This window comes from Micromys minutus, assembly GCF_963924665.1.
Source record: "Micromys minutus genome assembly, chromosome: 11".
NCBI classification, from domain to species: domain Eukaryota; kingdom Metazoa; phylum Chordata; class Mammalia; order Rodentia; family Muridae; genus Micromys; species Micromys minutus.
Genome location: NC_137980.1, coordinates 8,689,941 through 8,834,119, shown reverse-complemented (window position 1 = coordinate 8,834,119; position 144,179 = coordinate 8,689,941). Strand labels below are relative to the sequence as shown.

General features: G+C 37.5%; 2 protein-coding genes across 5 annotated transcripts; one reads left to right on the top strand and one right to left on the bottom strand.

Moving 5' to 3' along the window:
- The first annotated feature begins 49,378 nt into the window (after positions 1 to 49,378).
- RASA1 (RAS p21 protein activator 1) lies at positions 49,379 to 115,888 on the top strand. The gene is made up of 25 exons (XM_080925285.1): positions 49,379 to 49,999; positions 72,706 to 72,858; positions 73,911 to 74,046; positions 74,877 to 74,947; positions 78,515 to 78,632; positions 80,775 to 80,806; positions 84,486 to 84,538; positions 86,883 to 87,033; positions 91,381 to 91,459; positions 94,724 to 94,844; positions 95,438 to 95,594; positions 98,343 to 98,430; positions 99,129 to 99,206; positions 101,662 to 101,819; positions 102,134 to 102,210; positions 103,310 to 103,482; positions 103,718 to 103,877; positions 104,913 to 105,055; positions 106,174 to 106,289; positions 107,036 to 107,122; positions 108,816 to 108,883; positions 110,860 to 110,948; positions 111,983 to 112,060; positions 113,506 to 113,640; positions 114,527 to 115,888. Exons 1-25 carry the CDS (start codon positions 49,503 to 49,505, stop codon positions 114,608 to 114,610), a joined length of 3,102 nt encoding a protein of 1,033 aa, XP_080781411.1. The 5' UTR covers positions 49,379 to 49,502; the 3' UTR covers positions 114,611 to 115,888.
- CCNH (cyclin H) lies at positions 75,835 to 136,453 on the bottom strand. Of its 4 annotated transcripts, none has more exons than XM_080925288.1 (10): positions 136,250 to 136,453; positions 135,031 to 135,153; positions 131,493 to 131,566; positions 130,256 to 130,466; positions 125,840 to 126,003; positions 121,489 to 121,559; positions 119,097 to 119,208; positions 118,659 to 118,719; positions 117,789 to 117,864; positions 75,835 to 75,942 (listed from the first exon to the last, which is right to left on the bottom strand). In XM_080925288.1, exons 1-9 carry the CDS (start codon positions 136,364 to 136,366, stop codon positions 117,826 to 117,828), a joined length of 972 nt encoding a protein of 323 aa, XP_080781414.1. In that variant the 5' UTR covers positions 136,367 to 136,453; the 3' UTR covers positions 75,835 to 75,942; positions 117,789 to 117,825. The 4 variants fall into 4 exon arrangements, with proteins under 4 accessions (XP_080781414.1, XP_080781413.1, XP_080781412.1 ...); XM_080925287.1 differs by lacking the exon at positions 75,835 to 75,942 and adding an exon at positions 97,057 to 97,416; XM_080925286.1 differs by lacking the exon at positions 75,835 to 75,942 and adding an exon at positions 103,303 to 103,435.
- Between the last annotated feature and the right edge of the window lie 7,726 nt (positions 136,454 to 144,179).

Genomic DNA, 144,179 nt, shown 5'->3' with positions numbered 1-144,179 from the left:
CTTAATAAAAAGTAACAAATCTAAGACATTTTGTCATAGCATTTCAGATGCACACACAACCAAAGTTCCTGCTCAGCTCCAGGACCCTATATTCAAACAGCACACTCTACATCACAACTAAAATGCACTCACTCACCTTTTTTTTAATGTATTGTGCTTTATGTATCTATTTTATTTGAAATTTACCTTAATATTCCTCACATGTAATAAACCTAATATATACATATAATTCTAAAGACGAAAACTCACACATTTAGATTTGTGCCTTTTTTATTAACCCTGTTACTCCATTTGAACTCAGTTACCGAGAGGGTCCACTTACAGGCATCTCCTAAGACCTTCCCATCCACTTCCCTTAGTCTTCTTCAGGTTAGAGATTTATATAATATCATAGCCACATGAATGCAGTAGCTTTCTGACAGGTTGTTATGACTCCAAATATTGTCACTTGCCAGTACGTTCTCCATGCTACTGCCATTTATCTCAGATGACATTTATGCCAGATGACAGTGTTATTCACAAGGAGACATTCTCAATTCAGGGTTCATAAAAGCCTAACCCCACTTCATTCCCTTCATGGGAAGTTCTTCCACTGTGATTTGAGCCTGTGCTTCCAAGATTCTCTTGTTACTTCCTTGCTCATACTATCCTGAAACAATGACCCACCATCCACAGCCTCCAAAATGATCTACATTCTTCTATCTTTGATTGTGTAATAGTTTTATACATACTGATGATAACATAGAAAATACTGAATTCTCTAAGTATCTTAATGCATAAGTGTATTGGACTGAGTCACATTATACTCCTGGTTAACTGTTTAAAGCAGAGCAACTTTATTTAAATTCATTAACCATATAATTAAAAATAATTACCAATATCAGTAATTTTTCTCCACATTCCACACCCTACAATTAAAATAATAATAATTTTTAAAATAAACAGCATTTCACTATTTCTGTATACATTATAGATGAATCTATTGCCAGTGTCAAAATTAAATGAATAATGTCAGGACACCATCAGGATCTGTAGTAACGTAGAGAAATAATCAGTAAAACAAGTGAAGGAGTTTAGGTCAGATATAGGATTTCCAATGCAAAATCTTAGCAGAAGTTCAAAATCTCCGTGTGAGATGTGCTCCAGAGGACATGTGGGCGGGTACAGTGAGGGTTAAAGTCAGAATTCATCAGAGTTAATGCATCAGAGAGATGGCTTAACTAGTTAAGGCTTGCCTTCCAAGCATTCGAACCTGAAGACAGATCCCCAACACCCTTGGAATAGCTGGGGAAGGTGGTGGGAACAGAAACCGGTAGTTCTCTTATCTACTATAGCTAGTCAGACAGCCAAAGCAGTCAGTTCTGGGTTTGGTGAGAAACTCCAAAAACAAGGAAGACACCTATTGTTACCCTCCTAACCCACTCTCTCTCTCTCTCTCTCTCTCTCTCTCTCTCTCTCTCTCTCTCTCTCTCTCTCTCTCTCACCCACACACCCACACACACACACACACTGCAGCTGCTTGTATTCTAATGCTAATATGTGTCCCCCAAATTAGCTTGTGGGGATACATATTAAGAGTCTACACATAGCTTCTAGGAACCTGCCTCCAGTTAATTCTGATTGGTAAATAAAGATGCCAGCAGCCAATAGCTGGGGAGGAGAGAGAGTGGTGGTGTGGGCAGTGGACATAGCAGGAAACTTGGTAAGACTGAATGGGTTCAGAAACTCAGGCATCTCATACCAGAGGACAGTAGGCACTTCACCTACTCTCAAGTAGGCCTCTATCATGTGACCACAGCACCCTAGGGAGAGGATCATGGCAATTGGTCACATAGAGGCTGTGCCCCAAAGTACCTCCACATGCATGAGGCATTCCTAAACATCTCAGACAAAGCCAATAGAAAGCATCTGCTGTCACAAAATGTATATAAGACTCTGCAGAAGGAATAAAAGTGTGTGAGAATTACTTAATCAAGCATCATCTGAGAGTTCTCTCCCAAAGCTTATGCCCTAGCCAACTACAGTTACTTCCTGCCCAGTGGTCCCAACCTTGGTTCCTAGCCTCCATACCTCACTGCCTAGCCAAGCTCCCCCCGCCCCTGCACCCCTTACTGGGGCAATTGCCCTTCCCTTCCCTGCTCATGCCAGCCCACCAGCCACACAGCAGCATCTCACTGCTCTAGAGTAGCAGCAGTCATGAATTTCCCTCTCCCGTTCAGAGAGGGCAACCCTTTAGCTGCTCCAGCCTGGCCAGAACCCTCACAGATCTCCATAGACAGCATCCATCTGTAAGGCAGAATTTAGGGTCCCCAAGCTTGAGACTCAAGGCAGCAGGAGGAGGGAGATCTGCCATGTCTTAGGAGAGGAGAGGGGAGGGGAGGGGAGGGGAGGAGAGGGGAGGGGAGGGGAGGGGAGGGGAGGGGAGGGGAGGGGAGAGGAGAGGAGAGGAGAGGAGAGAAACCACGTCTGGGTTGTAGGCAGGAGAGAAAAGTAGAACCACCATGTAAGGGGGCCCGAGAGGACTCAGCCCGAAGGACTGTTAAACTGGGTCTGAAGCAGCCAAGATGGAACATAGAAATTAGTAAGTAGTAACTCAAAATTATCAGCAGGAGGTCAATTCTAGCAGCATGGAGGCTGGGCAGTGCCCAGCTATTGTGCTGCTTGAGGTATGTAAAATATAAATGCTGTATGTCTTTCATTCAGGGGACATAAGCCATTTCAGTGGAAAGCAACCCCACACCAGGATTTATTAATTACAAATATGAATACAACAGCATGTACATGTAAGAAGACTAACATTTTAGAATAGTAATGTAATTTAGATATCACATAATATATGCATACATATATTGAAATGTCTCATTATACCCCACTAGTATACACAATTCTGTATTTGTATATATCAGCTCAAAATAAATTTATGTTAAGACATACATGCACACATAGCTTCAGGCCAACTTTATTTTGTATTTAAAGATAATTTTAACTAAACGTTTTCAAAAAAGATCCTATTAAATTGAAGCACCTCAGCTCGGTAGAATTACCTTGCAGAGAAGGGGGGAAAGTTGTTGGTACTCCCACTGAACACTGTTGGGAGATGGTCTCAGACTGTTCTATGGACGTGTTTGTACACGGGAACACAACAGCCGGACTTCTTCAGTGCAATTTACTTGAAGATTTGCCGGTCCTCAGTGAATTATACGAGGGGAATAACGTAATCCTCATTTACCCAGACCTTAATGTATTCCTACCTTACTGCAAAAGTGGCGTTAAAGCAATGGGTAGATGGAAGGGTTCATTTGTGGCAGATTGAAATGCCTGCACGTGCGACTTTTTAAAGTCTGGAATGGGGTCATGTGGAAAGCAAATTCATTCTAAGAGAATGTAAACACTATCTGGGCTTTTAAAAGTGTAAAGAATTAAACCCAGTTGATTCTTGGGGATCTCTTAAATGTCATGCAGCTCTGGGCTGCCTATTTACAAATTGTACATTTAAGTATCAACAACGCAGAGGTAAGTAACAGAGAGACTCTTCTTAGGTGACTCGAGCCACTTCTCTGGGAGGCAATGACCGTGCAAAGAGGGAAAACGAGGAAGGGGTACAGCGTGTGTGAATTGATGCAGCCTTCTTGCAGGGTCCTGAGGACTCCCCAGCCTGGTGGGCAACAGACGCATCTGTTTGAACATGCATGTATTATTAGCAGATATCTAACAACACAAATCTGTGTACAATACGATGCTTCAGTATATGTGTTGGAGGCACAGGAACAAACCTAAGGAAATGGAATCATGCCATGTGAGATGTATGAGCATTAAAGCCAAGAATTCAAAACTTTTGAATGGGAGAGAGAGGGAGAAAAATAATACTGAATATCCCTTTTGAAAAGCCTGCTGACTTTTATATATAGAGAGAAGTGGAGACAGAAAGCAAAGCTAAGTGAGAAGGCTATCGGAGTAAATATAGAAATGTAAGTCCATGGGAATGTTTTGCCGTTCTTGTCCCGGCAAGAGGCTAGAAATAAATTCTTTACTCTAAGTATTAAGAAAGCTTGCCCTCTGTTTTGGAGGTGGGAGGACATGGATTTCTTGAATATTTTGTGGCCAAAATAACTCACACATAGGAATGTACTGAGTATAGATATAATACACAGAATATAGTCAGGGATTATACAGTTTTACAAATAAGAATTCCATTTGTTTTGGGTCCGATGGTAATATCTTATTATAAATTAAGTAGGTAACGTTCGTTGTACATGTACCATGTCCCCATAAATTGTTGTAAAAGCTTTATAAAGTGTGTAAAATTTGCTCTACACAGAAATTGGTGATAAAGAAAAAGAGTTCTTTCTGTTTTATCAGTGAGGAACTGGATTGAGCCACAGGTCACTTTCATGGCTCAACCCCTCCGTCCAGGTTTTAAAATTGCAGCTCTCCAGTTTACCTGCTGGCCTACTGTGCTCTCCTGGCCTGTCCATCCGGATCACTTTACTCTTCACATACCCCCTCGCCCTCACCCGAGCTCTCACCACCTGCCCACTGTGCTCCTCCCCCCCACACACCCCCTCTCACCCACATTCAGAAACTGTTCCCACTGTCATGCCAATTTGATGATTGCCAACTTGATTTGCTCCAAAAGGAACTTTACTCTTCTAGAGTGCATTCGGTTCTCTTATCACTCCTGAAGTTTGCAGTTATCTTTCTAGAAGTCAAAGGCTCTATCTCCAACCCAAAATGTATTTTAGTCTTTGAGCTGGCGTTGCTTTACCGCTGTTATAAGGGAAGCTGGGGCGGGGGAAATCGGGGGAGACAGGGATGTTGATTCCAATCTGTGTACCTAGTATTCATGTAGAAGTTTGTGGCCAACCTGCTTTGATGCTTTGACCACTTCAATTAATAATGTAGGCTAAGGGACTTCAACAACAGAAAACACTTTTCTCATAGTTGGAGTCTGGATGCTCCCCCCCCCCCCCTGTCTCAAGGACAGTCTGGAATTTCACGAAGTCCTTGAAAGAGAGAGGAGAGAAGTAAGAACAGAAGAGGGAAGAATCCGAGTCCCTAACTGCAAATACAGTTGATGCTAGAGTTTTGTTATTTGAATGATTGACACACAGGTCAGCCTACAGCATTTTAGCCATTAAGAAAAATATATATATTGAAATTTAATACAAATCTATTCAAGAAGCTTGAACTTCAATTTCTCTAACTTAACAGGGATTCTGCCTTAGTTTGGCAGTGGGGGTTCATTAGATTTCATCTATGTCTAAAGAAAGAAAACAATGGCTATCAGGAATTTATTAAAAAAAAAAAAAAAAAAAGGACTAGGAAAGCAATTCTTTGTTCAACCGAATAAACCCACCCCTGCAGGAAGCGTTGACAACAACGGGTCTGTCTGCTTTGAAAATTCCAAACCCTCAGCCACACCGACAGTCACTACTGTCCACGTGCAACAGTCGAGGCATCAGTGCTTCCTCAGTACTGCAGATGCCTTGCCTTGGACTTCAGTGATGGGGAAACAGGTTTGGAAGTGACTTAAGGGCCCAAGGCAGCTGGTGTGACCAAACTCACTGAGATGCGGGATGTCAGAGTACTTATGTAGCAAATATCAGGCCCTAGCTGAGATGCCTCAGCACCAATCAATGAGACTGATTTGCCCCATAACACATTCCCAGGCTGGTGTGACCTAGAGTCAAAATTACATGACCAGTGAGTGACCTCATACCATTTAGCATGACTCTTAACTGTGATATTCAAATTTAGTATAAAATCGTCTACACCTGCGTCAGCTCCTCTCCTCCATTTCTTTTACAATGATTGGCAGCTTTCTTTCTTCAAGGATGCAATTCTTTCAGCACTAACACCGGAGAGTGGGATGAAAACAGGACACTTGGCCACACCCAGTCACGTTTCTACATTCAAATCGGAGATTCCTGCCAGAGTGAAACTACAATGTTGTCCCTAGTCTTCCTAAGCATGGCACCTGGACCTAGTAAGGGTAACCTTTCGTTTTACTCAGGGGATCCCTTTTCCTTAGGTCACTGAGAGCCAGAGATATCTCATAGGATGAAGACGTTTAGCCTGTAATTTGTTAAGTTTTTAAGTGACAGTAAAATATTATTTTACCACTGAGTTAGGCACACCCCTAAATTGTCCACCTGTGACAGAGGGTTCATTTGCCTTGCTGACTCTAGCTTTCATAAAACAGTAAGTTCCTGGAATTCCTGGTGGCCAACTAGCAACCTGTAACAGCTCATTCTTCATCTTCCCCTAGCACACCAAACCCCCAATCAAACTTAACTGCCAGGTGTCCCCGGTGAGTCTCAAATCCAAGTTAGTTTAACTAGGGTGGGTTTGTGTTGTCGGACCTTTGCTGTACTTATTGTAAAATCAAATGATGTCGGTTTGATTCTTGGAAAATAAATGTGTAGCACACGTGTTAGATTTCGGCCGACATATGTAATCTGATGAAGAAAACAGCATCATTTTGGAAAGTACAGCCTTTGAAATGGGTTGAGTTCATTGATATTAGCAATTATTGATGTCTGGCTCTGTTAACTTTAATGAACTTGGCTTTTATTCACTGTAAGATAAGTATACTACTTATATTCGTGAAGATTATATAAATTACCTAAACAAAGTCTATATTGTCTTGCAGCAGGGTCCCATGGATACCTGTCCTCTCTGTGGTTCTTGTTTGAATTATCCTTACCACGTCATATCAAAACCAATTCTCAGACCATTTTACATTGGCAAATCCAGTATGACGTATTTACGGGTACCTTGGACACATTTATAAATGTTTTAGAAAAGAAAGTAATGGCAGTTACTGTGTCGTTGTAATAATATGTTCAAAGTGTAGTTTATATTGTTACTTCCCAGAACCATTGGCTGTCAAGAAAGTAAACAAGAAGGCTGAAGATTTCTAAAGTCTAATAGGATTTTTTTCAAAAATAGTTACCCTTTTCTCTCAGCTCCCTAGATGATACTCCACTCCAGATTTCTAAAAAATGAGAGAGTTGTGAGGAGGGCACTGCACTCTGTGTTCTCAGTCAGGAGCCACCCCTGGACACACTTCCTCAGCTCCACTAGGTCTCAAGTAACCGCATCCACATGTACTTCCCGGTCAGGTAATACCCTTCCCTGGTATACTCCTTCCTTCTCAGAGCAGCTGTGTCCAGCTGCTTCTAGAAACCTGTCATGATTACATGGGGGAGGATAAATCACTCATTGAACAATCCAACCTATTTTCCAGCATAAAATAGAAGCAGCAGCATTGATTTATAACACAGGAGAGTTAGTAATGGAGACATGAAGCCATGCTGGGGGCTTTTTCCGCTGTTTATTCAGAGTGTATGGTGTAGGGCTGAAGGAACAGGCGATTCTTTGGTCCTCTCATTTTATGTTAGAACAATGCCTTAAGGAATGCTCCCTGGAAAGGGGGCTGCTATCTGTCACCTCTACTGTCTGTGCTTCAGTGGAGGCTATATCCAGAATATCTAGTCCTGTGGTTATGAGTCATATCATAATGAAGTGTTATCATCTTTCCAGCAGCCAGTGAAACATACACCAAGTTCTGGCGACAGCGAATATATATTTAAAAAATTATTTTATATGATTATGATTGTGTATTAATTGATGGGACTTGCATGAAATCAAAAAACAGATGCTTTACAGGAACTAGTGGTAATGGTATTTGCATTATATACTTTTCAGAAAGGAATATACATCTTCAAATCATCTTTTTGTTAAATTTTAGTATTAGGCACAAGAAATACTCAGTTTCATCCTCTGATCCTGACTTCACCACAAGTAGCTGTGACTAGTACCAGTCTGGGAGATGGTCCAACTCAGATCCTCACTGAAGAACAGATGGTGAAAACTTTAGCCACTCATCAAGGATCATGAAACCAGGCGAGGGAGATGCAGTGTTAAGAGTCCTAAAGTCCCGGTTTCCAGAGGAGCCTGGAGTAGCCTGGTCCCAAACCTACAGGAGCATTGTTTTGAGCTCCGTGCTTTCCCCCCCTCATTCCTAAATTTCTTTATGTAGGACAGGAGCAGTCACAGTTCCCTCCAGAACACAATGAACATACACCATACCTTAAAAATGAAAGTCTCAAAGAAATGAATTATAACTCAACATCCATCATAAAATCAAACTCGGTCCCAGGCAATCTTGTCCTATCCAGTGAACGTAAGAAAATTACACACAAATTCTAAAATGTCTCGAGTTTCAGAGAATGCTCGATCAGTGAGTCATACTTTCAAAATAATGATGGCTAAGGAAGTGACGGGTGGTGCGTGGGTGAGAAGCTTTTTTTTAGAAGTCACATGAGAAAAAAATAGTTTAGCTCGTCCACTTCTGAAGCATTCTTTCCCCACTCTGACCAGGCCTTCCGCAAATGCTCAGACTACCACTGCCTACCTCGGATCCACTTTGCCTTCTGCTTCCTCGATTCAGACATCCCGTGTTCTTCTCTCTGAATAACCCACATTCCTTCACACCTCCGTTACCTTGTCCTTGGTTTATCGTTGACTGGAAACAACAGTTCATTCTATTACTTCCACTTGCAATAACCCTTGTTGTCTTTCAAAGAACGGAACTAATACCACCTCTTCCTTGAAGGCCTCACAGATCTCCAGATTTATAGCAGTACCTATATGTCGGAGCATTTTATCTGTAGCTCAAAGAATCGACTCCAGTACAATTACTCTGCAATATACTACAAGGGCAGGCTGCCTGGCGTTAGTATTTTGAAACATGTGTAAACTTCATCTTGGGCACAACTAATAATAATATTGTAAGTTATCTGTAATTATATATTGTCTAGCATTGATTTAGTATTTCAAGGTCAATATCTGCGTACTTTCACATGCAACTCAAAGTTTATAGATGCTAGATTGACTACAGCATCACATATCAGCTCACCGAGCGTTTCGGGGATGTCCTGTTACTGTAATCAATTTGGTCAGGTTCAATGCTCTGAGTAAATTATAGTTGGAATCTGTTCTCTATGCATTAGAAAATTGAAAACCATAAACTTTATTAAGGCTGTGCAAAGCACATTTCGACTGAGAATTTGTTAGAGATGTGAGAAAGGAGACCATATGTGTCCAGACTATAAACACATCCCCGAAAATCTGTACCAATGCACACAGTCTATCCCAATCTATTAGAAGGCTACATCCTTGGTACTTACTGGTCTCTGAATAAGCTGAGTCCTTCCAAAATCCAGAAATAGCCCAGTGACTAAAAGAAACAAATAAAGAAAGAATGTTAAAGGAAGTGAGTTTGAGTTCTCTGTGACTGTCAGGAGGAAATGTTAAGACAAAAGCAGATTGTGAGGACCGTTCAAGCCATGGGGAATTCTGTCTTCCAGGCTCAGTCCTGCTGAGTCAGGGAAACTTTCAGGGGCTCCACCATGAGGCCAGTGCTGCAGCCTGTGCTGAAGGCTGCCAGCTGACCAACTCTCCTAGAAACTGTGATCTCAGGAACTTTGGCTCTCACTGAAGACTTCTCTCTTTTAAATGCACCCTTTCCTGACCTTCACAGCTAAAACTTTGCTTCTCTGATAAAATTAAAAAAAAAAAAAAACAAAAAAAAAAAAACATAGTGACATCTTCAGATATCAACTTTGTTAATAACTGTTTATATTCAAATATGTGGTTAAATTGGAACCTGATACATTATTTTTTGCCAAATCAAGGTGTTTTTTTTCACTCTCAATAGTGATGAGTCATCAGATGACACCATTTTAAAGTTTCAGAAGTCACTTCCTTCCTGAAGTAGTTAATTACTATAAAGTATCAAAATCTATGTTCTGAGAGACTTTTACATATTAAAGCCACCCTACTGTGTTAAATGTAAATTTAGATCTTGTCTTAGTCAGGGTTTCTATTTCTGCACAAACATCATGAGCAAGAAACAAGAAGCAAGGGAAAAAAGGGTTTATTCTGTTTACACTTCCACATTGATGTTCATCACCAAAGGAAGTCGGGACTGGAACTCACACAGCGCAGGAACTTGGAGGTAGCAGCTGATGCAGAGGCCATGGAGGGGTGCTGCTTACTGGCTTGCTTCCCATGGCTTGCTCAGCCTGCTTTCTTATAGAACCCGGGTCTACAAGCCCAGGGATGGCTCCACCCACAATGGGCTGGGCCAGGGATGGCTCCACCCACAATGGGCTGAGCCCTCCCCCCTTGATCACTAGTTGAGAAAATGCCTTACAGCTGGATCTCATGGAGGCATTTCCTCAACTGAGGCTCCTTTCTCTGTGATGACTGCAGCTTGTGTCAGGTTAACACAGAACCACACAGTCAAGTCCTCCATAAAATTTTTCCTCAAAAGTATCAGCTATTTTTAACATGAAAAGAAGAAAATAAATAGGTGAAGAGAAACTACTTATTTTATCATTATACTTTTCTCCATAACATTTTATTATTATTAGGTGCTTCGGAAACGATGCCTCTGTCTTGCCTCAACACTTGCTACTCTGTTCTATGCCGCAACTAGGGAATAATTTCCTCAGCCTGAAATTACCACGCTTTTCATAATTATAATTTGACCTGCATCTAAACTGCATATGGCTTAGAGTATCAGAAGCACAATAATAATTATGCCAACTTACTGATGAATGCTGCCAGTTGCTTCCGTTCAAACTGGCATATTACAACAGGTTCACTGCCTTGACTTGTACCAAAGACTCCAGGAGTTCTAAACTCTTGTTGCCATTACAGCAGCAAAGCTTGTCAGATAAAAGGATGATGAAACAATGGGCAGGATGCTTTCAAATATGAGGGGGAAAATGCTTAAATAAGATGGGTTCTGGGCAATTAAAAAAAAATCCTGTACTTGAGTAGTAGATTGGAATGAACAGATTACTAATGTTTCTGAGATGTGAAAGTAATACTTTAGTCTCAGAAGGAAACCTATAAACCTGTATTTTAGACCCTAGTGTCTAAAAATCTCGTGATTTAAGTAGTTTTGAGGAATATAATATGTCTAGTGGGTTAAAATAGTATTCTTCAGTTATATACGTAATTATTTTCTTTGGGACTTCCAGCATACACTTAAATTTCAGTGTATTTTACAAATAGGAGTGACAGAAGGTGATATACATAGAAACATATTTGTGCATATATGGAGGAGGAAATTTGATTAAATTGGATGCAGTTAATAAACAATCACCGAGCATCTACCACATGCTAAGCATAATGATGGAGCTTCGCAACAGATACTTATTTGGGGAGTTTGCTGGTTAGTGTTTTACCACCTTGACACAAACTAGTCCCCTAAGAAAAGGGAATCTCAGATGAGGGACTGGGCTGATAATATTGGTGTGTGGAGCATTTTCTTAATTAGTGGTTGATATAGGAAGAGCCCACCCCACTGTGGACACTGTCTCTCTTAAGCAGTTGGTCTTGGGCTGTATAAGAACTCAAGCTGAGCAAGTCAATGAGCAACATTTCTTCATGAGTTTCCTCCTGCAACTCTTGCCTCTAGGTTTCTGCTTTGAGTTCCTGCCCTGACTTCCCTCAATGATGGCCATAGAGAAACTGCAAGCATAATTAACCCTTTCCTCCACAAAGTGGCTTCTCCTTACAGAGTTTTATTACAGTAATGCATAAAAGTAACTTCAGCAGAGACTATCTTTACATTATCAATGGATTGAGTATTACATATAAGATCTCTACATACATAAATACATGCATGTATTTTTACACATAATATATAAGAGATATATCTTTTATTATAGTAGAAATGAATAAGAAATATATCAGATTTAAATACTCTAAAATTACTTCTATCTCATCTTAATGTTGAAGAAAATTATGCTATGATTTTTTTTCTGGTGACAAAAGAATATCTTAAGAGTATTCTTTTTTTTTTTTATTAGATACCCTGAATTTACACTTGAGATCTTATCCCTTTTCTCCACCCCACTCCCATGCCCCTCCCCCTCCACTTACTTCACAAAGGTGTGTTCTCTCCTAATCACCCTCTCCACCTCAGTGTCTTGGCATTCCCCTACATTGGGAAAACGTGCCCTCCCTGGACCAAAAGCCTCTTCTCCCATTGATGCCAGACACTGCTACTTAAGAATGTTCTTATGTTTCCATCACAATGTTTGATTAATGTTTCTCTGAGTGATGATTTTAAATTTACATCATGTTGGTTGTAAGAACAAAGAACACAGAAACGGAAGTGCTTTGAATAGCATAACTGTAGGCCTACTTGACTATCTTGTACTCGTTTGCTGTTATAAGCTCTGGGAGATAATGCAACAGAGCTTCTGACTTCCATGATTTTCCCAACACTATAGCACAATGCAGAGGCCTTGCAGTTTTCTTTATTTGCATCAGATCTTAGGACTGTGAGCACCACATCTTGCTATGAGCCTTTATCAAATACTCCACGTGCTGTTAGAAACTATCAAAGAATTCTAAGTCATAAAAAGAAAGCCTTCTATTTTACAAACCATGCACAGTACTGGAGTTCAACAAGTATAAATCTGAAACATCTTGGAAGTCATCTGTTTGGTTGCACGGAAATGAAATGACATTTGAACCTTAGGATGAATCATGTACAAGCAAAAGTGAGCACAAAGGTTTGTCTGTGCAAATGGTTCATTTTACAAATATTTAAAAAATATTCTCTTTATTAACCCATCAAGGCTGTGGGCTCTGACACACCAATTACAGAGAAGGAAGAAACCGGCTTTGATATCAACAAAAATAATCATGCTAGCATCAGCATTTGATAACATATCTAGAAACGGCACTGGTCTATAGATGATTTTTACTTTAAAATTTTTTGCTGAACCTTTTCAAAACCCCAGACATTACCAGGTATGTAAAGTGACTGTCTGTCTTCACAGAATGCCTCTACAAGAGGACATTTTCACATTCTTCTGGTATGGGAACTGAGCCTACAGGGTGGGAAGTAACCCCCATTTCCTGATACACATGAGCGGTGTCCAAGAAGCGCAGGTTTGAGTTCTGCATCGTTCGTCTCTGAAGACACTGCTCCGCATTCAGATCACCTGTCCCACTCCATCAAGCCTGGAACTCAGAGAGTAAGAGGCACAGTCCACAATTACCACTCCATTACTACAGCAAAGACAATAACTTCACCTTTCCAATAGATCAGCATGAGACAGATGCGCTACAGACATTCCCTTGCCTTTGTATTATAACTTTCCTCCCAGATTTAGGTAATGACATAGTGGGGGGAGAGGGAACCTGTAAACTGTGCTTGCAAAGCGGTGCTTAAAGGGAGATCTGAAAATCGGCCATAGATTTTGTTATAGTAGGCACTAAAGTCTGAGCTTTCATAATCCACATGCCTTATTTTGTAAGCAGTGCTTAATGGAAGTGCTTGAAAGTGAGTGAGATTGATTGAAATCATTTCCTCCTCCCAAAGAAGCTGAACTTGGCAAACTTGGACCATACTAACCCAACCTGATTTTTCAGTATCAGTATCTACTGGGACTCCGGCCAACAAGAAAAAAGAAGAAGAAAAAAAAAAAACTAACAATTTCCTAATATAGTAGAAATAACATCACATACACATAGTCTGTTGAGCCGAAATGTGCTTTAAGAGAGCGATATTGATCTTGGGCCAAGACAGGCAGAATGTGTGCAACCACTCAGCACAAAATGAACCTTTGGTGAAGAGCAGGGGAGAAGCAAGAGCAAGAATTTGCTTTTACTGTTGATTGACTAGTGATGCCTACAGCATAGATTTCTGTGCCATGTCTGAACGCTGGTGGACCTCTGTGATGGAGCTCTGCTGGGATCAGCCCTGAACAGAGGCATTTTTCTTATTTAAAAATGTGTTAGTGTGGAGTAAAGGTAACACCAGCACCGGCAAGTCCAGACCACAATGTAGGCAAGAAGCAAACAAATAGCCTCATATTCACATTCTAAAAGCTGGCAGCACATGGAAGCTTTGCAATACGTCTAAACAGAACCTCCGGTGAGATTGAGCCATCAAGAAACCTCAAAGACATATTTCATATAACTATAAAGTTTAAAATCATGAGAACACAGCAATTAACAAAATATACTCCCTGCGTTCGTTTTAAAAAACCACACTGTTGAAACAAGCCTGGGTATGTGATCTATGATCTTTCTGATGCTTAGAAGACAAGATTCTTTTAATTTTATTAGTTTTCTCCTTGACTCGCAAGGAGCCCCTTGAGTTTCTCAGACAATCCTAATATTCTGCTATGGTAGAGCCTTTCCTGGTCCGCACAAATAAAAGGCATTGATAGGCCAGTGGGGGAACGTTTCCTAGGGCTTTTATGTGGCCGAACCTTTCATTGATGACATGTGTACCAGATAGCATTCCAGAGTAGCTGCTGTCAAGGAGAAATACGGGTGGCATTAACACACAGGCAAATTATGATTCGAAACAAGAATGAGAAGGACAGGCGTCGAACCCACTATAGGAAGATCGGCTTGGCCTCACTGTTGGGTCCATGGTCTCCTTTTGTAGTATTGAGAATCAAGTAAGAATTAATCACTTGTAAGAGTGGAGAAAGAAATGGAGACCATTTAATGGAAGCACCGTTAAAAAGCTTGACCTCGGGCCTTTGTCTTTCCTCTGCCGTAGTGCGCACTACGCCTGACTCGACCTCTCCCCAGGCCATCTCACAAAGCCTTTCAGGATCAAGTGATTCCTGGCCAAGAAACAGAAGCAAAATTGTCCTATTTCTCAGTTGATTCGGACGGAAACTGGTAACAAGGTCAGATACAACTCTAAGAGAAGACACTGGAGGAGAATGAATCTGGGCCTGTAAGGATTCACACAACGGCAGGACTGAGGGCTTATACTGAATTGTGGCCATTACTCAATCCTTTCAGATGGATTTCAACAATTTTAACCTGGAGACTTGCTCATGTCTAAATTAGTGTTTTGTCCAGTAAAAAAAAAAATTATGAGTCTTTCAAACTGAAAATAAAGAAAAAACAAACAAAAACAAAAAACAAACAAACAGAAAAAACAACAACAAAACTTGACCTCCCCTCTCTGCTCATGGAGAGACTCCAGAAAAGACTTCCTGGTTGTGCTGAAAATCCATTTCTAGCCAGCAAAGTTATCTTAACCTCACCCTCAGCATTACCTATAATTACATTACATATTTCATTGCTAAAAGTAGAGTTAGAAAGTATCCGCCTGAAAGCGTTCAGCCGGATAACGAAGATGAGAGCTGGAAATATTAATTAGTGTGGAAATTCACAACCACGGGGGAGTTGCGGAATCTCCTTAGAACACCTGTGTCATCTTCCTCCTTGTTCTTGGCAGTGTAAGGCACTGATGGTTTCTGAATGTCTTCACTTTGGGACTCAACCCTAGCAGTATAATTTTTCCTCTCTAAATTGATTTGATTTGTAAGAAAAATCTGTAACTCCTATTATTCCTCTGAAACCAGGGCGTGTATAATATACTACAATGTTTCTATTATGTACAAACGTAGTTAAAAATAATAAAATGATATAGTTTGAACATCCTTATCCAAAGGTTTGAGATCTAAAATGCTGTGAGATTTGTAATCTTTTTCTAGTACTGGAATGATGCTCAAAGTGGAAAATCCTACGCCTGACCTCACAGGATGGCTCCCAGTCAAAAATCTAACACCACACCTTTTGTTTAATACCCTCAGGGTAGAAAAGACCACAGCCTGTTCAACTGTGACAGGTCTGTTCCAGATATGTCCAGTTATCGGTGTAAGCAAAAGAAAAAATTCAAATCTATGTGTCCATATGCATTTTATAAAATAAGTATTCACTCCATTATAGCCAGTCTTTACCCAATGAAAGTTTATGTCTAATCTGCTTTCTTAAAATTGATGAGAAAATGTAGAGACTCCCCTCCCCTTTCCGCAACCCGCGACCATCCTTTTAATATAACTTCGGGGATTGAAAAATTTCAAAAGTAACTTTGCCTTTAAGTGGTTCGCTGACTGACGCCATATCCACAGACCTGACGAAATCCCAATAATATCGGCGTGATATGACCAGTGCTGCCTACCACGGATTTCTAGAAAATACTGGTCAGTGGTTCCACCTAAGAATGACAACTGAGTCGCTTGATTCTTCATCCCTGATGATATTTCAATTTTTAATTTTTTGTTTTTGTTTTAAACACTGGTGGTTTGAATGAGGTGCCCCCCCACACACACACAGAGTGTAAGGCATTTGAGTACTTGGTGCCCAGTTTGTGGGACTGCTTGGGTTGGACTAGGAGGTGTGGCCTTGCTGAAGAAGGCACATCACTGGGAGAGGGCTTTGAGGTGAGCCCTCCGCTCTCAGTTTCCAGCTTTGGGCTTCGGCAGCCAAGTCTGCTGCCCACTCCCATGTTGTCCTTGAACTTTAAGCTGCAAATAAACACGTTTGTCCTAGTTAGAGTTTCTGTTGCTGTGAAAAAAAAAAAAAAAGAAAGAAAGAAAGAAAAGAAAACATGGCCAGAAGCAATTTGGGAAGACGAAGTTTATTCTATCTTCGAACTCTCAGGCCGCATCAGTGACGAGAGTCAGGGCAGGAACTACAGCCAGACTACGAGCTTGCTCCTAATATCTTATTAGCACGGCCTGACCATCCTCTGTTCTTATCTAACGTGGGACCAACTATCCAGCGGCAGTACTGTCCAGGGTGTGCCGGACATCCCCACACCAATCATGAATTAAGAAAATGCCCTACAGACTTAGGCATAGTCACACAGAGAATTGAGTCTCTCAGTTTAGATGCCTCTTCCTGGCTAACCAGGAAATAACCTAGAAAACAGTTCCTTCTGATATTACAGGTACAAAAGAATATTTCAAGTACAAAATAGGATAATTTGATTTGGATCATTTAGTGCCACTTTAAAACTCCCGTAATTATACCCTTATCAAGATGTGGTGATGGTAGCTGTCTGTTTCCCTTGTGTTTAGAAACAGAATCGTATCTTAATTGATTGGTGTCTCTTCCAGCAGTACACGGAAGATCACTCATATTGGTGACACATTCACTGGATGCCCTGAAAGATACTAACTATGGGAAGCTCTAGAATGCTGTGGTTGGAATACCTTCTCTAGATCCATGTCTGGGGACCTAATTTCCAGCCGAGCTGTTTCAGAAGTAATGCCTTTGGAGTGGCGTTTTAGTCATGAGAACTGAGTTTCAGTGAGAAGATTGGACACAGTGGCCGAGGGTTTGTTGGAGAGAGTTCGACTCTTTCTAACCATCTTTCTTCTCCCATTCTGGGGCACAGTCCTCACCAGAGAACTGCCCCCTCAATTTCTGACATCATAACTTCCAATCTGTGAAAATTACACTTTTATACTTTGTAAATGGTCCGAACATTCTCAGACACACTCTAGTAAGAACTCTCTACGAGTCACAAGCTCCACAGAATGGCTCTTTGGTTGGGCACATACAGAGTCAGCCATAAAATGTATAACCTAACTCCAGGGCAAATCCTAACAAGCCTGGCCTGCCTGTGCCTGCCTTCTACTCCTGTGGATTAGTGAGTTATAAATAAAGTAAAACTTTGTCTCCTCACCCCACCTCCACTAAAAGCAAGTACCATACTGAATAAAACATACTGTAGCCTGCTTATGCAATGAAGAACACTTACCTTGGAGTCAGAGACTCAAGTTTGAATAGCTAATTATCTTTAAACTCAAACATAATAGCTAGAAGACGACTCACAAACATAGTGTGTTTCCTGTCTCAGAAATGAAGGATAATTACTCGTTCCTTCGGGACTGTAATGAGAATTAAGTCGAATTAATATTTTAAGTTAGTTGAGACAGACAAAAATACTGTCTTAATTATTTTGTTCATTAAAATTTCATGATTGCCTAACTTTTTTCTTCTCTAATCTTCTAAAATAATGCTGTGAGTGGATTTTCCAGGCTTCGGCTCTAAAAAGTACTTTAGAAATGTAATAATAAAAATATTATTAACTGTCTTCTTTTTTAAAAGAGCTGGAACTAAACTGACTGATGGAACTGGTATTTTCAGCGATCGTCTGCTAAGTGTTAACATCTGTGGCTGTAGTTATTGTCAACTCGAACGGATCTGGGATTAACTGGGACAGGAATCTGGAAAGGTTAAGTGAGGGAGGAGGGGTTCCCTCAGAGAGTGGGGCCCCCGGGATAAAGAAGTCTGAGGAAATGAGTCCTGACTTCCCCTATTGGCCTTCACTCCTTCCCCATCTACCCGAAATACCAAGGCTGCAGCTGCCCTCTCCTGACGTCAGAACCAGCTCTTTAGCCTTCCCAGAATCCCTTAGGCCTTTATGGCCAGTTGAGACCCCTGAGGAATCTGGCATCTGCTTCTGAACAGCTCCCAAGTTAGAACCTTTCTAGTGTGCCGACAGCCATTTTGGAGAGCCAAAGCCGAATCCCGTAAGCCAGTCTAATAAACCCTCCTGGTAATATGTATCCCCTGATTAGTACAATATCCATCTGAACCTAAAACGTATGATTTATTTTTTCAAAGAAAAATCGTAATGAATATTCATTGAGCTTTCATGTAATATAAATTGTGAATGATAAGTCAATATCGAAGCTTTGAACAGGAAAATGATGTCTGGAGGCTGGCTGGTGAGATGGCTCTGTCAGTGAAGACTCCACACAAGCCTGACAACTTGAGTTTGAGCCCCAGGATACACACAGTTGAGAGAACCAACTCCCCCAGTATTATCTTCTGACTTTCACACATATACCATAGTGTACACATACACACACACAGTTGGCAAATACACATTTCGAGAAAGTACATAATGTCTTAAAACACATCAGGAGAGAATAAATTATACAATTAAATAATTGAATTTGTCTTCATAAAATAAAATAAATCTCAGCTATATTTTTAGTGATGTATGATAGGAGATTCAAAATGACTCCTAACATAATTACAGCCTCACTGCTGGTTTGGGTAGATATAAGGCATATTCCCATATAAAAAATGAATGTTCTATGAATAAATATAAACAGCACAAATACAAATGTTAATATATCCAACAAATAACAAGGTACACTTTGCCAAATATCATATTAAAACCAAGTGAAGATTTAACTTCATAAGTTATGACCAAGTTAAAAAATAATTTATTATTGTAGTGTACATGCATGTGTATGAAGGTTGTGTATGTGTGGGCAGTCTCAGAAGTCCATTCTCTTCATCCACGCTGGGTTCTGAGGATTGAACTCAAGTCCCCCGGCTTTTATCAGCTTGTATAACAAATGGTTTTACAAGCTGTCTCTCCAGCCCTGATTTCATACGTTTTATCCTGGACTTCTTTCTTGCTATTCCTCATTCAGGTTTTCAGATGCTTCTTAAGTTTGGTTTTGAAGCTATCATGTGAGACAAACTCAGATGAAGCTACCGACATGTCAAATGCTCCAGGGCCAACACATGTGTGTAAGCAGCTCTGTCTGTCCTCTTACCGGAGTCTGATTTCTAATTGTCTCCTTGCATCAAATGTGGTACTTAAACCAAATCTTCTGTGCTTGTATTCGAAAGTGAATAATTGAAGCTGCTGTGCGTGAATAGAAGAGGAGGCTTCCTCGCTGTCCTGCCTTAGCTATTTTCGTTAGAATCAACTAGAATGACTGCTAAGTAATTTTCTGTGCTCCAGTATCCCAAGATTAATTGTCACCAGCAAAGTTTTCACCAAATTGTGCTATACTTAAATATGCCTAAAATAAATTTCTCACAGCCAAATGCCTGAAGTTTGAACCAACAGCAGATACTGAGTCATGCTGAACCTAGCTACCTTCTTAACTCTCACAGATCTATACTCAGAGACGGTCAAAACTGGTGGGCAATGTATGGGGTACCAACCTCAAAGAAGGTAAGAAAAATGCCTCTAAATAGAAGCAGAGGGTAGAAATTTGGCCCTTTCACCAAAGGGGTTTTAACCATGAGTGCAATAACATGAGTTCCTCTCAGTTCTCTGAGGCAAAAGCATTTTGCACAATTATTGAACTGTTTGTTAAGATCTGGAGCAGCGAAATACTCAGAGCAACGGCTCTGCAACTTCGTACAAGTGACTGTAAAATCCCATCCTAAAGGGGTTGAGTCTTAGCCAAGGAACTATTGATGTTGAAAATTGAAAACACACTAGTATAAAAGGAGCCCGTAGTAAAGCCCCCCTCAAGTATCTTGCATTCTGGACTACAGTGATGTATTGCTGGGACCATCCCAGGAGAATCATTAAAATAAAAAATTCTTAAAAACTGTCTACCAGACACATTTTGGCAGGTCTTGGCAAAGCAGGCCACGTGGATACTGCAGCTACCCTGGGTCCCTGGTGGTCACTAAGCCGGCTGTGTTCAAGGTTTGCCCATCTGACTGCAACTCCAAGTTCTCTGGCCCTATGTCCCTTTCTGACACCGGGGTTCACCCAACACTGATGCCCTTTGCCTGAGTTAGGAGGAGCAGGCAGGGCTCCTCAGCTGCCTGAGCAAGAGGGCGTTCCACTGCTTAGCTTTTTGCTTCACCTTGCAGCAGGAGTGGGACAGGATAGCTTGATCAATGCCCCCTTCTTCAAGAAAAAGTAAAACAGACCCAACTTCCAGTATAGGAGCAATTGCAACTAGGATATATGGTGCTTTGATTAGTCCTTAGAACTCCTATGTTTGTACTCAGTGGAGAGAATAATTAATTTTGACTGTTACATGATCTTAGGGACATAAATGTTATTATAAAAACAAGGGGACCCTTGATCGAGATTTCCCAGCTCTAACATGATTCCTCAAGGAAATTGATTATTATACTTGACTTTAAGGAGTGCTTTTTCCATTTATTTATTTCCTGCTGTTGGCCAGCTGAAGGGGGAACTCGGCAGACAGGCTGAAGGCAGTGGGAATAGCCAGAGTGGTCAAGAACCCTTATCCTAGGAGAAAGGAAAAAGCCAAGAGACAGAAATGGGTTCTCAAAAATCAGACTCTGCTATTTATTTAAATTTGGGGGGAGTTTATTGGGAGGACTGGGGAATGAATCGGAATCTTCTAGTCCCAATGGGCAGCTCAAGAGCTCCTGAGTGAGCATCTTCCAGAGAAATACCATTATTCCATATCTGGAACTTGTCTTTGTCAAATATCTCTCCATGCATTTCCTTTCTAGAACTCCCATTACAACTACAATGGTCCTGCTCATCGTAGCAAATTGTGTGAGGAATTTTGCAATTTATAGAATATTAATCATGTTCTGGAAATCCTTTACAATCCTTGGAGTCCAGCTCTTGTGAAACAACACCATAAACGACTTCAACAGTAAAACTTTAATGTAAAAAGAAGGTACGTACACCCACCCAAGTCCTCGTTGTGGTTACAGACTCCCTGCCCCAGTTTTGAGTGGAGACTTTAAACTGTTGGGATTAAAGCAGACAGACAAGAGGTCCATTGGGTCCCACGTGACTGAGAAGTGCCTAGTTTGTACATCTATAGCGACCAGCCGGGGGCTGAGGGGCAGCAGAAGATATAGAAAGCTGATGTCTGTGTGGACCACTCAGAGCAACTGAGAAAAGGTGTCAAACTAGACACCGTGTCAGGGTGATGGAGCGTGCCTCTGATATGAGAAAGGCCAACTTATTCTCAAAATGAAGCTAAGGCAACATAGAAATATGATATGTCACTAGAACACGATAATTATAATAATAGGATTCTGGACAAAATTTGAAACATTTAAAACTAAGGAAGTCTGAAGTTCACCTGATAATGGCACGTTGGTAGTGTTTCATTAGTCATGCATGGTCAATGAACCGTGATGACGTTCAACATGCTGATGGCCGGGGGTGGGTGTAGGAAATAAGGAAATCTTTGAACTATCTTTGCAATATTATATAGATTTAAAGTCCTTATGAAAAAAGTTAATTTATTATTATTATTATTAATTTTTATTTAATATTCTCTGTATTTTCATTTCAGATGTTATCTTCTTCCCCAATCCCATCTAATTCCCCCCCCCCTTGCCTCAATGAAGGTACTCCCTCTCCCAACCACCCTTTCCCACCTCAGCACCTTGGAATTTCCCTACACTAGGAAAATAAGCCTTCACTAAACCAAAGGCCTCTCCTCCCACTGATGCCAGGGAATGCCATCATCTGCTGCATATTAAGAAAGTTAAATTTTAAAACATCACATTCAGGAACTACCATGTAAGATCAAAGTAAGAAGCAACTTGTTTAGTGACTGGTTAGACCGGGAAGGTGAAAATGTAGAGAACGACTCACAGATCACAGCCAAGTGTTAGGCCTGAATGATCAGAAGACGGCACTGAGCAGAAAGAAAAGGGAGTGGGAGCTCACTGGCAAGTCAGCAAACGACGGGGTTTGGTACACTGAATTTGGGACTGAAATAGAGGAGTCATGTGTAAATATAATTAGCAGCTGGAGATAAAGAATGTGATATTGGTTGAAAGTTTTATTGGAAATATGGAAGAGAATTTAGTTAGCCAATAAATATACATGAAATTACTACTTATAAGGTTGTATATGGAGAAAGACAAGGTGACTTCTGCTAAAATGTGAATGAAGGCATTGCTTTCTATAAAGACAACATAAAACACAGAATAAATGTAAATAAGACATAGAGAGGAGTTCACTACAGAAAATCAGCAATCAGGATGCTTACAAGTATGAATAAAACCCCTGACAAGTAGGTGGTGTGCTCTTCAAATTTTCATGATATGGATTCATTATCAATATTGCTGTATCAGGAGATGGAGCTTCTGAGGAAGCAATTAGGGTCAAATGAGGTCCCACGTGTAGAGTGGCCATCCAATAGTATTCCTGCCCTCATTAAAATCAAATAAATGAAGAATGGATGCTGGCGAGTTTGTTCTCTTCCTCTAGCTCCAATCTCCATGCTATATTTGGGAATTTGTAGTTTGCAAGCCAGAAAGTGAAACGGAAGCCTTTCCACGTATAGAATCTGTTAATACCTTAAGATTTAAACTTCTAGACTGAAAAAATACTTTGTCTGTGGCTCGGGTCACCCAGCCTATGCTATTTCATTATGGCAGCTTTAGTTGAATATGATAGTTGGTACATGAAAAATGTGACGTCTGAATGACTATAGCCAGGAAATAAAAATGAATAGATGAATAATATCACAAAGTATGTTGAAAGAGATTTTTGTTTTTAAATATTCATTAAGACAGTATACAAGATGCATTAAGCCCCAAGAGTGGGATAATAAACAGGAAACGACTTCTCCATACACAGAACTTACATTCTATAATATGTAATAAAAAGGAATAGATGAATGGGCCAGATAGAAATCATCTAGAGCAGTCAAAGAACTCTAGAGACAGGATTCGAACTGAGAGCTGGGTGATGAAAACAAGGCAGGTAAGCAAAATGCTGAGCAAAGAGGCTTCTGCATGAAAGAAAAGAAAACCCAAAGTCTACAGCATCAGAAAACAGTTGAGGACACTTGAGCAACAGAGGAGACAGAGATGCACTGTGACAAAGTAAACAGAGGACACAATGGCTGAGAGGACACTGTAAAAGAATTGGAAGCCACATCATAGTCTTGTATATCCACATGGGCAGTACACACACACACACACACACAGAGAGAGAGAGAGAGAGAGAGAGAGAGAGAGAGAGAGAGAGAGAGAGAGAAAACAAGTTATATTGGGAGTTGGTCTTGTGCACTGTATATTCAGATGCTGATTTCTGTGCCCAGAAATCTGGCTATAGTATGGGTGCTATCAATATCATGATTATCGAAGCATCTCCTGTATCAATGTTGTATAAAGATTTTTCCCTACTTATCTCTGACTGTTTAATAGAGAGCTGATCAACCTATGGCTGGACAAAGGAAATAGAAAGTCTGGACTTCTAATCCCACCCTGGGGTCTTGGAGATAATGAAGTAAAAGAAGAATCAGACAGAAAGAACTTACAGAGACCACATAGAGTATCAGGAAGATTCACCGTGAGGTTGTGATGGGAGAGTGGACATGAGGGTACCTGTGGACCAGAGCAAGCCAGTGAAAGGATCTATGGCTGGGAATTAGAGAGTTCGACTAGTTCAGAACCTGCCCAACCTATCTTACAGATCGCTAATACACTTAATAGACCTTTGTGTCAATTATTTGGGAACCAGTAAGGCTTCACCCTTAGATCCTGGACTGCGAAGTCATTCATCTTTGGAAAAGCTGTTGCCAAATTTGTGTTTCCAACTGGTGAGTACGAGTTTGTTTGAAAAAATAGTATTTCTGGAAGAGCATATGAGAATAAGGAAACAAGCTGTTTTCTACTTCCAGATAAATTAAATACTCTGTGACATGGCAAAAGGCAAGAGTCAGGATAAAGGTAACATACCTGATTCCTGTAAGAGGGAAAAAAAAAATAACCCTCCATGAGCCCCATGTCCAGCGAGCTCCGTGTCCAGCCAGCCGGTGCCCAGCCATGTTGCTGTGGCCAATGGTTACACTAGTAGTAATAGTAGCTTCCATAAACATGTTTCTCCTCCTACATGTGGACAACGTGAGAACACTGAACTGCAGAAACTGAGCTGTAGAGAAAACACGTGGAGTAAGATAGACCATGTGTAGAGAAACGACCAGAGTAGAACGAGCTGTGGAGTCAGGTGCCTGAAGCTGAGATTGTCCATGAACCTCACGGAGGTCACTGCTGGAGTTGGCCTTGGTGAGGAACATACTGGGTAAGTCAGATCTGTCTCCTGACTTGGGCATACCAAAGAGACCTCTCAAGAGGCAAAGGCAATGACCCTTCTACACTCCCCAAAAGCTTAGCCACAGAAAACCCCTCAAGTTTAAAAATGAAAAGAATAGAAAGATCCCTTAAACAATGTAAGCAGCATTCTAATTCACATATAGAGTCTTAGACCAAGAAATTCCAGCAAAAAGGAAAGTCTGGCAAAGGAATCCCTCTGAGCTAGAGGGGCACATTGACATAAACGATTTGGATTACTGAGATTATCAATTTTCCTACCACCTACAGAGGCTTCTACAAAAGACCGTCAGGTAAGGGGAGTACCATATCATCTTGTAAGTTTGTAACACATATTTCTGTTTGTATGTATTTTACATTTTTCTTTAGCTTTTGCTTGATTTAAGCATGTACTTTATTTATTGTTTGGTTATCATGTGTCTCATGTGAGAAAACTTTCACGACAACTATAGTACCATGGAACGATTGTTGGATGTACAGCAGTACAATTGGCTTCACCACTGAGTACACCTAAGGAAAGTAAACCCAAGTGAGAAGCTCATAAAATAAACAGAACAGGGAGAACAAAAGGAAAAATCAAAACTGAAGAAGCCCTTTATCACCACAGATGCACAAAACACAAGAGGCACACACAAAAACAAGTATATCATGTGATGTTTCTCTGGTTAACATAGTTTCAGGGAAACGATTTGATTTTCTTTTGATGATATATAAGCAACCATGATACTCCCATAAACTGACAAATTCCTTAATGCTACAAAGTCAAGATGATGATACAACAATAATGTAAACAAATACTTTAGAAAATGATTTTAATAGGCTCAATGATGCCAAAGATTACTTATATCAATGAATGAAGCAAAGGGACTCAATTTAAGTAAAAATTAATGAAATATGTGAAGTGATCAGATACTTAAAGAGAAATTTTAAAACATGGACAAAAGTTCAGCAAGGACTACAAACTGATGAGAGAAACTATAAATGAGCTGGTATAGCTATTATCACATGTGATGAAACAGACTCAAAAATACTAATAGATACTAATAAAACACATAAAACGTGACAAAACCATATCAATCAATCAATCAATCAATCAATCAAGAATACAGTAGAAAGCATCATTACCAGATTAGACCAAATAGAAAACAAACTTTAAGGATAGGACATATTCAAGAAACCAAACCTCAGAATTCACAGGACAGAAGAGGCTAAAATAAACGTGCACATCACTTACTCTATGAAATTGTATGGGAATCCTTTCCTACACATAATGAAGGGAAATGGACATCCAATGTTCCCTAGCACCCCAAATATTCATTAGAATGATAAAGTTCTCCTAATATGTCAAAATAGCAAAAATACAAATCACAGAAACAATACTCTGATTTATAAAGAAAATAGGGTAGCTCATGTTCAAGATGAGAAACATCAGAACAAAGTCAGATCCTTTCCCCCAAACTGTATAAACCAGGGGGGAAATGCCATGATATTACTTAAGGCCCCAAAAGAAAGAAAAAAAAACAGATAACAGAAAATAATTTTTCTATACCCATAAAAGCTGACTCCTAAAAACTGATGGAGAAATCACAGCAAGCAAAAATGAAGGTAATTCATGACACCCATGCCAATGATTCACAAACCAAATAAAGAATTATTATGCACAAAGGAAGTGAAATGAAAGTCTCATTCACAAGAGCCCAGTGAAGGACGTATTTTATGAGCAGAATAAATGAACAAAGAACACATTGGAAGGAATCTACTGTACAAAACACAATAGACCTAGTAGAAAAGCTCTACTAGGAACTGGGGGAAAGACAAAGAATTAGCAATAATTCAAACAACCAGAACAAGTGCCCTCAAAGCCTAGAAAACAGTAAACCCTTCTCAGTAGTAACCTTCAAGGCTGAAAAACAAGATCTGTGGTCTCCAAGAAATGGTACTCAAAGGACAGAAACCTACAAGCTGATGAGAGAAGCTATAAATGAGCTGGTATAGCTATTATCACATGCGATGAAACAGACTCAAAACCACAGCTACACAGAAGAGCTAAGGAAGGCACTTACATGTTAACACAGAAAATAACTTTTCAAAGAGACATAACAATTGCAAACATCGATACATCAAATCTCATGGCTACCAGTTCATAATGAATTCATTAAAAGACATCAACGTTTAGATAAGACCCATAGAAAAGTGATGAATCATCACACTATCCAATTCATACTGTTAGATTTTCCAGACTAAAAGTGAACAAATGATCAATATCTACAGAATAGTCCTAATGGATCCAGAATACACATTCCTCTCAGCATCCCACAGAACCAACTCTACCCACAGAACCATCTCTAAAACTGAACATGTTGAAAGAATTCTTTGCATCTTATCAGATCACAGTGCTGGAAAACAGAATTTCAGCAGTAAGAGAAACTATGCAAAACACATAGATTCTTTAGGAGTATACAATATATTATGAAGATTAAATATTTTTATTTTATGTCTATAAGCATTTTGCCTACATATGTCTGTATACTTTGTGCATGCCTAGTACCTATAAATGCCAAAAAGAGGGTGTCAATTCCCCTGCAACTGGAGTTACAGTTGATTGTCAGCCAACATGTGTGTGCTGAGGATTGAACCTGAGTCCTGTGAAAGAAGAGTCAATGCTTTTAACTGCTGAGCCATCTTCCCGGTCTCATTACATATGTGGGTAAACAGAGTCGCTGAAGTCATTCAGAAAGACAATTTTAATCCCTTAGAAGTAAAAGTAATGCAGCAATACAATGACTTACCCAAACTTCTGGGGAATTGCTAAAGGCAGTTTTAAGAGGAAATTCCATGGTATGAATGATTACATTTTAAAAATCAGAAATCTCTGGACTGTTGGGATTGATCAGTGAGTAAAGCAATTGCTTCACAAGCATCGTCATCTGGGTTGGGATCCTCATAAGTCATGTAAAATTAGACCTGGTAGCATAGGCCTGTAATTCCCGTGCTCACTCCAGAAGCAAAATCGGAGGCCAAAATAGGAGAATGTCAGCATGGATCATCCATAGCCTGAGTACACTGTGACAAAACAACCAGCCAACCAAAAGCGGCCTCACCTCAGACCAAGTGGAAGGCAAAACTGACAGCCAAGGTTGTCGTCTGACTTCCACATGCATGTTGAATCACACACATGATCACACAAATAAATACACATACACCCACAGAAACACACCACCTCAAATGTATCAGATGTCAGGAGATAATAAAAATCAAGCCAAAATTAATGAAACGGAAGCTAAAGGAACAATATATAGACAATCAGATATTTGTCTCTTCGAAAAGGTAAGCAAATGATAAAACTGAACCAAACTAAACAAAAGACGCGACCCAAATTAATAAAATTAATAATGATAAAGCAAAGTCTTAATACCTGTGAGAATTTTGGTTTCTTTAAAAACACAGAAATATTATGTGAATACGTTTTTGTTATAATCCTACATGTGGAATATGGAGCTGCTCAGATTACCCACAGCACCTGGGATTTGCCTCATGCTCTGGTGGGGGCTTGATTTTGCCACCTAACGATAGCTTATGTTCAGAATTCTGGGGACTCTTGAGAAGGTATAAAAATGCCAGAGCCCTGAATGGCTGGACAGCTGCTGCTAACTCTGATGGTGTTGCTGGTTGATGTTTTCTGTTTGGTATACTCTGATCACATTCACAAGATTATAAGAAATACTTAGAAAGACATTCCAAAATCTGGAGACTTGAGAAGAAACGGGTGTCTAAGAACACACATGCTTTACCAAATACACAAAAGAAGTAATCAACAGCAGACACTTAACGAGCAATGGGATTGAAGCAGTACTTTTATTTTTCTACATTCTGGTTGCCAGTTAGACAAAACTGAAGATGCTTTCTTTTTTTCCATTACAAAAATTTGTCAAAGATCAAGCATATGTAAGTTTGGGGTCTTATTTCTGGGTCTTCAGTTCTATCCCATTGACCAACCTGTCTGTTTTATGCCAACACCATGCAGTTTGTATCCCTACTGCCTGTCGAACAGCTTGAGGTCAGAGATGGTGATTCCCCCAGAAATTCTTTCATTGTTAAGAGTTGCTTTCACAGACTGGAGAGATGGCTCAGTGGGTCAAGAGCACTGGCAACTCTTCCAGAGGTTCTGAGTTCAATTCCCAGCAGTCGCATGGCGGCTTATAACCTGTAATGAGATCTGATGCCCTCTTTTAGTATGTCTGAAGACAGTGACAGTGTACTCATATACATAAAATATGTAAGTAAATCTTTTTTAAAAAGAATTGTCTTCACTATCCTGACTTTCTCTGTTTTCCCATATAAAATTGAGAATTGCTCTTTCCATGTCTTCAAATAATTGTGTTGGAATTTTGATGGGAATTGCAGTGAATCTGTAGATTGTTTTTTGGTAGGATATTCATTTTTACTGTGTTAATCATACCAATCCCTGAGCATGGGTGATTTCACCATTTTCCTTTTTTTAAATTGGATATTTCATTTATTTACATTTTAAATGTTATGCCCTTTCCCAGTTTACTCTCTGCAAACCTCTTATCACATCCCCCCTTGCCCTGCTTCTATGAGGATGCTCCCCCACCCCTCGACCCCCACCTACCCACTCCTGACTCACTATCCTAGCATTCCTCTACACTGGGGAATCAAGCTTTCAAAGGACTAAGGGCCTCCTGTTCCATTGATGCCAGATAAGGTCTCTTCAGCTCCCTCAGTCCCGTCCCCTAACTCCTCCATTGGGGTCCCTGTGATCAGTCCGACGGTTGGTTTCAAGCATCCATATCTGTATTGATTAGAATCTGGCAGAGCCTCACAGTAGACAGCTGTAACAAGCTCCTATGAACAAGTACTTCTTTCTTTCTTTCTTTCTTTCTTTCTTTCTTTCTTTCTTTCCTCCTTTCTTTCTTTCTTTTTTAGATGTTTTCTTTACTTACATTTCAAATGTTATCCACTTTCTTGGTTTCCCCTCTGGAATCCCCTTATTGCCCCTGTCCCCCTGCCTCTATAAGAGTGTACCCCCACCCACCCACTCCCTTCCACCTCCCCGGGCTGGCATTCACCTATACTAGGGTACTAAGCCTTCACAAGACCAAAAGCCTCTCCTCTCCTTGATGCCTGGTAAGGCCATCCTCTGCTACATATGCGGCTAGAGCCATGGGTCCCTCCATGTGTGCTCTTTAGTTGGTGGTTTAGTCTCTGGGAGCTCTTAGGGATCTGGTTGGTTGATGTTATTCTTCTTTCTATGGGGTTGCAACCCCCTTCAGCTCCTTCAGTACTTTCTCTAACTCTTCCATTGGGGTCCTGGTGCTCAGGCCGATGGTTGGTTGAGAGCATCTGACTGTATTTCTCAGGTTCTGGCAGAGCCTCTCAGGAGACAGCTATATCAGGCCCCTGTCAGCGTGCACTTCTTGGCATCAGCAATATTGTCTGGGTTTGGTGACTGTATATGGGATGGATCCCCAGGTGGTGCAGACTCTGGATGGCCTTTCCGTCAGACTCTGCTCCACTTTTTGTCCCTGTATTTCCTTTAGACAGGAGAAATCCTGAGTTAAAATTTTGGAGATGGGTGGGTGGCCCCATCCCTCAACCAGGGAGCCATGCCTAACCTCTGCATATGGTCTTGACAGGTTCTCCCTTCCCTTTGTGGAGTATTTCAGCTAATGTCATCCCTGTGGAGTCTCGGGAGGCTCTTGCTTTCCTGGCTTCTGTGACTTTCCAGTTGCTACTTCCAGTTGCCCATACCACCATTGCTATGCACCTCTGTTTAATTTCCTGGCCCTCTGTCAGGAAATTTCCTCCATCTCCTCCCATACCTAATTCTTCCCCTCTTACCCCCTCCTTTCTTCCTCCCAAACCCCTTCCACCCTCAACTTCCCTTGATTATTTTGTTCCCCCTTCTAAGTAGGACTGAAGCATCCACTCTTTGGTCTCAGATGACAGGTATTAGCAAGGACGTGGAGATAGAGGAACATTTCTCATTTCTGGTGGAATTGCAAAGTGGTACAACCACTCTGGAAATTAATCTTGAGGTTCCTCAGAACATTGGAAATGGATCTACCTGAAGATCCAGCTATACCACCCTTGGGCATATACATAAAAGATGCCTAACAGTACCATAGGAGCACTTGTTCCACCATGTTCATAGTGGCATTATCTGTGATAAGCAGAAACTAGAAACACCACAGATATCCCACAATGGAATAATAAATACAGAAATTGTGGTTCACTTACACAATGGAATACTAGTCAGCTATCAAGAACGAGGGCATCATGAGTTTTGCAGGCAAATGGATACCACTAAAAAATATCATCCTGGGTTCGGTAACTCAGACCCAAAAGAATGGTGTATACTCACTAATTGCCTTAAAAAGTATAGAATACCTAGGATACAGTCCACAGAACTCAGGAAGATTAACAAGCTCAAGAGCCCAAGTGAGGATGCTTCAGTCCCATTTGGGAGGAAGAAGAAAGAAATCACAATCATGAAAGGCAGACGAAGGGAGGGACATGGGGGGGAGAGGGGAGATGGTGGAGAAAATGAGAAGATAATCAGATATTGTGTGGCGGGGGAGATAGAATAGAAACTCTGAGAACCAGAAGAAGAATGGAAATGGGCAACCTAGGGGTTCGGAGGTGGGGGAATCCCCCTAGAATGTACCATAGACATTTGAGTTCTCTCAGAACTCAACGGGAGAGACCTTTGATGAAATTCTCAACAGTGGGGAGAGGGGACTTGTAGAGTTCACCTGTAGTAGACAGGGCATCAGGTGGAGGGGTGGGGGTTGCCATCGCACAGTCAAAAACACTGACCCAGAATTGTCCCTGTCTAAATAAACTACAGTGACAAAAACGGAGAAGAGACTATAGAAATGAGGTTCAGTGTCAGGCCCAACTTGGGATCTATCTCAAGGGGAGGCTCTAAGGCCTGACACTACTGCTGATGCTATAGTGTGCTTACAGACAGGTACCTAACATGGTTGTACTCTGAGAAGCACCTCAAAACAGCTGACTGATACAGGTATAGATACTTATAACCAACCTTTGGACAAAAGTTGGGGACCACTGTAGTTGAATTAGGAGAAGGCTGGAAGAAGCTGAGAAAGAGGGCAACCCCATAGGAAGAGCAGTAGTCTCAATTAATCCATACCCCTCTGATCTCTTATACACTGAGCCACCAACCAGGCAGCATACACTAGCTTGTCCAAGGCCCCTGAAACATCTACTGCCTGATCTGGCCTCAGTGGTACTAACTCTAGAGAGACTTGAGGCCATAGGACATTGGGATGCCTGGAGGAGGGCGGTTTCGTTTGAATGGGGGCATCCTCCTAGAGACAGGGTGGGAGGAATGGGATGTGGAATGTGGGAGGGTGAAATTAGAGGGGAATAACGACTGGACTATAAAAAATAAAAGTAAAAAAAAAAAAAAAAAAAAAAAAAAAGGGTCTCCCCACAAAAGAAATCTGAAGAGTGGATTCACTAATAGATGTTACCAAATGTTTAAGGAACAGTAACATCTTACTTCTCACAGTGTTCTACAAAAGCATTGGAATTAACAGTATCAGAGTCATTATTTTAAAAAGTAGGAAATTATATCTTATCCTCCCTCAATGATTTTCAACAAATTATTTCGAAACCACACTCCAAAACATAGCAAGAATATCACAAAGATCTCTGCTCCTTTCAGTTCCAAAGACAGATGAATTTGCTCAGCAGTACCAGGCTCATCTCTAAGGCATGACAGTTAGGGTTAGAGTGAATAGACTTGGCCATATTGGGTAGCTGGTTATCAGGGCTTTTTCAACTCTGTCAAAATGGGTGTTGTTGCCATCAGTGACCCCTTCCTTGATTTCACCTACATGGTCTACATGCTTTGGAATGACTCTTCCCATGGTAAGTTTCATCACACAGTCAAGGCTGAGAATGGTGTCTTAGTTAGGGTTTTACTGCTGTGAACAGACACCATGACCAAGGCAACGCTTTTAAAAACAACATTTCATTGGAGCTGGCTTACAGTTTCAAAGATTCCAACCATTATCATCAAGGTAAGAGCATGACAGCAACCAGGCAGGCACGGTACAGGCTGAGCTGAGAGTTCTACATCTTCATTTGAAGGCTGCTAGCAGAATACTGACTTCCAGGCAGCTAGGATGAGGGTCTTATAGCCCATGCCCACAGTCACACACCTACTGCAACAGGGCCTCACCTTCTAATAAATTACTAGTATGAAGTCTTTAAATTTTTTATGTAGGCACTTAATGTTATTAATTTTCCTTTTAGCCTCTCATACATTGTGTCCCCTAAGTTTGTGTACACCATGTATTTGTTTTCATTGAATTCTATAAAGTCTTTAAGTTCTTTCTTATTTCTGTTTTGATAAATTCAGCAGAGTATTTTTCAGTTTTTATGAGTTCATAAGTTTTTTTTGTTTATGTTGCTGTTACTATATCTAGCTTTAATACTAGATATTATTAAATGATACATAAATTATGATGGTCTGGTAGGATGGATGGAGTTATTTCAATTTTCTTGTATGTATCGAAACTTGCTTTTTGTTCAATATCGGTCAGGTTTTGGAAAAAGTTTCATGAGTTGTAGAGAAGGAGGTATATTCTTAAATATTTGGGTGAAATATTCTGTAAATGTCTGTTATGCCCACTTGCTTCATAACATGTTATCTCTACTCTTTATTTATCATCTAAATGACCTATTCATTGGTAAGAGTGTGGTTTTAAAGTTAAGCCACAATCAGTTTGTGAGGGTCAATTTGTGATGTCTTTTACAAACTTGAGCAACCTTGTGTTTGGGGAATAAATGTTAAGAAATGAGATGTCATTTTGGTGGATTTTTTTTTACAGTATATAGTATTCTTCCCTAAGGACACTTCTCTTTTTATTAGTTTTTCTTTCAAATCTATTTTGTTAGTAATTAAATGGGTACAAGAGATTGTTTCTTAGGTCCATCTGCTTGAAATATGTGGTGATTTGAATAGGCTTGGCCCATAAGGAGTGGCCCTACTAGGAGGAGGTGTGGCCTTGTTGGAAAAGTGTGAATTGTTGGAGGAAGTGTGTCAGGTATAAGCAGGCTTTATGGGCTCTTAATATACAAGGTCCACCCCATGTAGGAGAGAGGTCCTCCTCCTGGCTGTCTGCAGAGAGAGTCTCCTCTGCTGGTTTTGGATGAAGATGTAGAACTCTTGGCTCTTCCAGCACCATATTTGCTTGAATGCTGCCACGCTTCCCACCATGATGATACTGGACTGAACTTCTTAAACTGTAAGCCAGACCCAGTTAAATGCTTTCCTTTATCAAAGTTGCCTTGGTCAGGTGTCTCTTCACACCTAACTAAGAAAAAATATTTTTTTTCTACCATTTACTGTGAGGTAAAGGCCAAGCTTGATCTTGAGATGTGTTTCTTGAATGTAGCAGAAGGATAGATCTTACATTCACATCTATTCAGTTAGTCTGTATCTTTTTATTTGTGAATTGAGGCCATTGATATTGATTGGTATCAGTGACAAATATTATTAGCACTGTTTAACCTTAACTCTGTATTTGACTGTTTTCCATATTTTTATTGCTTTAAAAAAAACTTACATTTTAAGAGGATTTATTCTTATGTGCTTTGAAGTTTTGCCTGCATATATGTCTCTGTGAGAATACTGGTTCCTAGAACAGGAGTTACAGTTAACTGTGAGATGCTATGTGGATGCCAAGAATTAAAGCCAGGTCCTCTGGAAGATTAATCAGTCCTCTTTGATTGCACAACCATCTCTCCAGCCCCTCAGTTGCTTTCTTTATTTTACTAAATTTCTGCACAAGTAGTTTACTCAGAAATAGCCCATGGTTGCTCTAGATGAGATCTTACATATTACTTATATACAGATCTCTGCCAGCTGTACCTTAACTTCAACAGCATTTGATATAATATTATCAGATTTTAATTTCCTTTTTCTAGACATCAGTTCATTCTGAAGCCCAAAGAGAAAATAGCTTCCAACTGGAATCTTGAAAATGTTTGAAGGAACTTTTTATTCTCGATTCCTTCTAATTATTGCTTCATTCCTTCCTAAATTGTTGACATGGAAACTTGACTTGGTAACACTTCTGATGATGGTGCCAATTTTTCTTCTTTCTGAAATAGGCTTAGGAATACGATGAGTAGCCATACAATCCGAAGTTCAGGGTATAACTCAGAGGCAGAGTGGTTTTCCAACATGAGAATGGCTCTGGTTTCAGTCCTCAGCACTGTGAAAAAAGTACAACCAGGATATATTTTCTTCCGAGACTTGGTTTTCACTTACTATCTATGGGATGAGCTTGTCAACCTTTTATTGTCTAGTTGTTCTTCTGGTGAATTTCAGAATCTTTCAAAGTTCACATTGAGCATCTTTAATCCCAAAATCTGAAAGAGATACCACAAAATCCAAAAATCCTTGTACACCAACATGAAATTACAGTGGAAAATTCCACATCTGACTCCATGTAACAGGTTGAGTCACAATTCAAGAAGAAAAAACTACTATATAAAGTTGCTTTTGGTTACCACTTTTTTTGTGACTGTGATATATTCATAAATTTATATTTATATGCATTTGGATTTATATAAATAGTGAATCATCTTTATACTGCTTACCTTCTGAATTCAAAATATATATATATATTTGAGAAGCAGCTAGGTCAATGTGTATAGATCTAATTCACACTTGCAGCTGAATCTATAGTATTATTTTAAGGAATGTACATTTTACTTTGTTACTGTAAGCAATCTAAGCATTGGTTTATGCTGTTGTGTCTGGAATAAGAAATTCTTTACAGGCTGAGAGTGTAGCTTAGTAGGAATGAAGGGATGGAGAAGAGAGGGCATATTTCTCTTTCCTGTAGTAGTATGTTTTCTTAACTTGTTCTAATGTTTCTAGAGTTTTCCTCTTTACACTTAAGTTTTTTCCATCTGGAATGTAGTATTATAAACTATATGAAATGGAAGTTTGTTTTACTTTTTGTTTTTATAATATGTCTATTCAATTGTTCTTGTGTGGGTGTGTGTGTGTGTATGTGTGGGTGTGTGGGTGTTAGCCTGCTTTATCTCTAACTTAAAATGCCCAACTTGTAATGCCCAACCAAATTTCCATTATATGATATGAGTCTGTTTCTGTCTCTGAGGCTTTTTATATGCCTATTAATTTATTCCTGACATAAAACACATCTATGAACATAGCTTTCGACTGTGAATATGTAATGGAGCAATATTGGTGAAAGAAAGTCATACATTTCATGGGGAAATATCTTAACACCATGTTAGTGTAATTAGCAGCTGGTATACACATCTGCTGTGCATTTGTTATCCTGTTAGCTTTCTTACATGTAGAAACTTTGCTTAGCCATCTTAGTCTAGTTCTCTTCATGGGTGTATGCTTGCATTTTCTAAGTGCATTTATTCTCCCAAATCTAGACAGCCATTATTTCCTGCTTATCTTTACTTCATTGGTTAGAAATTATACAGAAGCCAGTAATGGTGGCACACACCTTTAATTCCAACACTTGAGAAGTAGGTGTGGGTGGATTTCTCTGTGAATTGAAAGCCAGCCTGGACAATATAATGATTTTCAGACTAGCCAGAGTTATATAATGAGACCCTGTCTCAAAACAAACAAACAAGCACACAAAAACCAAATACAAAAAAAGGAAAGAAAAAAGGAAACTTTATGTCAATAATGATTACTGGTGAAGATGAAAGACATTCCTGCTTGTTCCTAATAGAAAAATTTATAGTTAAAAATAATTTTTGTGATATTTTATTTTAACCGATTTAAAAAAAATTAGGAAATGTCTGCAAATTTTCTCTCTTTTTTTCTACTTTGGATGAACTGAACATGTTAACCTCATATAGATAAATAGAAAATTTTCTTCTTTTTCTGTTACATATATTTGTTATATATTGTGCAAAAATATATTTTATCTGCTTTGTAGCACTGGCAAATCTAAATAATTTTTTTTTTGGATTTGCTGCCTGTATTTTGAGTAGATTTCTTCAGACACAAGCTTACTCTTCTTAAGAAATAAGATAAATTTACATTTTTATGAAATTAATATTATTTGAGTTTGCCTTTAAAAAAATTTAAATAAAACTTTAAAATAAGGCAGTCACTGAGGTACATAACAATAGCATCATTGGGAAACCAAGGTGTGGGGCTAATCTGAGCTGTAGCATAAAATCTCCAAATTAAAAACATTTAAATTAAATAATACTTTAATGCGGTTTCATTATATTTTGAAATCATATATGTTAATGAGTTCATAAGGAAATACAGAACTTTTGGTATCATTTCTACCAGGAGAAGACATTTACTGCTTAGTGAGAAAAAGTGCTTCCAGCCAATGCTACTAGTTTAAAGCGTAAAGATCGAGATAAGCTTTGGTGAGTTTTCTCTACTACTCCATGAATGACTACATTTCCCTGAAGTATTATTCTATAATGTACAGACATGTCTGATGTTTACCTTTATTCTTACACACATACTCACACACCTAATACAGTAATGAGTCAGAGACAGAATTACCATTTTAAAAAAGAAACGCACTCACTCCAGTCAGTAAAGGAATTAATAGAAACTCTGTAACAGTAGCTCTAGGGTACCCATATCCACCCTCAAATCACAAAGTCACCATAGAATGGAAAGAGGAGCAGAGAGATAATGCATTTAAAGAGGTAATTTGCCAGACCTAGAAAAGTCACAAGGACTTTTTTTTTTAACCTAAAAATTGGTCACATAGCATCAGTAAGGTATTTAATTGTGCTCTCCAAAGAAAACAGATACTGATGTCCATAATGACATTGTCATTGTCAGGGAATGACCCTTTTAGCAATCAGCATTTTCAGCCTAATAATGACTTGAGACCTGACTTTTAAAATCTGATCTGAGAGTCTTTGTCATTTCAGTTGAGGTCAGTCAGATGTTTTTGTTTCAAGTTTGATACTAAAAAAAGAAAAAAAAAACTAATAATTTTTAAAGGGTAAAATTATTATTCAAAGATTTTTCATGTGGGGCACACCTAGCTGTCCTTGAGAAGCCTGCTGAACCCAGAACCTCCATTGTCCAAACAGCTCTCTACCTGTGCCCCCCCCATCCCCTTCTCACCCATTTTCCCGGGGCACACCCAACTGCTGGGAGGCTTGCAACACCCCTGAGTTCTATCATCCAGCCCAAAGACACCACCAGAGGCCTGCCAACCAGGATCATCAAGGTCAGGTCTCCTCCCAACATTTGCTACAACTAGATGTCTAAAGGCCACCACAAGAACATAATCGACAGGCTGGAAAGATGGATTAGTGGTTAAAAGTACTTCCAGAGGTCCTGAATTCAATTTCCAGCAGCCACATGGTAGTTCGCAACCATCTGTAATGGGATCTGATGCCCTATTCTGGTGTGCCTGGAGACAGCTGCAGTATACACACACACACACACACACACACACACACACACACACACACACACACACACACATATACGTATACATATATACATACATATATACACACACATACACATATATACACACACATACACACATATATGTATATATATATACTTTATATGTAGGTATATATACTATATATATGTGTGTATATATACTGTATATATGTGTGTATATATATATATACTGTATATATGTATATATAATATTTAATTAAAAAGGATAGAAGAATAGCCATCAGACTATTCTTTCATAGTAGGGCCTCTGCAGTACACTAACCTTGTTAAGGTAGCCTAAATTGCTGTAATAATTTCACCCAAAATACATTGGAAATTCTCTCATGCATCAACAGGTTGACATAGGTGGAAGGGTCCATTAAAAAAAAATAAGAAGTGTTAGACCAGATCAGACATCCATATACATTGGAATTATATATATGTGTGTTGGTATGTATGTATATGTTGGAATAAATATATATATACACACGTTTAGTAAATATTTTTGTGTTTCTAATTACCCTCAAAAATGCAAGAATATGTGTGATTGTGTGTCTGTGTGTATATCAGACTCTATGTTCTGTAGAAGGTATGCTTATGATACATTACCAATATTCAAATATCAAACACATTCCATTCACTCCCATTTACACTTCCCAAAATATCATCTGTAGGTTTGTGTGTATGTACACCTGTGGACATGTGCATACAGAGGCCAGGAGTAGATGTCCGGAATCTTTCTCAACGTCTCTCCACTTCATTTTTGTCTTCTGGAACAATCAATGGTTCTCTCGGTCAACAGAACTCAGCAGTTGACTGTGTTACAATCAGCTATATTGGCTCTCTAGGGACTTCAGGGCATCCATCTGTTTCTACTTCCTCAGTGCTGCGGTTAGATGGGTATACCACTACACTTGCTGTTTTCATAGGTGCTGGGGACTTCGGCTTCCATTCTTATGGTTACACAGCAAGTACTTGTCTAAACTGAGCCATTTTTCCATTCCCCATACAGAATGTTCTCATTTTGTGACAGAGAAAGAGGGAAGAGTCACAGAAAACAACTGTGGGAGATTTTTGCTTGTCTCCCTTCTTCCCTCCCTCCCTCTCTCCCTCCCTTCCTCCCTCCCTCCCTCCTTCCCTCCCTCCCTCCCTTCCTTTCTTCCTTCCTTCCCTCCTTCCTTCCTTCCCTCCTTCCTTCCTTAAATAGCTGCTCTCTATGAGGAGTAAAGCAGAGAAGACTACAATGTAGCCCCCAGAGTTGTGTCCTTTAATTGCCTCTGCAAGCCATTCCTCCTGTCATCCACCAATTAACTTCAAAGTTTGAGGAAGGCATCTTTAGTATGCATTTAATATGAATGGCCCAGCTTTGTAAAGCATTCATTATTTCATGGTTGTACGTCTTGATTTCTTTCGCTTGATATAGGAAAGACACAAATAAAACTATTGCAATTCATCACAATATTTCAAAAGATACTGAAAACAAGGATTTGGGGGTGGGTATGTGTAATAATGCTAACACTGAAGCATTACCTTGTAAAGCAGAAGTGGCTTCCCGAGGTAAGAATGCAGCCAGATTGCAGGCTGCTCATACACTAAGACAATGAAAAATAATTCATTTTTGGACTCAGTAGGCTATTACCCTCTTCTGACTTCTAATATTCATCCATAGTGCCTTTGGTTACAAGAAAAAGATGAGCCAGTTCTGGTGGCTTCTTTGCCATTTAGTAGTAACTGCATGAATTCCAGGAACCTAATTTCTCTAGGATACACATTTATTGTTGTGCCAGTAGGGCTTAGTGAGATGGAAGGAGATGAACTATTCAACTCACATCTCTATAATCACTATATAGGCCGTATTTTACACAAACACTAATCTTAGGGTCAGAGTGCTGAGACTCTAGCACAGAGTGCTTTCTTATTTCTGACATTACCTCATGCTCTTGGCCATAACTGCTGACCTCCAGGGCATTGTGCCAGAGATACCTTTTGTGCTTTTATTCCGATTCTGGTTTCCTGTCAGTGATTTTTTTTTTGCCCATGTTTCATGCAAACTTTTACTCTTTACCAAATAAATTTTAGTTAACTATGATTTTTTTTTTATTTTCAAATAGGCAGAACCCTGTTATTTATACATACTTATAATAAATTTAAAAATAATCCACATCAAAATGATTAAATGCTGTTTGGTTTAATAAATGTCAAAAGTATGGCAGAGACTCAAAAATGTGTTGGAAGGAAGAAGAAAATCTATTATGACATATTATAATGAAAAAGTTAGGTTTTAGGCAAAAGCTTGCTTTTGTAAAAAGGAACATTATAACAAAGGAGACAACAAAATTTTATTGTATAATCTACAGGAAGATTTGTCTGTAGACATGATGGTCTATTGTAATATAATGAGACATTCAAAGAAAAGCAGGGCGAGTTCCCCCACGCTCCTGGGGACTATCAGCTCACTGCTCAGTTAGGATTTCCTCAGAGTTTCTGCAGAACAGCACCATCTGCCTGATTAGTCTGTTTCCTTGGTATCCTGCCCGTTCCTGCTATTCAAGTTTCTGCTCTATTTCAAGAAAGGCACTCGTTAGAGATGGCCACATCTGTTATCACTTGAGAAGTCAATAGATTTAAAAGAACTAGACTAGCACCCTGGGATTTTACTAACTACAAGACTCAACTTCCTTTCCCTGAAATGCTAATAAACCGTGAAATAATCTTTAATTTCTCTCTCTGCTACCAATCCTGAAATTCCATGAATCTAAAAAAGAGAAAAAAAAAGCTCAATATAGGCATGTTTGTGAAGACATAAACAAACAGAAAAGTGTCATCTGTTAAAAATAAAGTTAATTGAATGCTAACAAAAAATAAGAAGTAAACAACCACAGTCTGTTCTGATGACGCCATCTCAAACACGCGAAATAGGATGCTGAAATAAAAAATGGCACAAATCCCTTTTAATTCAACTTTCTAGAAAATATGTTCCATACAGGTGAGAATTTATGTCTTTTTTCTTCTTTTTCCTTTTCAGTGTGTCCTAAATGTTGGGGCACAATTCAAAATCCAGCTTTTTAAGACAGAATTACAAAATGGTTCTTCAGATTCCCCTCTTGTTATGTGTTCATACCTCCTCCCATTTGCACAAATGCCAATTTACATGTGGATGTAAATATATGGTATTTTATATTTGTAATTAATGTCTGAAATAGTTAACCTTATGATTAGATCATCACCATTGGTCTGACCTCGTAACAGGGATCTGTAAAAACATACTTTCCTGTGATAATTGTAAAAAGATACCACAAAACAACTACAGACTACCCAATGGAAAACAACAGCTACATTGTAATCACGGCCCCACCGAGTAGAGAGAGCCTTGGACACGTGGACACGAGCTAAAAGCAGCCCCCAGTGTACAACCAACAAGGCCATCAGGGATTTTAGCCCTACAACTACAGCAAGCAGATTCTGCCAACACGTAACCAAGCCTGGGTGAGACCGGGAGCCCCCAATAGCAGAGCCAGTGAATACATTCCAGCCAGCTAAGACCCAGGGCAGAGAACTAAGTACAAACTCCCTAAATGGGCATACATTCATGCTGCGATCTGAGTGATACTTTGTGATTTAGCAAGAGAGTGCTATCTTACAGCATACTTGTAATGAAGTTTTTGGAATGAAAGGAGGCCCTAATGATAGCTTAGTAGGATGCATACTAGAGATTTTTTTTTTTTTTATAACAAGGACAGATCACAAAACCATGTGGAAAAATAGATTAGTGGCTGAGACTACATTCACACTCTAGGGCACTGCCAGCGCCCGAGGAGGCTGCTCCTTCTCCAGGACTTCTTTATTCTTTCAGCTGAATGTGTTTCCCCAGCTGTTAACTCTACCATGCATTAGTACTCAGTCCACGGATGCCAGACTCTAAGGACATTATGGGCAGGTGTGGCCACAACTTCCTTGTGGTTTTACACCTAAGCTTTAATAATAACACATATCGTACTCTTCACCGATACTATTTTGACATTAGAATTTTTTAAAAATAAAAACAAAATATTGATGCAATGTAGCATGCAATTTCTACTACCCACTTTAAGCGCTGGGTGACCTTGCTACCAGAACCGTCCTGGTTCCCTTGGGTCCTCGAATAAAACACACACACACACACACACACACACACACACACACACACACACACACACAACCCTCACGTTTAACCTGCCTGATGGATCAGCAGTTGGGCTTCTCTAAGCCTCCCTTACTAGCTTGTCTTTTCCTTTACTCCCTGCTCAACACTCTAAACCTGCCGTCAGCTTAGTTGACCAGCTCCTTTCTCCTTGCTTAGCACCCTACATCTGCCCTCAGCTTAACTGCATTCTAATCTCCCGCCTGAGGAAGCAGTCAACGGCCACTCCACCCAAGATTTCACATGGCTGGTGACTCTCCCTCTGAAGCATGGTGGATTCATCTTTTCCTCCTGTGTCTTATATCGTGCCTGCAGGAACCTGGAAGTTCAGCTTTTTCTGCCCAGCCACTAGCCACCGGCATTTTCATTGATAGATCAAGAGTCAATTGGGGAACAGGACCTTCAGCATTCACATGCAGACTCCCAGTCAAAGCATCAGAACCACCCTTTTACAGTGCACTACAAAAGAAAATGTCTGCATTAAGATGTTTTTGTAGTAGTCTCTCCAAACTTATAAAGATTGATTCCAATATTCCTACAGGTAGTAAAATTTATGGACAATATAAAATAATGTAATATTTGCATAAAATCTATAAAATATTTAATATGTACTTTAAATTAGAATATATGTAATGCTCTATTCATCATTATACTACAATATACAGGGAATAAAACAATTCATTCTTCATGTTTAACTTAGATGAAATTTTAAAATATTTTCAACTTACAGTTAGTCAAATATATAAATCAATAACCTATAAATATGGAAGTCTGACTGTATAACTCCATTTACATTTTATTTCAAGAAAGAAAATTTAGGATACATTAGTCTACAACATCATCTCAAATCTATTTTGAATATAGTTATACATATAGTATGCACACATATTTTAGAGACACAGTTTATTTCATTTAGAATAGCTATACTATTCAGTGGTTGAATTATAATCAATACTATATTTTTTCTTACACTCTTTAAAATATAGCATATGGATTCAGAAAAGATTTAAATATGTAAACAATATGTGCTCTCAGGAATCCATTCTACAAAGCTTCAGAAAAGCTTGACTCTAAGTGCCCAGAAATTGCCTTTCTATCACAGAGGAAGTAAGGTTGGAGGTTTCTGAGTGCACATAAAAAACTGATGTGTACTGTTTGATGAACGCCTAGACTTCTGAGTTGTACAGGAAGATGGCTTTGGCATTTTAATTTTGTTACTGAGACACGATCTTTCTATGTAGCCTAGCCTAACCTGAAACGTGGGATTATAGGAATGTGTCACTTTACCTTGGCTGAGTTTTGATCATAATAGTATTTCTTGCTATGTCATTCCTTTTCCAGAACAGGTTGAGTGACAGGTCTTTCGTCACGAATGGCTCTTCATAGCTGTGACATTTATGAACTACAGTGACTAGCATAGTGAGATATACCTAAGGGTGTAATAGAGGCACTCGTATCTTGGGAGGGACAACAGCTATTGGTTTTATTGGTCTAATTGGATTTATGGCTTCTCAACAGGAGGTAAATCAGGCCTGGAACACTGGTAACATAGCCAGCTCTCTCAGGCTAGTAAGGCAATAGAGCTTAGAAGAGAATATACTACCTCTTCTTAACTAAGCCAGCCTAATTCCTAACTGCATCCTAAGACCCATCCTTACATCCACAGACAGGTGCAGCTCTCACACACCACCAAAGAAACTGCTCTTAGCAACAGAGAGAGACTATTAAAGGAAACTACAATTGGACGAAATGCAGAGAGCACATGGTAGTGCTGTGCTCTAGAGCCTGTGGATACTACAACACAATTCTATAATTAAGGCTCATGGAGCACCATGGGAAGAAGATAGGGAATGCAGAAGAGCTGTAAGATACAGAGGACCAGGAAACTTGCTGCAAGATCGTGTCTCCTAGAAATGACAGACAAGTTTCACCCATAATATCCCAACAATATGGCTCCCTAGTAAAAACCTGAACAAGAAAAATACCAATAACCACGCTAATATGGAGGGGGAAATCTTACAGAGTATCACCCAGAAACCATGAACTATAGACAGCTAAGAAAAGTGGAGATAAGCCCCCAACTGGGTTTTTCAATACCAAGTGGTTAGTCCTGAAATCATATATATGCATATATTCAACAAAAATGGACTCAACATGTTTTATGTGTATGTGTATGAGGGAGGGAATGGCTCATGAGAAGGGTTGAAGGGAGAAAAGGGAATTATGTAATTATATATTTTAATTTCTTAAAAATTTCAAAAATATAAAATTAAATATTCAACAATATAAATGTGAGTATAAAATCTAAATAAAACAGTTAACAAGTTGGAAAAAAAAGTGTCTACCCAACAGCATGATGATACAATTATTAGTCAAAGTTTTCTTAAGGGGGGACTTAAAAAGATACTGAGCTAAAACTAGGGAAGGATAAATTGACCAGCAATAGTTTAAATGTGTTTTAGTTGTTTTACTCCTTTGGAAATCTCTACGATGTATAGCATGGATGCTGATTCCCCTCCCGTTCCCTAGGATGTATAGCATGTATATTGATTCCCCCTCTGGGCACAAATATCTCCCACTCAATGATTTCTTCTCTCCATCTCTCCTTCTGCTCTTAAGCCTAATGGCTTGTCCCAATTAGCCTCTGTCCACAGCTGAGCCGCAGGTCCTGGCTGCCCTGAGCTCTCACATGATTGCCCTGTGCTCCTCTTTCCAAATCGTGGTAGGAAAGCCCACCTCATTATTTATTCTTCTTTTTTCTTTGTGATGAGATTACTGACTGGGAGAAAAATGAGATGAGCAAGGGAGATAAAAATTAAGTAGGGAGATCTTTGTCTTGAATTCTAGATGAAAAACAAGTTTACAATTACCACTACTGTCACACCACATGAATAGGCTAGGATTGTTGCTTGCTTTCTTTCTTTCTTTCTTTCTTTCTTTCTTTCTTTCTTTCTTTCTTTCTTTCTTTTCTTTCTTTCTTTCTTACTTTCTTTTCTTTCTTTCTTCTTTTTTGGTATTCTTTTTTTATTGGATATTTTCTCTATTTACATTTCAAATGTTATCTCCTTTTCCAGTTTCCTGTCTGGAGCCCTCCTAACCATTCCCCCTCCCCCTACTGCTATGAGGGTGCTCCCTAACCTACTCACCCACTCCCTCCCACATCCCTGTCCTGGCATTCCCCTACAATGAGGCATCCAGCCTACACAGGACCAAAGGTCCCCACTCCCACTGATGCCCAACAAGGCCATCCTCTGCTACATAAGCAGCTGGAGCCATGGGTCCCTCCATGTGTACTCTTTGGTTGGTGGTTTAGTCCCTGGAAGCTCTGGGGGTCTGGTTGGTTGATATTGTTGTTCTTAGGAAGTTTTTAGTATTTATCCTTAAATATATCTACGAATACTAAATGACCCAAGTTATTTTTGTAAAAAGTCACAGATAAAATGGATTATTTTACTGAATCTAAAAGCTATTCCGCCTTCCAGCACCTCTCTGTTTAATCCGATCTGTGAATTTAATTAAGACTGTTTACTTCCCTTTGCTAACTGATGTTACATAAGATCATACCCAACAGCAGTTCCTGCAGAATCCTCGTCATTTCCCTCTCAAAACAAATAATTCAGTTTTTTAGATAAAAATTGTTCTTCAGTTTTTCACTCAGGAAGCTTCAAGAAGTCTGTTTGTGTCAGGTGCTTGAGGGGTGATAAGATGACACAGAAGCACAACATGAAACAGAAATTAGCAGAAAAAAGAAATAAAAGAGAAGTAGAAAAGGAAAGAGGCCAAAGAGAAAACCAAATGAAGTAGGAACATTAGTTTTTGGTACACTAAAGGGACAGAAAACTTAAAAGACAACAGAGATTAAGATAGTGTGGGCCTAGAGGAATGGTTCAGCAGGAGAGGGCATTGGCTGCTCTTCTAGAGGACCTGGGTCCATCCTCAACACCCACATGGCAGCTAACAACCAGTTTCTGAGGTCCCTTTCTGGCGTTCATGGAAAATGCACAATGCATTCTTCTGGGCTCAGCAGACAGTGCACACAGCCATACATTCAGGTAAAACACTCATGCACATAAATTAAAAGTGTGTAAGCAGTAGCAGAAGAACAAAGAACAGAACTGCTTGGCACTTCAAATAGAAATATATATTATATCACACACAAACACACACACACACAAACACACACACACACACACACACACAAACACACTTTACAAATAGACTTTCTAGTTCCTTCCTGCTGATAAGAAATTAATTTCCAAAGATGTACAGTGATGTGATATCGTGTTTATGGTTTTAAAGAAGGGTGCTCTGTTAAAAGCAGTGAGCAGAACTGAACTAGAAGAAAAGATGGGTTTTTTTCTGCAGTGAAGTTTCCTAGTTACACATACTTAAAAGTAACTGGGAAACAACATGTAAGTGCCTAAGAGGTATCAGGCTGTATTAAATATAAATATTTGAGTGCTACCTAATTTTGGGGAAAGGAGAAGGTAAGCTTGTGGTTGGGACAGAGAACCTGACCTGAAGTTTCACGAAGATGGCATTGAACATAACAAGAAGATTGATAGACAGAGGTGGTGATAGATAATCTAAGTCAGTTCGAAGACCTGAATTTTAACTCGGAGGGCCGTGATGAGGTTGGCATGCTGCACTTGTGCATTCAGCAGGAGGACCAGTTAGGATTTTAGTGTACATTTAACATTTAAAAGAAACTCTGCCTTAAGGAACACACTGTGAGCAGCAGTATATATTATTTTAACAATTATGGATTTGCTTGATTTTGTTCTCATTTGCTAACTGGTTTAGAAGAATACAGACCTCAGCAAAACAATACCCACGTTTTACCACCTGATGAATGACAAGTGTTCTTTTTTAGCTTTTTAATTTTCTGTATATTGCCTCTTTAATTATAGTTTATATTATATAATAGTATAGTATACATACTATATATGTTATAGTATAACAGAGTAGTTTTCAAATTTAAGGGCGTCAACAATCACTGGAAGGTCTCATTTAAGCACAAATGGTGCAGTTTCTGATTCAGAAATTCTCAGACAAAAATTTCTTACACCTTACTGGTCAGAGTTTTGCCCTGAGTTCTAGCTCCCTTATGCAATTTACTTTCACTTTCTCAGCTGATACCCTGTACTAGAGGCAAACACTACTGTTTACTTCTGTTTGACTGCTGTTATACTCAGGGTCTACAGGAATATGCATCTGATGGCGGGAATGTCCTGTCTGTACTTTGTAATTTCCCTTAATGGTACCCATGCCCCCTTTCCATGGTATTCTACCACAGCCTCTTGCTATTCTTAGCATGTTGCCTTACTTAAACTTAATGGAGAGATATTACCAATTATCAGTGGCATTCAATGTGACACTCTCCAGGGAGAAGAGAGAAGCCAGTATAATACATGAATCCAGAAGGTCAATTTTCTAACACTGATAATTTTCAAACAACCAGCATGATCTCTCTATATGAATGCCTACTTATATACTTAGTCTGCTTTCATATCAACAAACCATGTATTCATGGATCGCACATACCTCATATAAAAGTATCTGGAAAAATTCCACCTGTACAGACTTTTGCTATTATTCTCTAATAATAACGATATAAATGACATTTAGGATATGTTAAGTGTTGTAGAATAGCCGGAGACTATTTACTGTGTTTGGGGAAACGTGTACAAGTTATAAAAGATAATAATTTTGGAACTCAACAGGGCCCTAGAACCTTTCCTCGGGGAACACCAAAAGACAATACAAACAGTTGAGTGTGTGTTTGTGAATGGGAAACAAAATCTTTCCTAGGGCACATTGTGGGTGACATCGATCTGAGTTTGGTAATTTTGCCAAGTTCAGACATGCGGCGAGTCTTTGGAATGTGTTGCAGATTTTTGCATACAGACGAGGACAAAAATACATTGATTTATGACTTCGCTGGCACTTTTCCTCTTCATACTTCATTACTTATCTGACAGGCAAACGTGTGTGAGAGACATTTGGTGAAGAGAACTCAAGTATACAGAGGTAGAATTGACTTCTACCTCCAGACTTTCTATGGCTCCCTTCATCCATTGTTTTCTTGGGACCCAGGATCTAGGCTTATATTCATTTTACTTAAGTTATGCGGTGATTTATATCATCCAACGGAAAGGAATAACCATGAATGCTGTTTTGACTTTTGTTGCCGTTTGCACGGGCCGCTGGGATCACATTTCTACAAGTTAAGAAGTAGCGAATGGACTTCCTGGAATCATCCTTTCCTGCCCACCGCCTCCTGCTCCTTCCAGTCTCACTGGCCTGGAGATGAGCCACCTTCCCGCTCTCCCTGTTCACAAAGCCCGGGGAGGTAGGCCTGCACCGATCCCGGTGGCGTGGAGGGACCGCGCGCCACACGTCCCGTACCAGTCAGTGGGACAGTGTGCCACGCCTCCGCGCGCGCCCGCCGCTTCCTGCCCTGGCTGCTTTTCCTTCTCCTCGGTCCGGACGCGCTCCCGGAAGGCGCCTGCGCAGAAGCCCCCCTCCTCCCCTCCCTTCCTCCCGGCCCCGCCCTCCTTTCTCTCCCGGGTTTCGCTCTCGAGAGCCTCAGGTAGCTGGCCGCCGAGTCCGGCTCTGCGGGCCCGCCCCCTTCCTTCGCCCCGCCCACCGCTCGGGTCTCCTGCCGGCGGAGATGAGGCTGCGGCGGCCGCGGCTCCGGCAGCCCCTGGGGTGGCTGCGGTGGGGGCGGCCGGAACCCGGGCGTTGAGGCGCGGCGGCGGTGGCCGAGGCGGCGCTGCCTCAGCCGCTGCAGCGGGCTTCCCTTCCTCTTTGGCGTAGCCAGGAAGTTTGGCGCCCCTGTGCATGTGTGCGCGTGAGTGTGGGTGTGCGCCGCGAGGCTCGCCTAGCGTTTCTGCAGGCGCCGGGCTTTTTTGCCCGCGTCGCTTCCCGTAAGCCAGCTCGCAGCCGCGGAGCTTGGGCTGTGGCCCGGGGAGGGGGCGCGGCGGCGGGCGCTCTCCTTTTGTTGTTGTTTCCTCTGCCTGGAGAGCTGAACGGGGGACGCGCCTGGGTGGGGCGGCTCGCAGCCGGGGCCTGCTGGCCCCCGGGGCTCCCGGGCGGCGGGGTAGCTAGAGGAGAGCGGGCTTCAACATGATGGCGGCCGAGGCGGGCAGTGAGGAAGGCGGCCCGGCGACCGCGGGGGCCGGCGGCGGCGCGGCCACTGGCTCCGGCGCCTACCCTGCAGCGTGCCGGGTAAAGTTACCCGCCGCACCGCCGCTGGCAGCCGCCCTGTGTCCTGGGCTGGCGGACGCAGACCTGGCTGCGGCCCTGGGTGGCGGAGCCGCGTCGGGGTCCGGGTTTCTGGGGACCGGGCCGGTGTCTGGCGTCCTGGGGGGCGCCGCGCTGGCCGGCGTGGCGGGTGCGAGCGCCGCGGGACCTGCCGGAGACGTCGCTTTCACCAAGGGGACTCTGTCTTTGCCTGCTGAGGCGCTCGGGCCGGGCGGCGGATTCCCTCCTCTGCCGCCGCCTCCTCAGCTGCCCCCTTTGGGCTCCGGTCTGGGGACAGTGGATGAAGGTGACTCCCTGGATGGACCCGAATACGAGGAAGAAGAGGTGGCCATACCGCTGACCGCACCTCCAACTAACCAGTAAGTCAAAAGTGCTGTTGCGGGGTTGTGGAAGCCGCCTCCACGTCAGAAGTGGGAAAGAAGGGGCCGCACGTACCCTGCTCCTGCCGCGGTAAATTGTTTGACAAGTTTTGAAGTTTCAGGTTCCAGGAATAGGGATTTAATTTGACCAGTCATTTTCCCCTACAGGCACTCTTCCTAGCGTCTTCGCATATTTATTGCTCTTCTGGGAAGGCGTAAAAGTTTTTAAGATGGGAAGCATGGGAAACTGTATTCAGTGGGAACCGGATATGGTTCTGCCCCTTCCTAATTGAGATAGTGTCCGGGATTCAGTCGAACTTGGCACCATAAAGGCAGCCGCTGTCTATTGTAACTCCAGTGCTCCCTGCCGAAGCACGTAGTGAGAGGCGTTGAGTGCAGGTATTTAAATGAGCATATTAATGCAAGTTGCAAGCTCATTGGTCAGAATGTTTTGTTTTTACTGCAGTTGCAGACTCCTACTTAATGTCTGCTGGAAGCATTGCGATTCATAAAACACTACATCTCTTTAGAGAAGTGGGAGAGAAAGGAACGGAGCTCTGTGAATTATAGGTGTGATTAAGAGCCCCAGACTGAACACTAACTTGATCCTTAGAATTATTAGATTTATTTACATATAAATAATGTAATATGCAAATACATTTTATGTATTTACTGTATATATCCAAACACTAAATACATTAAAGTAAAAAATATTTCGCTCTTAGCGTTTTGGTAGTGGTTGATACCGTATTCAGTTTGGAAATTAATTTTGGTAGTTGATTGTGATATGATCAGGGCAAATGGCTCTCCCCCTCTAAGTAAGAGTTGTTTCCTTAAAGTGTTTTTTTCATAAATGAAATGGGTATGTATTTATAATTGTAGGTTGATCTTGATGAAGGGACTATGTTGAGATGGGAATTAGTAATAACAGGCCAAACATGTTTTCTAGACCGTTCACATCAATCATAAACCCTTAGAATTTAAATACCATTGGTGAATATTAGGGAAAAATTTGTTTCATTTCAGAAAAATTTGTTTCTGAACTCTGAAAGTTTTCTTTGGGAGGGTTAGCTTCTTTAAGAGGCTTAAGAAGTGACTTTAAAATAACTAGGGAGGCATTTTGTAATACTAATCCACTTTTGATTAGCATGAGTATTGTATCATATTGAAATTTGAAAATGCATTGCTCACAAGGCTTTGTTTTTGCTGCATTGGCAAGTTTCAACTTAGGTCTATTTTTGATACTAGTGAGCTATTTAACACAAAGAAGTTACAAAGAGTAACTTCCCATTCTAATTTTTCTCTGTAATTTGTGTCTGTTTATTGCAGTCTGTTCCAGAAATGCTCTGAAAGGTTTAAAAAATTTCAGCACACTGTATACTTTTCTGAAAAAAAAAATCAATTATGCTTTTATTATAATAAAATACAGTTTTTAATGCTGAAAGAATACAGTATTATGCCATTTTTGTAATTGAGCTAGGCATATTTAGAATCTTGTTATTTAAAGCCATTTAATTATTTTTATTTAATGTGTATGAGTGTTCACCTGCATGAATGTATGTGTACTGTGCTAGTGTCTAGTGACAGAGGCCAGAAGAGGGCATCAGGTTCCCTAGAACTGGAGTTACTGGTGGTTGTGAGTTGTTCTGTGGGTGATTGGAAACAAACACTGCTTTTCTACAGGAACAGCAAGCGCTTTTAACTGCTGAACAACCTTTCTAGTCCCAGGATATCGTGCTTAAATCATTTCTAATAGATCTACTTTATTCTATTTTATTTTTAAATACAGGCTCTCTTTCTAGTATAAGATGACCTAGAGCTCTCTGTGTAGCCCAAGCTACCCATGAATCTGTGATCCTGTTCAGCATCTCAAGTACTGGGAAATAATAGGCTTGAGCCATCATCTTCACTCTCTAGCTTCTAACAGGCTTTAAAAGAGGAATTTAAAATTGACAGCAAAATTGAATAAGGTACAGATTATTTTTAGACTAAGAAAAAGTATAAGTATTTGGGAAAATTTTGTTTGTGAGAAATCTATTAGTATTTTTCATTATTTTAAAATATATATAGGAATAAATAAAAAGTTTACAAAGCATTCTTATTCAATAATTCTTTTATTTCACGTATATATACACGTGTATATATATATATATATATATATATATATATATATATAGTTATTTTTGAGGTTATTATTTAATTACTTTACTCTCTTCCTTTCCTCCTTCCAAACCCTCTCACATATTCCTTTCTGCCCTTCAAATCCATGACCTCTTTAAAAATTGTTACTTACGCCCTTTTCTATTTGTTTATACATATATATTCCTGAATATAATGTGTTGGGTCATATATAACTTTTTTAATTCTTGTAGTGTTGTGAATCAAATCCAGGGCTTTACACATAGTAGACAAAATATCTGCCAATAGGCAAATTTTCTAGTATGTTTATAAAATTTACTACTAATTATACAAATCCACTTCTTTTTTTTTTCCTTTTTAAAATAAGATTTATTCTTCGTGTTACAGTCTACAGTGAGTTAGCTCAGCTCCATGTAAGTGTTTAGGAGCCTCAGTTGGTTAGTGGTGTCATTACCATCTCTTCTATTTGGTGTGTTTGGTACATGGATTTGTAGTATGTGTTCAGGTATGTGTGGATGCTCACGCCTGGTTGTGTGGTACATAAAAACGGTCAGGTGTTGTCTGTCATTTTTCTTCTAATTTCTTTGAAGGCAGGTCTCTCTCTCTCTAAACCTTGAGCTCAAATTTATTTTGGCTAGGCTAGCAGTCAACATATTTATTCACTGTTTCAGTAAATATATATATATATATGTATATATATATATATTTATATAATAACAATATAATTTTTTTTCATAAAAAATGTCTAGTAATTTACCCTTATTAGCTAGTTATTTTATTATTATTATTATTATTATTATTATTATTATTTTATTTTATTTTTTTTTTTGAGTCAAGATTGAAAGATGTTCCCCAAGCTGAGCTTGAATTTATGGGCTGGAGTGATCATCCTGTTTGGGCATGTGAGTAGCTGAGATTATAGGGATGCCACCTCACTGGCTAAAATAACACTTTTAAGTTTTAATTTACTCATTTGAGATAAGCTTATAATGTGGTGCTGGTTGGTACAGGACCAGAGACTCTCCCGTCTCCAGGACTTGGATTGTAGGTGTGTGCCACATGCCAAGCCCAAGTGCTTCTTTAACATAGGGCTTCTGAAATATTTTCCATTCTTGACTCCCTTTTGCCTAATTGCCCAATTTTTATTATGGTGTTAAATATCTAAAAATAATAAGTCAAAGGGAAATGCATTTTAACAGTTCTTTGATATGTATAATTTATTAAAAACAAGCAAGCTGCAAATTAAGATGTTTGTTTTTTATCTAACAAATTAAATCTTGGCTGAATATTTGATATTATAGGATATAGAACATTTTTTTAGTTGGTCAGAATTTTGGTTTCATAGTTGTCAGTGCTGAGACTGTTTCTTGTGAGAGATATGGGATAGGAGAAAAGGTAAAAACAAATTGCTTCCATAAATATAACATGGTAAATTGCATTTCAGTTGTGCATATTTTACCATGTGTATATATGTAATATATATTATGTATTATATGTATTTTTTCACTTCTGTTGTCTTAATAGTTTTTAAGAGCATGCTTCATATCAGTGTAAGTTATGGTGCATTGTTAGAATGTGAGATACTTGTATCAGTGTGTTAGTTTTGGAGTGAGTTAAAAAATTATTATAACAGTTTAATTATCACCTCGTTGTATGTCCTAACACATTCCAACAGGATTTGAGGCATTTCAGTGATTGTATTTTTTTAATGAGTTAAAAATGAACATCACAAGGGAAAAAGAAGTGTAAATATAAAATGTAGTTGGAAGATGAGGGATTGTTCAGAAAAATAAGAAAAATTAGTCTATAGAGTTGTATAGGTAATTTTTTCAGATTCAGAGTATAGTTGTTGAATTAAAATAATAAATAAATGAAAGAAGTATATTGAATTCCTCACCATAATTTTATTGAAATTTCTTTTAGAAAGTTTGATGATTATCTTTTGTAGTATTGATAGTTGATATTGTATTCTGAATACAACAGGCATTTTAATGTCGGAGGGAACCCTAGTAGCTTACTTACATTCACATTACTAGTTATTGGTAGATCAGAGATGGGATCTTGTTCTCTTAAATTTTCAGATATATTTAAATTCAAAAAAGATCAAACCGTTAGCTTTGTTTTGTTTTGAGGGGTAGCAAAGCAAAAACTTAGAATCCTGAATTTACTAATCATTTGCTAGACACACACACACACGCGCACACACATGCACACGTGCGCGCGCGCGCGAGCGCACACACACACACATACATACGTGCTCTCGAGCAAGTGTCCTTCATGCCTTCTTCCTTTCTCTTGCCATGTGGCTCAGCTTCCCTGACTTTGAATTCCTTTACTTAGCTTGCTTTATCTCCTGACTGCTGGGATTACAGGTTCTACCATCTTGCCTGGCTTACAGACTGTTTTACTTACTTTTTATAACTACAGTGAGAGTTGCTGCTACACTAGTGTGTAATATTTGGAAAACTTGAGTGATGGAACTGGAACCAAGTGATGGAGAAAACATAGATTTTTTCTTATCCTAAACACTTGGGGCAAGTATTTCAAATTTCATTTTTTTTTTTCAAATTCTGGAATATGTATGTAATTTTTATAAACACCAATTGAACACCATGAACTTGAATCTATTTCAACATTTGGTATTTAGATTAGGGATACTCAAAATGTACTGTGCTTCTTTTTCTTTTTTCTTGTTTGTATTTTGGTTTTTTTTTTTTTTTTTTTTTTTTTTTTTTTGTTTTGTCTACGGTAGAGAACACGCACACACAATTTAAAAATTAATAATACCTTGTATGGCTACCTGTCATTGGTATTCTGGACTGAATTGTGTCCCTGCCAAAGTTCATCTTGAGGCCCCCAACCCCCAGTATGATTTACTTGCAGATAGTACCTTTAAAGTGGTAATTATATTAAATAAGATCATAAATAGTGATGGCTTATAAATCCAGCAGGACTGCTGGCTTTCAGGAAGAGATGCTGGGAGTGTACGCATACAGATGGTAGTTCAGCTTGCAGAACAGTGAGACAGTACTTACAATTTAAGCCACTGAGACTGGTGTTTTGTTTGTTGTTGTTTTATTTTCATTTTTTTATTGGCAGCCTGAATTAAACCATGGTTAATTCTACATATTAAAATTGATGTGGATGATTTTTGGAGCTGATTAAATAAACATTGCTTGAGAAAAGAGTTTTTTAATTCTTTTTTCCCACTGTAGGAAAATAAAAGTTTGTCTTATTTTACCCTCCCCTCCTTTTTTGGAGTCAGTGACATTTCTCTTTTGGCTATCTCTGCATTGACAGGCTACGGCATATTTAGGGTGGTATGGCCGTAGATTATGTTTGTGTGAAAAGATGGAAGTAAATTTAAATTCATGTCTGTTAATGTATGAGAAGACCCATCACATGATTATAGTAGCTTTGGAAAATCCTATGGATGAGATATTACTACAGCAAATTTTCTGTATTATGTGTTTTAACATTTAGTTAATCTTTTTATTATACTATTTTTCACCTTCAAGAATTTCATTTATACATACAATGCATTTTGGTGCTTGCATAAAATTGACAAAGAATGGATGTGGATCTAAAAGTTGTGAAGGGAAGGAGTTGTCTGTCCAGTTTCTAGTGTCTGTCTCTAGCTCCTTCAGAGACTGAAAGTCTCATTATTTTCTTTAAGACTATTATGAATGGTAGTGTGTCCATGGCCCCCTTCTTTGTGCTTTTAGTTGTTGTATAAAAGAGGTGTTTCAGGTTGATTCTTTATCTTGCCACATTGCAAGTATTCAGTCTTAGAGGCTAAAAATATTCTAGGCCTAGATAAGATTGTATGGAGACTAGAAGCTTCCAGGACTAGGTCTAGGTTAACAGACCTGAGAGACAACAATTATTACAGGAGAATAAGAGTTACATTTACAACTTTATGACATTTGTACCTACTTTGATTATGAGGTTCTAAAATACATTTCTGTAAAATGTTAGTTGTACTTGACTCTTTCAAGTCTCTAGTAGTCCTCCTTTGAGTTTTCTAGTTGGATTTTTTTTTTCAGTTCCATCTTCATGTTTTTTTCTCTGTTGAATCCTTCTCTAAGTCTTGTACTGTCTTTGTGATCCCCATCAATTGCCATGTATTTTCTTGAGCATCATTCAAGGGTTCATTTTCCATGCTCTTTCTTCTAACTTCAGCGGGCTGTTTTTTTGGTTTTTTTTTTAAATTAATTCAGTTTAAAATTGAAATTAATTTAAGTGTTGTCTTTAAGCTTCTTGAAATTTTTTTATGTTTATGATTTTGTTTCAAAGTTTTATCTCTTGGATAATACTTTTTGGCTGACATTTTTACATAAATGGTAGATTTTGGAGAGAAGATACTGGCTTGATATTTAATATTATTTCTGGTCTGGGGATGAGATCTGGGCAAGTGAACATTTATTAGGTCTAAGTTTGATATGGAGCAGGTTAGGTCAGAAGAGAGTATGTTCATGGGGATTGAGTCTAGCGGGTAAATTGTTGAGGTGGAATGAAGTTTGTTAGACTGGGGCCAGACTGGTGTACAGGATATGCATTCTGGTCTAAGCTTGGACTGTGGTGGTAGATCTGGCTGGGTGGAGAGGTTGGATATGGTGTGGGCATGGACTGTGAACTGGGTAGGGGACCGGTCTTGGCCAGAGCCTGAACTTGGTTTGTGAGCAGGCCTGGGTAGCCAGACTAGACTGGGGCACTGGATGTGGGATCTGGGAGCCAAATCTAGCAGGGTGCATAAAGGAGAGGGGTTGGAGAACCTGGAGACAGAGAAGAAGGATGCTCAGGTTCTCTGGTCCTGCTGCAATAGTATTTTATGTAACTGAAGTACAGCATCAAAGCAAGAAACTAATAAAATCCACGTACTCGTTTCATTAGCTATGTATATGTGTATTTAATCCTGTTCAGTTTTGTCACATGTGTACCGACATGTATACATGTATATATTACATATATACAGGTATATGTAATTATCTCCACCCTGGAGGTAGAGAATACTCTTGTTATCATTCAGGCTGCCTGTGATGTACTTCTGTGACTAACCTCTTCCCTTCTCATACTTTTTTCTGAGCCCTGGCAACTACTTACCTGCTTTTCATTTTTTTTTTTTTTTTTTTTTTTTTTTTTTGTTTAAAGGAGGTTATATAAAAGGAAACCTACTATGTTTAACATTGGCATTTGTCACTCAGGAAAATGTTGTCCAGCTTCAGCTATGCTGTTGAATATACCAATATTTTGTTCCTTTTCATTGCCAGATGGTTTTCATGATATGTAGTATTCACAAAAGATACAAATGTAACAAAGTAACCATTCAGTCATTGGTAAACATTTGAGTCCTTTTAGTTTAGGCTACTATGAAAAAAAAGCTGCTTTAAGCATTTATGTGTATGTTATTATATGAACATAATAAATTCCTTGTTATATTAAATAAGTGCCCATGAATACAGTTGCTGGATTGTATAGTTAAGTACATGTTTGCCTTCTGTAAGAAGCTGCCTTCTGTTTTCTAGCACCTCATGTCCTTTCTGTGTGTCCTAGACATGTCCCTTGCCACAGGAAGTCCCACTGAACCTGGAGCCAGGCTGTCTACCAGCAGTTCTTCTCACTTTGCCAGTCATCACAGCACAGGGGGTTATAGATGCTCACAGCCATGCCTGACTGTTTACATGTTTATAGGATCTGAACTAAAGTGTTCTTGCTACATACTAAGCCATTTCTTCAGCCTCTGCTTTCTCTTTTTACAGTCCACCAGCAATATAAAAATGATGCTGTTTCTCTGCATCTTCACCAGCATTTGGTGTTACTTTTTGTTAATTTTAGACTTTCTGATAAATGCTCATAATAACTCATTAGGATTTCAATTAACTGTTTCCTAATGAATAATATTGTTAAATATTTTATGAGCTTATTTGCTACCTATATATTCTCTCCAGTGAAATATCCTCTCTGTCCCATTTCTAGTGGTTTATTATTTCTAGTCCTGTTACTTAAAACGGAAACTCAATTTTTAAATTACATTTTTATTTTCAGGTGTAGGTACATTTAGGTCCCATGTTGCACAAGGAAATTTCAGAAGACAACTTAGGGGAGTTGGTTCTCTCTTTACAGGGTAGGTCCTAGAGATCAAAATCTTTGATCAAATCAAAGATTGTCAGGTTTGGTAACAGGTGCCTTTACCTGCTAAGCCACCTTGATGGCCATTAAAAAAAAAATCTCTATTAAAATTAAATACAGCTTCTGAGTGCAGTCCCTTAGGCAGTTAGTTACCAAGCCTTTCACCCACACATATCGTTCCATGGGCCCGTGTGCCCTCACCTCTCGCAGGCAACAGAGCTGGAACTGCACGCTCCAGCTGCCTCTCAGCCAATGTTTTCACACACTATCCTCCACAGCCTGGTAAAATCATGACTCAACAATCAGCAACTTATCAAACAGATTCATATGTATAATTCTCAATCCACATATATCTAAACAATAAATGCACTGTCAATTAATAAGGATATAGACCGCCCATCTAGACAAGATAAAACCGATCTAGTTTACCTTGATCTTCACCATCTTCCTCTAGTTCACCATCTTCCTCTAGTTTACTATCTTCTTCTGCCACCTCCATCTTGATTCTCCCGCCTCTCCTCCTCTTCTCCTTTCCTCTACTTTTCTCTGCCTACCTTTCCTTCTCATCCAATGATAGGCCAGAGCCACCTTGTTGTATAATGCAGTATATAGTGATCTTATTTATTTACACATGCTGGCTGTGTTTTAGAATGACAACAAAAGCATGGACCAGTTTGGTATCAGAATTACACAGAAGCTTAGATTACGGTGGAGGAACTTTAGGCTTCAGACCAATTAGTACTACGTTTTGTGGACATATTGTTACATATCTTACGTACCTGTGAGAAAATCAGCAGCAGAAAAATATAATAATGGAGATGCTTACTGTGTTTGGAAGGCCACAGAAAGGTTTACATATTGTGATGAGGGTATGTGGGAGGTATATATTCCCTTTTAAGTTTTCAATATAATTTTACTTTTGTTTTACATGTTAGATGTGCATCTTTCTTCTCCAGTATGTCGATACAATCAGTTACTTTTGGTTCAAACACTATTTTCCTTCCTTCCTTTTGAAATAGTATGCTAATTTTCTTCTTGATCCTATCTTTTCCCCACCAACTAACATGGCTCTTGATCAGTGTTCTTATTTCAACCTAGATAACAATTAAGGAATTCTGAAATGCTACATGATATAAGGCTAAAAAGAAAGGCTGACATTTAATGAATGCCTTTTATACTTATTCATTGTGTTCTGTTCTCATTCTATTTCTTTTTCTACTAAAAACAAATGTCAGAAATCAGTTACATACAACTGAAAAGCTTTGTATTACTTTCCAGAATCTTTTCAGAGAAGTCTTAGACTCATTCTTAACCCATTTTGTGAATATCCTTGAATAGTCTGATGAAGACTTAAATTGTGTTGCACCTACTTATAGTGCTTTCTTTTGATTTCCTCTGTTTACCTCCATGCTTGGCTCTTGCATGTTCAGCAAAACAAAGTCACTGTGACCTCTTTTAGCTGTTTCCTATGTGCTCTGCTGCTTATTCTATCAGTTGGAGTTTTACTTCTCTCCCTTGTCTACTCATGTCTGAGATACCCGTCTCCTACAGTGGCTGTGAGACAAACCTTCGTTCTTCTGATCAAACGATACCATGAAGGTACTATGATTAAACAAACAAACAAACAAACAAACAAACAAATAAATAAATAAAACAACCCCCCCCAAAAAAACCAAACCAAGTTTTGTTCAAAACAAAAACTGTAAATTATTTTGATAGAAAATTAACCTTACATATGCCAGTTAAGTTGATTTGTGACATATTTTTCATAAATGTTAGCTAACATTTATCAGCAAATAACATCTGGGTCTGGTATATTCAGTATTGAAATATTATCTATTATTTAAAATTTTTTTAAATGGCTCTACACTAAGATTTTTTTCTCATGTGAGTATAGGAAGATTATGTATTCTAAAGGATGAGTATGCTTCATCTAAATTTTCAAATTTGTGAGTGGCAAATCATTTCTTATCCATTTAGAGTTTATGGGATCTATAATAATATATGTTCTTAAATTTCTCATTAACTTTTAACTTAAAGGCTTATCATTTTTTGGGTGGTGATAAAAGCTAATTAAAACAGGTATTTTTGTGTTGTTTTGCCGATTGTATCTTCTTTCATCATGGGTGAACAGAGCTCAGAAGGGGGTCAGACCCCCTGGAATTACAGTCACCTGTGGATGTTGGGAATGGAGCCTGAGCAGCAAGTGCTCTTAGCTGCTGAGTCATCTCCCGCCCCTGCTCTGTGTTAGCACTTTATAAATGACTTCATAAAACTTCTGCCTCCCTTCTTACTTATCTATATGTTTGAAGGGTTTTTAACCTCTTAGACCAGTCAGGGTCAGTATATTGATTTAGACATACTTTTTTAAAAATTTCAAGCTGGGAGATTTCAGAAACCATGCCATATCTGCTTTTAATACTTGCATTGTCTTTTCAAACTGTTTTTTGTATCTTTTAGTATGCAAATAGTGGATGTGACTGATTGGATAAACTTGGCTTTACCAAAAGACTCTCATAGGCTCTCTTGATGGTGCCAAGCCTCAACTCCTTTGCATGATCCCTTCTGTCCTGAGCCTTCTACAGCGCCTGAGGCTGCACTTTCACCAGTGGCCTTCTGTGACCTTCTCACAGTGCCAACACCTTCATGCCTTCAAAACCAGTACCATGTGGGAGATTCTTACACATTACCAAGTTCAGGTACAGCATTTAGGTATAACCTTGGCTGTCTCTGCAACACAGTTCATTCCCTCAGAAAACACTTCCCAGATTTCACCTCAGTGGTGATGTTCTTATTACTGCTAATTTCTTAGTTCCAGGGGACTAGCGTCAATTGTACCAGTAGTCTCTTTTTACTCTTGACTCCAAAGCCAGAGCTACATGGCTGAAGCTGCTGAGGTCTGTCTGCTGCTTGCAGGGGCTAGAACACCCCCCCCCCCCCGCCTCCATTCTATTAGATTATCACCAGCTTTCTGTTTTTCAACTCCTTTACTGCAAGTGTGGATGTCCTAGAACTTGCGCTGTAAATGTTGAACTCGAGATCTGCATGCCTCTACTTTTGATTAAAGATGTGTACCACCTATACCTGGACCTAAGCTTTTCATGGCCACTATTTCTCAGGGTATAGATCAAAAGCCTTTGTCTTCCAAGATCTGGATCACTGCTCTCCATGTCTGGATTGTAGTTCCTTGTGCAGTTGCAAAAGCATAAACAGTAAGTTTAAGATGATGGAATCTTGCCTGGAGGTTACCACTCCCTTGGTCTGATTATCTCCTTGAACACAGGATTCAGCTCTTGGTGCTCCTTTATTCTTTGAGCCATTCATTTTGTACTTTTCCTTTGGAAGCTTGCTCAGCTTGAAACTAATGAAAACTAATGAAAATGCTGTTCATAAAACTAAACCAGAGAACAAAGTCTTTTCTGGACCTTTTTGAGACTTCCTTTGTCAATACAATTAATATAAATCTCTTTACCTTAGCCTCAGGCATACTCTTCAGACAAGGGCATAAAGGAGCCACATTCTTCATCAGAATATCACAAAAACAGTCTATGGCACATACAGAAATTCTGCACTGAAACTTATTGAGTCAGGTCTAAACAGTTCAAATCATCCTCACCACCAAAATATCTTTTACATTCTTACATCAATGGCCTACTAACCCTACTTAAAGCATTCCAGTTCTTTCCAGAGGACCAAAGACTACATTCCTCCAAACAAAAGTCTGGTCAGGCCTATCACAGCAATACTTCAGTCCTGGTACTAACTTCTGTCTTAGGGTTTCCATTACTGTGAACAGACACCATGACCAAGGCAACTCTTATAAAGGACAGCTTTTAATTGAGGTTGGCTTACAGGTTCAGTGGTTCCATCTATTATCATTATGGTGGGAAGCATGGTAGTATCCTGCCATGCATGGTGCTGGAAGACCTGAGGGTTCTACATCTTGAACTGAAGGAAAAGAATGTCTCATGGGCAGCTAGGAGGAGGGTCTCAAAGCCCACCCTTACAGTGACACATTTTCTCCAATAAGCGCACATCTAATCTAATAAGTCTACACCTGCTAATAGTGGCACTTCCTGGGACAAGTATATTGAAATCGCCACAAAGTTAATTGTTCTAATATAACAGTACATCGTGTTTTCTTTTTTTACAGGGCACAATTTATCCTTTTATAAAATAATGTTATTTATTCTTTGAGCATTTCATACACCACAGAGACATGCTGCTTTAAGCATAATGATGGTGTTAGGAAAAAGGCAATAGTCTGTTGCTTTTTGTAATTCAACCTGGTTAGGATTCTGTAAAAAAAGATCTTTATGCGTATAATAAAAATACTTCAATTGGTTTTGTTTATGTAGTTTTATGTAGATTTAGCCTGTATATACATGTGTTCTATGTGCATGCCCAATGCCCATGGAGGTGAGAAGAAGGTTTGGATCCCCTGAAACTGTTTGTTCCATTGTAGGTGGTGAGAATTGAACTGAGATCCTTTGAAAGAATAGCCCCCTTAAGAGCTGAGCCATCTTTCCGGACCCCAAATGCTACAGTTGTCAGCTGAAAGTCTTGAGTCAGTGATGTCAAAGGCAACATTCATTAGTACCGAATTCCAAGATAGTAGGCTGGCCACAAAGTCTACCTTGGTTTTCAAAACCAAGGCTTCAGTGAGGTTGAGCCATGCAGCATGGGAGGGGGGCACTGCCACAGAGAGCTGAGATTCATTTTGTATAGTATTAATTGATTTTTGGTATATGTTCAGAAGCTCTCACCTGTAGTTATGTCAATTAGAGTATCTTTTAAGAGTATGAGTAAAAACAATGATTTATATGTACAAACACGGACAAACATAATAGTAAATGAGTAGAAATGACTAGACAAGATAGGGAAGTAAGTGGTTTTGTTCAAAATAGCAAAGATGGCATTGGATTGGTAACTTTTGATCATTCTGAGTAATAAAATTTTAAATTGAATTGATTTTGTTTTTAACCTCTGTTTATTTGACAATAAACAGTGTTTTCTTTTGGTATTGATATGTTTAAAACCTAGATGTTTTTCTAGAAGAGAACAGTTTTGAACAAATACAGTGAATTGTAGCAAGTCAGTATGTCATTTGTTTTATAAGCATGCAGTGACATGTAACCACTGTGTCCTGTGATTATTTAGTGGAAGGAATTGGCAGTGCTTGACCTTTTAGACAGCTACATAACTTAGGTCTTCTGCATTTCTGGTGTGGGCTATTGGGAGTCCAGCATGCACATTAATATGGTAATTCTCTTAGAGTGTTGAATTTAGTGAAGTGGATTCTTGCTTTGATTCTACTTTTCCTAAATTTTCATGTTTAGTGATTCTTTGCACAGTACGGTTTCAGACCTATCAGAATAATACCCAACTTCTCAACGGAAACTTTAAAAACTAGAAGAGCCTCTAAAAAAACATAGATGTGAACCTAGACAACTATACCAAGCAAAACTCTCAGTTATAGATGGAGAAAACAAGATATTTCAAGACAAATCCTAATTGAAACAGTATCTATGCATAAATCCAGCCCTACAAAAAAAATTAGAAGGAAAACGCACTCGTACATACACAAACACACACACATACACACACACCACACACACATACCACACACACACACTTAGATACGCACACACAATATAACACTATCAACATCAAACTAAAAGGAAGTAACCATTGGTCATTAATATTTCTTAACATCAATGGACCCAATTCCTCAATAAAGAGAATGGATTAAAAAACAGGGTTTAGTAGTCTGCTGTATACAGGAAACATACTTCAGCATTAACGATAGACATTACCTCAGACTAAAGGGCTGGAAAAAGGTTTTTAAGCAGACATACCCAAATAGCAAACTGAGATACATTCTAATATCTCATAAGATAGATTTTCTTTTTTACTTTTTGATTTTTTTATTGTATATTCTCTGTATTTATATTTCAGATGTTCTCCTCTCTCCCCAATCCCCCCCCCCCCCATTGCCTCCATTAAGGTGCTCTCTCTCCCAACCACCCTCTCCCACCTCAGCACCTTGGCATTCACCTACACTGGGAAAACGAGCCTTTTCTGGACCAAAAGCCTCTTCTCCCATTGATGCCAGAGAATGCTATCCTCTGTTGCCTATGCACCTGGGGCCATGGGTCTCTCCATACAAACTCATTGGTTGGTGTTTTAGTCCCTGGAAGCTGTGGTGGGTTTGGTTAGTTGATCATATTGTTCTTCCCATGGGGTTGTAGACCCTTTCAGCTCCTTCAGTCCTTTCTCTAGCTCCTTCATTGGAGTCCCCATGTTCAGTCCAATGGTTAGCTGTAAGCATCCACTGTATCAGTATGGCTCTGGCAGAGCCTCTGAGGAAGCATCCATATCTGGCTTCTGCCAGTAGGTACTACTTGGCATCAGCAATAGTGCTTGGGTTTGGTGGCTGCATATAGGGTGGATCCCCAGGTGAGGCAGTCTCAGAATTATCTTTTCTCTAATCCCTGCTCCTCTATTTGTCCCTTTATTTCCTCCCATGAGCCTTTTGTTATCCCTTCTAAGAAGGACTGAGGCAACCACCTTCTGTCCTTCCTTCTCTTTGAGCTTAATAGGTTCTATGGATGGTTTCTTGGGTATTCTAAAATTTTTGGGCTAGTATCTGCTTATAAGTGAGTATATGCCATGAGTGTTCTTTTGTGACTGAGTTACCTCACTTAGGATGATAGCTTTAAGTTCTATCTATTTGCCTAGGAATTTCATGAAGTCATTGTTTTTAATAGCTAAGTAGTACTCCATTGTGTATATGTACCATAATTTCTGTATCCATTGCTCTGTTGAAGGACCTTTGGGTTCTTTCTAGCTTCTTATAAGTTATAATTATAAGTAAGGCTGCTATGAACATGGTAGAACATGTGTCCTTGTTAGATGTTGGGGCTTCTATTGATTATATGCCTAGGAGTGATATAGCTGGGTCCTCAGGTAGTACTATGTCCAATTTTCTGAGGAATCACCAGACTGATTTCCACAGTGGTTGTAGCAGTTTACAACCCCACCAACAGTGGAGAAGTGTTCCTTTTTCTCCGCATCGTCATCAGCATCTGCTGTCACCTGAGTTTTTGATCTTAGCCATTCTGACTGGTGTGAGGTGGAATCTTAGGGTTGTTTTGATTTGCATTTCCCTGATGACTAGGGATGTTGAGCAAATCTTTGGGTACTTCTCAGCTATTCGGTATTCTTCAGTTGAGAATTCTTTGTTTAGCTCTGTACTCCATTCTTAATAGGATTATTTGATTCTCTAACTTCTTGAGTTCTTTGTTTATATTGGATACTAGCCCTCTATCAGATGTAGGATTGGTAGAGATCTTTTCCCAATATAAGTTATATTTTCAACCAAAATTAATCAAAAGAGACAGGGAAGGACACTTCATACTTATCTATGGGAAAAAAAAATCTATCAAGATGATAACCCAATTCTGGGCATCTATGCCCCAAATATAAGGGCACCCACATTTGTAAAAGAAACATTGCTAAAGCTAAAATCACATATTGAACCCTACACATTAATAGTGGGAGATGTCAATACCCCACTTTCACCAATTGACAGGTCATCCAGATAAAAACTAAACATAGAAATGATGACACTAACAGACATTATGAATCAAATGGACTTAAAAGATATCTATAGAATACTTCATCCAAATACAAAAGAATATACCTTCTTTCCAGTACCTCATAGAAATTCTCCCAAATTGTCCATAAAGTCAAACCAAGCTCCAACAGATAAAGGAAATTGAAATAGTGCCCTATATCTTATCACACCACCATGAATTAAAACTGGATATCAAGAACAGAAAGCCTGCACACTCAGTGGAAAGTGAACAACTCTCTGCATAGTGATCTCTGGGTCAGGGAAGAAAGATAAATAAGTAAATGGTTTTCTAGAATTCAATGAAAATGAAGGTACAACATACTCAAATTTATGGAACACAGTGAAAGCAGTGTTAAGAGGAAAGTTTATAGCATGAAGTTTTTTTTTTTTTTAATAAGGAAATTAGAAAGTTCTTATACCAGCAATTTAAAGGTACACCTGAAAGATCCAGGGGGAAAAAGCAGCAAGCACAACAAAAAGAAGTAAAAGGCAGGAAATAATCAAAATCAGGGCTGAAATCAGTCAGTTAGTAAGAAAGGAAACAATACCAAAAAAAAAAAAATATATATCAATAAAACTAAGAACTTATTCTTTGAGAAAATCAACAAGGTAGACAAATTTGTAGCCAAGCTAAATAAAAGACAGATAAACAGTACCCAATTTAACAGAATCAGAAATGAAAAGGGAGATATAACAATAGACAATGAGGAAATTCAAAGAATCATTAGGTTTTACTTCAAAAGCCCATACTCTACAAAATTGGACTATCTTAACTTAGTGGATGACTTTCTAGACATATGCCACTTACCAAAATTGAATCAAGATCAGGTAAACAATAACAGCCCTAACCTCTAAAGAAATAGAAGTAATCAACTGAATTCTCTCATCTGGAAAAAAAGCCCAGGACTAGATGGTTTTAGTGCAGAATTCTATCAGACTTTCAAAGATGAGCTAATTACTGTCAATACTTCTCAAACTGTTCCACAAAATAAAAATAGAAGGAACATTGCCAAACTTATTCTATGAGGTCACAATCACCCTGATAACCTAAACCACATAAAGACTCAACAAAGAAAGAACTTCAGACCAGTTTCTATTATGAATATTGATACAGAAATATTCAATAAAATATTCACCAACTAAATCCAGAAACACATCAAGACATCATCCATCGTGAACAAGTAGCTTTATCCCAGAGATACAGAGATAGTTCCTTATGTCAAAATCCATTAACATAATCCAGCGTATAAATAAACTGAAAGAGAACAACTGACATGATCATCTCATTAGATGTGGAAAAAGCTTTTGACAAAATCCAGCATCCCTTCATGCTAAAAGTATTAGAGATCAGGGATATAAGACACATACCTAAACTTAAAACAGTATACAGTAAGCCAGTAGCCAACATCAAACTCAATGGAGAGAAACTTACAGCAATTCCACTAAAATCAGGAGCAAGACAATGTTGCCCACTCCTTATCTATTCAATATAGTCCTGGAAGTTCTAGTGAGAGCAATAAGTCAGCTAAAGGAGATCACGGGATATAGATTGGAAAGGAAGAGGTCAAAGTATTGCTATTTGCGGGTGATATGATATTATACATAAGTGACTTTAAAAAATTCTATCAGAGTACTCCTATAGCTGATAAACATCTTTAGTAAACTGGCTGGACACAAATTTAACTCAAAGTAGCCCACCTCTATACAAATGATAAACTGGCCGAGAAGGAAATTAGGTAAACAACACTCTTTACAATAGCTACAAATAATATAAAATATCTTTGTATAAACCCTAACTAAGCAAGAGAAAGATCTGTATGATAAGAACTTCATGTCCCTGAAATAAGAAATTGAAGAAGATATCAGAAGATAGCAAGCTCTCCCATGCTCATGGATAGGTAGAATTAACAGTGAAAATGACTACTTTACCAAAAGCAGTTTGCTGATTCAATGCAATCCATATGAGAATTCCAGTACAGTTTTTCATAGACTTTGTAAGAGCAATTGTCAATATCATATGGAAAAACAAACCCAGGATAGCCAAAAAAATCCTGAAGAATAAAAGAGCTTTGGAGGAATCACCATCCTTGACCTCAAGGTGTACTACAGAACAATAGTGATTAATAAGGACTTCAAACATAAAATCAGATACACTAAATTTCATATAAGAGAAAGTGGGAAATATGCTTGAAGTCACTGGAACAGGAGACAGTTCCTTGAACAGAACTCTGATGGCTCAGGCTCTAAGATCAACCATTGGTAAATGGGACCTCATGAAATTTCAAAGCATGTGTAAGGCAAAGGACACTGTTAGTAGGACAAAATGGCAGCCTACAGATTAGGAAAGGATCTAACTAACCCTACATCTGACAGAATTTCTAAGGATCTCAAGAAGTTGCTGTGATCTTTCTGAACTACCAAGCTGCCTTAACGTCATGTGCATCTATCAAGTATTTATTAAATTGTAAAGGAAAATAAAACACTGCTCAATTAAAAAAATAGTATAAAACTAAACAATTTTCAACAGGATTATTGAATGGCTGAGAAGCACATAAAGAAATGGTCAGTATCCTTAGTCATCAGAGAATTGCAAATCAAACAACTCTCAGATTCCATTTTACACTGGTCAAAATCACTAAGATAAAAATCTCAAGTGATAGCACACGCAGACAAGGATGTTGAACATGGGGAACATTCCTTCATTGCTGGTGGGAGTCCAAACTTGTACATCCACATTAGAAATCCATTTGGTGGTTCTTCAGAGAACTGGGAATAGTTCTACCTCAAGACCCAGCTCTACCACACTCCTAGGTATCTATCCAAAAGATGTTCCACCATCCCATAAATATACTTGCTCAGCTGTGTATTTCATAGCATTTGTAATAGCCAGAGACTAAAAACAAGCTAGACAGATGGTCATCAGCTGAAGAGTGGATAAAGAAAATGTGGTACATCTATACAATGGAATTACTATTTAGCTGCTAAAAAAACAGACACCATGAGTTTTATAGGCAAATGGATGGAACTTGAGAATATCATGCTGAGATAACACGGTCCCCAAAGGACGTTCAAGGTATGTACTTATTTATCAGTGGATGTTAGCTGTAAAATATAGGATACCTATGCTCCCCCCCCATACCTAAAGAAGCTAAACAAGAAGTAAGGCACAAGGGAGGAAGCTTGAATTTTATTTAGAAGAGAGAATAAAATAGTCATAGGAGGCAGATAGAGGGAGGCAAACTGGTGGGAGAGGCAATCTGGAGGAGAATTTGGGGCAGGTTATGGTCAGGTGTGGTGAGGGACAGGAGAGATGGCCAGATGGATTAAGAATGAATGGGAATCTGCAACTGATGGGGGTTCTGAAGGGTGAGGGAGCATCTTCAGGATGTGACAGAGACTTGGGTAAGGAAGGAAACCAAGAATCAATGGGGGTAACCGTAGCTGTGACTCACAGCATTGTGGATCTAGAACCTGAAGAGACCATCTCTCATAGCTAGGTAGAAACCCCAGTGGATTGATAGGGAAACCAACCCACCCACAAAACTTTCTACCCAAAATTTATCCTGTGTATAAAAAATGCAGGGATAGTCAATGGAGTAGAGACTGAGGGAAGGTTTAGCCAATAATAGCTGGCCCAACTTGAGACCATCCTAAGGGCAAGCACCAGTCCCTGACACTATTAATGATACTGTTATGCCCGTAGACAGGAGTCTAGTTCTCTGATAGGCTCTACCCTGCAGCTGACCCAGAGGGATGCAGACACCCACAGCCAGTGGATGGAGCTTGGGACTTTTGTGGAAGAATAGGGGATTGGCACTGAAGCGGATAGGAACTCCACAGGAAGAACAGAGTCAATCAATCTGGACCCTTGGGTTTCTCTGAGTTTCAACTGCCAACCAAAGCATATTGGGGCTGGACCTAACCTCCCTGAACATATGTAATAGATGTGCAGCTTGGTCTTCATGTGGGTCCTAAACAAATGGAGGAGGGGCCATCTCAAAAGCTGTTGCCTGTTTTGTGGTGCCTGTATGCATTCTTTTAGCTAGACTGCCTTGTCTGGCCTCAGTGGGAGAGGATGTGCCCATTCCTGCAGACTTAATGTGCCAGAGTTGGGGGATACCAAGGGGTGTCACCACCTTCTTAGAGGAGGGGTGGATGGGGAAAGGATTTTGCCAGGGGGTGACTAAGAAATATTAGAAAGTTAGCAAATGTTTTTACTGTTGTTTCAAGATAACACCTTTCATATTTGCTTTTATGATTTAATCTTGTTTTTAGTAACTTTATTCTGATACATCTTGAAAATTGCTACTCTGCATTTGCATCTTCCCTTATCTCTTTATTTTAATTTGGCATGTATGGGATTTAATTTTTTTGTTGTTCTTACTTTCTTTTTTGGATTTGGGATTTTTTAAAAAAAATTTCTCCAGATTTTACTTTTCTTTTGTTCTCTTTTGTGCTTTCTTTTTTGGACTCCTCATGCTTTAGTTTCTTTTTTATTCTTATGGTAAAACACCATGATTAAGTGAATTTGCTGAGCTTATTTGGGCTGTGGGTTAGACTCTAAGGTTAGTGGAACAAAGGTGTGATGACACAGGCAGGAAGTGAGCTCACATACTGAACCTCTGAGTTTCTTGGAGTGAGAAGAAACGGGGCGTGACCAGTAACATACCTGGTCCAACAAGGCCCCACCAAGTATCTAAAAGTCCAGGACTTGGGGATATCCTATCAAATTATAGCACGTGTTTATAGCCTATGTATCATCCATAATTTAGGGTTTTATATTTTCTTATTTTTGTTTTTTACTAAACCATATTTGCAAGGTGATCTAGCTTTTTTAAATTAAGCCTAATTTCCTTTTTATCTCATTAGCTCTTAATTTTGTGAATTTGATTACTGATTTGTAAATGTTTGGATTTTTGTATGCTTCCATTTCATTTTTAAAAATTTTTCTGTTTTCTTGATTTTTTAAAAAAATATTTAATGATTTCATTTTCTTAATTTTTCTTGTGGTGCTGAGAGTTGAACCCATGGCCTTGGATATCTCGGTAATTGTTTTATCATTGAGCTACATCCCCACCTTGAATAACTTATCTAAAAATCTGTCTGTAGGGTACTGGGAAGTTGTGTAGAGATGGGGTGTGTGTGTGTATGTGTGAATTGGATTGGTGTTAACAATGACAAGTCATGATGAGATGCAGCAGAGAGAAGAAAGATCTAGAACGGTTAAGCCAGGCCTATAGACTCTGATTCTCTGGGGACTTAAGTCAGGACTGCAAGTTCATAGCCTATCTGGACTACAGAGTGAGTTCCAGGCCAACCCAAACAATTTAGCCACATCCAGGAGAGGGAAGAATGAGGAATGAGGTGATTCTCATTATTATTTTTACCTTGCCTGGTCTGAACTGTTCAGATTGAAAGATTCAGTTGCTGTTTTGTCTGTAAAACTGATGGAGGAGTGAGGGATGACTTAACTTAGTACTTATTGGTCATCAGAACAGCGGGCAGGGCAGCATGTACAAGGCCTGGAGCATGAGCTCCGCCTTTTGTGGTCATGTTTATTTTGGAAATCGTAAGCAAAACACTGTTCTTTTTAGTTCCCTTTGCTGACATGAGGGAACTTTCATTGTCTGAGCCGACCTTGAACTTGTATTAGCCAAGGAGGATCTTGACCCTCTTGCCTCTACCTCCCAAATACTGAGGTTATGTGTGTGAAACACCATGTCTGCTTTTAAAGCCTGTGTGAGATAAAGGGTTTCCTTTTGAGAATTTTTAAATGAGTCAAAGGTACGTTAATGTTCATATGTAGTACACTTTAAAAGAAGAACATAGTGTATCTAGTTGTAGATATGTAAGGGACTTTATAGAAGTACACTTAATTTTACAGGATCTTGATAAGCAGAAGTAGGATGAAGCATTTTTATTGAAAATATGTGTGTTCAAACAGTATTTGTGACACTAAACATTGTTTTCCCTAAGAGGACGACTGGAACCCTTCACAGTGGCCTTTAAATTGCACTTTCTATCTTTTCTGGGATTTATTATTTTAGCAGATTAAGCAATTTTAGAAGATTTTATTTCATGTAAGATGATTTGAGTAGTATTTTAAAAGTTATAGAAAACTGTTGAAGCAATATGATCAGCTACACAACCACGTGATTCAGGTAACAAGAGGTCCCCATCCATTGAATTCTACACACACACACAAATGTGTTTTCTCTGTAATAGCAGTAAGCTTGACTATATGAACATGAAGTAAGTTGTCAAAAATTGCAGGGCGATTATCAGCTCCTTATTGAAACATGAAATTCACGTAGCAATCTTTTAAATACTCTGCTTTCCTGACAGGGTAGTAAGAATAAATAAAATAAAATAAAACCTTATTTTGTATAAGGTTCCAAGTACTGTGTTAGGTGGATTTCTTAAATCTATAGGGTTGTAAATTATTTCTCATTACCAATCTTGCTCATATGTTCCAGGAAAGGATTTAATGTAAGAAACGTTTCTGATTTGAGCAAATACAAGTAAACCTTGAACAGTATTCATCAGTGAGTTGCGGGGTTTGCGTTTGTACAACAAATTTAAATACTTCATGAATTATTGGTTTTAAGGAATTTGAGAGGAGGTGAAAATGGAGTTAAAATTGAATTATTCAGATTAAACAAATGTTTCAATTGCATGTGGGTGTTTAAAATGTGGTGTGTTGTGTTCTCACAGACTTGAATTCTGTACAGTGTGTCCAGTTTGCACAGAAATTTATGGTGACCTTTTAATTTTAATTTTTTGTGTTATTTTTCCTTAGGTGGTATCATGGAAAACTTGATAGAACTATAGCAGAAGAACGCCTCAGGCAGGCAGGGAAATCTGGAAGCTACCTTATAAGAGAGAGCGATCGGAGGCCGGGGTCCTTTGTACTTTCATTTCTTAGCCAGACAAATGTTGTCAATCATTTTAGGTAAGTTTTTGTTCCTAGTGTAAGGTATTTAATATGGCACTTTAGTATTTAATCTGATATATATTTATAAATATATTCACTTTTACAAAAGTGAGTGTATAATAAACTTAATAAATATATATAATAAATAAATAAAAATAAATTATTTAATCAGTGACTTAGAGTAAATATTCTTGACATGTTTAAAGTTTTTGTTTAAAGGTAGTAATATTGGTTTTAACAATTAAATTTAAAATATATTTATAGTTAAGGACTATATTATTATTGATACATTTTGAAAGAGGTAAAAACTAAAATGAAAGATATATAGATTGACACTGTAGAGTTAACAGAAAATTCTGTATGAAAGTTGAGGTTGTCTTTAGGTTTTTTTTTTTTTGTTTGTTTGTTTTTTGTTTTAGCCTCACTATCTTGAAATTCTATATATGTTCACTTCTGTGACATAAACAGGTATGCACATTTTCAAGTAAGGTGTCATATCTACATGTAAATATATTTACAGATATTACTATATTCTATCTTATTTTTATGGGAGATAATAAAGCATAAATCATCTATAGCCAGTATTAACTGATAAAATGTTCTTGTGTCTGACTTTTAAATTTTATAATAAGTTTTAAGGGTACTGTTATTCTTGTAACAAATTCACATGTAATTTCACAGCAGTAATATTTGATCATCACTTTTATGTAACATTTTTATTATAGTTTACATACATTTCAAGAGATTTGTAAGCTACTTATAGTCAGACGTTCTTATAAAATTGTTGAGTCTAAAAAATGGAAAGTGAAGAGAGATAACCAAAGGTTAATTTTCAAATGTCTGGTTCAATTACATAATTGAGGCTTGTAAATATGTCATCAAACTCATAAATATTTAAAAATAATACTCAGTTTCCAGTGATATAAATAAGTATTTTTATTTGAAATACAGGAATGTATGTTAATGGAAGAGTATGAAATTGACCACATTTAAAGAAGAAAACACAAAAGACTGAGTTTTGAGATTCTTTCCAAACTGTTTTTGTTGTTGTGTTGTTTCCTTTACTGTAGGATTATTGCTATGTGTGGTGATTACTACATTGGTGGAAGGCGTTTTTCTTCACTCTCAGACCTAATAGGCTACTACAGTCACGTATCTTGTTTACTTAAAGGAGAAAAATTACTCTACCCAGTTGCACCTCCAGAAGTGAGTAAAACGTGAATGATATATCACAACTTTTATCAGGTAGATTTTAATCTTATCAAATTTCTTACATCTATTATAATTTAATAAATATTTGCTTTAATTCTAGTTATAATGCTAGAACAAAAATGATAGTTTCCTTTAAAACTAATTTTTGTATTTAAGCAACTAGATTTTAAAGTTAAATTTTTGTGTTTATATCTTACCATCATAATAGCTGAAGAAGTCAAGATGTCATGTATTATAAAGGTAGAGTAATTTCTGTGTTCTGTATAGATTATTTAAGGACTGTTTAGATTACCTGAAAAAATATGTTATACGCATATAGTAATTTTTGTAAAAATATCAAGCAAGAGCAGTAAACATTTCTGTGTAGATGTTCAGTAAAGATTACAGAGACCCTATGAAGTGTATAATGTGCAGTTGTATTGACTTTAAGCTTTGTGTCACTGGGATTCAGAGACAGTCTTCTTTTGTGTGTATGGTTGTATGTGTGTGACCATGTGTACATGCTCGCATGTTTGTCAAGGAAGGGGTGCAAGAAGTTGACCACAGATGTCACTCTTGATTGCTCTCTACTGGGTGACTTGGAGCAAAGTCTGTAGATGAGACCTGAGCTTTTTTATCTGGTTAGTTTAGCTTGATAGTTGGCCTTAGGTCTCCTGGCTCTTCTCCTAAATGCTGGTGATACAGGAATCTGCCATTCCTGTCACAACTTTTATGTGTGTTCTGTGGATCCAACTTGCGTTTTCAAGCTTGTGGGACAGGAGATTTAGCTAAGGAGAGGGACATGAAGCCTCTACCCAGCGCCTAATTATGTTGAATGTTTTCAGCCAGTAGAAGATAGAAGACGTGTACGAGCCATTCTGCCCTACACAAAAGTACCAGACACTGATGAAATAAGGTATTTTATACTTTTTCTTATGTGTAAGATTCGAAAGAGCTAGACAGTGAAGATCCATTGCTCTTAAACTAGCAAAGGTGTTTGAATTTGAGGGACTATTATAGGTTATATAATGTTGCTTATAATACTGGGGCTGTTGTGTTCCCATAGGATGGCTTATCTATTCCAAGGTTTGAATCAGTGTGACCACAGTGAAAATTACAAGAGAAAAAATAGATTAAAAAAATTTCTGAGGAAGTAGAGATTTCTCTCTTAATTTGTTAGTTTTCATTATCTACATCATCTGTCAATTATCCATCTATCCATCCACTTACCAACTAATATACCTTTTATGTCTGTCTGTTTATCTGTCTATCTATCTGTCTTATGTTTTTTATTCCCTATTTCATTTATGCCTCAGCTATAAATCATGGCAAAATAATTGTCTTAATTTTATATAATGAGTGAATAATCTTAAATTTCAAGAATATTGTATAACCATGGAGCATTGTAGTTTTAATATGTAATTTGACTGTAAGTTATTTATAAAACTTGATAGTCACATTCTCTCTTTTTAAAAAAGCTTTTTGATCATTTAATAGAACCCTTGTTTCTTAACTATAAAATGTTTGGCTGCTTCTGAATATTTACTGATTATATAGTTTATCTTTGAAATAATTATACAATTATTAGCTTGATTATGTAGTTTCTCTTTGAAATTATGATACAAAAATATTCTTGTGGACTAAAATTTTTTGAAATTAGCATTAGAAAACAAAGATGTAGTTTGAATCTTGAATAAGGGTTTTATTTTTAAATAATTATTGTCAAGTAAATGCCTTCTCATTTAATTTTAGATAGTCCATATGTAATCTGGTTTTCTTCAGAGAAGATTTACTTTAAGAATTGGGGCAGATTCAGGAGACCCACTTCTGTAATTGTATTAAGTACAGAGGCTTGAGGAGGCGGTGGACATCAGAGTGCATCCCAGTCAGGAGAGAAGACGAGAGTCATGTCTGAGGAAACAGTGAAGATAGGGAGGATAATTAGTAGATAAGTTAACATAAGACATTTGTCTTTCTTTTTATTCTGTTCAGACATTTACTGGACTGGATGATACCTACTCAGTGGAGGAAACCTAGCTATTCTAGCATAATGTATGAATTCACATGCTGACTCATGTAGCCCAGAAGTAATGTTTTATATAGGTACCTTTTCATCCTGTTAGCTTGACACATAAAATTAACCACCAAAGTCCATGAGATTGAAATTAATTTTCATCGTGACTTCACAGTAATAGTGCAAAAGCCTTGGATATTAAAAACTATAGGTGCTTTAAAGTCCAGAGCATCAACACCATAGTGTTCAGTATTCTGTCTAAATAAAAATAGCTTCATTTGATGTCTGAATAAGCAAGCAAAACACGTAGTGTTCTGACCTGTCGCTACACATCTAGAACTTCTTGTAGTAAACAAGAAGATCAAACATTTTTGTATAGGTATAATGCTGTTATTCAATATCCTAGATAGATTTATTTGTTTAAATGGTAAAATCTGCTGCCATTTACGTACGAAAATATTGGGTATTATTATGGCGGACTTTAAAATTGGGAAGACATTAATCTGTGGCTTTTCAAATACAGAATGTTTATAACAGTTCTTTTGTATAAGTTTTCTTTTTCTGAAATTTGAGAGAAATTTCTTCAAGTGTGGGAGAGAAGGATTTATTTAATAGAACTAAGGTTCATAAGTATTGAGACCATATAGTAAACTTAATTGAAAAATACATAAAGATACCTTAAAGGTATATGATCAGTGGCAGCATCCAACTAGGATATTTAGAGACATTGTTTTAATCCTGGAAGGAAAATGCAAGGAATTTGGATGACTTTATACTGATGACACACATAACTAAAGCCCCTTGATGGTGCAGAGCTTGAGAACATGTAGGCAGTAAAAGAGGAAAACCAAGTTGGGTACATCCTTCTATTCTGAACTACGTATCAGGACAAATGTCTGCGATTCTTTATAGGCAAAGAATGCTGTACTCATTGAACATAGGCATTTGAATGAAATAAATAAGATTTCATTATAAATGCTAATTAATATTAATAGTTACATAATAAAATCAAGTATGACTGTCTACAGTAAACTACCTGAATTACTTTGTTTTTTAAATTGGTTATTTATTTGTATTTCAAATATTATTCCCCTTTCTGGATTCCCCTCCACAACCCTCCTATCCTATCCCCCTTCCCCCCACTTCTATGAGGGTATTCACCCATCCACCCACCCTCTCCCACCTCCCTGCCCTGACATTCCCCTACACTGGGGCATTGAGCCGTAGCAGGACCAAGGGCCTCCCCGCCCATGGATGCCAGATAAGGCCATCTTCGTGTAGCTGGAGCCATGGGTCCCTCCATATGTACTCTTTGGTTGGTGACTAAGTCCTTGGGAGTGCAGGGAGGGTTGGTTGGTTGATATTGTTGTTCTTTTTATGGGGTTGAAACCCCTTCAGTTCCTTCTGTCCTTCTCCTAACTCATCCATTGGGGTTCTGTACTCAGTCCGGTTGTTGGCTGTGAACATCCAAATTTGAATTGGTCAGGCTCTAGCAGAACCTCTCAGGGGACAGCCATACCAGGTTCCTGTCAGCAAGTGCTTCTTAGCATCAGCTACAGTGTCTGGGTTTGGTGTCTGCATGTGGGATGGATATGGTGAGGCAGTCTCTGGATGGCTTCAGTCTCTGTTCCACTCTTTGTCCCTGCATTTCCTTTAGACAGGAACAATTCTTGGTTAAAATTTTTGAGATGGATGGTTGTCCCAATTCCTTAACCGGGGGCCCAGGCCTAACCTCTGGATATGATTTCTCCAGATTCTCTTTCCCCTCTGTTGGGTATTTGAGCTAATGTCCTCCCTGTTGGGTCCTGGGAGCCTCATGCTTTCCTGGCATCTGGGACTTTCTAGTGGATACCCTCAGTTTCCCATCCCCAACTGCTACACCTCCATGCAATTTCCTGACCCTCTGCACTTCTCCCCAGTCTCCTCCCACACCTGGTCCTACCCCCCTCTTTTCTCCTCCCTGTCCTCTCTCCCTCCCAGGTTCCTCATTCCCTCTATTTGTTCCCCCTTCTAAGTAGGATACATACATACATATGTGTATGTATACATTCTAGCTCTATTTTATTCTTGCTTCTTTATTATATCTGTCATACATATAAAAATAGCATTGAAACTTGGAAACTTTAAAATTCAGTGTTCTTGGAACTACTTCCAAGAAAATGTAATTGTTTATTATTTAAAGGAACTTTAATCTGAGTCTAATATAGCAAAGTAGATAGTAGATAGAGGATTCTAATTTGAATCTAATCCAGCAAAGTAGACTGACTCACTTACCAAACCTATAATTAAATTGTACATGTAATGAAATTAGGATTCAGATTATTAACTGTCTTCGGTTTCACAAAAACAGATATTAGAAACAGCACTGCACTTTTTAAAAAAAAAATGTTTTTGCATCTTTCCAATATAAATGGTTTCAGACTACTCAGATGTTCATTTTTAAGATATTAATGTCATTTGCTATTTTAGTTTCTTAAAAGGAGATATGTTTATTGTTCACAATGAGTTAGAAGATGGATGGATGTGGGTAACGAACCTAAGAACAGATGAGCAAGGCCTTATTGTTGAAGACCTCGTGGAAGAGGTGGTAAGTTTCATTTGTTCTGCTAATTTCAGGTCCCAAGTTCTTTATGAAAGTTTAGAAGTTGTCTCATTGCTGGGTCAATAGAAACAAATTCCTCTTGTGAGATATTTAAATTCATAAATGCAAAGAAATTTTAAAATGCATTTGGTATTAATTGATGATAATTTATAAAGAAATAGAAAGTACATTAGTATGTTATAATATGTAACATATTTATATGTTAGAAATATAAATATATAATATAAATAAAATTGCTGCCTTTGCAGAAATTATTTCTATATTAGTGAACTAAACTATCATTTGTACTTATTTTGATAATTTTGGTGCTTCTGTTCTTCATGAGGTACATCGGACTCAGATTTATAAGTAGTTGTATGTTTGGAATAATTTTCAAATGTGCATTTAATTATAATAATCTTAGAAAATTTTAATTGTATTACTCCTATATATCCTCAAAGTTCTACAATTTGTGTATTCCCCTTGTTTTCCTTGCTGTTATACATTATTATTTATCTTAGTACATAATATAAATCACCAATATATTTTTGATGCAAATTTGCACTCAAGCAATGTTCATGCTTTACATATAGTATTCAACACTACCAAAATGTATTAAACATTATAATTTTGGAATTTACGTTTTCCTTTTAGATTTGTGTGGTAGGAGAGAATGGCTTTCTGTGCAGAACTATGCCCTGTGTAGAGGATTGCAGAGCAATTGGTTTTGCTACTGATCTTTTGTCTGCTTATTCTGAGAACTAAATCTTGATTCACACGCATAAAACATACTGAAGAAAGTTGGAAGGAGTTCTAGAAATTATATGTGATATATTGTGTATGCATAGTCACAACATAGTGCAAGACTAGGATTATAACTTCCAGTTCTTTTGAGTAGCATTCAGAACTCTACACTGAAAGAGGTATGCATACAGGAACATTCAGACTCAGGCAGCTTACTGCCTATGTTAGCTTTCCTGTACATTTTTAGGTTTTATGTTAGACTTCTTTTTGCCTGTTATACATTAATTTGAATTTACATTCATTGAATGTTTGATTTTAGTCTAACTAAATATTTAGGACCTAATTAAGAGAAGTCCTTCTGTAGTTAATGTATTTGCTATTTTTCTTTTATTATCTGTTCATTGAAAACTCAGTGTAAACTGTTAGGACTAGAATTCAGTAGATACACAGTGAAAATTATGAATTTATACTGTGTTTGGGGTGTTCATGATGTTAATAAAAATGGCTTAGACTTTTAAGTTGGCCGTTGTTGTGGAATGAGTGATGTTAATGTTAGAATAGCTTTAAGTGCAGCTGGGCACGGTGGCTCTCACCTTTAATCCCAGCACTGGGGAGGCAGAGCAGGTGGATCTCTGTGCGCTGGGGTCAGCCTGTTCCAGGATAGACAGGATTACATAGGGACAAGGTCTTAAAATAACCGACCAACAAACAGAACAACAGACTGGAGTGAGGTTAAGTTTGAAATATAAGAGTATGAGTGTTGTATTACACAGAAAAGAAAGTGCTCACTGTTTACGGTCACAGTGTTTGACTGTGAGGAGCTAGTTTACCTTAATGGTTTGCTTTTTTAAATAGGTAGGTAGCATTGAGTTGAAAGGACATTTCGATAGCAACAATCATCATAGAAGGCAAACTCGAGTAGGACTGTGAAGTAGATTAGCAAATGGGTAGTTAGATGCGGCCATGATCTAGGCACCTAGAAAGTGAGTGGCATGAGGCAGGAAATACACACTGAGCACCGAGGCCTATGGCTGTAAAAGGTGAGAAGGGGTAGTAAAGGCTTCACTTCAAAATTTTGTTCCATTTGATTGGTTTACACTTAAGTCACATCTACAGTGGAAGCTAATGAATTCAGAGAGGATGGAGTAGGGCACAGCAGTAATTATACTGTAGTTGGGCTACTTTAATAGTTTATAAAACAGAAGAAAGGATCTGATTTAAACCAGAGGCAACGTGGGGAGGTTAGAAAAGAATTATAGAGTGCAGTTCTTGAATATATTCTCATATACATGTAACTAGGAAAACATAATGGAGAAAGATTTAAAGATCTAATTCTTAGGAATTTTCATGAAATTATATTATCATTTAATTTTATAAAATCCTATCTTAATGTCTTTTCTTTAGGGCCGGGAAGAAGATCCACACGAAGGCAAAATGTGAGTTTTATTAATTACCAAAAGGAAAAATTATGTAAACCCATAAATTAGAAAAATAGCCAGCATACTTAATGACTTCAGATAACTATATAAAATATTTCTTAAGGATCTAATACTAAATTTGTTTTAGTAAGAATTTCAAGCAAACATTGACTTATAGGTATAGGCCAGCATACAAGTGTCCTATCACCAAGCTGAAAGACTTTCTGGTAAATGTTGTTTGAATCATATAATGAATAGCACAGGTGCTCATGTTTCTGTTCACTTTCTGAGTATAGTATTTCTTATTTTTGTGGCCACATATCATTAATGAATGTTTAAATTTAGTTTTTATCATGGATATGTGAGATAACTCAAAATTTTAGTATAAGCAAGATCCTTTTAAATAATCTTATATAGATATGAGATTCCTTTTAAAATCTTAAGCCTTTAAACCTGTTCTATTCATATTATTTCAATAGAATATTCACCTGTTATTAAGCTGTCAGCATTTATATTTGGAACTTAATGCTTGCCTCAAATGTTTATGTTCTTGTTATCTAGCCATTAGAAAGTAAATACATTAATCTGAGTATTCTGTATGTAGTTCTCTTAGTTTCCTGTCTTACTAGGTTATATTTTATGAGTATATTTTTATATTACTCCACACAAATAGACACGGCTCTATTACTCTAACCTAGTTGATTCTGCTTAAAGACTGCATCAGCAGTTTCAGATGCTCGTTAATGCTTGAAGAACATCAGATTCATAACAAAAGCAGACTGTTTTATGTATGTGTATACACATACTTTATATATTTTCCAAACACAGTAATACTGTTCTGTATTATATAAGCCCTTGACAGATATCACAAAATAGAATAGCAAAGAATAATTTCTTTTTCTCTTGTCAGAAGGCAGTAGCCTGAGTGGCAGCAGATGGTAGTTGAGATTTATTGCAGTTTTTTACAGATGTTGAGAAGTAGAAAAACTAGAAAGATTTTGTTTGTCTTAAGGTGACCAGTCTGTCTAGTTAATGTGTGTTAGAATATGAATTCATGGGGCAAGTGAGATGCTTATCAGGTAGAAGCACTTACTGCCAGATCTGATGACCTAAATTTCATCTGCATGACCCAACAAATGATTCTCTGACCTCGGTATGCGTATCATGATGTCCACACACACACTCTGTCTCTATCCATTTCTCTCTCTCTCTCTCTCTCTCTCTCTCTCAAACACACACACACACACACACACACACACTATCTCTATCCATTTCTCTCTCTCTCTCTTGCTCTCTCACACACACTAAATTAATCTGAATTCAGTATTATGAAATCTTTCAGACTTTCAAGAGAGTATATATTCCTTTGTATATGTTTTAATAGTGCAGATTTATGATGCCAGTAATATTTAAACTACATTCATTTTTCAATGTCAAATATAAGACTTCACTAGGAAGTCATATTAATATACGTTAGTCTTTTGTGTTTCTGAACGTTATGTGGTATTTAGTATAAGTTAAATCTGTGTTGGTTTATTTTATGTAACTACCTAGTCTCTTAAGTACTTAAGTAGAGACAGTGACATATCATACACAATTCTCTAAAGTATCCTTAACCACAGCGAATCCCTTTGAGATTAAGTAGCTGCTTTGACAGTTTCTTTGAGCTCCATTTCTATTTGGGCATTATTAAGTTCTAGTCATTTTTTTCTTCTAAAATATTTATTGAATGTGTCCCTTCTTTTCAGTCTTAAGTAATTTTACTATAGTCCTTCTCCTCAGTGTCTGATACAGCAGTCACCTTCTCCTGGGCCCTCCAAATTGTTAATCTCCTCACACTCTCTGCTCCAACATTTAGAATGGTTTGTCTAAAATGCTTATCAGAAAGCACCACTTTCTCAACTAAAATCCTGAACTGATTCTCTACCAACTTTACTTCAGTAGAGCTGAACAAAGATGATCTGTGATGTACATATTTCTCGGAACTTTTACTGTCTTATCATTCCACTCTTCTCTTTGTAAGCCTTTCAGATGGCTAACTATCTTCAATGATCTTATTAAGCTGTTTCCCATAATTGGATTGCCCTCAATTGTTTATGTATTTATTTATGAATTTAGTAAATTTAACTTAAGTGAGTGTTCATGCTATTTCTTACGTAGCTGAAGACTTGTTCCATTTCTCCATTTCCCAAATGCCCTAACACATACCCATCACCCCACCTAGTGAACTCTTACATGGTTTAGTTGTTCACTTTGTGTGTGTTTGTTGTTTTGTTTTTCCCTTAACCAGTCTGGACTTCTTAAGAGCAAGGACGTGTTATCTTGAGTACAAATCATGTAATTGAATTATCTAAGTTTTATATAAGAAAAACTCTGGGAAATAATATTACCCTATTGACTCAAGGCTGTTTTCTTAATACTCAAAACATTATTCACCTTTAAAACTGAAAATAACATTTTGTTTCTTTTTCAAACAGTACTCTTTGGGTTTCTATTTTTACTGGCTAGAAAACTATAGGGTTAGTCTTGGATGCCATCTAGCTGAGTCTTCTACAATATACAAATCCACTCAGAAATGTGTAGTAAATAGTAATTTAACCTGTACTTGAATGCAGTATGTAGCCCCATACATTGTAGAGCATTGTGAACTATCTATTCTGAGAACATCAGTAAGTTAATGATTACTTTTTCATTTACTTGAAAATTAAATTGTATTTTAACTTTCCCAGGAATAGAATGGTTAGGCTGAAGCAGAATGAATGACCTCTAAGCCTGTAGCATTGCGCCTTAGAGCACTTAGGCTTTTAGTCTTGTATATGTACTTTACCACTGGCAGTTAACTCATTACTGCACATCACTGTAGACCTGAAGAAGACAGTGGTCGAGAAGGGATCTGAGATTACCAGCAAGGGAACTGAGATTTAATGTAAATAGCAGAAAAAACTTCAGACCTTTGTCTTTTAAATAATTTTAGTTTTTGAGGCAAGATCTCAATGTATGATCCTGACTGCCCTGGATCTCATTATGTTGACCAAAGTGGCCTCAGCGCACAGTGATCTGTCTGCCTCTCTCCCAGGTTTCAGGGATTAAATGCATATACCACCATTCCTGATCCTTAAGTATTGTTTTAACATTTTATGAAAAGATAAATATTAGATACTTGGAATGTCACTGCTATGTTTTCAATTATTTGAGTTTATAATAATTTCTAAATGCTTAATTCTAGAGTACAAATATAAAATGTTTTACTGGTCCAGATTAATAGGTTGTTAGCTCAGAATTAAAAATAGTTCTTTCCATTGGTATGTACTTGTTCTTGTGTTAACATTTTAATTTTACTGGGCAAGGTCTTATATTAAAAGAAAATTATTTTTGAAGGAAACATGAGACATCATTTGTAGGGTTTGGCTTGTATAATTCAAGGACAGATGGAGCTGTGATAGAACCCTGTAACCTTACTACCTGCACTAAAGCTATTGCTCTTCACAATGTTGTAATTGATATGGAAACTGTAGTGTAACAGTTCCCAGTGTTCTGTATTTTGTTGAAGTAAAGCACAGTAAGTTTGCAGAATATAACCGAAATGTAGCATGAAAGTTTGATCATTTCCATTCGTTTCATCAGCTTGGTTACCTGTGAGTATGTGACAGCAGCATGTGGGCTTCTGACTTAAATGTCTTCATTTGTTTCTTTTAAGATGGTTCCATGGGAAGATTTCTAAACAAGAAGCTTATAATTTATTAATGACAGGTACCTTTATATTCTTTAATGTCTTTATAAAGTATAAGATGGAAACAATTTCTCATGTACTATAGTTTTCTTTAGCATATTATTATTTCTTTCCAAAGCTGGGCAATGCTAGTTGGTATTTTTCTATTTTGTTTTTAGTTGAAATGTACATGTACTATAAGCTCTTTTTTTCTGTTTTCTTTTTCTTCTTACAATTTTATTAAAAAAAACAGAGATACATGTACAGATTATTAAAAGCATTTTAGCATAAATATATATGAATATATTTTTGTCAGTACTTGAGTTTTTTTAAAGGTTTGATAGTGTGCATTGAAATGTACTATAAGCACTTAGGGAGTATATTTTTCTTTGTTCCTATCCTCTGTCCATGTTTTCTTCCCCATATTTCACACCGTATACACATTTTTATGTGTATCTGTCCTGCATATAGTACACTTAGAAAAACACAGCATACTTTTTAGTGTTTAGACAGGGTTTCTCTGTGTAACAGTTCTGGCTGTCCTAGAACTTCCTTTATAGACTAGGCTGGCCTTGAACTCACAGGTCTACTTGCCTCTGCTTCTGAGTGTTGGATTAAAGGCACGTGCTAATGTACATTCTTGTATGCATGGTGGAATTACATAATTGAACCTTATTTGAAATTTAATTTATAATTACTATGATTGTTAGAGGGGAATGCAAATTAAATTTACTTATATTATGGGTTTATAATTTAAAGCAGGGATTCTCAACCTGTGAGTTGTGACCCCTTTGGCAAACCTTTATCTCCAAAAATGTTTGCATTACAATTCATAACAATAGCAAAATTATAGTTATGAAGTAGCAGTGAAAATTATTTTCTGGTTGTAGGTCACTACAACATGGGAATTATTTTAAAGGGTTGTAGCAGGAGGAATGTTGAAAACTACTGATTAACAGCTATGTTACTTCACTCTTTACTATTAACTGTTCCTTGCTAGGTTAATTTATTAGTAACCTATGTCTGACAAATATTTGTAAAAAATCGATCAATGTGGCTGTTGAAAAATTAGTAGTTTCTTTGTTTTATAGGGTACATAGAAATAATTACAGCAGATAAACTACTAATTGTTATATATGCTGTCTCAATTGTTTAAAGATATAAGGCATTACATTTAAATCAATTGCTCTCATAGGATTTGAGGTACTTTTTGAAGTGCTTAATGGATTTAATAACCAGCATTAGGTAGATCCAGAATATAAATTTAAAACATGGCGATGCTATATGGCAGAAATAGAAGTCAAATTTAAACCAGAGTAGTATGCCATCAGCTTTCAATGTGGAAACAGAAATAGTTACTTTAGTCAATTATTGGTGTTATATTTAGATCCTGAATCACCAAGTATTTGAAGTACCCAGCATTGTTTTAGGTGTGTAAACATGAAAATATCCTAAACATAAATTTCTCACAGTAGAGTCTATTTATGTTCATTCGTACATTTTTTTTTAAAGTAAAAATGTCATCCTGGAATTATATAAATATTCATTTACAAATTTGTAGAAGAAACAGAGGATATCAATATTTAATCCTATATTAAATCAAATAGTTTGCAGTTTTTAGTTTACTTGTATATTAAGTTGAACCATGAAAACCCAATCTAAAAAGATTTACTTTTTACTTCTTTGTATTGAATATCAAGTTACTTGATAGCAAGAGCCTAAGCTAGATGATTGGAACTATTACTGATTTATATAAGAATTGCATGTGATAATTATGCTTTCTTACATGTCTTAGTTATGCTTTATTAAGAGTCAGTTCATGATCTTTCTGTTACCAGTATTAACCACAAAGAAAAGATTATAGTTTTATGAGCCCTTGTCAGTTGTGGATGGTCCTTTTTGTATGCCTTCCCAGGGTCACAGCTAGTGAGTAAAGTATCAGATGTGAGTACTGAGTTACGATAATACACTCAGGTGCTCACATTATCTGCCTTTGTAAATCTTATAGAGTATGTTACAGCATTGCTTTTTAAGTTATTAATTGGAAATCTGGAGAAATTAGCAAAATTAATTCACCTTTTCAAGATCTTTAGGAGATAAACACATGATACAATAGTTTTGGTTCCAGTTACTGTCAGGTGGTTCCTTCTGAGAGGGAAGGATATAAATAGATGTTACTGTAAGAATTTCTGTTCAATATGCTTATGAAATGGAACTAATTAAGTTACACCAGGAGCAGGTGGTTGGAAACATAAAAATGAAAATAGTAAAAGTTTTATAATAAAATTTTGCAATTGGTTATGACTTTGTACTTCCTAGTTACTTAATGTACTTTCTCTTTGATTTGATAATTAGAGTATAAAAGTAACAGCTTAATTTTTACAGTTGGCCAAGTCTGCAGCTTTCTTGTGAGGCCCTCAGATAATACTCCTGGAGATTATTCCCTGTATTTTCGGACCAATGAAAATATTCAGCGATTTAAAATTTGCCCAACACCTAACAACCAGTTTATGATGGGAGGCCGCTATTATAACAGGTAAATCATGAAACAGTTTGTGGTGAAAATACTTGGAACCAAAATGTCTAAATTTCCAATATAATTGCAATACTGTTTTATGAGAATGCTTTAAACAGTGTCAGATATGAATGTTAGTAACTTTTCAACTCCCAAATGTCTTGTTTAATAACATGTTTATGTAAAAGTATGTATTTCCCTAAGAGTCATCTGATTTTTTTAAACAAATGTCACTATGTTACTGGATATTCTCTCATTATACATTTTGTGTGTCTGATTTGTTTCAGTGAGTTTCACTGCTTGCTTAGGAAAGTGACTGTATTAATACAGTGACATGTGTAACACAGGGTGGCAGTACTGTTCTTGAAAGAGAAAGCTGGGTGAAATATTTGCCCACCTTGATAGTATTATTTCTTCTTTTGGAAGCTGTTATCTGTTTTACAAATATATTTTATCTGCTTAAGTTCTTAATACTTCCTTAATACTTCACCTCAATCAGAATTACCTAAGTTCCAGTTTAAGTTTTAAATTCATAGAACTTCAACAGCTGATTATCTGGAAAACAAAAATTCAACAATAACATTTTTTTGCTCATCTGTTCAGTTAACAGTTAAAAAACATTAAATGAAAAGTCTAATTATAGGCATTTGCATATCTCATCGTGTTAAGCTGCTTGAGTACCTTTAATTTTATAATCTAGGCTTAGACATCTTCACCTAGACTCCAGCTTGCTAGGCATACTTTAGTTTTCTGTTTTCCCTTAGACTTTTTGCTTTGTTTCACGAAGCAACTTGACTTATTAACTGATTATTTAGTGAAATCTACTGTGCTATGTACACATTAAGAAGAAAAAACCATTTCTATATTATTAGTAATCCAAAATATTAGAAAAGGTGGTGTTCAAGTTGTGATGGAGTGAAAGAACCACCAAAAGGAGACAGTTGAGGTGATGGTAAGAAGTGCTGAGGTCTTAGTGACGTTGGGAGTTTATTCGGAGGGAGATAAGACACTGGGTTTTAGCTGCAGGTTCAGCGGATGTTTGTGTTGTGCGTCTCAGCTGTAAGTGTGGTACACTGAAAAGAACAGTTATTTAGAAGCAAGTTTGTTTCGTTCCTGAGATAGGGTCTCATTATGTAGCCCAGACTGTCCTGGTAATATACAGACTTAGCTCATTTTGCTTGAACTTACAATAATTCACCTGCCTCTGCATTCCAAGTGCTTTTATAAAGGACTATGCTACTGTTCTTAGTGAGAAGGAAATCTGGATGTACATTATAGGCAACAAACAAAACAGAAGTTGTAGTTTTTTATCTGCTAGAGCCTGTGACTGCTTCAGCCATGGACTTGGTCAGGTTTACAGTACCAAATGTAAGTTTCCTACTGTGAACCAGGCCTCAGGTCCCTTCAGAAAATGGTTGCTACCCTATAATGGTCATAAGCCAGTGGACACATCTTGTCTGGTAGGTTGGGAGCATAGCACATAGGGTCCACAACTGAAACTTGGTGACAGTTCTCATACCTACATAGCAAGCTCCAGGACTGTGAGAGCCACATGGCCAAGAATTAGATGAGAAAGTAGGGAAAACCTTAGAACACATAGGCACAGGAGAAAATTTCCTGAACAAAACACCAATGGCTCAAGCTCTAAGGTCAAAGATTAATAACTGGGACTTAATGAGATTGCAAAGTTTCTGTAAGGCTAAAGACATCGTCAAGAAAACAAAACGGCAACCAACAGAATGGGAAAAGATCTTTACCAACACCACATCAGATAGAGGCCTAATATCCAAGGTGTACAAAGAACTCAAAAAGCTAGACACCAGAGAATCAAATAACCCTATTAAAAAATGGGGTACAGAGCTAAACAAAACGTTTTCAGTTGAGGAACACCGAATGGCCGAGAAACATCTGAGGAAGTGCTCGACATCCTTAGCCATCAGGGAAATGCAAATCAAAACAACCCTGAGATACCACCTCACACCAGTCAGATTGGCCAAGATCCAAAACTCAGATGACAGCAGATGCTGGCGAGGCTGCGGAGAAAGAGGAACACTTCTCCACTGTTGGTAGGGTTGTAAACTGATACAACCACTCTGGAAATCAGTCTGGCGATACCTCAGAAAATTGGATATAGTACTACCTGAAGACCCAGCTATTCCACTTCTGGGCATATACCCCAGAGACACTTTAATACACAACAAAGATATATGCACCACAATGTTCATAGCGGCTCTATTTATAATAGCCAGAAGCTGGAAGGAACCCAGATGTCCTTCAGAAGATGAATGGAAACAAAAATTGTGGTACATATACACAATGGAATACTACTCAGCCACCAGAAACAATGACTTAACCAAATTCTTAATAAAATGGCTGCATCTAGAGAATATCATCCTGAGTGAGATAACCCAGTCACAAAAGAACAGACATAATATGTAGTCACTGATAGTGGGATGCTAACCCCAGAGGCTTGCACTCCCCCAGAAACAACTCACAGACTGTATGAAGTCCAAGAAATAAAGAAAACAAAAAAAAAATATATACATATATTTACAAACAAGAAGACTTTGACTGTTTCCATGTTTCGTTTTGTTTTGCATGTACGCTTATTGTAACTATTGGGTTTTCAATGCGTACTGTCAAGCCCTTGAAAAAAATCAAGTACTGACTAAAAAAATATATTCACATGGTTTTATGTGAAAAATTATTTTAATGTCTGAAAAAACAGTACTGACAAAAAGTATAATTTTAAGCAAAAAATGTTTTAAAAAAAAAGGAAAGAAGCTTATAGCTTTGTTTGTATGTTAATTTTCAGTGTTCCAGGCATGGTGGTTTCAGGAGTAGGAGCTTACCTTGTATTTCTCATGATCACCCAAAAATAAATGCAATTGCTTATATTGTTTTGAAGGATTTCAAAGAAGTAGCCCATGCCTGGCACTGTACTTTTCTTCTAACAATCTGTGGCTTTGGAGAGCAGCTTTATCCACCCACACAGGGAGCTTCCATTGAAGTGTTTTAAATTTTAATTTTAAATTATCGTACAGAGAATCATTTATATATTTAAAACATACTAATTATACAAATTATTGAGTTTCACTGTTACGTTTCCATGCGTGCATTTACATAATTATGTCTACCTTCTCATTCATACAAAAGGCTTTGACCTTTATTAATTTCTATAGATAAATGATATGTTTTACTTTTAAACAAAGTAATCTTTGTGGTGGTATCTAGTTGCTTTCAATTTTTTGTGCTTTTCATTTTTCTTTATATAGGTTTAGATTCACACTATTTTCAAATTTTATTTTCCATATTCTCTTAAAAATTCATCTTGTCTGCTTTTATTCCTCCTTTTTCCTATCTGTTAATATGTACATGTATTTAGTTATTTTTAAACAATTTTTACGTCTTGCTTTTGACTATTATATCTAATTTAAATTAATTTTGTAGTATAGGAGAGATACACACACACACCCACACCCACAGAGAGAGAGAGAGAGAGAGAGAGAGAGACAGAGAGAGAGACAGAGAGAGAGACAGAGAGAGAAATACTGCAGTATTCTGTCACTTAAGAACCCTGGAAAGGATAAGTTAAGGGGCAGGTTAACACAATCTTGTTGGAAATCTGTTTCTTGGGTAGCTTAAAAATCTCATCCATTTAGTCTATACAATAAAAGTTAACAATTCCAGAAGTTACTATTAGAAACTAATGGGACCTATTAACTATAGAATATACTTTTATTCATGACAAAAATACTTGGTGGCATCCTAAACTTTGTGTTATATTATGTCATTCTATTTTCATTTTCTACAGTAATATTTTTCAAGTAGATGGAAAAATTGATGGTACTTTTTAATAAGTCAACGACTTATTTCCTGCCATAGGGATAACTATTGTACAGGGGGGAATTAACTATTAGTTTCTTTTTATTCTTCAACTTCTATTTTCACTTAACTATTCATGTATTATTTTATGACATAATGAAATTTTATTCAAAATCAAATATATAAGAAGTAATTTAATGTAAACAATTCTTAGTTTATCATTTGCTAAATGAATGCCATTTCTGTTCTTTACTTTGTACTTAGTTTCTCATTGAATGTCACTTAATGATTATGGAGTCCATTCATGGCTACATGCTTGATATATATGTGAACCAGACTCTTTTACCTTATGTATTTTAACCTGTAAACTTGTATTTGTAACATTCATGTTTTTTTCTAAAATAATGTGACTATTATGTTAGTTCATTCAGTGAATATATTTGGATTATACACATTCAAAAACTACTTATGAATAGATAATCCTTGGTAACAAGGTTTACTTGTATTCTAAGAGATTTACACAGCTAATTTTTATTTTAACAGTATTGCGGACATCATAGAGCACTATCGGAAAGAACAGATTGTTGAAGGCTATTATCTTAAGGAACCTGTACCAATGCAGGTCAGTGTTATTATTATTTTGCTTACAATAATTAGCATCTTGTTTTCAAAATAATTTTTGTGATGGTTATATAAGCCTTCTTCTAAAACTAGATAACATTTAAAACTACTGATTAGATTCCTTTAGAAAACGAATTATAGGAGAATTTCTTAATTTTCAGTTTTGTTACTTTAGGTAACTAGTAAGTCAGTAGATAATCAGTAAGTCCTTGGAATAAACAAACTTTAAGTTGGTACTCCTTGAATGCTTCAATGATAGTTACTATGAACCAAACTTATTTCTATACAGGCAATTAAATGTTGGTAATAGTGTACCGTGTTAGTCCTGGAATAAGTGGTTTCAGCAGCAGGTTAAAGAGTCATGGCATATACACCTGTTTTTTAATTGGCAGTCCATTAGAAAATACAAATATTCTTTTTCTAATGAACAACCAACTGAGCAGCATGCACAATCAGCTTAACCCTCCCCTCCATGTACCCTAATACCAAGACATTAGGTAAAATAGAAACAAGCCAGTCCTAGAGTTAGCACTTCATGGAAAAGGCACTAGAAGAAAGGCAGCTGATGCAGTGGCTTAGTGTGTAAGGTATTGTGCTTCGAGCCTGACTACCTGAGTTCAGTGTCAGGCACTCACTTGAGGGAAGGAAAGAACTGACTCCAAGTTATCCCCTGGCCTCCACATGTGTCATGTGAGCAGCCTCTTGCTCTTAAATAGACAAAATAAATAAAAACATTAAAAAATTCAAAATTATAAAAATTCTTTATTTTAGGTATTTTTCTGTGCATATACTAATTAATTATTCCAACAATTTGGTCAGATTGATGCTATCATCATGCCTATTTACTGTGTGTTCTCAGTTTATCCACTGGCTTCAAGAAGGACTGTGTAAGATGAGATTTCCTTGTTCAGAACTATGTAGAAAGTGGGTCAGAATGAGGAACACATGCCTCGCTATTATTTACTGATTTATTACAACCTACAAAGGAAGTTGCATTCTTACTAGCATCCTTTATTAATTTCTAGGTCACTATATCTTAATTTAATGTTAAATAAAGTTGGAGGGATGGTTCAGTTAGTCAAGTGCTCATGATACACATATAAGAACACTTTGATTTCCCAGAGTCCACTTTAAAAGAAGCTGCATACAGTGGTGTGCAACTATAACCCCAGCACCAAGTAAAGGGAGAGAGGATCTTTGGGGTTCTCTGGCCAGCCAGTCTTGCTGAGTTGGCAAGTAAGGTGGAGAGTGATTGAGAAAGGTCAGTACCTTGTCCTCAGGCCTCCACATCCAGACACACCTACATACGTAGAAACACACATGTAGAAATTACCTTGGAATCATGAATGTGGTATATCTTAAATGATAGGTGTGCCACATTCTACCACTAATAGAAAGACTTTCACCACTGAAATAAAAACGGGTAAGTACAAGTTTGTATTAAACCAGGAAATTAGTCATTACTAATTATCATCTCTGTGGGTCAGTAAAAATTTTTGTACAAAAACAGGGAACTGGATTTGGGGGTGGGACCTGGTGATAAGACTGAGTAGCACAGCACTTGCCTCGTATGCAGAAGGCACCAGGTTCAAACCACAGTGCTACAAATCAACAGCAACGTAAAGGTAATTAATGCCTCTGTTTCCTAACATTTCAGAGCCTGGGCATAGTGCTTGCTGTGCGAAATGATAAAGGCACCATCCCACACTATTGCCACCTCCTTGCCACTTCCATGGCTAGCCCCATGCGATGACCACCCACTTTATGGTTCTCTTATGCAGATCCTACTCCCATTTCCAGTCATCCACCCCCTGTGGTTAGCCATCAAATCCCCTTAACCCAACCTTGTAAAATGAAAACTCTAAAGCATTATAATTTATCAGTCAAATTTATATCAGTAAATTCTTACCCCACAAAATGTCCACACAGTGAGCTAATCAGAGCTAATCGATGTTGATATAAATTGCCCACCTAGATAAGACAAATTGTCCTGTAAGTATCTATCTCTTACAAGATATTCATAGCTACCTGTCTTGTTTAAAGCCACACAGAATCTGGACCATTTTTCTCTTTCTCCATCTCCCTTCCTCCCTCCCTCCCTTCGTCTCTCTGTCTCTGTCCCATCTCTGAAATTCTCATCCTGCCTTCCTTTTCCACTGCCCATTCACAGGCCCTTGCGTCATCTTGTGCCTGCCCTCACTTGCATATGAGAGCAACCCATGATTTCTGAATAAGGAATGAAATAGCAGAATATGTGAATATAGAGAAGTGATCATGAAAATACCTTAATGTTCTATATTTACAAGAAGTTGAATAGACATACCAAGCCTCCCCAAAGGGCTACACACCATAAAATAATAGTATTTCAAAAATTAAAGAATTACTAAAAGAAATGGGAATACCGAAATTCAGTTCTGCATATCTTGTACAACTGAAAATTAGTTTATTTGTAAAAATTATAATTTTTTATATTCTTTGTGACAGTTATTCTTTAGGCAATTTAGCAATTAATGTCAAATGTCTTATGCATTCCTAAAACCTGTGAGTTTAGTAAAGTCAAACAATAAAAACCTAGGGTATATAGAAAAAATGGAATTCAAATTACCACACTTCATCATTGACCCATAAATAGAATATTGGAACTAAAAAATGTAGTCTTGCTTTTCCCTACATATTTCTAAGAAAAAAGAAATATGTAAGAGTTATAATAAATATGGTGCTTTAGTGTGAAAAAAAGATGTGAAATTTTCTTGTGAAGTTGCCATCAAAGTGGTGAAGCAAAAAAAAAAAAAAAAAAGCTGTGAAGTAGCAGGAAGAAAAGTATTTTAAGTCATACAGTTTTTGAATACCAGGCGTAAATGCAAGGATGTGCCGTATCTTGTGTATGGTGAACTGAGGGTTAAGGTGGGGATGTGTCCTGATTCATGTGTGTAGTTTTCTAGTCATACATGTGTTTCTCAGAGGTGAAGAACATTCATAAACGTGACTTTGCTTTAATTCACTTTGCCTCCTGATTTGTCACTTAATTCTTGGATAACTAGGTCAAAATTCTATATATCATTTGCAATAAAACACAACAAGCTGAATGAGGTCTGAAATAGCATTTGTCCATGAGACACTGTTCTTAAGAAATGATAAACCTTTCTGAGACCTTCTTTGGAAGACTTACATTTTCATTTTAGCATTAAAAATATTTTAACCTTGTTTTTAAATTAGTAATTTCATATATTTTCATAAATAATTTTAATGTATTTTTACAATTAAGGATCAAGGACAAGTACTCAATGACACTGTGGATGGGAAGGAAATATATAATACAATTCGTCGTAAAACAAAGGATGCTTTTTATAAAAATATTGTTAAAAAAGGTTATCTTCTGAAGAAAGGTAAGTAAACTCTTAAGACTAAGGATTTAATGTAGGATTTTAATAAACATTATATATAGTATTTACTGCAAGACATAAGTTTTGTCATGGGTTATTAGTAATTAATATTTGTTCAGAGCTTACACATAGAATGTTTGAAAATTAGGTTCAGTTTTTAAGTCCACATATCTAACCAGGGGTTTAGAACAAGCTTACATTTTTTAAAGTGTGTTGTTAAATCTTGACTTAGTTTCAGGCTCTCACCTATGGTTTCTTAGAGAAATTCCTTGTGGCACTTGGACTTCAGAGTACTAAAATCTTATTTTATAAATCTACCTCAGTTTTTTTAAGTTATCGAGATGGATGTTGGAGGTAAACACTGACTCTAAAACTAGAATTTTAAACATTATTATAATGAAATTTCTGAAGACAGAGTTAAGATAGTAGAACGGACTCCACCATCTTATTGATTCATTAAATGGACAACATTAACATGTTTTTCCTACACATCATGTGTAATTATATATGGATTGATCTATTCTTTAAACTTAAAATGAAATTTTGAATATATTTAATATTGTATTCTGAAAATATGATTTCATATTTCCTAACAGGCAAAGGAAAACGTTGGAAAAATTTATATTTTATCTTAGAGGGCAGTGATGCCCAGCTTATTTATTTTGAAAGTGAAAAACGAGCTACAAAACCAAAAGGGCTAATAGATCTCAGTGTGTGTTCTGTCTACGTTGTCCATGATAGTCTCTTTGGCAGGTAAGATGCTGCTTTTCTTCAGAATGGTTTGAACAATAACAATAGCAGATGTGCTCAGTTCATTTGAAGTACAACCTATTTTAGGAGCATAAAATTACCTAGACTTAGTTAAGAGCAATATGGGGCTGGTTTTGTCTGTAGACCTGAATTCAGATTAAGCAATTTTATTTTAAAAAACAAAAGCAAACAAAACTGAAGGCTGTAATAAGATCCAAGGTGCTTCAGCCTCATGTATTTTTGTTTTTGTATGAAGAAAAGGGATTACACTATGACTGTTTGATACAAGAGTTAAAAAATGTTCTGTAGGAAAAGCCCTCTTTGTGGGAATAACTCTAAGTCACATTTATTGAATAAGGAGTGAATTTCTAATTATAGAACAAAGACATGTTCTGACAGTTGGAAAGCAGTAAATACACATTTAGCATCACCATATCATCATTTATTACTTCTAGTATAAAGATCTTGGTAGAAATTGTTTGTATGATACTTTAAATAAACCTTGGTATAAATTTTTAATGATGCCAGGTCTGAAACTTGATATGAAAAGTTATGCCTATAAAACAAAGTTCACTTTAGTATCTTCTTTTTATCGTATGTACTATTTTTGGAGAGTGACCAGGAAGACAGGTCAACAATTTTCTGTTTCTTTTATTCCCTACCTGTTCTTCATGAACCCGTACAGATGCAGGCTCTCCGGCTGCTCCTGCTCAGTGGCTCCTCCCAGCCTGAACTAGAGCGAAGTTCAGTTCTAGGAAGCACAGGTTCTGTAGCCCTGACGACAGCTTTACTGCCTTCCCTCGTTTTCACTGACACTTCAGTTTGTTCTCCTGGATATTCTACTTATTTACTTATTTATGCAAATTAATTTTTCTAGATGCTTTGGAGGCTTTTCCTTTAACTAAAACAGATTATGCCTACTGCTATATATATTTTAAATTCTAATGATTATAGTTTCTTTAATCTGTTGTCTTTTCTCAGCATTAGAAAAATCGTTGTTGGCATCTTTTTGCAGGGCTTCTGCAAAATTTTCTGTAGAATCTGCATTAAACATTTCATGTCCCATGTAGCTAAATATATGGGTTTGTGTTTTACGTCCACTCTGTGACCTTTTCAAGCTAGGTGCCTCCTTTTGATGGCTCAATTCACTAATCTATTAATCTTCAGTGAAGTTCTCTTACTAATTTTATATATCACATTTTTCAGTTGAAAAGTTACATTTTCTTATAGATTAGTTCTTCATCTGTACTGCCTTTGTTTTTAAGATTTAAGTTATTCAGATCCCATCAAACACATGGTAACTCACAACCATCTGTAATGAGATCTGATGACCCCTTCTGGTTTGTCTGGAGACAGCTACAGTGCACTCATATATAATGAACAATGAATAAATGTAGAAAAAGATTTAAGTTATACCTACTTGTAAGCTGTATTTGCCTATTTGTGCTCTGCTGCCTTCCTTTTCTTTTTCACTTTTCATTAATTTGGTTCTGGTAATACCCTCTTTTGTTTGGATGAATGATTGATATCTTGTGTGAAAAGCTTTGGATGATGTCACTGCTTCCAGAAGTTACCGTTCTTAAACCCTATGGTGATCGAGGGAAGATTGAGTTTAAGTTGTGACACTCAGCCTCACTTTGGTTTGCCCTTCTTGTGTGAAGATGTAGTCACTTTCAGGCGTCTAATACAAGTCTGTTCCTTGAGGGGCCTTGAGTTCCATTTTCCTCCGCAGTCATGGTGAAACTTCTGGGGATTTTGGATAGCCTTCCACTTGCTGCTTTCTGCTTAGCACATCAGCCTTACACCTTTTGGCCATCCCACATATCTGTGGGAAGGTTGAAAGGAAACAGAATGGGGATGTCAGTCTTCCATCAAAATGAGCTTAATTCTTCAAGTTTCCCACTGTGCTGTTCTTCATATCTTCACGTGGTCATTTGTTATTCCTACACATTTTTTTCAGTCTAGATAGTTAGTTGTACTCACTTTATATTTAAATTAGATCACATTATATTAAATTAGAAATTCTCAGTTCACAATTTTCCATTATTTTATAATCTTTCCAAAGCATGATAAAAATCTTTTGACTATAGTAACATTGAGTTTCGAACACTTCCTTGTTAAACATTTTATTAATCAGCATTTTCAAGTTTAACTGGAAAGTCAGCACATCACCAAACCAGATATCTGACAAATGATTTATTGTAATTCATGCTGGAGGAAGATAGGAGCAAACATTGTAGGTCATTAAACTACAGAGCAAGTGGTGTAGGAAAGATGGTGTTTTGATTTAACAGATGAAAAAAAATCAAGATTGTAAAAAATTTGAAAATAGAAAATTCTAATACAAGATATTCAAACTCCACTCTGCTTAGAGTTAAGCATTAACAGTTTTTTTCAAGTAAGAACATTCCTTTTCTTACTTTTCAGTACACGCACACAGTGCCTGTGTATTAATTTCATGTAATTCTAGAAATTCTACTTAAAATTTTTATAACTTTTCTTTATAATATAGTTTAATATTAATTTTGCTCTTTATTTTAAATATTGAATGACAAATAAAACTTCAATTTTGCAAAATTTATGCACAATATTTTAATCTGGCCGACAAAATACTACTACTCTAAATTAAAAATTATAACAATCCTAAATTATACTTTGCGGCTATTTAAAGTTGGTGTAAATATTTTTTAAGTTTCTAAATAATTTTTTTCCTTTTTTTTTTCCTGTTTGTGTGTGTGTATGTGTTCCAAGGCCAAACTGTTTCCAGATAGTAGTTCAGCACTTTAGTGAAGAACATTACATCTTTTACTTTGCAGGAGAAACTCCAGAACAAGCAGAGGTAAGATTACTTTTTTCTAAACTATTGATATCTCTGTGTTAGCCTGTTTTTTACTAACTAGCATACAAAACTGCTGTAGTACATGAAAGCATGCCTAAAGTCTTATAACTTAACAAATGAAAAGCTCCTTGTCAAAGTTTTTGTTGATCGTTTTTGGTATTTTTTTTTCTTTTCAATAAACAGTGAAGTGTTATGAGGCATGAAAAAGTACCCTTTAAAATCAGCCATTACTCTATTAACTCAGTTGAAACTAATCATTTGAAATCATATTTCCATAATTTAGAGGTGTTCTCAGTATAATCTAAAAGTAAGCCAGTATTTAACTATTTTGTACAATTATTGCTGTTTTCCTAGGAAACTCTGAAAAGCAAATTAGATTAAAAAGTGAACGAAAATGGCTGGGATAGAACGTCATCTGCCAGGCAGGCCTAGATGTGAACCAGGTGACCACAGTACTTGGGGTCCTGAGGTCCTTTGACTTAGAAACTAACAAAACATCAGAGACCATCTTTATTGTTTTGTTTCTTGTTTCACTTTGGTAGGACAGGAAGAAATTATAGTGTAATATATTCTGAGAGTAGGAATGGCAGAATACGAATGACAAATAATAAATATAAAGAAGATAAACTGATAATTGCATAAACTCAGGTCTATTTCCTTTTAATACTGTTGGTTTTTTTTTCTTTGTGTGTGTGTAGGATTGGATGAAAGGCCTGCAAGCATTTTGCAGTTTACGGAAAAGTAGCCCAGGGACATCTAATAAACGCCTTCGTCAGGTGAAACTTCATTTTGTCTGACTTGTAACAATTCATTTCCTTTTCACTTCACTCTGTTTTCTCTCTGCATGCTATTTTTGCTAACATTTCTTAACAGTAGAAAGGTTAGTCTTTGAGGCATTTTAAAGCTTTGCTGTCACTTGCTTGACTTGGTAGCAGACTCTTTTGTCAAAGAGAGTTCTTTTTTAACGTACTGATTCCTAGTCGATGTCAACTTTTAAATAAATACTGATGATTAATTATCCACTTAACCCCATCTTGTGTACATTTGCACACTTTGTTTTTAATCGTGGAAAACTGTCTCAGGTAGAATAAAAGGTACTTTTGAAAAGTTAATCAATACTCAAAGTAGTATCCTTGAAAACTTATGGTTTTTATGGAGTAGTCTTTGAGACTGACTGTAATTTTTACGAAATAAGCTACCTCAATAAAACTTAAACTTTGTCTATATTTTTGTTTATTGGAAGTTCAGCTAAACCCCTTTATTTGGGTTTGTACTGCTGTATACCTTTTCTTAAATATTCTTATTATTAGAGATAGGGTTTCTCGGCAGCCAACAGAATGGGAAAAGATCTTTACCAACTCCACATCAGATAGAGGCCTAATATCCAAGGTGTACAAAGAACTCAAAAAGCTAGACACCAGAGAATCAAATAACCCTATTAAAAAATGGGGTACAGAGCTAAACAAAACATTCTCAATTGAGGAATATGGAATGGCTGAGAAACATCTAAGGAAGTGCTCGACATCCTTAGTCATCAGGGAAATGCAAATCAAAACAACCCTGAGATTCCACCTCACACCAGTCAGATTGGCCAAGATCCAAAACTCAGATGACAGCAGATGCTGGCGAGGTTGTGGAGAAAGAGGAACACTTCTCCACTGTTGGTAGGGTTGTAAACTGATACAACCACTCTGGAAATCAGTCTGGCGATTCCTCAGAAAAGTGGACATAGTACTACCTGAAGATCCAGCTATTCCACTTCTGGGCATATACCCCAGAGACACTCTGATATACAACAAAGATACATGCACCACAATGTTCATTGCAGCTCTATTTATAATAGCCAGAAGCTGGAAAGAATCCAGATGTCCTTCAGTAGATGAATGGGTACAAACAATGACTTAACCAAATTTTTAAGAAAATGCTTGCATCTAGAGAATATCATCCTGAGTGAGATAACCCAGTCACAAAAGAACAGACATAATATGCAGTCACTGATATTGGGATGCTAACCCCAGAGGCTTGGACTGCCCCACAAAGAACTCACAGACTGTGTGAAGTTCAAGAAAAAAAAAGAAAACAAAACAACAACAACAAAAATAACGTCATGCTCAATCCTTACAGACCAAGAAAAAGTTGACTAATTCTGGGTTACCTCCTGTTTTACATGTACTTTTTGCTCATTGTAACTAGTAAGACCTTAAAGCAGAGTATCAAACCTTAAAAAAAAGAAAAAAAAAAAAAAAGCCAAGCACTGACACAATTGTATTTGTATACATTTATGCAAAAATGTTTAAAATTTTTTTCTTTTATCTTTTTTTTAAAATAGTTAAAAAAAAAAAAAAAAAAAAAAGAGATAGGGTTTCTGTCTATAGCCCAGCCTGGGTTCAAGTTTACAGTAATTTACTAGCACCAATCTCTTGAATGCTAGGTTCACATGTGTGAGCGACCATAACTGACTTAGCTCTTATTTCTTGGCCTTAACTTCCTTTATTGTTTCAAATCAGATTTTGATGTGGCTAAAATTTTGAAGAAAGTCGAGACTATGTATGTATAGAGTAAAGTGACCCCTATTAATGGGTATTTCTAGTAAGCTTGTTGAGTTTAACATACGGTTATATTGGAAGCATATAAAATAGTGGTTATTCAGGTAACTAAATAATCTTTGTGATATAAACCCTGGGCTTTGTCCCAAGGACATTTAATTATATTTATGATTTAAATATTTAATATACAGAAGTTGTCATATATATTTGTACATGTAAAATCACATCTAATACCTTGAGTCCCTTTGTGTCAGTTCATCCGCTGTGATTGTTTCCAGCCACTAACATGTCATATAGTCTTGTACACTTAACGTATGAAAAAGGGGAGGCTCCGAGACTGATTGATGGGAGAGAAAGAGCAGCAGTAGGCAGTAGATGGTTGGCTCCAGCACCCACACTGCTGATAAATTAGTTTCTTGAAATTGTCTTTTCTGAAATGTCAGAAGGTAAAATTAGTGTCTTAGAAATAAATACCTCAATCATGACATTCATTATAGTGAAATTTTACCGTAAGCATACTATATCTGTAGTTTTGATTTGAGTCATGATAGTTGATTAACAAAGCTTATGGTTTGGTTTTTTTTTTTTTTTTAATATTAAGAAAAACAAGTCATTATGTTTTGGGTTTTGAAGCCTCATATACAGGTCTTGAAATGTTGGATATGAATTTTTGTTTTCTCTTTAGGTCAGCAGCCTTGTTTTACATATTGAAGAAGCCCATAAACTACCAGTAAAACACTTTACCAATCCATATTGTAACATCTACTTGAATAGCGTCCAAGTAGCAAAAACTCATGCAAGGGAGGGGCAAAACCCAGTATGGTCAGAGGAGTTTGTTTTTGAGTAAGTCATATTTTATCATATTCAATCAATTTTTAGAATCACAATTACATTTTCCTCCTGCTGTTTATATAAATTATCTGTTTAAGTTTCTGTTGTTTTCTAGGTGTTTTAATAGTATTTTGTTGCTGTTTTAAATATTTACTGGCAAAATGCCTTTGGACTAATGAAAATGTTTTCCTTATTTGCTAGACATTGTTTTAATGGATTATTACTGGTTTAATCTTGTTTTAAATCTAACATACTGAATTTTAAAAACAGAAATAAGATACTTTGATACTAGAACATTTTTCTAATTTTTCTCCTTGCTTCTTTAGTGATCTTCCTCCTGACATCAATAGATTTGAAATCACACTTAGTAATAAAACAAAGAAAAGCAAAGATCCAGATATCTGTAAGTTGATTATGAAGCTTTCTAAAGTAACAAAAACATATTGTATATATTTTAAGAATTTATAATGTATCAAAATGGAAGTGAAACACATGCTGTATAACAGTTTCTAAATATTGATTGTTCAGAGGAGATTATGAAGGAATGAACAGAATGGCTAAAGACTATGTACTGTAAACCCTTACAGCTTAAATACACGAATCCCTACTGTCCTCTTCCCAAAGAATGAGATGAAACAATGGTAGTGGTGATTGTTTTTATCTCCCTACTATTTTAGTTTCCCCTGATTTCTATACTTTACATATTAAAGGTAATGTTAATACTAGAGCTGTGTAACTCAGAGGTAGACTATTGTCTAGCATGCAGAGACATAGGGATTGAAACTTAAAGGTGCAAAGGAAAAGATAAACATACACAAAAAAATAGGTGTGCTCAATAGCACATGATCTCTTTCTATTCCAAGCAGTACATTTCTTCCCATATTATTGGTAGGATAGATGACAGTGTGATTTAATAATTCACATCAGAGTGAATTAGTTTTATGTTTTCTTACAATTCAGGGTAAACAGTGATATGACAGATCAAAACCTGAAAGTGTTTCTCCATTACTTATATAATATCCCAGTAATGGCACAGAAAAATGCCAAACCCTTTATTTGGATGTGGTCTTTATTACTCTCTACCTTTTTACCTCACTAGCTGACTCACAGTCTTCTGTTTGGAACAGATTTTAATCTCCCCTAGGCTGATTTATGTGTCCTTGTGTCCAAAGGTCTTATCAGTCACCGCTGCAGTACTTGAATTACATTACATCCTCTTGAATAGCTTAAGACATTTTGCATGGGTGTCAGACATTAAATAGGTCTTAATCATTTCTTAATCCCACATTGCCTACTACAACAGAATGCCACATAGCAGGCCTTCAGTAAATGGAAAAAAAAAAAAAAAAAAAAAAAAAAAAACAGTTAACTATTAACTTTGTGGTAGTGTTGAAAACTTGCTTAATGAACAGCATTTAAAACTAGAGAAAAGTATTATCAAGAAAAGTTTATTGTACAACCACAGTGGTTTTCTAACACAATAATTTGTCTCTCCTTTGTAGTATTTATGCGTTGCCAGTTGAGCAGGTTACAGAAAGGACATGCCACAGATGAATGGTTTCTATTAAGTTCTCATATACCACTAAAAGGTATTGAACCAGGATCTCTGCGTGTTCGAGCACGATACTCTATGGAAAAAATCATGCCAGAAGAAGAATACAGTGAATTTAAAGAGGTATTGTTTACTAGTTTAATCATTTTTAATAATACTAAACAGAAATATTTACTATTTAATAAAAATCCATTAGGTTAAATAGTTATGCCCTGTTAATAACAGACTGGCAGCCAGATGTAAAAGACCACATGTGCTTTTGATCTTAAAGAAACTAGAAATATATAGGTTACAAAGTCAATGTTTAACAATCATATTCAATAGATACGTTCAGCAGTCTTTTTTATGTCACTTTTAGCTTATACTGCAAAAGGAACTTCATGTAGTCTATGCTTTATCACATGTATGTGGACAAGACCGAACACTACTGGCCAGCATCTTACTGAAGATATTTCTTCATGAAAGGCTTGAATCGTTGTTGCTATGCACACTAAATGACAGAGAGATAAGTATGGAAGGTAATATATGAAAGTGTGGTATTATTCAAAACTAGAAGTTATATATCAAACATGTATGCTCTTTCTTTAAATGTATTAAATAATTTATTAAAGCATTTTAAAAGGATGTGGGATTCTTTGTTTAACATGGGAATGGGTTTCTATTTCTGATTGTCATGACAGATAAATATTGGAAGTTGTAAGAAAATGATTTTTTTGTCCTCACCACTGACTTGGTGTATGATCAACAGTGATGTAATAATTTATCATATTACCTCAGTTTTTACGTAGTAACTCATGAGTAGAAGACAGGTAGTCTGTATTTTCCCAACACTTTGATTTGGTCATAATATTTGCCTTCTTTAATAAAAATTTACAAAGATTAATTTGTCAAGGAGTAGATAAAATGGTATGTATTTTTAATATGTGGGGAAGAGACACCATTACTAAGGTAACTCTTATAAAAGAAAGCATTTAATAGGGGCCTCACTTGCAGTCTCAGAGATTTAATCTGTTACCATTATGACAGTCTATAACATGGCAGCATGTAGGCAAACACTGTAGCAGTAGCTGAGAACTACATCCTGATCTATGGGCAGAGAGACTCCAGGCTTTTGAAACCCCAAGCCCATTTCTAGTAACAACGCTTCCTCCAACAAGAGCAAGCTTCCTAATCCTTCTAATTTTTTCAAATAATGGCACTCAATCCTGGTAAATAAACATTCAAATATATGAGCCTTATGGGGACTATTTCTTACTCAAACCACCACTGAGATGAAATCATTTGTTTTTGGTTATGAAATCAGTAGAAAACAAAGCAAGATATGGTTTCTATGTTTATCACAAACTGGTGTTCAACGAACACACTGTAGAACCTTAACTTTTCATACGAACATGTTTCTTTCTTCTCACTTAAGTTAGTAATGATTTAATTAACTCTGAGGTAAAGTGAATTAATGCATGTTAGCTTCAACATATGTATGTAAAAAGAGCATTTCCAGCTTAGTTATATTAGTACAGTTCTATAAATACAATGAAACACTCATTTTTGTGTAGATGAAGCCACTACCCTGTTTCGAGCTACAACACTTGCAAGTACCTTGATGGAGCAGTATATGAAAGCCACTGCCACACAATTTGTCCATCATGCTTTGAAAGACTCCATTTTAAAGATAATGGAAAGCAAGCAATCATGTGAGGTAAGAATTTATAGTTTTAATCTTTGTAGTAAATAGCATAATTTAATGAGAACTTTTAACAAATTACATTTTTAGGAAAGTATATCATTTCTGAAATTTATCAATGCAATCATGCTTTCTAATAGATTTATAGTCTACCTCCCCTTGTACACATACATAGGTCTTATTATATTAATGATCAAATAAACCTTAATTTAAGAAATTGTGTATAACATAAATTGAACACTTTTCTAGGGACTTTAGTTGTACATGTTGAGTATCTGTCATTGAAAAAAAGTATTTTAAAAATATTTGGATGATTTCATATATACAAAATATACGTAATTTAATTTTGCACGAGGTCTTGGAGGCTCATGTTATGGTTAGTCCATGTGAAGTCGGATGTGGAATTTCCCACGTGGATAGTACTATGCCAGCAGCCAAAGGCAAACTTCAAGGGTGCTTACCTTGTAAAGAATGCTATAACATCTTTTCCTTAGAGGGATTTCTGGGTTATCTTATGGATGATTGGGATTAAAAGATGAAATGAAATAATCTTTTAAAGATGATTTAGGTTGCACTGTGAGTTTATAGGCAACCCATACCATCGTGAGTAGAACCACTCTTATTTGACTTTCTACTTTAATAAATGCTACAGAGCAAGTTCAAAGAAAGATAGCACACATTTTTAGGATTGATATAGTGCCAGTAAAATAAATACTTTTTAATACTTGGAGCTGTCAAATGTTAATTCTGCCACAACAAAATGAGTGATTTAAGTTGAGAGTAATCCCATAATTACCTTTACTATGAAAGTTGACACAGTCTTTCAAATTTGTAGATAAATCTGGCAGACAGAACAGTTGGACGGTGGGTGAGCCTGAAAATCTCTGATAAGGGTTGTGATTTTACTTAATATATTTTGGCTATTTTCCTTAGCCACTAAGTTGAAACTCACTAAAACCAGCTTTTCTTCTCAGATAAACAAAACTGAGTAGTTTAATAATCAGGTGAGACACTGAGAATCAGTTTTAGCAAACTTACTGATATGTGGAACAACCAGCTTGAAAACAACTGCTCATTTACCACAATTTACTTGAAATTCAATTATCACAGAAATATATTTGTGTTTCTCTTAGTTAAGTCCATCAAAGTTAGAAAAAAATGAAGATGTAAACACTAATTTAGCACACCTATTGAGCATACTTTCAGAGCTTGTGGAGAAAATATTCATGGCTTCAGAAATACTACCACCGTAAGTTGTCAAATTTTCATTTTGTCTTTTAATGAATGATTTCTGTTATCTTGGCATTATAGTCAGACTTTCAGTCCTTAAAAGATGGATTATATTTAAGGAAAAAAAAAAAGAGTAAAAGAATAAAGTAACTGTTAAAGAAACTAGATGAAATTTCAGACATGTGGCACATGCCTGGACTCCCAGCACTGGAGAGGTTGAGACAGGAAGAACATGAGTTTAGGCCAGCCTAAACACATATATTTACAAGTTCAATTGTATGGTTTTATGGACCAAGTAAGTTTGGTCTATATTTTAACTTAGGGAGTGATTGACATGTCTCAAATTTGAGGACAGTATCTGGAAATTTATTTTTTATTTCTTGTCTACCATTAAATTTCCAGCAAACAAAAAACAAAGTTGAAAATGTACACAAGATATCAGTATTAATGTCTGATTAAGTTACAGTGTGAGAAAATCCACTTGTTTAGGTGGAAGAGTACAAGTAATAAAAAATGTGCTGTATTTAATTACTCTATTCTCATTTCTAATAACTTTTTTCATACTTTTCATTAACACAGAATTTATAATCCCTTGAGCTAATAAGCATATTGGATTATGTTTCTACATCCATTACTGAATGTGTTTCTTATTACCTTTGACAAAATAACCTTATTTTTAGACAAGAAAGCTTGTATGCTACTGGATTATCATTCATTATGATGAAATTTACTTTCTGTATTGAGATATTTATGTTATTTTGGCAGGACACTGAGATATATTTATGGGTGTTTACAGAAATCAGTTCAGCATAAGTGGCCTACAAATAACACCATGAGAACAAGAGTTGTTAGGTAAGAGTCATTTCTTCATTTGTATACACATACAAATCAGTGTGTTGCGTACAATATGTAGGAACAAATAAAGAAACCTGTTGCTTTGAGAAATACAGTAATTGAACCATCTGGATTTTAATTAGTTTGTAATGTCTAGGATGACAGGCTAATCTCCAACCATACCTTGTAATTCTAAGCTCTGATTCAGTCTGGTCATAGTGTATTAAGAACTGCTTTGGTATCTATCAGTATCATTATCTAGTGATGAAGCAGATATAGAGAGGTTAAACTATATTTGCTTAAGTTATAAACTGCTAATTTCTAAACTCTTAATACTGTTCAAAGATTTTGGTAAGCATATCTCAGCTAGTACACAGTGACTAGAAGTTTAGTAGAAATACATCAAACAGCAGTTTTTTAGTAATTATGGAAAATACAAAATACATGTTTCTAATGTAAATGTTGTCAACAGAATTCTACTTTTCTTGTAGACAAAATTTCTAATAGTGGCCTAAGGGCATAGCTCAGTGGTTGAACACTAGAGGTCCTGGATTTGATTCCTATCACTGAAAAAAAAAAAAAATCGGCAGACCGAAACCTGTCCCTTAGCCGTGCCAAGACATACTGAAGAATTGTGGGAAGGAAATGAGAAGCACAGCATTTCAGCAGCTGTGTGTGACGGAAATAAACTGTTCTGTACATCACATGCTTTAAATATGTAGAACTTAAACTAACAGGGCGTCCTCTGGGTGGATTAATAATGACAGTGTGCTTTAGAGGCTTTGCTGCCTATGGTGATCTCTTCTTAATCATCTGTTAAACTGTGTAATAACTATGTATTATTTAATTTAAAATCACCTTAAAATTTAAAAATAGTTTTTCACTGAGATTAATGGTTTAGCGTTGCCACGTCAGGTTTCTAGTTCCCAGACCCTAAGTCATCAAAATGTCTTCAGAAAACCTTATGCAGGGACCTTCACTTTGGGGAAAATAATAAAAAGAAGAATTGTAGAAGAAATGTAAAACTACGGGGAGTAATGCTTGTCAAAGTTAATTATTACCATGTGTTCTTTAAGAAGTAACAGTTGACCTTATATGACAACACATCAGTGCACTGACTGGGAAGAAGCAGAGTCGGCTCAGCACTGACGCCAGTCACGGCAGCTGCTTACGCCATGTTAGTTTTTATTATTTTGAAACTTAACTTTTAGAGAAAAGTTTAGAGTTTGTAGTATCATTGAAAAACTTGGAGTGTATATTGAACACATCTTCATTTGTCCAAGCCTCACTTATGACAATGTATTCCAATGTTTATGTAAGTTGTGAGCAGTATTCGATGTATCCAACTTAATTTACTCTTACGGATGTTTCTGTCTAAATAAACATTAAAAGATAAGCAAGAGAGTGAATGATTTGGACCCTATGTACCTATTAAAAGTTTATTTGAATCTTCATAATCTTCCAACAAATCTCAGTGTATTTAATACACTGCATCCTCTAGTAGAAAATAAATTACTAATCTACTTTTAAAAGGTAAGGGATTTACGTGCAAATTTCTTTCCAAAGTTAGTCTGTAAGTTTGCTTTATAAGTTTCTTAATAACTTTATTTAGGCTTCCCTAAGTCGAGAGTAAAAGTTATTGTTCTAAGTTTAAGTGTTTTGTTTATAATTTAAACATACAGTTTCTAAAAAAATTTTTCCTTCCAATTAGTGGTTTTGTTTTTCTTCGGCTTATCTGTCCTGCTATCCTGAATCCACGGATGTTTAATATCATCTCAGGTAATTATGTTTTAATATATGCTCAAATGAGAAATGAAATCAGTAATTTTTTAATATTGAATAAAAATACTTGCCTTTTAAATTGAAAATATTCAAGATACAAATAAAAACACTATTCCCTGCCTTGCCTTTTAGTATCTAAGATGTTAGATTTTTCTGTTCCTAAGACTCTTTAAAATGTCTACATTATACTCATTTGAGTACATGTATGTGTGTGTACAGATCTACAGATATATACAGATCTGTATATCTGTACACACACACACACACACACACACACACACACACACACACGAGTATTTGCTTGCTGTGGGGCATGTGTAGGGGTCAGAGACCAGCTTTTGGGGGACGACTGTTTCTTTTCACCATGTGAGTGCCTGGGATTGAAATCAGGACGTCAGGCTTGGTGGCAAGCACTTTACCACTCTTGTGGCCTGCTGGCTCTGATAAGACTTGTAGGAGATTGGGAAGGGTTCTTGTATCCTTTGTCTACATCAGGTTACTATAAGGTAAACTTCAGGTTGAAAACTGTGCAGCCACATTAGCAGCCTGTGGACATTTACAAAGATAGCCCAGGATTCTTCCAGTTACAGAACCTTGGCCATTTTGCTTTTCACTCATTGTGCACAGAAGGAGTTTAAGATTTTTAATCTTAGGAAATAGTGACTTTAATGATGTAATGAGCCCATAAATATTAACAGAAGGAAACAACCATTTTTATGCTAATACTTTGAACCTCAAAGCTGTATTCAAAATTATTTGAGCTGGTAATGCATCCTGTAATCACAGACCATAAGAGGCTAAGGCACAAAAAAGCTCAGGGCAAGCCTGGGCTATGTATCCAGACTATGTCACTGAACAGAGTGATGCTTACCTACAATGTCCATCTGCATGAAGGGAAAGTCTAAATGGAAGACCATAGTTCTTTCAATATTCTCACTTTCATATTCACCACACTCCTGCAATTATTTTTATTACTACTGAAGTGACTGAATACACACATATTAAGAATAAAAGACTGGGGCTGGTGAAATGTTCAGTGTTTAAGATCAAGGACCTGAATTCACTTCCCAACACCCATGTCAAGTGGCTCACAACCTCCTGTGACTCCAGCTCCAAGGGATCAGAAGCTAGTCTTGCTTCTGTGGGTATCCATACTCGTTTGCACATACCCACACCAAAATACACATAAGTTTTTAAAAATTGAAAGGCTTTTTTTGAGAACTCTATGTAAACATTGGCCTTAAACTGCCACAATATTTAATCTGTGTTAGATTTTACAACACAGTCCAAAACAGTGAGTCAACGTGTAGGAGTTGCTGGCTGCAAATGTAACTAAGCTGGTGGAACACTGACAGATTATTTGTGAGGTCCTAGGCTCAAACCCTCGTACCAGATAAAACTCAGGTAAGAAAATTGCTGAGTTTAGAAATTCAAGGTTGCCCATGGACATGGATCAGGCCTTAATTGTCAGTTACTACTTGGTAGCTACAAATAATTTTCATTTATATTCTACTTTCTATGCTGTACAGGGAAGTTTTTCATGAACTCAAAAATTGATCTTTAAAGTCAACTAGTGGCCTGCAAATAATGTTAGGGAATTGCTAAGATTGCAAAATGCTGCCCTAAGTGGGTTGAAATTAGCTTTGTGCATTGTCCTTTAAGAACTGTAGAGTGACAGTCTTCTAAGCAATAAAGCAGCTTTTTGAAGTATTCTGAAATATCAGCCAGTTGAGAATTACTCAAGTTTGTAGTTTCCTTTTCACAAAAGAAGCACTGATAACAAAAAGTGTATTCAATTTTCCCCTTTTAATTGAACTTCTTTTGAATAGTTCTTACATTTTTAAGGGATATTCTGAATAAAAGATTGTTAGTATTAACAACTAAAGAAATACTAAAAATGCTGAATGTTTAACTATTTATCTGAAAGTAACCTCTGGAGTTGATGTCACTGGCTGTATCCAATTTTCTTCTAGATTCCCCATCTCCTATTGCTGCAAGAACATTGACATTAGTGGCTAAATCTGTGCAGAATTTAGCAAATCTTGTGGAATTTGGAGCTAAGGTAAAAAATATGTTGATACTTAAATTCATAAATCACATCACATTTTAAATGGAAATTTAAATTCATAATATACCAGGTCTTAAAAACATGATTGGAGTGATACAGTTTTCTGCTCTTGTGACTTAGTATGTGACAAATTTCTTAGCAAACTCAAGGTATGTACATACCACTAGTCAGTATGCAGTCCTGTAACTGATGCTCAGATGTAACCGGTATTCTTCCTTACACTTCCTTTCAGACTTGTTCTAAACTTTGGGGTATGATTAATAATTAAATACACATTAGGCTTTTGCCACTATTGGTTATTATTATTTTTTGCCAGGTTTTTTTTTCCCCCGAAAAAGATTTATTTACTTTTATGTGTATGACTATTTTGCCTGCATGGTTATGTGCATTCTGCCTAAAGAGGCCAGAAGAGGGCACCAGATTCCCTTGAATATAACAGTTGTAAGCCATCATATGGGTGCTGAGAATCAAACTCTGCCCTCCTCTGCAAGAATATAGTGCTCTTAATGCAGAGACATCTCTGCAGTCCCACAGATCTCTGGTCAGCTGCTAGGGATGTTACATTATTGTTCTTTGAAATTCCATGCCTACATCTTTGGGATTTCCAATTGACAGTTATCCCATTTGAAGCTTGTTGTTGACACTTTACTAAGTTATAAATTATAGTGTATTTGGATTAGTGGGTTAGGATTTAGTTTAAGTAGTTTACATTTATGGCTTATGGTTTATCTTTGGAATTTACCTGAAACCCAAAGCATATTTTCCGAACACAGGGAGTTTTTGGTCTCATTGTATGTTAATTCCCAATAATGTGTTGGATTCTTTATAATTTATCAGTAATTAATTCTAGATCTACATATAAACAATTTGTGCCCACCTTAATGATTCTTTTTATTAAATACCTTCATTCCTCCACATAGCTGGAGGAAGATTTCTCATGCGTGAATACTAATTCTTGCAACATGTATAGTTTTTGTTGTAAAACAGTTTTTTAAAAGGCATATAAAATTAAGTTTTTAATTTTTTAGGAGCCTTATATGGAAGGTGTCAATCCATTCATCAAAAGTAATAAACATCGCATGATCATGTTTTTAGATGAACTTGGGGTATGTATATCATTTTCAAGTTCTTTGAGAATAAGATTAGCCATATAAATAATAACCTTTAGATGTTAAAACCAAGACTTCAAAATAAAGTCTTTTCTAAAATGTTTTTTCACTTATTCTTGCTTATGCCAAGCATACACATTGTGGCTTTCAACTAACGATCTTTCAGACTGTCTTTTCATTCATGCCCTTTAGCTATTGTTGGATAACCTTTCAAGTTGTACCTGGAACAAGATTTGAAGCCATTTATATTGGAACTGAAGTTAGAACTAGATGAAATAGTATAATGCCTCACTTTAGCTTTTATGTACTAAACTGATACAAAAATTTAAGTATATATTTGCAAGACCCTCAATAGTAAAGTTAAATTTTCTACATATACATTTCATAATGTGGTATGTGTACATGGAGAAAAAGCCAAAAATTAGCATGCATGTGTGAGTTGAGCCAAGTTTATGTCATCGAAAGTGTAGGAGACTCAGTTGTAGTAGTGCATTCCAACTCAGAACTTCATCTTAAAACACATGTCAAGAACACACTGTGGCAAACAAATGGGGTTAGTAGGAATGCCACAGCACAGGAAACTTACATGAACTTCTGCCAAGCTTCTATTAGGAGTATTTCTAATTAAAAGTAAAGTTAGTTAGTGTGTGTGTGTGTGTGTGTGTGTGTGTGTGTGTGTGTGTATATATATATATATATACACACACACACACATATATATTCCTATTAACCCACAAGTTCTGTGAAGGCACGCCAGCTTTTCTCCTTGTAGTCTGTTATTCACTAAATCAACCTAGTAAATAAGTGAGTCTATTAAAATAAATGTATTTGAATTTCTTTTAAAAACTAAAATGTTCAATTCAAGCATTATTATTAAAAAGAGGAGTACATATATAATCTATGATTGTTAGTTCTACCACGTTAAATTTTACTCCAAGACCTAATACAGTATTGGTATTTAATGCAATACAGAATTATAAAACTACTATGATGGCTAAGTTACTTCATGGAGCTTAAACATGTTAATGTCTAATAATCCCATATTTTGGAAGTTATCTTGGGCAGAGTCTAGAGAAACTGCAAAGTAAAATTTTTTTTCATAATTTACTTCCTCTTTAGATGTTAATTAATTTAGGTATTTTAGTGGTATTCCAGTCTAGGAAATTTAAATTGGAATGATATTTATTTTGCCTAGGTTTTAAATTTAAAAAGAAAAAAAACAATTCACAATGTCATTCTATAGAAGAATGTAGAACCTGGCTTCTTTGTAAATAGAGGTTCCACAACCTATATTTAGCAGAATTACTTGAATAAAAATTTTTGTACTTAGTTTTATAAAAATGTGTGTATTATATAGAAGTGTTTTATACACAGTTATAATAACTTTAGAAGAGACTACAAGGATTTTTATTTCTAAATGCAGTTTTATGATTCCCTTAAAGAATGTACCTGAACTTCCGGACACTACAGAACATTCTAGAACTGACCTGTCTCGTGACTTAGCAGCATTGCATGAGATTTGTGTAGCTCATTCAGATGAACTGAGGACACTCAGTAATGAGCGTGGTGCACAGCAGGTAGGTTTTTACAAAATGGCAGTGTTCATACTTCATAAATGGTACATTTAAAAATGGCAGCTGAGTTACTGTTGGTAGTAAGGCATGTTATTCTTTCAGTTACTCTCATACCAAGTACATGAGCAGAATTACTTGTGAAACATAGGAGAACTATATAAGAAATTTGAATAAAATGACTACAGATGATACCTTATAGTGATTCAAGTTGGTACAGATCATAACTCACACCTTAAAAAGAATTAGTCTGTATTAGATTTCTGCTGTCCAAAAAAAAAGATGTAGGGGGTCTATTCAAAGGGGAACTAGTACTGTAAAGACTTTTTAATTGACCTAGTGATGTGTCATTGGAGATAAGTCACTCTTTCTTGAGCTAAGGAAGTTAAATGGGGAGAAAAGGGAATCACATAGGACGCATAAATCAAGATACACACATCCTAAATCTGATTAATTTCTCCCATGGTTTCAGAAGGCAGTAAATGCTACCACCACACTGCCTTCTTACCTGGTAGAGATTTTGCCAATGAAATTACATTGGTGATTATCAATTTTCATTAGCCTGAAAGTCTAGAATCCTTACCTTTTCTTTTAAATTGAGAAAGCAGTCCTTGCTAATTAGTACAATTGGAAAGCATTGCTGTTGTTTAACTTAGATTTTCCAAGGATTATAATGACAAAATCTAGTGCAGTAAGGCCTTCTCTATGTTGGTTACAACTAAAAATACTCAGTTTAAGTAATTAAAACTCCGTGTTATGTGCATCCCAGCACCTTAAGAATCCCATTGCTTTGATGTAGCCTTTATCAAAACTAATCAAATCCTATAACTGAAATTTTAGACTCCTTATTTGCTTAATGAATTTTTCTCCCCACTGTTTCTCCTGTGTCTAGCATGTACTGAAAAAGCTTCTGGCAATAACAGAACTGCTTCAACAAAAACAAAACCAATATACAAAAACCAATGATGTCAGGTAGCAGCCCGGCGTTCTGCATGGATTCAGCATGCCCAGCGTGGTAACTCACATCACCATGTCTCCTTTGCTCTTGCCAAAAAGAAAAAAAAAATAATAAAGAGAGAAAGAAAAAAAAAAAAAATAGCAGACCTTTCCACATTCCAGTGATGTGTGAGCTATGCAAGCAGAAACCCAAGATTCTGCTGGAGAGTAACTGCCAGCACCTTTGCAAGCTATCTGTGCAGAACACTGTGCACTTTTTCCACGCGGAATCTACCAGACTCTGAGCCTTGGTGTACAGGCACTCTTAACAACAAAAATGCTATGACTGACTCTGTCTTGAACTTTGAAAATATATTTTCAGTATATCCAATTGCCAAAGTTTTGCTGTCTGTCGGAAAAGGAACTATGAAATCAACTGACTAGAAAACGCCTCCTATTGACAACAGAATTTAACTGGATCTCAGACAGTTCTTACTGTAATTTCTTCCTTATGAACTTGACCGTTTGACTGTTCAGTTTCCAGAGTTTGACATTATAATAGGAACAACCTTGCTGTCTACTTTTTAAAAATACTGTGCTGTTCTTCCTGGAACTGTTGAAAGATATAAAATGGATGATCTATTGCTCATCAGCTTTATTTTTTAAACATACCACTTATTTTGTCAAAATTGTCAGAGACTGTATTTAGATCCCATGCTTCTGTTAAAATGTTTACAACAGTACATAGTTTTAACTCAATAAATACTATTGGTCATTGTACCAATTACTGCATGTTACCCATCTGACCACTGTATAGACTGCTGATGTCTTATGTTCAAACAAACGCTAGGATACTTCTGTCACTTCTAAGATGGTTTTTGTTATCTCTGACTATGCAGACAACCTCAACCACTTAACAACTTGCACCTTTCAATTTGTACTTGTTTTTCCTGCTGGATATTTAGTTTGTATAGTTCATCTGCTCTTGTGTGTGTATTTTTGTGTGAAGTATTCACAAGGGTTAAGTTAAAATAAACTAAGGGATAGCTTGCATACCTGTTTAGCTTACTATTTATCTTTATTATAATTTTCTTCCTATTTTAGGGATAGTTCAAGCTTTAATATCAGAGCAAAACCAGGGGGAGTTTTATTGTTTCTTTCACAAAGGATTCTATTTATTTACGCAGTGTACAACTTATTAAGGAACATGTCTTCCCTCCTTCGTTTTGTTGAAGACCAGACTTTAAAAGTGTGTAGCAGAGTATTCTTAATAATCAAAAGTTTTTTTTTTTTTTTTTAAAAAAAAGAACCACCAAGGGAGGTGTTAAGGAAGGTTTTAATAAAGTTTCTGCAATAAAAATTGTTTTTCTAAAGGCCTAGATCCATAAAACATTTGATTGTATTTCTGAAGAGATATTGTTTACAGGGAAGATGTTAAGTAATCAGGGTCCTAGTTCCCTTTGCTGAGGATTAAACTGAGACCTAAATTATATTCTATAGAATACTCAGAGTTCTCCCTAGTTCACATATACGGCTGAATGCTGCCAATACAGTAAATTTACTGTCCCCACATGGCGTCAATCAAGTTAGCCTTCTAGGCTTTCCTGTTAATGCAGTTCCCATTATTGATGTTGGCTGCACTACGACAGTAACTATCTCTGTCCTTATAAGGTGAAAGGACTTTGGAAAACAGGGAAAGACCCAGACACTAGTTGAAGACATTTTGTCCTTACTGATTGTGAGTGTTCAGCCATGACAGCCTAGCTACCATTTTTGAAAAGTCTGAAGTTTCTCCCTTTTCTACCATTTACTATGAAGGAAATCTGATACCCTCACTTTTGTATTTAAATCACATGCTTACTCTCTTAAATCGGAGTGGGAAACTTGTTACATTCACAGGCCCCTTTAGTAACTGGGTGGTCAGTGATAAAATAAAATCTTTCAAACTTATTTTTAACAGGACTGGGTAGGAAATTTTCAGAGAAACGCATGGCCCTTGTTCTGACACCAAATTTAGTGATGTGGAAGAAAGACGGAGACACTGCGAGCACTTGCAGTTCTGTCTAGAACTTCAACTACACTTGGGCATACAGTTGTTCGTCCTTACTTTCATAAAGCGTTACTTTATAAATTGTATTCCTGAAGAACACAAGCAACTCAAGCCATACAAATAATTACTAGAGATGAACATGCATATAGAGTAAACATCACCGTTTAAAAATATAACTAAATGTTACCTATTCTCCCTGGAAGTGTATCTTGCAATATGTAAGCTGGGTAGATTTAAATGCAAGGTACTTGAGTTTCTCAGGATTTCTTCAAGCCCATTTTTCAAAAAAAGAAAAATCAAAACAAAACACGGTCTAGTACACATATCTATCTGCAGTTTGGCCTTAATTGTAGCACCCACTATTCTATTCAGCAAGTACATGTTGGTATGTCAAGTGCTGCTGTGAACAGTCCTAGCAGGAGCAGGCATTCTCGTTTTTCCCAATCTCTATCCGAGGTGTATAATTATTAACTAAAATCACAGAAAAATAGAGGCATGTGGTTTGGGTTTTTACATTAAATTATTTAATTTTTGAATATAATTTATATATAAATTCCTAGTCACTATTAATTCCTATTTTATATGGATTTACTGAGAAATGATCAATGGTAAAATTGACTATATCATTTGTTATGACTTATCTGTAGTAATTTAAGATTTTTATCTATACTCAAAAATTCTACTTTATTTAAACTTACATGTCGGAAACACTTTGGAATAGAATTTAGCACCTACGTACTAAGTAAGTGCCCGTGCGTCCTAAAGCTTAGTAGTGATTCATGAATAGTTTAGTCTAGTGAGAAACATTTCTAAGAGCTTCTGGAGGATGAAACCTGTTTCTTTAGCACTTCTAATGTTTACCTATTGCTCAGGTTTTTTGTTTGTTTGTTTGTTTGTTTTTCTGGTTTATTTCTTCTAAATGTAAAGGTTTATATATTATATTTTGTCTAAAACAATATAAGGAAGTATACTACTTTGGCCACCACAGGAAGACATAGTTTGCTACTAATCCTACTGAGTCATGAATATTCAAACTAGGTGGCATTTGGCCTCTTCTGAAGCTACATTTTATAAAAAAAGAGTCACAAGGAAAATATAGATAACAATTAGAAAAGTTTAATATTCCCTGATGTTTTCACACTATGCTGTGGCCAGCCATGCTTCTTACTTGGTTGGTTGGGCACTGCTGCAGTCATGTGTGACGGTCAGAGAGCATCCATCAAGTCATCGTCGGTCCACTCCTCCTGAGGAAGAACATGTGGGAAGGGTAACACTGAAGGGTTGAGCCATTTGTTGTTTACTTCCAACAGTCTACTGAGATGTTTGCTGTTTTTGAGATGCTCTCCTGCTATGGCTGCAGCCAGCTTTGTATGCTGCTGTATCTCAAGTGCTAGCATTACAGGTGTGTGTAAGTCCTGTACTTTATTGTGATAATGCCATGGACCCAGCCACCCACTCCTTGAAGGAGAAGGTAAGGGCTATCCTTTGCCTCTGCTTCCTTATTCTTGACTACTTAAGAGACAGTTTTTAAAACTGGGGTAAGGCAAGGGAAGGATCCTTAGAGAATAGATCAAATTTAGCAAACCACTGCCTTCAACCATAGAAGTTACTTTAAACGTGGCTCACCATCATGTGGAAATAGACCATGGATAGGCTTCCTGATGAACACCATGTGACAAGCTGCTGCCTTTTGCCCCTGCCACCTTGTCGTAAACCCTCTGCCATGCCTTCTCCTGCCATGCATTCTAATCCCCCTGGAACTGTTACCCAAAATAAGTCTTCCCCTTAATTTCTTTAAAATTTGGACTGCATAAACAGGTGAGTAAAAAAAATTATAAATTCAAACTTAAGAGGTACTTGTCCTAGTATTCAGAGGACTGAGGTAAGAGAACCGGAAGTTCCAGACCAACTTGGATTAAAGGCTGATGCTGTTTCAAACATTCTCAGCTCCATCTGTCTATAGTGCTTGTAAGAGTTCAGAACAGTGCATTCCAGAGAATATAAATGGTAACGAGTTTACCTTTAGGGGAAAACATACCTCTTCCTGTTTGGGTTTCTTTGATACATAGTCATCGTCTTCATAGCCTTTCCTCTTCTTCCTATAATTAAGCAATTGTTGGTTAGCAAAATTGACTGTGGCAACAAAACCTATGAAATAGGCTAGCAAGGCTATATGAATTATGACCCAATGGCAGCCCACGGCTACCTTGACAGCACTCAGACTGAGAAAGTAACAGTATTGCCTTCAGTTCAGACTAACATGGGTTAACAAGAGTGAGACCCTATCTTCCAAAACAAAAGACATCATACAGGCACTAGATAGCTCAGCTTCCGACACACACAGTCAGTATGCTCAACTTTCTTAAGTTTGATTTAGGTGCTAAGGCTAATAAACTTTGTACCAGTGACATAATTTAAGTAACAACTGAACTCACTGACTTATTATGATCATAACTTCTGCAACATGCCTACTTACGTAACCACATTAAGTGCAAGGTCAGAAGAATGACATCGCTCCAACTTCTGTTTCAGAACAGCAACTTCTTCAGACCTGGGTGGTTCATACTTTTTTACTAGATTTCTCATGCCTACACAGGATACAAAGGTATTTAATAAAAACTCTGTTCAGCCAGATGTAGTGGAACATGCCTCCATCTTTGCACTCAGCAGGCAGAGGCAGGTGGAGTTTGAGGACAGCCTGGTCTAGAATAAATTCCAGGAAAGCCAGAGCTACAGACAAATCCTGTTTTCAAAAACAAAACGAAACTAAAGGGGGGGGGGCTATTATATAAAGAAAGCATAATAATGTAGTTTCAGGAGGCAGAAGACATTGGTGATGACATATTCTTACAGTCAAGCAGCAGCAGACTTTAAAGTTTCAAAAATGAGTATCTGCTGTTTGTCACCGTATACAGCATAAATATAAGCATGCTGTGTATAATACTGGCAGTGACTTTTTACAAGTACCTCCATGTTTACATCTTGCTCAATTTAAGGCTTTTGAAATAATCCCTGTGATTTAGTAAATACTCTTTATTCTCTACCACCAACCATACACATGAACAACTATCCTGTAGATGTTGTCCCAGAATATATCCTTTTAGTTACCAAGAATATAACATCAAAAAAGAATGCTTTCCTTAACAAAACATTAAAAACAAACCATAGATCATTAAAGATAAGATTATATAAAATACTTTCTATCTTGTGATTCAAGATCAGAACATGATGAATAGTCCAGTGACTTATTATATGGTCATGTGCTTTCAGACTGAAATTGGTTACTTGTGATTGGACACCTTTAGGTCAGTGTTTTTTAAAATAAGATTACCTTCATATTATTAAAGCTGAATATTTTGTGAAGCATTATCTTTGTTTCATATTTATTAAAATAAGAATAAAATAAAGACAATATAAAAAATCAATAATTAAACTGAAAGCTTAAAATAATCAGGGTGTTTTCTTTATGGTCCCTTCTACCAAATTGTAAGAACATATTATCAAATCACAATTAGCTTTGGAAGTGAACCCTCTAGTGGTAAATACGAAGACCTACAGTTTATAGGGAAAAACAAAAAACATCCTTCATTATGCTCAAGAGGGAATCCAAAATTACTTAAAGCAAAGAATCACTTCAAGACATGAAACTGCATGACTTGAATCTCAGCTTTTAGAATAAGCAAACATTAAAATGTACACACATTTAGCTATCACTTAAACAAAGGTCTGCAGTCTGGTATTCTATTGGTTTGCTTTACCTGTAAAGTACCTATGAACATAACTGCCATAAGGAAAACCTGAATGTGACGGCATACCCTACCATCTTAGCGCTCACAAAACTGACTCAAGAGACTTCTAGTGTAAGTCTAGCCTGGGCTATGCTGCTAGACTGTCTCAAAAACACAAATTAGTGATATACACATATGCCATATATGTATGTGCATATATATATATATATATATATATATATATGAATTAATTAAGCAGAAATTCTAATCAGAATTTCTAAAAAGGATTTTTCAATATTAGCACCAAGGAATTTATGGCAAGCCTGTTATTAGAGTCTATATTAATTCTTCAAGGCTCCTATTAAAATTACTACTAAGTTGTTGGTGTCTTAAAACAACATACTGTATTCTCTCACACTTCAGAGCCCGGATATCTGAAATCTTTTTTTCCCCTGGGCCAAAATTACAGTATTGGCAAATTTTGTCTGAAGGTGCTAATGAAATTGCTTTTTTGACACATCACCCCGACTTTAAAGAGCTACACACCTTTTGTTGTCTAAACACTTTTTATTACTGTCTCGAACGTCTCTCTGCCTTCTGTTCATGAGGACCCTGTGACAACGTACTTCTCACTTCAGTAACTTATGTTACCATCAGCACCTTTGATGAACTATCCTGTACAACTCCATCTTCTGCAGTCTCAGTTGACAGGTACAGGTTCCACAGATAGGACATCGACGTCCTTTAAGGAGGCATTTTTTAAGCAGCATTCTTCATGGGTTTTTGGTGAAAAAGTGCTGGCTTTGTATTGATAATAAAATGTCCAGCACATGAGAGATAGTAACTAGTTAATGATCCAAATGTAAACCTTCCCTTGAAATTAGTTCTCTTGATCCTAAATGTCTACCATGTATTTTTGGACACTTTAAAAAAGATATGTTCTGACTTAGTCCTTCCTAAACCTCATATCCACATTCTTTTTTTATGTCCTTCCACATACCTTTTATTTACTCTCACCAATGGATCTTCAACACATTTTGACACAGTAATTCAATAAAAATAAATTTAAATACCAGTCTACCACAGCACATTAAATACCAGAATATTTATTGAGAAAGCAGCTTTGTTAACAGCACTTACTTTTCATTATATCCAGTAACTGTGACAGGCAAGTTCTGTTGTCTTTCAGCATTAGACTCTCTGATAAATAGCTGGGGAAGAAAAAACAAGCTAAGAATATTTTAACTCATTGAAAGCACATAGCACACTGAAAAGACAGGCATAAATTATTTACCTCCATGTTTATTTTATCCAGGACAGTTTTTGAAAACTATTCTATTACTTATTGAAAACTATTCTATACTATTTGAAACCTCCACAGTACTAAAACCTATTACAGCCACTTCTGCCAGCTTAAGAGACGGGTACTGTCCAAAGTTAAAATTTTATTATATAATTCTCAGAGATAAAAGTACTAACAGCCAATATTTAGCATTTTTATACTAAATGTTTGTTATAGATACGGCGTATTTACAAACCTAGCTAACTTTATGTGATTTATGAAAAGTCTGCACTACAGAGACAGATTTAAGTAAGCTTGAAGGTAGAAGATGTGGACGATGGCACTAGCTAGCTTTCTCCCTTCAGTAACAGTGTCAGTGTACCTACCAACACAATATCACCTCATGCTTTATAAGTCTATCACATTTTTATCAAGTCCAAGGCACTCTCAGGTCTTTCAAAAATTATATAAAGAAAACTTTCTTCCAACTAAATTCCAATTTCCAATTAAACAAAGCATTCAAAGAGTTCCACAAACTGTTGTTGGTATATTTTAAACTACCTAGATTAAGCTATATGACAAAACTTTGGTAAATGTGTCTCGTATTAACTGGTTTCCTTATTCCCCTCTTGTTACACATTTGCAACTTTCCAGAAGTTTCTTTTTATTCTTTCCTCTTTAAGTCACTTTTTTTGGAAGAGGTTCTCATGTCACCATTAACAACCTAGCACAGCTCAAGGTATTCTTTACTCCAGCCACTCCTGCTCTCACTCCCATGTGCCCTTACGGAGACTCCACCTAACCTCCAGACAACTGTCTTCTCTACTTAGCTCAGGGTTTCATTCTCGTATTCCTCAAGTGTAGTACAATAGAATCTGATTAAATGTTTACTTAGTAAATAGATGAGATATAAATCACAATAGGGTTAAATCTATGTAATGTGTTTGTACACAATGGGTATACTAGGGCTAGAGAGATGTCTCACTGATTAATGGCACATACTGTTATTGCAGAAGACCCAAGTTTGGTTCCCAGGATCCATATCTGGCAGCTCTGACCACCTGACCAGAGACATCTAGGAGAGGCTAAGGCTAGCAAGTGACTTTCCTGAAGGACGCCCACCAGTTTTGCATGGCTTATGATGAGTAAGCTCTGAGATGCAAAGTCCTAAGAGATTTGCATCTCAGGATTGCTTCTGGCAGCTGATATGCCTTTTCCTATTACAGTTTATGGATCCCTGAGCATTAGCTTACCCTATTGGACATATATCATGCAAATCAACATAAAGATGAACGTTTATGAATTAATGTTGTTTTGATAAATTAATGATTTTATAGAATTTCTGATTTAATTCAAATAATTTTATGAGGAAACTTTTAAGAGATGGTTTAGTTGTTTTGCCAGGATATATAATAAAGTTAGAATCAAAACCAGAATGTGTTCATTCTTCATTGAATAGTAAATGCGGCATAATGGGGTCTACAATGAGCTCTCACAATTATACTAAGAAGAGAAATGGGTTTGGGTCAGATCTGTGATCAAGGTAAAATACTCATTCTAGGTCAGATCCAAGGATAGAGCCACAGATGTGCACCAGGATAAAACAAGGCCATGTAAAACTGTTTGCTTTGAGCTTATATGAAACAATGCTTTGAGCTTAGTATCTGTCCATCTGTAACTTCTGTTCTGTGTAACATTTTATCTATGAGGTAATTTTCTAAAGAACTTTTGTCTAAGAAGATATAAAAAAAGCCAGAAAGAAGGAATGAATTGTGGCATTTGGGGTTCAGCCCCATCCAAATGTATATATGTATTTGTCTCTATATATGTATATACATTCATATGTAGGTATACGTGTATGTATATAAGTATGCATGAACACTTACAGAGCTGATAAGACAGGTGGTCAGGCTTGACTGGAGTGTGTGTATAAATTTGTATGTGTGTATGAATGTGTGTATGTGTGCATGAATGTGTATGTATGTATGAATGTGTGTCGGTGTATGTGTGCATGAATGTGTATGTGTGTATGAATGTGTGTGTATGAATGTGTATGTGTGCATGAATGTGTATGTGTATATGAAAGTGTATGTGTCTGTACATATTGCCCATGTCAACGATTTTAGTTCTTTTCCTTTCTTTTGTCTCTGGTTCATGAAAAGTTAATGAGTTATAAGTCTCTCACCAGGGAGGGGTCCTTGAGCTAAAAGACTTATTAAAGCACAAATAGTACGAGAGCTACAGAGTCAAACTCCAGCACTTATCAGCACAGGACCGTAGGAAAGAGGTCTATTTCCAGAGGCCATCAGCCTCTGCCTGCATAACAGAGAGAGTTAGAAGGTAATCGATCACCAGCCTTTGGCCTTCATCTAACTCTGTCCACTTCAGCCCATTTCCCAGCTGAAGCAGGCCTCTGGCACCACCTCTACCTCTGGAAAAAGATTACACCCTTTTGCTGGTCTCCATGCATATGGCCTTGTCACATGGCATATACTTACAAGTATAAAAGAGGTATACATACACAAGTTTAAAAAGGCTAAGGCCAAGGTTCTTTATCACAAATGCAAATATGTTTCAAAATTTGCAACTGTTCATACTGTATAAAGCTACCTTACTATATATACTGCCTTATGTGAAGTAAGGTATCTAAGGATCCACAATTTTGGTACTTCTGTAGGAATAATAAACATTCCCAGTGGGGAAGAACAAAACTAAATCACATTATTTGATGCTGTCTTACTACTGTATTTTGACATTTTTAAGTATATAAAATAATTTTAAGTTCAGAAAATTTTACATTCCTTAGCTAAATATAAAGATGAAACAAAATCTATTCATAAGAGAAATCAAATATGAACAATAAAAGGTACTATAAATTGGAAAGCAACTGGAGTCTAACAATCATTTCTAACTGACAGTTCTTCCAGCTCTGTAATAATATACTGAGCACTGTCACAGTGTAATGTACTGCAGCACTGTCACTGTGTAATAATGTACTACAGTACTGTCACAGTATAATAATATACTACAGTACTGTCTCAGTGTAATAATATACTACAGTACTGTCACAGTGTAATAATGTACTACAGTACTGTCACAGTGTAATAATGTACTGCAGTACTGTCACAGTGTAATAATGTACTTCAGCACTGCCACAGTGTAATAATATATTACAGTGCTGTCACAGTGTAATAATGTACTACAGTACTGTTACAGTGTAATAATATACTACAGTACTGTCACAGTGTAATAATGTACTACAGTACTGTCACAGTGTAATAATATACTACAGTACTGTCACAGTGTAATAATATATTACAGTACTGTCACAGTGTAATAATGTACTACAGTACTGTTACAGTGTAATATATACTACAGTACTGTCAGTGTAATAATGTACTACAGTACTGTCACAGTGTAATAATGTACTGCAGCACTGTCACAGTGTAATAATGTACTGCAGCACTGTCACAGTGTAATAATATATTACAGTACTGTCACAGTGTAATAATGTACTACAGTACTGTTACAGTGTAATAATATACTACAGTACTGTCAGTGTAATAACGTACTACAGTACTGTCACAGTGTAATAATGTACTACAGTACTGTTACAGTGTAATAATGTACTACAGTACTGTCACAGTGTAATAATGTACTGTAGTACTGTCACAGTGTAATAATATATTACAGTACTGTCACAGTGTAATAATATAGTACTGTTACAAGTGTAAGAACTAGTATGTGTATAACATTAAAAAACCGAGTGGAATTCATTCACATTAAGTACTCATTGTAATGTCTGCGTCTATGTGTGTTCATGTACTGGCTATATTATTTATGGTTCAACTACAATTTTCAATATTGATATATGCTAAAGCACTATTTCTATAAATTGTTACTGAAACTGTTATGCTTTACAACATATGATACAATAAATCAGATTTGCTCCATTAACACTGCCTTGTAAATCTCTCATATACTGGTAGTATACCTGTTTTCCAAAACTACCTGCCACACTTCCACTTTAGTCAGAAAAGTAATCTCTTAGCTCAACAATACTCGATTAAATTATTTCTTTAAAGGCAATTTCCTTCTTCATCCACAAAACCAGATATTTATACAGAACATTGTCTAATGAAATTTACCTAAAAATTCAGACTCTACTAAGAAGTAAAACTTAATTTGTTTGGTAAAACAAATTAGTACCTTTCCATAGTAATTCCAGCCCTTGAGGCACTTGATAAAATGGCAGTCAGGGCAATTTGTGAAGGTGTGTATAAAAGATAAGCATCTGTCAATGCAACTCTACTGAGAAAATCATCAGCCGTTTTTCTCAGAATTTCCGGATTCTCCAACATGGGGTATCGAGTCTAGAAAGAAAGTTCATAGGTGTTACCACTTCTGAGAATTTATTGGATAGCCATACCATTAAAAACTACAGTAACTAGTAGGTACTTAAGAATGATTTTTAAAAAGAAACTCCTTTCCTGTGCCCCACAAATGAATCTTTCCATGCTAGACTGTTTGGTATGTACTAATAGAACACAGCTAAATTACCGTCATCAAATTCTGAGTGTTTTCACTGATAGGACTTTCAAATGTTTTTGGAATATGACCATGATTAGAAATATATGCTTATAAGAAAAAGAAGCATATGCTTTAGCACATTAATACTTAATATTATTCTCAATTTAGTACTTTTCTAAGTTAGAAAAGGAAACTCCTTGAGATTCTACTGGATTCAAGGCAAAGCCAAGCTGTATTAGATATATACTCTCCAGTAAGGACTGAAAGGCCACATTAGAATTATACCAAATCACTAGTTGTCTAGTGTGTACTGTCAGCGCATAAACGGGAACAATGACGAGTCAATTGGCCTTCACAATATTATGCTGTCTGTCAATTGCTTTCCCTAAGTTTCAATCCCTGAGACTGACTTATTGTCAAATCCTAAAGTACTAAGACAACCTACAAATATTCTGAAACAAAGTATCAGGGTCAACTATAGAGTCCCACATAGGCCTAGTCATTGTCTCCAAATATCTAACCTCTGAAGTGATACATGTAGTCATTCCCTCTTTCTCGGGATTTTGCTTATTTTTTTTTTCATGAGGTTCTTGTAAATCTTAGAGCATATAGTTTTGAATTCTTCTTACCCGATCTGACTTATTAGAATCTTCAAAAATTTCTTTGCTGCATTTTTTAGGAATATATGTGTGTGTGTCTGTGTGTGTGTGTAAGAATGTGTGTAATATGTGCACAGTGCCCATAGACACACAAAGGGGTGTCAGTTCTCCTGAAGCTGGAGTTACAGGCAGTTTTGAACCACCAGATGTTGGTGAACGTAGGTCCTCTGGAAGAAAGCAAGCATTTTTTAACTGATAAGCAATTTCTCCAGCCTCAATTTCAACAGTATCTGAATCTAATTTCTATACTTTTGATTCCTGGGAATTGACAGAAATATCTACGAAAGAGGTCTTGGGATCCTACTGTAAATTCAAATTCACTGACGTCTCAGCATAATAATCATGTTTTCCTAGAAAATTTCTTCTTTCATGAGTAAGGCTCAACGGACATCATTTTATAAAAAATGATATCTGCACTTAATAAGGATAATAACTAATTCCATCAAATCCTCGGATACAGTAGTATTTTTACTCAAACTCTCTGTGTCAACACAGGAGCTTGTATCTTCTCTAAGGCCAATCATACCGTTTCCAACCACATGCTAACCTCCTGTATATTGTTCCTGGAGAATCTACAGTCTCTGGTTTCTTTTAAGGTTTTTTTATGTTTGTTTTTTTTTTTTTTTTTTTTTTTTTTTTTATTACTAGCTCACTGGGTCAGTACTTAAGTTGTCAATCTCTTCTAGAAAGCTAACCATGTCTACATCCAGCATTTCCTCTATCTTACCTCTTTACAATTCAGAGAAAGAAAGAAAGAAAAAAAAAAAAAAAAACTGTTTAATCCAAGTTAAGTATACAAGTTCTGTCCTACAAAACAACTTTTCTATCAGTCATGGATAAGAGGCATGAGTTCTACGAGGTTCTAAAGCAGCTGAACATTTCCCATCATTCAGTTATTTCATAAGCATCACAAGTACCATTTTTGTAGTGATGCTTGTGTATAAAAGTCTATGGTTCAGTATAAGACACAAGTATGTAACAGAATTTTCAAAATATGATAAACAACTATGCTATTGCTTATGTTCTTGCTGCACTATACATCTGTAATTATTTTAGAGCGTCTCTTTTGTACTTAGCAAAAAGTTAACTTTTATGTTGAAGTATGTTTTTTTCTACTTAGTAACAAAATGCTAATTACAAAACACCTCAGGCACATCCATAAGAATAAAGAAGCGTATGAGAGTATATGACAGCTCCATGCACAGTAACACCTAGCTAAGGACAATATGTAAAAGGGAAAGATGGCGATATTGATCACACAATGACAAGTTTATCTAGTGTCTGAGAATGTATGCAGTCATTAAGGAACGTTTGTAAGAAATGTACTTGTTTCTCTCCCTTTCCCTTGACAGCATCTTTCTGTGTAACCAAGTTGATATGACTTCTAGGGCTCTCCTTCCTTTATGGTTTTAAAACTTTTATTTTCTTTGCTTTAATGCATGTTGATGTGTATCTGTGTTTTGCCTGCATATATGTCTATGCACTACATGTAAGCCTGGTGGTCACGAGGGACAAAAGGCATTGGATTCCTTGGAACTGGAGTTACAGGAAACGCTACAGTGCAGGTGCTGGGAACTGACCCTGTTCATCTAGAGGACAGCCAGCACTCTCTACAGCCTGCTGTCTTTCAACTTACTCCCCTAAAGCCACCAATCTGCTTTCTTTTTCCTTCTACACTTCAAAGACAAATGCCAACAAAATCGTGAATGACCTTTCTAGCACCAAATTCAGCAAACATTATTAGCCTACATTTTCTCTGCCCAATCTGAGCAGACTTGGAAAGATTTTCTGCTTACTTACAACAGTACTCTACTTCCTTTGATTTTTCTAACAATCCTACAACTCTGGCTAAATTCTAGTCCCATTATAAGCTTCTTCGTTTTTCAACTACCATTTGAACATTTCTTATGGCCAGTCCTCATTGTTGCCCCTTTGCCCAGTATGATCCACTCTCTTCATAATGCAAGACACATACACATACCTGACTCTGATGGTATAATGCCTACTTTGGCTGTCAACTTGACTACACCTTGAGTTATCTAGAGCCTGTGAGTAATTTTGCTTAATTAATACACTTGAAGTGGGAAAGTCCACTCCTAATCTGGATTTCTGAAGTAAGAAGACACATCCTTAATCCAGACCACTAATTTGGGTCACACCGTCTGCTGGAAGCCTATAGAAAGAACATGGTAGAAGGTGGCCCTTCGTTTCGCTTGTTTACTTGCTCTTGCCTTGCCAGCAAGCCCATTCCTTTACTGGCATTAGCACTTACTTCTTTGGGATCCCAGTGTATACTGAAGACGAGCTGAGACATCCCAGCCTCACAGACCTAACAACTACTGGATGGGTTCTAGGATCTTCTGTTCATAGGCAGTCTTTATTTGATTAACTTGACCACATCCTAATAAATTCCTTTTCTGTCTTTACAGTTCGATCCTGTTACTCTAGAGAGACCTGAGTAGTGCAGATACAAAGTGATGTGTGAGGTACCAATAGGCCATTCCACACTGTGAACCCAGTGCCAGCTCTGGACAAGGGTCTCACTGTCCTCCTCTATCAGTGTCTGCCTTGCCTTTCAATCCTCCGTCTTCTGATACGGTATTCTGATTTCCCTATACAAAACTTGCCACATTAATAGTTATTGAAGGTCCATGAAAGTTGTCACATTCCTGTTTTGTTTTTAGGTTGCACCCCAAAACATGTTTATCATAAACAGAATATTCACAGCTGCTTACCTGAGAGTAACCAGTTCTTGACTTTTCTTTGACTGTACTTAGACTATTCAACAACTTAAACTGACTCATCACATTAACATATGTATTAACAGTTGGCCCATGTAAATACATAGATATAAATTCTATACATCAAATAACACATGCACATATTTATATTACAAATTTTGTGATGTACTCACACTACACTGCCAAGCTGGTCTTGAACTCCTAGATTTAAAGTGACCCTCCACCTATGATCCTCCCACCTAAACTTCCTGAGGTCCTGAAAATACAGGTGTTACCTATTTACTTATAATTTTGGTGCTTATATTTGTGAACTGAGTTTATAAAACATTTAAAATAAGACCAATATATCTTTTAGTTTAATTAAGAACTTTTTGAGGTTCTATAAGTCACTAGGCCTATATCTATGACAATATATATATATATATCAGTTATAAGAGTTACTATAATTCCTTAAGAACATTACTATAATCTCATAATCTACTACAGGCTACTAAACCAGAAACAAACTCTCCATCTGGACTCTAACACACACTGAAGTTTGAAAACTACTACACTAGAAGAGCCGGCAGAGACTCTCAGGTTCACCTGTGTTGTAGCAATTAGGATATTACCAGTTATACAGTTGTTAATTCCTTTTTTTGCAAACAATAACAAAGGAATGGCTCTATTAGCTAATTTTGTTTCAGTAGGTTTACCTTTATATCAATGAGGAAGCCTTCAAATGGTCTATACGGATTGTGGACAATAAGGTGAAAATTAAGTTGTTGTATAAGTAGTAGTTCATACTCCAAAATCTGTTCCAGTGCCTTCTCTTGTCCAACAGGACTCTCTCGAAGATTTCCAACAAACTGAGGACTAGACACATTGAATTCATCTACTTTGCAGGCCAAAAATGCACAAGTAAGCCTACAGAAAAAAATAAGGATGGGAGAGATACCTAAGTATTACTTAAAGTACTTTGTAAACTGCATAATATTTACATATGACTATGCTAGACACTGCATAACATTTTTAAAAAGTGAAATAGAAGTTAAAAAGTGTTCCTCTTTAAACTTTTATTATTAGACTTTGGAGAAAGTATTAAGTTAGGTTGAGCCATCATCTGCTACTGCCACAGCATTGAACCGTCCCGTCATTCACCACAGCATTGAACCGTCATTCACCACAGCACATAACCGTTATTCACCGATAGCCTCATGTAGTTCAACCACAGACTTGGAAAAATAACTAAACAGTGTGTATCAAAAAATGGAAGCTTTAACAGAACAGAACACATACATATACCTTATGACCACAGAAGACAGGGAATGGTAGTTAACACTCATTTTGAGTATGTGATTACCAGCTTGCAGGCAAACAAGAACTTCACCTGAGTACTGAGTAAGTTCAGAGAGAACTAGTGTAAGAAAGCTACTGCTGTGGCCTTTAGAATCTGAAGTACAAACAGGCCTGAGCTTGACTGGTGACAAATAAATAACCAGACAAACAGAAGCATGAATGACAGCACACAGTCTGAGTCCTGTACTGTCTTCTCATGTATAATGATAAACATAGAGCTTAGGAAAGAGAAGAAACAGCACAAACTTCTGATTAGCCAAAATGAACATGAAGTTACAATATCCATAAACGAGAAAGCAGTTACCTCAAATGATTCTCAGCCCGAGCACCAGGAGAACTAGCGTACTACTAGAGTAAGGAGGTGTGAGGGAAACGGGGAGTGGGAGACAGGCGCAGTTCAGGTGGCATCAGCTATGTAGACATAACAGCAAGTAAGACCTTATACCCAAACAGAAACCGATCCAAGTTCATATTGTTCCTAATTGAAATCAGCAATTACCTCCCATATACATCCCACGGAAAAAGGCCCACACATTATAAACATTTTCATTTAAAACAAAGCAAAACAAAACAACAAAATGAACTTATACTCACATTATTATCCGAGGGTGATATTCCATTACTGAGTTATTAAGATAAAAGCGCTTGAAATACATACAAGCTGTACCCTAAGATTAAAAATAAAAATACAAAGATTAAAAATAAAAATACAAAGATTAAAAATAAAAATACAAACCTTTATAACTTCAGGGCCCACTTCTATGTTACAGGTTAAATTTCTTAAAAATGACTTCCACTTCAATACGTGTGAATTTTCCTAATCAAAGTAAGTTACACAGACTCCACAGAAACACTGCCGCCCTGCCCAGGAGCTGCTGTGCTCAAGCTTAGGCCTCTCCCATCTCCAAGGCCTCCAGCTCCCACCCGACTTCCTTTTCTACCTGCCTTATGCTCAGTGAGTCAACTGCCCACCAGCCCACTCCCAAGACCCCAGCTCCAGGAGGGGTCGAGTTACTAGCCCCACCCAAAACACTAGAATCCTTGGATAAGAGACACAGAGACAGTGCTGTTACCCTAACTTGCCTTTAAGCACAATTGCTGGGCGCAAATACCTCCCGTCATGACCTTACCAATTTATTACCTCCATCTCTCCTTCCACGCTAAACTTAGCCTGCTCCAATTAGCCCCTACAAAACACCTTGGGCCACCCGCCAGTGACAGAGGCCACAGGCTCTAGCTGCCCTGAGGTCTCACATGGTTGCTGCGTGCATTTTCCTCCGAAGCATGGCAGAAAAGCGCCTTCTCTCCTGCCCTGCAACTCCTTCCTCTTGGGACCTGGAACCCACCTGTACCTTCCACCCAGCTTCTTTATTGACAAATCAAGAACCAGTTAGGGAACTAGACCTCAGAATCTCCCCTTACTGTATTATTTTAGTTATCTGTCCCCAGCCTATGTGGAGTAATCCTTTCTGTAGTCAACTCAATTAAAAATATATGTATGTGTGTATTAATTTTAGAATTCAGAGCAAAATGAATACTTATACTCAGAACATTTTAAGGACAGAAATACCAGTGATCACAGGTTAGCCAATTTTGGAAAAGTGCTAATGGAAAACATGATTGGAGCAAAAAGCCTTATCCCTGTCAACTCCCAACCTGCAATGGGCCATGATAAGGAAACACTGCCAAACTGCAGCACCTCACATCTGCCTGAATACTTCCCATCCCATAGTTCCCACTGTGCAGAGTGCAGCCATCTATCCCAGCCCTGTAACCCTGTAGATCACTGCTATCCTCACAGAGAATGGCAGAACATCAGTGACAGTAGACATCTATCAAGGGTCAGAGGCTATACTCAACTAAGAACTCTGTCTTCACCCACTCAATCACTTAACAGTGAAATGACCTCTTATTTACTTGATAACAGGGAAACTCCTCTATTCAAATGCTTCAAGAGTTGTCAATTTACATTAAACAACAAAAAAAAAAAAAAAAAAAAAAAAACCATTTATCCATTGTATAGATGGATTTCATAAAGTTCATTGAAAGACTGCTTGACCCAAAGAGATAATTTAATCCTACCAGCTCATTCTTCAGTTTCTGTAATGAAAAAGGATAAAACCATATGTCATCATGGAAACTAATCAACTGTATCTGCTACTCTTTATGACTGTTACCTCTCTCAGATAAGTCTACAACTTTAAAATAAACCATAAACACTTGTAGATTTATTTAATATTTTCAATGTTTTTTTTTCTATTATAAAAATGGAGGAACCTTAGAGTTTTTCTCTATTGGATCATAAGTAATAATCATTTGCTTTTGAAACTTTAAAAACAGCTGTCTTAGTCAGGGTTTCTATTCCTGTACAAAACGTCATGAAAAGAAGCAAGTTGGGGAGGAAAGGGTTTATTCAGCTTACACTTCCACATTGCTGTTCATCACCAAAGGAAGTCAGGACTGGAACCCAAGCAGGTCAGGAAGCAGGAGCTAATGCAGAGGCCATGGAGGGATGTGACTTACTGGCTTGCTTCCCTGGCTTGCTCAGCCTGCTTTCTTATAGAACCCAGGTCTACCAGCCCAGGGATGACTCCACCCACAATGGGCTGGGCCCTCCCCCCTTGATCACTAGTTGAGATGCCTTACAGCTGGATCTCATGGAGGCATTTCCTCAGCTGAGGCTCCTTTCTCTCGATGACTCCAGCTTGTTGACACATAAAACCAGCCAGGACAACAGCCTTTCATACTTTACTACCAACAAGCCATGAGAATAATAAGCAAGGTGAAAGTGTTTTGGACACCCTTAACACCATCTTTGTTCTTTGTTGTTTAGCTTCTAAGATGGATAACCTACTCCTCTCACCCATGCCCACTCCAGTACAAAACACACACTAAGAACCACATAAACTGATCCTGGAACATTTAAGCCCAGGAAATACTCAGTTGAGAGTATGCCTGCCAAGCATGGAAGTAGCTGTGTGTTTGATCCTGTGTACTAATTAAAACTAGAAGTGTAGTGCCTACATCCCAGTGAGGTTTAAGCACTCGGACCAGAAGTTCAAGGTCTTCCTCTGGAATATTATAAACTCAAGTCCAACATGACTTATAGAAGACAATCGCAAAAAAAACAAAACAAAGCCACCAAGGAAACAGTAACAATGTCACCTCTAATGTCCTCTAATCAAAGTTTGAAAAGATCTTATAGCAAGAGTAGCAGCTGGAACACAAACCAATGAGCATTTCAAACAGAAACTGAGGTTAGCAGAGTTTGAAGAGCACTAGTTTATATTCTAATCTCAATTCTGTTTTACAGTAAAGAATATGAGAAGACGAGGATGCCACATCCTGCACAACACACTATAAAACAAAACTGGTCATGTCCTTACTCATAATATTTAGCAACTAGGAATTAGGCAAATTACTTCATGAGAGTAAAGTAATGCAGACCCCAGGGATAGTGAAGGCTGGGGGAGTGTAAGGAGGTGACTCTAGCTGAGGCCCCCAGGACCAGGACATATAGCGACTGAGATATCCATCTCCTGTAGCCACCCAGGACTTTGTGAAACCCATCCACAAAACCTTCAACCCCAAATCTGTCCAGCCTATCAGCTGTGCAAAGATGAAGATGGAGCAGAGATAGGAGGGAAAGGCCAACCAAAGACTGGCTCAACCTGAGACCCATCCCATGGGAGAGAGCCAACCCCTGACAATTATTGCTGGTATTGTGCTGTGCTTGCAGACAGGAGTCTAGCATTACTGTCTCCTCAGAGGCCTCATCCAGCACCAGGCAGATGAAAACAGATGCAGAGACCCAGAGCCAAACATCAAGAAGAGCTTGGGGCGTCTTGTGTTAGAGTGGGGGATAGGAGTGAGCAAGCCAGAAGAATGAAGGACACCACAAGAGGACCTACAGAGCCAACTAACCTAGGTCTATGGGAGCGCACAGAGACTGAACTACCAACCAAAGAGGGCTGGATTGGGGAGAGGCTTCCCCTTCCCCTTGGTCAGAGGGATTTGCAAAGAGGTGGTGGTGCAACTGAGATGTAAAGTGAAAAAAAAAATTATGGGAAAAAAAGGGCAAAGAATAGAAGAGTTCAATTCTCTCAAGCCAGATGACAAGCACATTACTTACCACAACAGACCGTGGCATAGCTGGCTTAAACACGGAACAGAATTCCAATAATCTCTTTTCATAGTATTTGCAAAGTGTCATTTCTTCATGAGGTTCAAGAAACACTGGGTCATTTGGAAGAACCTTTAGACAGAGCAAACATTCCAATGTAAGTTCAGGGAATTAACAGTAAAACTGTCTTCTCTGTCCTGCTTATATTTGATTTATACCATCAACAACAACAACAACAAAAATAGACCTTACATTTTGTTTCTCTTTGTAAGTTTGCTAACGATACGCAAATATATATGTATTATATATGTATGTATGTATGTATGTATATACATATATATATTCCCAAGTTCTCAAACTGTCAACTGGACATTTTTAAACCATCATGACCAAGTATGTGCCAATACACTCCCAGGTTTGATACCATTATTTGTAAATTAAAAAGAAGAGAACATATTTTCACGGTTGGAAACCTCCCACTGTGTCACCCAAATTAAACAGTGTCCCAATGAAAATGACTCAGTTCATCAGCTGCCTGCACAAATCTTATTTGCCTGAAATCTGTGAGGGCTACTATAACATTACCTCCGGACAGAACAACAGAAATGAGTGGGGGAGTTTGTAGGAAGACCTGGATGGAGGGCCATAGAACAAACCACACTCAGCTGGCTTGTGTCAACTGTTTCCTTCCCTGGTGCAACCTTTTGAGTGAAGGCTGTTTCTGGAAAGCAGATCCAACAAGCCATCCTTTCCCCATCTCAAGTCTTTGAAAAGTTCCCTTCAGTTTTGGCATGAGTTCCAACCTCCTTACACTTCCACGTGCAAGTTGCTTGCCCACGTTCTTCAACCACCGATGCAGAGAGACAGCTTCACCCACGAATGACAACGAGCACTCCCCGTACTTGCCCTTGAGTCTGACTCACTAGACACCAGCGGTTGTGTCTACCTCCCCCTCCCTCCTTGCCAACTACATAGAATGGTCTGTCCTGACATCCTGACGGACAAGTGACCAGTTCGAGTCCCGCACTAACTCCGCACTCTACCAAGGCTCTTGCCATTTCCCAGGATATTACTCGTCCCTCTGTCACGCCAGCCCGGGACTTGGCTGTCACATCAGTCCCTGTCTGCGGTGAGCGCTCCACAGGCTTCCAGCCTGCAGACAAAGCGGGACCTCAGGAGGGCCCCCAGGTTCAGGGTGGGCACAGGGGCCAGGTCGCGGGGACCTCACCTTCCCGTTAGCCACAGCTTTGCACTTGAATTTGCGGTTGGCGTCGGCCCGTAGACGCGCCAGATGCTCCTCGCTAGCGAAGGTCCAGTGCCGCTTCTGGCTGCTACTGTGGTACATGCCGTAGCCCCTTGCGGGCCGCAGGGCCGCGACAGAAACAGCGACACTCCGGGAGACAGCAGCCACGAGCGACAGCCAACGCGCGAACCCCCGGCCCAGACCGCAGACGCGCGCGTGACGTCACGGTCACGTGCCAGCTTCTGCCGAGGCGTTTCCGGAGCCCGTGGGAGGTGTTCCGCGACGCGAGAGGGCGGAGCCTCGGGGCTCCCGGGCTTGGGGAGGTGTCTGAAGGGCGTGGCCCGGCAGCGTCAGAGAGTGGGCGTGGCCGCAGGGCTCCAGATTCTAGAGGAAGCTTGGGCTGTAAGAACTTCAGGCTTAAGGGACATGTGGGGAGAGGGACTTAGTTAGAAAATGGAAGTGCTGAATGCCAGTTCGACCTACAGCTAATGGGATCTTTCTCCGGAGCTTTTTATTTCCTCCCAGAACTCCCATCTCTGAAGTCAAAGTGGATGCTAGTTTTATAGGTCTTGGTATTTGCACCAATATGGGTGAATCTCACAATAAACAATAATAATCCTTAAGAGATTTACATTACTACTACTACTACTACTACTACTACTACTACTACTACTACTACTACTACTACTACTACTACTACTACTACTACTACTACTACTACTACTACTACTTTGAAAATTGCATTTGTGATACCAAATTTACATGGGTCCCAAAAGTCTTCATTGTTTATGTCTTACCTTTATTTTACATGCATTAGTGTTTTGCCTGTATGTATATCTGTAACAGCTTCAGATCCCTTGGAATAGGAGTTTCAGACAGTTGTGAGCTGCCCTGTAGGCTCTGGATTTGAATCCAAGTTATGTGGCTGACACAACCCGTGCTCCTAACCACTGAGCCATCTCTCCAGCCCCCCCCCCTTTTTTTCTCCCACTGCCAAAAATTGTGAAGTAGAGTTTTCCTCCCTCTCTTCCTGCCTTCCTCAGCCCTTTCTTGTCTCATTATATACTAGAAATCCCTATTTAGTTCATGGTGGTTTCAAACTTATGATCCTCCTGCCTAAGCATCCCAAATTCTGGAAACACAGGCATGCATCCACATCCACTGCACAGGAACTTTAGGTCACATTTCACTGTATCTCATTGGAAGTTATTCAAACAAAATGCATTCTAGTCTTCCTAGAACTGGAACAAGTAAATTCCCAGCTTGATGACAAAGATACTACCGTTTCATTGGGCACCACCAGCATGTAAATTCTTAATTGAAATATTTCAGTGTATCTTAAACAAACACAAATGTCTTTGTGCAGCAGTTCTGAAGTTGTGCTATGTATTATTTGTATACATACCCTTAAGCATTTTGAGCTCCAACATAACTTATAATCCAAGTGTTGCAATCAAAGATCTCGATTTACAGAGCATTTATTGCCTCTTGGTCTCCAAAGAAAGATTTTACGTTCTTCACCAAAGTTATTGGCAAGAGCGCACACATAGTACTGGAAATTCCTTTCTTGCTTTGAGGAAATATCCCATTTCTTAAAGTCTTGAAGAAACCCTAGGATAAGAAGAAAAGTAAAAGAATTCAGGATTGTGTGTTCTTACCTGGAAAGGAAGAAAAGGGAACCAGAAGAATAAAGAATCAATTTTATTTATAGAACTTGGAGTAATTCTTGCATATCTTTGTGTGTGTGGTGTGTGGTGTATGTATGTATGATGACTATTCCTGGTTGTCAGTTTGACTGTATCTGAAATGACCTAAAATCCAGAATTGGAGGGCTCACCTGTGATCCAGATATTGATGCTGGAAGACACAAGTCTCCAACCTGGATTTTGGCATGGAGATCTTGAGGCATAGTGGCCATAAAAACCTTAGGCCCAGGCAAGGTAGTACATACCTTTAATCCCTGAAGACTGAGGCCTGAAGATCTCTGAGTTCAAGGTCAGCCTGGGACAAAGCAAGTCCCAGATCTAGGCTTGGTGGTGCACACCTTTGATCCGGGCCACACCTTCTGCTGGAGGCCTACATAAGGACATTGGCAGAAGGAAGATTTGCTCTTCTTCCCTGCTTGCATTTACTTTGCCAGCACATCTGTTGGAGCCTTCTACAGAAAACTGGCTGAAACAACCAGCCTCGTGGGACTGAGCCACTACTAGATTCTTGGACTTCCCATTCACAGCTGACCATTGTTGGGTTAGTTGGATTACAGACTATAAATATTCTCAATAAATTCCCTCAGTATAGAGAGACATTCCATAAATGCTGTGATCCTCGAAAACCCTGACTAATAAACATGTATACCTGTCTAACATGCATGTAAAAACCCAGGTTCCATGTTAAGTGTCTTCTTCAATCTTTCTCCATTGTTTTGGCTGAAGCATCACCTTTCAATAAAACAAAAGCTCCATAATTTCTCTTGGCTAGCTACATGTGCCCCCATCTCTGCCTTCAGAGTGGTGGGCAGGGTCACAGGTGGCCAACAAGCATACTTGGTTTTCACTTGAGTTTTGTGCATCCTAACTCTAGTTCTTGCATTTGAGAGACAAGTGCTTAATACACTGGACTTTCCCCCAATTTAGAGTATTTTAAGTCAAATCTTGTATACATTTTCTTAACTTAACATCTTTATTTCGCAAACACATAGTTTCTGATTTTGGTGACACTCAACAAAGGAAAATTATAGAAAAAAAAAAGGTGTCATCTATAGTTAATACTTTCTCCAAAAACAAATCAAAATAAAGGGAAAAGAAATAAAATAAGGTAAGGAAGATATCTCTGATCTAATGGGGCTGAGCAGCACAGCCAGTTAGGCCTGCTATACTCAGAAGGCTGAGCCAGGAGCACGCAAGTTCAAACTCAGCCTGTGTGTTTTCCTGAGATTCTATATCAAATGCGTGAAGGGAAGGTTGAGAATAGAGTACTTTATGGTGTGGTGCAAGAGAGGCAAAGCACTTGTCTGGTGTGAAAAACACAGGGTTCAGACCCCCGTGGTAATAAAACAAACAAACAAACAAAATCTTCCGTTTGGGTGTGACTGCCCAAAATTGATACCTTGTTTTGTTTTAGGACTATTTGAAATATAGGTATAAACCTTGCAACCGTGTCTTTGTTTCAGGAGGTCACTAGGTCTAACTTATTATGATGTCAGGTGCCCATAACCCTGTCTATTCTGCTCACCAGATCTCTCATTCGGAAACTTCCTACTCTGTTGCACTTCATAAGGTCGCAGTCTATCATGTCCCAATGGCTTTCCTGAGCCTGGAACAGAATGGAGGATTCCCTTTTCTTAGCGGGGCTTCCCCTTCTCTGCCTGTTCTGGTGAACCTGACCCCCATCTTCTACATGAGGAATATCGCACAATCCTTGGTCAAATTACAGGTTCAACTTTCTGGAATGCCTCTCCGTGCCAGTGAAGTATCCGAAGAACCTTAAACCTCAGCCAATGAGACTTCACCCTAAGAAAAACCCCTTTCCTTCGACGATGTCCGTATACCATAGCCCTCGAGTCACCTCGGATAAATTATATGACCACAAGCTGTTTCGTTGACTATGATCTAGGAGACCTTTTTCTAAAAGAGCCGTAACACTGAAATCAGAGGAGGAGACCCCTCCTCTCCAGACATTCACTGTGGGATTGGGATCCTGCCTCTTCTTCCTTCCCTGACTGGCCCCCTATCCCCAATTCCTGTGCACTGGGGCCAGACACACCGTGGAAAGACTCAGACCAAGGGATCCATTTCTACTCCATTCTTCTCCACTTGGTGTGCAGCACCACCAAGGAGTGGGAAAGAAAAAAATGGAAACACACTACCCACGAGGTAGAAAAGCCTTGTTTTCTTCATGTCCAATGCTTATCTCTTAAACCGCCTTAGGGGAAGGCATTCTGTGTATACAGATTTAAAAAAAAAAAAAAAAAAAAAAAAAAGCTTGCTTTAATTTAAAAACCAAAACCAAAAATATTGCTGTAAATAATGCTTTACAACATTTTATATAGTAACTTGTAAGGGGTTAGTGGTAGAAACGGAGATATAACAGTTTTCTAATTCCTGCTTCAAGGTCCCTAGAATATGGTAGCATATTCATATGTACCAATATAGGCTCCTTATAGCAAGTAACCTTGGGTTTTGAGCAACCAAACTTTAATCAGTATAGTGTACTTTTTAAAAAAAAAGTTAAGGTTATAATACAGTTATAACACTTTCCCTCCATTTCCAAACCCTCTCATATACCTCTCCTTGCTCGCCTTGGAATTCATGGCCTGGCCACTTTTTTTACACTGTTATTGTAAACATATATTTACATCCATTTATATTATATGGGTAGACACACATATTCCTAAATATAACCTATCCAGCTCATATAATGTTGTTTGAACATTTTCAGGGCCGATTATTTGACACTGGACAATGGTGTGCTTTTACCTGGGAAGGATATCTGCTCTCAGCTTTCTTCAGATGTCTATAGGTCTTTCTGTACGGTTAAGAGCTCACGGGTTTTTCTCTTTCTAGTTTCAGATGTCCCTTGGTTCCATCTTGTTCAGGCACTTTTGGGCGTTTGTGTGGGTGGGACATTATGGTTGTAGCTTCTGTTACTAGGGGAAAACCGCACAGTGGAATTCCTGATCTTCTGGTTCTTACCATCTTTCCACTCCCTTCTCTGAAATGTTCCTCGAACCTTGTCTTTGGTTATTCAGCAGGTGTGTTCACTGGTACTGGGTTCTACAGCTCAGCATACTGACTGGTTGTTTCTGTGATAGTCTCCATCTGCTACAAAGAGAAATTTCCTCGACTGGGGTGAAAACTACACTTATCTGGGGGGCATAAAGCTAAACGTTCGGAGATTGTTGTTAAGTATTATGCTTGTGTAATAAATTAGCCCTTTTAGATTTTCCTCTAATAGCCATGATTTTATGAGCATTGATCAGTTAGGTTTCTAGTACCAGACATGAGTTCCTTCCTGTTGGAAGGGTTTTGTATCCTCTTGAGGCGGGTCTCCGACTCTCACTAGAGAATCTTGCATGAGTTTGCATCACGAGAGCTTCCAGTATAAACAAGAATCCTAGCTATTTAGGGAACTGGCAATCTTATGTCCTTTCTTAATGTATAAAGAGGCACAAAGTACAAGATGTATCTAAAGATTAGAAATAAGGCAAATTACCTGAAGTGTGATCTAGTAAAATCAGGATGCCAAAGAGCTTTAAGCAATTTGTTCATATGAATCCACTTTCTTTTTGAGACAGGAGTGTATGCAACTTAGGCTGGCCTCAAAGTCACTGTGTGCTAGAGAATGGGATCCTAGGGCTCCCCTCTAAGTGTTGGTGTGAAGAAGGCCTAGGCCACAGTGCCCAGTTTATGCTTCTTCTGACTATTGAAGCTATAGATCTCTTAAGGCAGAGTAGAACTTGCTGGATTTTGTTCCAGCTACATCCTTACAAGAAACACTGTAGCAAAAATTATATAAAACCCCATCCCAGGGTTTCTACCATGCCTTGGTAATCGAGTTCCTAGAGGAAAGACACAGTTACTGCCTTTATATTTACAATAAGCCCTAAACTGTACAATTATTGACAGCTGCCTACCCTCCATGCTGTTAGAATCATCTATCACAATCCTCAGTTATTGCTTACTATTTACTATTTTCCATCTGGGCTGCTATTAGCTCCAACTGGGCAGCCCTCAGGGCCACACTCTCTTGACCCTTAATCCATGTGAATTTCTCCTTCCTCCTCTCCTACACCTTCCTCTTCTTCTTCCCCAACCCAAACCCAAGAAACCCAAACCCAACTATTTCTCTTCTGCCCAGCTATTAGCCATTGGCATCTTTATTTACCAGTTACAATTAACTGAGGACAAGGTCATTTATGTGAGAGCTCTCTGGGGCAACCAGTTTGGGAGGCTCAAATTAGCATCAGACTAAAAGCTGCATCAGGCCAACCCACTACAAAACATATCACGAGTCAACCAAAGCCCTTGGCTATTCTGATTTACTGTTTTAATATGGCATGGAGAAAATTCTGCTTACTGGAATAACAGAGTACCTATCCAAGGCATTGCAGATGTTCTTGTTTTGAGCATGCGTATGCACAGGAGATGTGCACAATCAGAACTGTGTTTCTTCATGCCAGCACTTAGCAGGGAGGCACTGGGACTCCATTCTCAAGTACACAAATGGATGTACCTCTCCATATCTGAAGAAGTACTTTTAATATGAATGTGTATAAAAGTTTTAAGAAATGTCTTTTGATTTATTTGAAGAAGGTTCTGTTTTGAGAATTATCTACAGTATACTATTGTGCTTTTTTGGGTGGGAGACCTTCCACCCCACCTCTTCCCCACCCCCACCTATCTGTGTGTGTGTGTGTGTGTGTGTGTGAGTGTGTGTGTCTGTCTGTCTCTTGGTTTTTCAAGACAAGGTTTTTCTATATAACCTTGGTTGTCCTGGAAAGTACGCTGTAACCAGAATGTCCTTTAACTGAGAGATCGGTCTGCCTCTTTCTTATCCGGGTTGGTATTAAAAGCTGGCCACACCACACCTGGCTAGCTCTGTGTCTTCTGTTTTGAGACAGAATCATATTCTATAGTTCAGACTGGCCCAGGACTCAGGCTGGCTTTAATCCTCCTGCCTCAGTCTACAAATAAAAGCCACCATACACATCTTAAAGTCCCTGTTTTTAAAATTTTTTTCCAAGACAACACATTAAGTAGGCTGGGCTTGACAAGGATTATCCTGAGTGTTAGAATTACAGGTGTGTCTCCCTCTCCCAGATAGTTTTTACAGTGCTGAGGATTGAGCACACTGCTTTATCCATCCCCAGAAAATACTCTGTCCACCGAGTTCTATCTACAGCTCTGCACCATGTTCCTTCCTTACTTCAAATAATACACCTGTCTTTAAAAAACTCACTTTAATTTTAGGGGTATGAGTATTTAACTGCATGTATGTAACTTCACTTCATATGTGAAGTTATATGTGTTTGGTGCCTGCAAAGGCAAGAATAGGGCACCAGATCCTTTTGGAACCAGAGTTACAGAGTTCTAAGCTCCCATGTGGGCGCTGGGAATCAAAGCCAGGTCCTCTACACAGCAAAAAGTGTTCTTAACTGCTTCAGACCAATAACCCTGGCTTACTTTCCAGCCTCCCTTTCCAACTTACTGGCTTTGTGCCTCCCACCTGGTGAATTCTTGGTATTTGGTTACAAAATTGGGGACTTCAACAGATCTGAAGGGCCTGAGATTATAAATTCTTAGCAAAAATTCTTTTAAGTTACAGACTTTTTAAAATTCATAAGTGTGTGTGTGTCTGTATGTGTGCACGCATGCACACACATACACATACTTATGAGACCAGCAGTAGATGTTTTCCTAGATTGCTCTGGAGTGTATGTATAAATTTTACATATTTGGCCAGTCTTTAATTTGAGCATTGAGCTCAGTGATTTATCTGGTTGAGCTATCCAGCTTGCTCCAAAATTCCATCTCCACTTCCTGAGCACTGGGACTGCAAATCTCCACACCTGGCCAGCATTTCTGTGGGTTCCAAGGATTCAACCCCTGATTCTCGCTCTAGAGAGCACTTTATCTGCTCATTCATCTTCCCAACCACAATATGTTACTTGTGCCACATAAAACTAATTATTAAAAATTCCATTCTATAAAGTTGGATGTGCATTTGAATAAACAATACCACATTTTCAAGAAACATAATGGCATGTTGCAATTCCACATTATATAAGATAAGTAAACAAGAACTGTTTTCTTCCCTAGAAAAAGATACAAAGTCCTTAATGGTGTTTGTCTTTCCTGTTCCTCAAACTGAGGTACTATTATGTAAACTGAAGAAGTCAAATTTTACTTTAATATTA

What these genes read in the sequence shown, in the direction of transcription:
- RASA1 (XM_080925285.1), top strand. Translation starts at nt 49,503, where the DNA reads ATGATGGCGGCCGAGGCGGGCAGTGAGGAAGGCGGCCCGGCGACCGCG. An exon ending in ACCGCACCTCCAACTAACCA is followed by an intron (nt 50,000 to 72,705) that starts GTAAGTCAAAAG and finishes ATTTTTCCTTAG; the next exon opens with GTGGTATCATGGAAAACTTG. An exon ending in ATGAGCGTGGTGCACAGCAG is followed by an intron (nt 113,641 to 114,526) that starts GTAGGTTTTTAC and finishes TCCTGTGTCTAG; the next exon opens with CATGTACTGAAAAAGCTTCT.
- CCNH (XM_080925288.1), bottom strand. Translation starts at nt 136,366, where the DNA reads ATGTACCACAGTAGCAGCCAGAAGCGGCACTGGACCTTCGCTAGCGAG. An exon ending in AAGCTGTGGCTAACGGGAAG is followed by an intron (nt 135,154 to 136,249) that starts GTGAGGTCCCCG and finishes CTCTGTCTAAAG; the next exon opens with GTTCTTCCAAATGACCCAGT. An exon ending in GCTGGAATTACTATGGAAAG is followed by an intron (nt 121,560 to 125,839) that starts GTACTAATTTGT and finishes TTTCTTCCCCAG; the next exon opens with CTATTTATCAGAGAGTCTAA.